The sequence below is a fragment of the Eumetopias jubatus genome, unplaced genomic scaffold (assembly GCF_037043125.1).
Source record: "Eumetopias jubatus isolate StellerSeaLion01/CBP00866 unplaced genomic scaffold, mEumJub1_p1.0 scaffold_2, whole genome shotgun sequence".
NCBI lineage: Eukaryota > Metazoa > Chordata > Mammalia > Carnivora > Otariidae > Eumetopias > Eumetopias jubatus.
This window is the reverse complement of record NW_028274808.1, coordinates 160046270-160190448: the sequence shown is the minus strand read 5'-3', so window position 1 is coordinate 160190448 and position 144179 is coordinate 160046270. Positions and strand designations below refer to the sequence as shown.

At 40.4% G+C, this 144179-nt stretch overlaps 2 protein-coding genes and 1 long non-coding RNA gene across 4 annotated transcripts; 1 reads left to right on the top strand and 2 right to left on the bottom strand.

The window, feature by feature from the left end:
- Positions 1-22667: 22667 nt before the first annotated feature.
- Positions 22668-34314, bottom strand: LOC114206765 (uncharacterized). The gene is made up of 2 exons (XR_003608718.2): positions 23106-34314; positions 22668-22982 (listed from the first exon to the last, which is right to left on the bottom strand). It is a non-coding gene; the product is annotated as an uncharacterized LOC114206765 (long non-coding RNA).
- A 4076-nt stretch (positions 34315-38390) lies between these two features.
- CHIC2 (cysteine rich hydrophobic domain 2) lies at positions 38391-100505 on the bottom strand. 2 transcript variants are annotated; one of them, XM_028100660.2, is made up of 6 exons: positions 99985-100505; positions 78127-78181; positions 77846-78001; positions 42345-42401; positions 42119-42178; positions 38391-38648 (listed from the first exon to the last, which is right to left on the bottom strand). In XM_028100660.2, exons 1-6 carry the CDS (start codon positions 100101-100103, stop codon positions 38598-38600), a joined length of 498 nt encoding a protein of 165 aa, XP_027956461.1. In that variant the 5' UTR covers positions 100104-100505; the 3' UTR covers positions 38391-38597. The 2 variants fall into 2 exon arrangements, with proteins under 2 accessions (XP_027956461.1, XP_087877284.1); XM_088021158.1 differs by lacking the exon at positions 99985-100505 and adding an exon at positions 95826-99745.
- Positions 100506-131441: 30936 nt separating this feature from the next.
- Positions 131442-133041, top strand: GSX2 (GS homeobox 2). The gene is made up of 2 exons (XM_028100658.1): positions 131442-132015; positions 132701-133041. Exons 1-2 carry the CDS (start codon positions 131442-131444, stop codon positions 133039-133041), a joined length of 915 nt encoding a protein of 304 aa, XP_027956459.1.
- The last annotated feature ends 11138 nt before the right edge of the window (positions 133042-144179 follow it).

The window sequence follows — 144179 nt, the reverse complement described above, 5'->3', positions numbered from 1 at the left end:
CCAGGCGCCTTCCCGAGGCGTCTCACGCGGCTCCCGCCGCGAGACAAAGAGCTCAGCCTCCGCTCCACGGGGAGCCAGCGACGCATGCGCAGCTGCGAGGGGCCTGGTCCACCGGGAGCGAGGCCACGCCCAGGAGCGCGGCCACGCCCGTGCTCCACCCAAAGCCCGCAGGCGCCGGCTGAAGAGAGTTGACCACCGCGCAGGTTTCCCTCCTTCTTCCTTTTCTTTTTTTCATTGATTTGCAACAATGTTTAGTAAATGATAAAATCCCTGTGTGTGGAGGGGGGCGTTGGGGTTTTCTTCATTTTGGAAAAGAGGAAAGCCCACAGAAAAGGCAGGGGGGCGGGTAAGCGAGGGGAGGGTGAGGCCGGGGGCTCAGCTGAGCCGGCGAGGGCCGTCGCTGTCCTCCGGGGCAGCTCAGGGCCGAGGGGCTCTGGCCTCGGAGGGACGACAAGGGTGGGGTGGCCCAGGGGCAGCGCGGGTCCTGACGGAGCGTCGCCAGCTCTGCTGCTGGGTCTGAAGCAGCACCGGGGCCTTCCCCCCACACCTCCCCTCTGCGTTCACTGCCCCCGACGTGCCTTTCACCCTCTCTGCTCCTGCACTTCCCAAGACGAGCCGAAGGAGCCTGTGACCAAGGGTGCTCTGGGTGGTCATAGGGGATCCAAAGGTGCTGCTGGATTCTAGAGAACAGGGCAGGGGGCCAAGCGCTGGGGTCCGGGGCGTGAGGAAGGGACTCCTGTTCTCTCCGGGGTTCAGCTTAGTTCCCAACACCTAATGTTCTCTCCTCATAGCTTCTCTGTCTTTGGCCATAGAATTTCTCTTCTCTCAAAACGCGAATGTCATCAGGGTGGCATAGCACTTTTAAGACGGTGACCATGGAGACCACATTGTCCAAACATCAAATCAGAATATTTTACAAGGCACTTTCCCTATCTTTTTTTCATTCAATGAATTTTTCTAGAAATCTTTTCTGTCATCAAAACAAATAATAAATGTAAAAAAAATTTTTTTAATAAAACTATAAAAGGAAATCTAACCCAACCTACCCATACACCATTCCCTCTCATACTTTGCAGGAAGTATAACCACTGTCGCCAGAGTGAGGTGTGTCCTTCCCAGGTGTTTCTTTCTGAGTGCGTGTGTGTGTTTGTGTGTGTGTGTGTGTGTGTGTGTTTTAACAAAAACATATTCCCAAGTATTCAATTTCTTTTTCACTTACTGAATTAGAATCGTCTTTCCAAGAAGACATTTTTTTCAGTCTATGAATATTACATGAAAAATCTTCAAAAGTTACATTTTATTTACTGCACATTTAACGGATGACCTTTGCTTTTGTTATTGCCCTTGGTCTTTGTTAAGCAGAACAAACTTAGAGGAAGTCAGGGATTTTCTAGAGCAACGCAGTCTATCAGCACTTTTGGCAATGATGGAAATGTTCTCTATCTGTGCTATCCAGTATGGCAGCCACTACAGTGGCTGTTGAGCTCTTGACATGTGACTCGTGCTACTGAAGAAATAAATGTTTAATTTTAATTTAGATGCTAATTTAAATAGCTACATGCAGCTAGTGGCTACTGTATTGGACAGCACATTTCTAGGAGATTTCAGATGATTCCATCATCTACTCCTAGAGGAGTTATAGGAAGAAACTTTGAAGCCATACTTCCTCAATTTGAACAATTCCTTCCAGTCACCACTATTGTGACTCTGGATAAGTCACTCAAGCCCTCTGAGCCTCAGTCTGCTCATGTGTAAAATGAGGATAATAGTAGAAATACCTTCTTGTGTTGTTATGGGGACTCCACGAGTTAATACTTATAAAGCAGTTGAACACATAAGTGTGCAATAACTATTGGAGATATAATTCCTTCCTAAGAATAGGAATGGAAGGGGAAACCTTTGGGGGAGGGGAGGAGGCTAAAGAGAAGTACTTTCAAATGAATGAAAGGGTGCTTTTTTCTGTCAGGAATGGTGGGTCAGCAGTGCTAACAAATCACAATAGGTTCTGCGTTGCAGAGAACTTACCTTGACCACAGACTTTCAGAGATAGGGCAGTGAGCAAAAAGTACCATCTGGAAACCAGCAGAACTTTCAGCTGCCTTTGGAATTCCCCCTTCCCCCTGAGGGTGCCTCCCCTGCACAGCGGTTCACAACCACAACGGGGGCCTGCCTGCGCCCAGCCTGGGGCCCCCACAAGACAAAAGCCTGCCCAGCAGCCGCCCTGCCCACTCAGCCTCCCAATCCGGGTGGCTGCATGGGCCTCGGTGGCCAACAGTGGGCTCGCTGTTCCCAGCCCCCAGAGCAGTCCCCACCCTGCGGCCGTCAAAGCTAATTCCAGTAAAGGGCAGCAAAAGTAGAATCTAACTTTGTCCAAGAAGTGGGATCCTTCTCCCACAGGGCAAACAGAGTCTGTACAGTTGGAATAAATTGATGGAGTGAAGCAAGTATTTTTCTCTTGGGCTATGTAAGAGGAGTTTACTACGGATTCATTCAGACCACTAGCCCTCCCTCCAACATGAACACACAACTCGTGTCCAGGATGTTTGGAATGCGTCTCTCTGGCTATTGCTACCTCCTGAAACACCACTGCAGGTGACATATCAGCAAGAGACCGATCTATCTCTCTCATCCCTACCCAGTGAGTGATGCGTGAATGAATGCATAAATGAATGAATGATAATTGAGCGAGGCCCTGAAAACTCATATTCTAAAATACACATTCTCTGAACACTAATTAACTTTTTGCACCATTAATAGAATTTACCCTCTATCTTGGGTCAGTGTGGATTGTCAAGAGCGTCAAGAAACACTCCCTCATCTTAGGAAAAGACACCAGCGCCAGACTGGCCATCAGAAAGCCTGAGTTCAAGTTCCAACTCTGCCCTCTGGCCTAGAGCCTCGACTTCCTTTTTCTGCCAAATGTGGGAGAGATACATCAAGGATGCCTCAAAGCTCATACACTGGACACTGCTTGGGCTCCTCAAGGTGAGCCAATCCTACCCACCCAGTGGCAATTTTCTCCACCAGGAGGCCCCTGGGAAGCCTTATTCAAGAGCTGCCGGACAGTGCTGGTTCTTGCTGCCACTTCTATATAAATGATTTTTTTTTAGGATTTTATTTGAGAGAGAGCACAAGCGGGGGAGGGGGGGGCAGAGGGAGAAGCAGGCTCTCCACTGAGCAAGGAGCCCGATATGGGACTCGATCCCAGGACCCTGGGATCATGACCAGAACTGAAGGTAGACGCTCAACCAACTGAGCCACACAGGTGTCCCTCTTGCTGCCACTTCTAAAAGGACCAGTTATCCCAGTGATGTGACAGAAAGGTCCCCAGCAGTTGTCTTCTCGGGGAGCCACGCCACCCCTCTAGACACCGTTACAGCTCTGATCACCTCACTGGCTTCTGAGGCGGGATTTCCATCCACAAACCCCATTCAGAGGCTTTTGGGAAGCCTTCTGTCCGGGTGCAATGAAGCAGGCTGCCTCTTTTCCCACCCAATGTCCCAAAGGGAAATAACATTCACCAAGAATTTGGACAAACTTTTTCAGAAGAAGAAACAGTGTGAAAATTGCACAGATCCTTGCTACTTAAAGCATTTGAGAAGCAAACTGCAGGAAGTGGTAGATTCGGGATATAAAGGACATCATTCGCCTGCCTTATTATCTCATTTTTCAGCGGAGCTGACAGGACAGCTGCCTGTTATTACAGGGCACACCAGGAAATGTTTAGCTGCCAAACAGAAAAGAACGAGTGAGGGATTAGCAGCCCTGCTCATGCCACACAAATAGAATTCTTGCACCTGGTCGTCATGCAGTTAGATTTATCATCTTCATAGGGTATGTTACTTAAATCCCATTTAGCAAGAAACAAAAACAACCCAAAAAAGGCGCCTTAATGTCCTTGTAATTATGGTAAGTATTAGTAAGCATTTTACAGTTTTAAGCCTAGATTAAATTAATTGGTGGTGGTTTTCATTTAATCATGCTAATCTTTTATTTGGCTTCTGTCATGTTATAAATTTGCTATTTTATGTTGCAAGTCAAAAGTATTCTTAAAAATGGAAGATCGATAACAGTTTAATCCTCCAGCAGGCTGCGCTCATGAATGATGTTGTGTAACAATAGCGATCTCTTCACAAGGTGGCAGATCACCTACAGACATGACATTTCAAAGAAAGTCAATAATTTGCTTCCCAGCTTCGTTTTCTAATGCCGGGCGGGAGGTGGTGGGGGCTGCATAGAGGAGCCAGCTCCTTGAGCCACATAGCACCACAGAGATCCTGAGTCTGAAGAGGCTGCAGGAGAGGGACGGGAGGCCCTCAATGGCCTCCTTGTTCCCACCAGGAGTGAACTCACTTCCCTCACACCAAGCCCCAAGGGAGGAATCCAGCAGGAGGAAAAAGTGAGTCTTAGATCCCAGGAAACCTACCCTTGAGTAGGAATCTTGGAATGAATAGAAAAGCAAAGTCCTGGAGGGTTGTAGCAAGATTAGGGAAGAGACCTGAGAGTGTTATAGGGAAGAGACCCGAGAGTGTTAACTCTTCGTTCCTCTGTTGACATTCCCTAGGGCCTCTCTGGCCAACCCTTCAAATAAAGAAGAAGTGAGCCCAATGTGGGCCCTGCAGGAGCTCCTCGCAGTCTGAGAGCACCCCTCTGCCTGGAGGCCTCAGGCATGTTTAGGTTCTCCTGGAGGACAGGAGGCGGATGGAGGCAACCGTCAAAAGAACACACAAGAGGGCTGAGAGGCAACTGCAAGAAGTCAGATAGAACTAGGCTTGTGGCCACGGAGGAGGCCGGAGCCAGAGAAGAGAGGGCCTCGAAGGCCCTTCTGATGGGCCCAGCCTTCGTCCTCCACCTGATGGAGAAGAGTCAGACAGCACCGGTGAAGTTGGGGTAATGTACTCCGCCAGCATGAATTTGAAGAAGCTGAGAGGGGAAATCTTGGGAGGCTGTTGGAGAGGTCGTCTGAGTCAGAGATGCTGAGGCTGCCTGGCAGTGAGCGTGGACGAGAAACAGGCCCCACGGAGCTTCCAGACATAGCTTTGATGAGACAGCAACTGGACATAGGAGAGAGGGGCTGGACTGCCTGCTTGCACCCACGGTGAAGAATGGTACCATTGGCAAAAATGGGGAATTCAGTAGAAGGGTGGTCTAGGGGATGAGGGAAGAGTTGATTGGTGCCATTTGGGCGTGCCAGGTCCCGGTACTGTGGGGTAGCCCACGTGGAGATGTCTGTCGGGAGAGAGTGTTAGGAGCGCACACGTGCCTGGTGCTACAGATCTGGTAGTTAGCAGGAGAGCTCTTCTGCTCTTATGTGAAAAGAGGTAGTGGTTGTATCCACAGGATTCAGGAAAATCACTCAGGGACTGTGGACTGTGAGACTAAACACAGGTTTAAAACAAAGGTAAAAGAAAACTGGTTATGGACTGAATGTTTGGGTCCCCCCCCCGCCCCCAAATTCATATGTTGAAAGGCTAATCTCCAAGATGATGACTTTATGAGAAGGAAGGAGGGGCCTTTAGGAGGTGATCAGGTCAGGAGGCCCTTAGGGAAGAGAACCCCCGGAGGGCTCCCTCCCCACGAGCGGATGCTGTGGGGAAGATGGCCATCCATGCACCAGGAAGAAGGCTTTCACCAGACTCTGAGTCTGCCGGAGCCTTGATCTTGGACTTCCCAGCCTCCAGAACTGCGAGAAAGAAACATTTGTTGTTTAAGCCGCCCAGTCTCTAGTGTTTCCTTTACAGCAGCTCAAATGGACTAAGCTGCCACTCTTTCAAGCCAGAAAGAAGAGGCAGCAAAGAAGAGCAATCGATATTCCAGAAGCCAGGGGAGAGTCCAGTTTTCAGGAAGGACATCAGCAACAGTGCCACGTGCCAGACAGGTCTCGCATTCCTGGAGTGGACAATGCGGAGGCTGCATCGTAGCAAGAGCTCCCTCTTTCTGGGGGTGGAGGTGGGGTGCCCGGTGGGGAAGATCAAGAGCAATGAGCAGGAGTGTCGGATCCTGAAGATGAGCAGAGCCCTAGAGCATGGGGACTACAGAGAGACTTTCTAAAGACTCGGGTAGGAAAGAAAGACCCACACGGCGATGCAGGATGAAGGGAAGACTTTTGTCTCACCCTGAACTTGCATGTGAGCTAGAGGCAGGGCAGCAGTGAAGAGTGAGAGGAAAAAGAGGGTGGTAACGGGGAGCACAGGGGTACGAACTCCTGTTGTCTGGGAAGGGTAGCTGAAGGACTTGCTGCCTTGTCTCATGCTTGTATCTGCTTGTGCTCTTCTCTCCACTGGGAGGGCATCTCTTTGGCCCTCCGCCCCCATCACCTCCCAACCAGAATCCACACCCTTCCAGGCTCCCTTATGTGCCCCTTTCTCTGAAGTCCCCCAATGCCTCTGGCCGCCAGTGATGTCTCCCTTGATGGCAACCTTGGCATTCCACCTGTTCTTTTCTCGTGGCTCAACCTGCTCACCCTGTGTTACTGTTGTTGGGAATCGGTAGTTCCCATTTTTGGTTATTTGGCTCTTTGAAAGGCAGAATCATACCCTGAGTCACTTTCGAGCTTCCCCCATCCGTCCACATAGCCCAAACAGCATGCTGCACCCACAGGGCATTCAATGATATACTTCAAAAGATCGAATGCATAACCTGAAACTATATTTACTCCCTGCTGGCTTCAACTACTTCTTTTTTTTTTTTTTCAAAGATTTTATTTATTTATTTGACAGAGAGAGAGACAGTGAGAGAGGGAACACAAGAAGGGAGAGTGGGCGAGGAAGAAGCAGGCCTCCTGCCAAGCAGGGAGCCTGACGTGGAGCTCGATCCCAGGACCCTGGGATCACGTCCCGAGCCGAAGGCAGACGCTCAACAGACTGAGAGCCACCCAGGCGCCCCTGGCTTCAACTACTTCTGATCCACTTCCTGCCATCATCAATTTCTCTTTTCTAAAAATATAAAATGATTTCTGGGGCACCTAGGTGGCTCAGGCATTATGCGTCTGCCTTTGGCTCAGGTCATGATCCCAGGTCCTGGGATCGAGCCCCGTGTCAGGGTCTCTGCTCCGCGGGAAGGCTGCTTCTCCCTCTCCCAATCCCCCCGCTTCTGTTCCCTCTCTCTCTGTGTCTCTCTCTATCAAATAAATAAATAAAATCTTTAAAAAAATTAAAAATACAAATATAAAAAATACAAAATGATTTCCATTTTAGCTTGAACTCCTAAATAAAATTTATTGGAAAAATAAATGTGCTGTGATCAAAGTCACATATAAAAATATCTGAATGATCTTTGCCACCCAGGACAAGTTATGTAACCTCTTGGAGGATAGTTCCTCAATCAGTAAAGTGAGAATAATAATAAAACCTCCTTCTAGTGCTGTTTCAATCATTAAATGAGACAGGGCATATACAGTACTTAGCACAACATCTTGCATACAGTAATTGCTTAATAAATAATAGATATTATTATTATTATTATTATTAGCCAACTACACAATCTCTGAGACCTACTGCGGCTATGTTCTATGATTCTTTCTCCCCCAGTGCAGATAATTAAAAGTAAACCATACCTATAAAACATGCCCATATTTAATAATGCACTATAGCCATGAAGTTAGGGTTAATCCTATACTTGAAATTTAAAGTAGAAAAAGAAGTCAGAACTTGAAGCAAACTGAGAAAACAACCCTTCCATATTTCTTTCTGTAAATATTTCTAATGTCATTAGGGGCTGTTATAGCTCATTCATTTTGTTCACTACACAAACAGCTTGCGAGTACTTCGAATGTGCAGACTGCTCTGGAAGGAGCCACAAGGGAATACGGGGTGAATAAAACACGAGCTTGGCTCTGAGGTGTTCTGGGGTGGGGGGAACATAAATAAGAACACACCAAATACCGTGTTCTGGGATATAAAAAGATCTTGGAGGAGGCACTAGGATACGCACACAAAACACACACACATACACAAAATGTCCTTGGCTTTAAAATATCTAAACTCACCATGTGCTGGTGACAGTTGTGAATTATCTATGTCAACATGAGTTTTTGATGTTCTTAATAGGCGCTTTAGAGCATAATGGAGACTATTTGCTAGATACCTTGAGTTTTTTAATTAATATGAAATTTATTAGAGGAACAAATTTTAACCAATTCTGAAACCTAGTTTTCCTTAGACCATAAAGTTAGGTGTAGAAACCTTATGATTCTATTTATAGATGGAGAAAATTTTAACCATCAGTTTCAAGGCGATTTAAACTCTGTCAACGAAAGTTACAGAAACTAAATTCTCCTAAGCAGTCTCATTTACAAACTCAATTAAATTCCATCAGAAATTCAAGCTCTACTGTATATTTAATATATTGGATCATTTTTAGCCTCCAAATGCTTCTAACAAGCAAAATGTTCTCAAGTGCTTACCTGACTGTAGCAAAATATAACCATAGTGAATCTCAAGTTCTCTTAAGCATCCCAAAATGGTTTAGAAAGGTCTCTTTACACGTTTCAACTAACAGTTTGAAATTAAACTCTTTAAGTTGGGATTGCAATTCTCTAACAGGCCAAATCCTCCCTTATGAATACTTGAAATACCAAACAACACACATCATACTTAAGATTATAAAACTCTCTTCCAAAAACAAAACAAAACAAAAAAAGAACCAGAAAAACAAAACAAAAAAACCCCTCTCTTCCTGAACTTACACAAAAATGATAACTCTATAGATCTGATCAAGTTCACCATGTCTCTAGTTAACTCTAAATCTTAATAGCATTAAAAATTCCATTAAGGGGGTGCCTGGGTGCGTCAGTCAGTTGGGCATCTGACTCTGGGTTTTCGCTCAGGTTATGATGTCAGGGTGATGAGATCGAGCCCTGCATCTGCGCCGAGTTCATCAAGGAGTGTGCTTGAGATTCTCTCTCTCCCTCTCCTTCTGCTCCTCCCCCTGCTTGCACTCTGTTTCTTAAAAAAAAAAAAAAAAATCCATTAAGAAAACAATTACAGCATCCCAAACAAGTGAAAGTCACTCCATTAGTGGAATGAGCATTCATATTGGCGGGAGGTTTCCGGCCAATGTATGAGATTTTATTCTCCCGTCGACAATGGCCAACAACATAGCGTACTCTTGTTATGATTACTGTAGCAAAAGCAACTTCAAGTCCATGCCCTTTAGAGGGTGTTGGTCTCTCCCAATTTTAAGATGTATCATTCATTACCTGGGGTGCCTGGGTGGGCTCAGTTGGTTAAGCATCCGACTCTTGATTTCGGCTCAGGTCATGATCTGAGGGTCGTGAGATCAAGCCCTACGTTGGACTCTATCCTGGGCATGGAGCCTGCTTAAGATTCTCTCACTCCCCATCCCTCTGCCCCTCCACCCCCACCCCTCTCGCACTCTCTAAAATAAATAAATAAATAAAATTTTTAAAAAGATATATCATTACCTGGTGTATCTGCACTCCAGATCCTGCCCATTTGCTTATCACTTTATTGGCTAGAACAACTGATTCATGCCTGATTCTATTCTGAATGTTTTTCTTATTCTTCCAGTCTGACCAGGCTGTGACTCTTATAAATATCTAAATGACATATTTATAAAATTCTGCATATCTCCCTTGCCTTCGTCTGGCTCTGCCTATAACTTGATCAAAGTGACGACCCCACACCGAAGTGTTTCCCTTCCCAAGAGCCACCTCATCTCACAAGATGCGAGAAGGTCGACGTGGGCTCTTTTCCTCTCCTCATTAGGCCCACCTCAAACAGAAATTGTCTCTTTGTCCCCCCAGGGCTCCACCCAAGGTCAGCCATGGCAGACCAAGCCAGGTGAAAAGTGGCTCTTGTTAATAACACTGCCTCTCAACCCTGAGTGTGCAGGTGATGACAAACTAGGATCTCATTCATGTGCAGATTCTGATGCAGGAGCTCTGGGCTGAGGCCCAAGACTCCTCATGTCTCTAACAACCTCTGGTCGTACTGGTGCTGTTGGTCTTCAGACCACATCTTGCATACGGAGTTTGATAGTTGATGGTATTTCAGCAGAATGGTCCACCTGGCCCCCAATTTCTATAAATTATGCACAGAAACATCCAGTTTCCCCTCACTAAATCCTCTCTTTCATTCTCTATTTCTCTCTCTCTCTCTCTCTCTCTCTCTCTCTCTCTCTCTCACACACACACACACACACACACACACACACCCTATGTCTTTTCTCTGCCCCTTTTCAAACATGCCAGTAAGAATCTAATACTTTAGTCACCTTAAAAGTACTCACTATGTGGAGTTGGAAAGAAGGCTTTATAGAGGAAGGATACAGATTTCAGCTATGTATTAATAATAATAGTCACCATTTACTGTGTAATAATTACATGCCAGTCATAAGAGCTATTTCTCTCATATAATACAATCCTATGAAAAAGGTATCATCACTTACCTTTTAAGGGATGAGGATTCCGAGGCTCAGAAAAGTCATAGTACCTTGCCCCGGTCAGAGAGCTGGCACAGGATGGTTTGGTAGCTAGTCAGACACTCCTCGAAGCTCATTCTACCAGGCAGCCTTGTGACTAACTTTGCGTAGCAGAAGTGACTTCCAAGCTTTGACCTCAGGAGGTTTAAAACTTCTGCTCTAGCCTTTTTAGAACACTGCCGCCTGGTGAACAAAATCGGTGTCCCCTCCTTGGGGATGAGAGACTTCACGGAGAGTGAGGTCCAGTTATCCCGGCTGTCGCAGCAAACAGACACAGGAGGCCAGCAAGGCCGTCTGGGACACCCCCCACTGATCTGCCAGCTGACCGCAGACACGTGAGTGAGCCCAGCCAGCAGCTTGTGGGGCAGAGATGAGCCACCCCAGCTGAGCCCAGCCTAAATGAGGAAATAAAGAGTTGCTGTTTTTAAGCCACAAAAACACACAGTGGTTTGTTCTGTGACAGTAGATAAGTGAGCCGAGATTTGAGTTCCAAGGATGTTGGAGTCTAAACCTCTGCTGGGCCCAAAGCTGGAACCCATCCAACCCTAACTTGCTGCTCCGTAACGGGTCTTGGTCCTGCTTATTCTCTCTGAGTCCCACCTCAGGCCTAGCATAGCCCACGTGTCACTACGGGTTTTCCTGTCTTGGACGGACTGCCTTCCCTTCCTTCTCTCTCGGTTCCAAGTCCCCTTCAACAATGCACTTCCTGCTCTTCTCTGAGCTCTTTTCCTGGTAATCGTCATGTGAGGTTTAAGTTCTGGTCCTCCTTTGACGTTCTAGGCCAGTGTTTCTTAAATTTGGGTCTGCTTAAAACTCCTCTGAGGATTAGGCACAGCACAGGGAACACAGTGGTGATACCGTCATAGTGATGCAACAGGACAGACCCTGGCTGGGAGCTCCGCTTGTGTTGAGCGCAGCACCATGTATGGAGTTGTCCAATCATGATGTGTGCACCTGAAACTAACACTGAGTGCCAACTACACTCAAATAAAAAAAAAAAACTAAGGTTTTGTTAAAATGCACGCTCTGGTCTGGTGCTCTGAGATTCTGTTCCCAGGCAAGGATCACAGTTTGAGCAGCAAGGCTCCAGGCTACTCTGTGAGGCAAGAGGCGGTCCAGCTCCACCATTCACGGGAATAATGACCAGAGCTGCTGGGGGGGCAGGGGCGGGGTGGACTCTCCAGCCAAATAGGGAGCCTCAGCTGGGCACTTGCCTACCGCCTGCAGTCCTCACACAGAGGAATCTGGAGTCAGGGGCCGCTATGAACTCATCATGCCTGACCCAGGGAATAATGTACAAGAACATAAAAAAGATAGATTCTGTTTCCCAGCATCCATTCATTAGTACAACAAGTGTTTACCCAGCACCTACTGCAAACATGATGTGATAGTCTCTAGGCGGGGTACCCCGGGACATCCTCTTCTGGGGTCCCAGACCCCCTAAGCAAATTACATTTTATAATGACACTTTCTTTCTCTAGTCACCAGACAGTCCTCTGAACTAGGTGAAGCTGGTGGGCTTTGCCAAGAACGCTGATGCAATTTCATTGTGATCCAGCGGTGTGCGTTTAGGAGTTAATGTGATGTTTGCAATGTCAGAGTGCAGTTAGTGTTTAGCTATCTGTGTGTAGAGGAATGATGTATCTGAGGAATGATGTCTCTTTAAAAGTGTGTGCGTGGGGGGGGCGCCTGGGTGGCTCAGTCAGTTAAGCGTCTGCCTTCGGCTCAGGTCACGATCGTGGGGTCCTGGGATTGAGCCCCACATCGGGCTCCCTGCTCAGCGGGGAGTCTGCTTCTCCCTCTCCCTCTGACCCTCCCCCCTGCTCGTGCTCTCCCTCTCAAATGAATAAATAAAAACTCTTAAAAAATTGTGTGCGTGGGCAGACCAACCCCTTTCTTAATAAGAATCAAGGATATACACAAGTGACCCCATAAATAAGGCAAGGTAGTTGTCTTATTTGATCTGAGTCCCTGAAGTTTTTGCTTAGGAAGTGCAGGCCCCTAAAAGAGGATGTCCTGGGTCTCCCTAGAGAGGTACTACCCCATAATGTTTGGCATAGGTACTTGGAAAATATTTGTTATATTAATGAATGAATGAATGCCTTGAAATTTGAATCTTCTATTTATTTTCCTCTTTTATCTGTGGAGGCCTCCTAGGACAAGTGCTATCTCTCTGACCAGATGAAAGGCCTCGTTTCCCTAGGGACCGATCAACTGCAAGAACATCCCCACCTTCCTCTAATAGCAACATGCATGCCCCTGCCTGGCATGGGGAGGAAATGTAATTCTTAACTTCTCTCTCCAGCCAGGGATCCGGCTCCTTTCTTTTCCTCTAGATGAGCAGAATGGGATTAAAGCTTGCTTTGTTGTTGTTGTTGTTGTTTTAAGATTTATGTATTTATTTGAAGGAGAGAGCAGGGTGGGGGGGTAGGGGCAGAGGGAGAGAGAGTGTTAAGCAGACTCCACACTGAGTGCAGAGCCAGATGTGGGACTCGATCTCACGACCCTGAGATCATGACCTGAGCTGAGATCAAGAGTCAGGTGCTTAACCGACTGCGCTCCAAAGCTTGCTTTGTTTTATCCATTCCTGGGTTTGCAGTTCAGAGGCCTACCTCTGGAACTATAAACGTAACCTTTAGTTAGCCTAAGACGGGTAGGTCCTGAAGAAGCCATGCGGTAGAAGACAGACACAGTCCCTCCCCTCTCAATGGCCTGGTGAGAGACTGACACAGGCACTTGGGCATAAAGTAGATCCACACTACAATAAGCAGCATCCGGTGTTCCCATAGGAGCACTTAGTCTTGGGAATGGGGCTGGTGATGGGGGCAGGAAAGACGCCCCTAAGAAATTATCACCTAAGCTGAGTATTAGAGAATGAGTGGCAACTGAGCTAAGCTAAAAGGAAGGAAAGGGTGGTAAGAGCATCCTGAAGGAGGAAAGCCACTGTATAAGAGAAGTTTGAAAAAACTGTGGAATCAAACTCAAATCCAAGTGGCAAGGCAACTGGATACGTGGAAAAACTCTCAGCAGCCCCATCTGGGCTGCAAATACACTTGAGCCAGTCCCTGGGGACTCTTTAGTTTAAAACAGGTACATATTATCATTATTTATAGAAAAGAACTATTTACAGAAAGGAAAGAAATGCAAAACATTCTATTTCTTAGCATTTGGAGTGTTGCTCCATTCTTTGCAATTGTGCTTACTTCTAGAAAGTGAATTCCATCTTGGAATGTTTCCCCAGGGAACGTGTGATAATTGGACAATGCTGGGCTGACATTTACCTTTGCTGCACCTATAAAGAATTTGCTAAGTTAATGAGTAGAGGGCCTGAAAGCAGAGAATGTACTTAATCTACTTCAAGGGCACATTTTTTTCTTTCAGCATTTTGTTAAGTACACTATATGCAAATGATGTTATGCATTAAATTAAAAATCAGCCTCATCTAGTCATCAAAGCAAGCCGTGGCTTAATATCTACTGGGAGACACTTAGCCATTATAAAAATAAACTTGAATTTAATTACATAATGCAGCATTTCATGAGTACTTTTATTAAAACTTTGTATGAATTCAGCCTGACCTTCTAACTTATCTGACTAGTGAGGTTTCACGAGATTTGATAGATGCTTGATTGCCTGTTCCAGACTTACATTTTTCTTAGCCTTGCGTTATGGAAAAGAGAGTTTCCAAGTTCTTCTGATATGAACAGTTTAAGCCGGACTATAATAACCAACTGATATATGTTTATTTATTAATACAAAACTTGGACCCAGCCTCTTTATCTAATTGTCTTATGGAGAATTTATTAGTAAGATAAGTTTTTAATGTTCAGCAAAGGGTATCAAAAAAATCATAAAATGTCGAGCTAGAGAGTAGCTCAGAAATTTTTCAAACTCAAAGTCCTCTTTTTATACTGAAAGAATTAATGTCTAGAGAAATGAATGATTTCCCCTAAATTCACAACTCTTAGTAAAATAGCACTATAGGTTCACCATCTCTTGTCTGAAATCTCAAAGCCTCTTAAAAACAAAAGTTTTTTTTAAAGATTTATTTTATTTATTTATTTTAGAGGTGGGGGTAGAGGGAGATGGAGAGAATCTCATGCAGACTTCGTGCTGAGTGTGGAGCCCAATGCGGGGCTCAATCTCACGACCCTGAGATCATGACCTGTGCTGAAATCAAGAGTGGGGATGCTTAACTGACTGAGCCACCCAGGTGCCCCTTAGTGCCAAAACTTACTAAGTAGCAAAACCTGGTCTAAGCTAACATGAGGCTATATACCTCACTGAAAGTGAATATTCATACATTTCACTGAAGAAATACCAATGTGTTTGATTATGGAAAGCTTTCCAATACCTCAGTGGAGATGTAAATGCATAGCCTTTATACGGTCTGGAGAATTCTGGATTATAAAACATCTGGTCTCAAAGGTTTTGGATAAGGCATTATAAACTCCTAGCCACAGCTATCAGTTATTGAGCATTTGCTTTGCATCAGCTATGGTCCTAAGATTTTAGATGCATTTTCATCATTTTAATTTGTTAGATTCCATGCTGACCCCACCTCCTGTCTTTCCAGCTCACTCTTTCTAGTACCCCAATTCCTCTAATCCATTGATCCTTCCCCCCTTTTTACTTGAGGCCCCAGCTTCTCTCCTTACCCAGCTTAAGTTCTTTAATTATCATGTTGTAATTACTCACCTCAGAAGCCCTGAAATCCCTCACCCGTCTCGCTTTGTCACACTTGCTTAGCAAAACCACAAGCCTGGCAAAACCCAAGCCTCTGCCTGTATCAGAACGGTTGAATGTGTCTGGTGAAAAACTCACCTGTGCTGACTGGCCTCATTTTGAGTTCATGATCATTAACCCTTAAGTGGGCCCTTCATATTGCCTGCCATTTCACAGTGTGTTGCCCAAGTCCATTCACTCTCCTGTTCTCCTCGACAAGTTCATACTCTCTTCTCCCCACCTCCTCTCAGCTGGTTACTGTGCTTCCTACTTCTCTAAGAAATTTGAGAGAACCAGATGCAAATGTCCACAGACTCCCACCCCCCTACCTACCCACTACCAGCATCTGCACCCACAGCTCTGCCCTTTACCTATTGCCATACAATCCCTGGGCACCCACCCAGAGCCGATCCCTCTTGCTACTCAAGCACATCCTTCTGGCAACGTTCTCTCCTCTTTTGGGCATTGGCAATGTTCACTCATCTGGATCATTACACAACTGGATCGTCAGAACACAAACCTATTACCCCTCCTACAGCTGCGTCCCTCCTCCAACCACCACTGGTGATCCTTTAAAATATTGGTCAGAAGGGCTCCTCATTTCCCGGTGGGTGTTGGCGTTAGCCTAAAGGTCCTACCTGCTCTGCAGTCACTTTTCACCCTCCCAGCCACACTAGCTTCTTTGCTCTTCGCTCTCAAACATGCCTGGCACACTCCTGCCCTCTGGCCTTTGTACCGGCTGTTCCCTTTGCCCAGAACATTTTGTCTCCTGATATCCACGTGGTTTACTTCCTCACTAACTTCAAAACTTTGCTCAAGCATCACCTTTTCAATGAGGCTTACCCTGTCTACCTTTGTCTACACTACACAGAATTGCAACCCACTCCTACCTCCCAGATCCCCTAGCTCTGCCTTTGGAACTCTTACCCTGTACTCCTGTTAGCGCATAGAACCCTAACATGGCATATATGGATTTTATTGTGTTGATGGTGTTTTGTTTGCCTCCCTCCCCTCTGCCCTTGCTAGACTACAAGCATCACAAAGACAAGGAACATTATTCCATTCACTGATGTATCCCGAACACCTACAACAATGCCTGGCACATAGTAGATGTTTAGTACATGTTGAATGAACACAGTATTTTACTTAAGCTTCACAATAACCTTAGGAGCCGGGTTTTATATTATCCTTATTTTATAGGTGAAGAAACAGGCTGAGAGAGGTTTTAAAAATGTGCCCACGGTCACACCACAAAAATGGAGACAGCGAGAAACCCAGTCTTTCTGACTCCATGGTCTGATTGCTAAACGGCCTACCATGTGGCCTTCCTACATTGTGCCTGCCTCAGGGTTTGGAATACACATGTTAATTTACATCTACCATAAATAAACCACCATCCAGAGCCACCATCTCATGTCCCCTTGGGGCACACGACAGTTGGTAGTTTTCAATCTAAGATCAAATGCTACTCAATTTACTTCCATACTCCAGAAGACAATAGGCCAAAAAGCCAACCAAAGGGACTGGTTTTCATTCATTTATGTATTCATTCATTCAGGGTATATTTATTGAACACCAATCTACCGAGGCTATACTGAGCACTGGTGATGGGGATGCAATCAGGAGACCAAATTTCTCCCTTAAGTCACCAGGAAGGAGAAAATGCCAACATCATTTTTTGGAACAAAATACACAGATGAAAAGATGGTCTTTCCTTTAAATCCATCAGAACTAATGGCACTCTCCTGAGCCCAGGAAGAGCCTCTGGTCTAGCCCCTGTCCTAAGGCCTCCATTCCCAGCAGAGTCAAAAATGCAAGTCTGCAGGGGCCGGGCCCAGTGCATCTACCAAGTTACATGGTTGATAGCTTGCTTATTCTGAATAGCCTTGTGCCGGAATTTGGAAGGAAATTGTGTAGTGCTCAAGATGAAGCTCAGTTTGGCTTCAGGGACTATTTTAATTAAATTAATTATCTCTAGAAGAAACACTTAGAGCTATTTAAGCCTAAACAATAGGTACTTGTTCTCACTTCTAATAGGATTGCCTTGTGCAGAGTTCTGTTGGTGAGCTGAGGAAAATGCCACAAGCAGACATTGAAGGAAGGCCCTCCCCTCCGGCTCCCCCCTTCTCCTTTGCTCTCTCTGCACCCACAGTGAAGAGGCTTTCAGGGAGGAGGGACGCAGAAGCTGGCAAGATGGAAGTGTCCAGAATCTACCTAAATGAGCTCTCTGGCTTCCCTGACCTTCCACATTCCTCTGCGTCTTGCACATCAATCGTGGACCCCGAGTCACACCGCCTTGCCTGGATAGTCCGCATTTTTTTCCAGGAAAAACGGGCCCATCCCTAGTGGCCCTTGTTACCCTAAAGGAAAAGGTGTCGCCCCTTTTCTCTTATGTTTTCCCCCCCTCATTTCCTCCTAATGTTTCCTTGTTTCAAGAACTCCAGGTTGATTTTTTTTTTTAATGTATACCTGCCTCATTGCAAAAAAGAAAAAAAAAAAAGATTTGCTCTGGCTCATTTGTTCCATTCTATCTGTTCCATTTAAAAATCGCAGTGCAAGGAAGTAAAATAAGTCAACACCTCCCCCACCCCCCAATGTCACCCCTGTTCCTCACATCCAGCAATACCCTGCAACTTGTCACTAGAAAAAGGAGTACAGGGCTGGGGATTCCCTTATCCCTAAAAATTCCCTCTTCAGATCTGTGTATTATCTTTCAGTGTGCATCACTCCTTTGGGGGAAAGCCTTGATACCATGTGTTTGTTTGTTTTCATTACTGAAAGGGAGAATATTTAAAACCTTTCTGTGCCGTGCCGTGAGCCACTCCTCTGAGTTTGACTTACCCTCAACAGAGCCATAAATGGCCTCTTTGGTGGCTCTCAAAGTGCCCACTGGACATGGCACATAGCAGAGAGCCCTAAAGGCAGTCACTCTGACAGACTGATGGACAATGACGCTATTAAGTGCCATAGGGGCTGGGTTTGCCAGAATGAGTGCAAAATGAGGACCAGAACTTGTCGAATTAGCTTCACATAAGGACGGTGTGCAACTGGTGCTGGAAGAAACGGCAACAGCCCAGGCCACGGGCGAAACAGGTCCTACGCAGCTCTGAGTGGAGGCATCATTTAGCAAGCAGGACATGGTAAATAGTGCTAACTCCACTCATGAACTACAGTGATAGTTAATAATGACACTCAGGGTTATTTTAAATTTCCCTTTGGTATATTCTAATCATTACTAACAGGCAACAGAGAAAAGGAAAACAGATCGATTTTATCTTACGTAGTTATTTAAGAAAAAAGGTTTCGTTGTAATTAAAATCTCAGGACAAAGTGTTAATGTCTGTCCCCCTTTTTTTTTTCCTGGAATGACCCCGACTTTTTTTTTTAAGTTAAGCTTTTTATTTTGGGAATTTTCAAATATAAACAAAAACAGAAAAAAAACCAGTATAATGAATCTTCCTATACCTTTCACCCAGCTTTTTTGAAATTAATTTTTTTTGATGCAGTGTTCCATGATTCATTGTTTGCATATAACACCCAGTGCTCCATGCAGAACGTGCCCTCTTTAATACTCATCACCAGGCTAACCCATCCCCCCACCCCCCTCCCCTCTAGAACCCTCAGTTTGTTTCTCAGAGTCCATAGTCTCTCATGGTTCGTCTCCCTCTCCGATTCCTCCCCTCATTTTTCCCTTCCTACTATCTTCTTTTTTTAAAATACATAATGTATTAATTGTTTCAGAGGTACAGATCTGTGATTCATCAGTCTTACACAATTCACAGCACTCACCATAGCACATACCCTCCCCAATGTCTATCACCCAGCCACCCCATCCCTCCCACCCCCCACCACTCCAGCAACCCTCAGTTTGTTTCCTGAGATTAAGAATTCCTCATATCAGTGAGGTCATATGATACATGTCTTTCTCTGATTGACTTATTTCACTCAGCATAATACCCTCCAGTTCTATCCACGTCATTGCAGATGGCAAGATTTCGTTTTTTTTTTTTTTTTTTTGGTGGCTACATAATATTCCATTGTGTATATATACCACATCTTCTTTATCCATTCATCTGTCGATGGACATCTTGGCTCTTTCCATAGTTTGGCTGTTGTCGACATTGCTGCTATAAACATTGGGGTACATGTGCCCTTTGGATCACTGCATTTGTATCTTTGTGGTAAATACCCAGTAGTGCGATTGCTGGGTCGTACGGTAGCTCTATTTTTAACTTTTTGAGGAACCTCCATACTGTTTTCCAGAGTGGTTGCACCAGCTTGCATTCCCACCAACAGTGTAGGAGGGTTCCCTTTTCTCCGCATCCTCGCCAACATCTGTGACTCTGAATTCTAACCTATTTAGTAAAACCTTTCTTTGAACGCACAGTAAAATTCGAAATCTTTTTAACATCATTTGCATACAGATAACGATCAAGGGAGTAGACCAATTGCAAATGGCCAATGTTTAAAGTTTTTCTAATCTGCCTTGGTACCATTTGCTTCATACCCTAACAATAATGATTAGAACACTATCTCCTTTTACGGGTAAGGAAGCAGAAATCTAGTACAACTCAATAGTAAAAGGGAGCATGGTCGCAGATCACATTGAGACAAACCTTAATCCATGAGCTGTTAAACTTTAATTTAGCCGGTATGCTTCCTGTTTTCTAAGATTACATAATCTTAGGACACAGACAAGTTCCCATATTTTGAAAACAAGTTCTGCAGCATAAGAGAAAGAGAGATGAGGTAAATATATAAGATTGGTAATCATACTCTGCTTTCCACTTGTAAATGCCTAGTAAATTTTACTCAGCACACACAATCTTAAATTAGGACATAAATTCGGATAATGGAAGACTAAGTTTCATGGTTTCACTCCCTTGAAAAATGAAAAAGAAAAAAACAAAAAACCTGTAATTCCAGGAAAGAACAGTCTGTGGTTGGAAAAGCTCAGGACTACCCTCTAAACTCTATTTTGGGCAAACACAAAAAGGAAAGAAATGTTGATGCTGTTTTTCTTTCCTGTGTTTTTTCTCAGAGGACGGACTGTGTGTGGTCTAAAGTCATGACCTGTCAGAGATTTACATATTTTCAAAGTAGACTCCGGCCTTTGTCTCATCTCCATATTACATAATACTATTACCTTTTATCAGCCCCATCAGGGAAGTACACTGCTTTATTTAAACCAAGGATCAAGCCCAACACTTGAGTATGTGAGAGATTTTTATGACAGTGTCTCTATTTTTCATTTTGGCCTATGTTGGTAATCTACTGATGAGTTTCCTCACAGATGTCTGTTCAAAGATCTTATTGCCTTTCTTTTCATTTCGAAGGAGTTTAGAGACTATAATTTCTTTTTCTTTTTTTTTGGAGATTATAATTTTTTTTAAAGATTTTATTTATTTTTTCATGAGAGACAGAGAGAGAGAGAGAAGCAGAGGGAGAAGCATGCTCCCAAGGAGCAGGGAGCCTGATGCGGAACTCGATCCCAGGACCCTGGGATCATGACCTGAGCCAAAGGCGGACGCTTAACCATCTGAGCCACCCAGGCGCCCTGGAGATTATAATTTCTTAACAGTGGCTGGTTAGGAGTGGCCAAGCTTCTCAAAGTAAGGAAGGAGATAATGATGCCACGGACACACAGAGCTGTGGGAGAAACAAGGCACATTTCCTAGGGTCAAAGGAAATTGGGGTAATGCCAGCTATATATTAAAACAAATATAGCTACAAAATTTACTTATTCATTCAACAAATATTTCTTGAGCACTTATCACGGGACAGGCAATGTTCTTGGTGCTGGGAATACAGTGCTGGGATTTAAATTGGCCAATGTCCTCAACTTCATGGGGCTGAAAATCTCATAGAAGACATACCACATGACAAAAATATAAATAAGATAAATGCAGACACTGCAAAGTATAATCAAGAAAATACAGGGGCGCCTGAGTGGCTCAGCCGTTAAGCGTCTGCCTTCGGCTCAGGTCCTGATCCCAGGGTCCTGGGATCGAGCCCCGTATCGGGCTCCCTGCTCCGCGGGAAGCCTGCTTCTCCCTCTCCCACTCGCCCTGCTTGTGTTCCCTCTCTCGCTGTGTCTCTCTCTGTCAAATAGATAAATAAAATCTTAAAAAGAAAAGAAAAGAAAAAATACAGTAGGGTACAGACCGGGTGGAGGGGCTAATTCAGATTGAGTGGTTGGGATGGGTTTCACTGATGGAGATGTTGGTGCCGAGGCCCGAATGACAAGAAAAGCTAGTCATTCTACTCAGAAAAGACCACGTGTCCAGACTGCAGTTAGGTGAGGCCAGGTGCTGGGAAGGAGATGAAGGCAAAAGGTAGGCAAGGACCAGATTACAAAGGAAGTTGGAAAACCGGTTAAGAGCAACAACTCCTCTAAGAAGTGACAGAAGGTAATGGAAGCTTAGACAAAAGTGAAAGCAATGAGATGGAGAGATTCAAGTACGGAGGATGTATTTCTGAGAGAGCGTACGGGGAGTAGGGGAATGGAGGGTCAACGACAACTCCTGGGTTCTTGTCTCAAATATCCAAGTGAAAGGAGAAGTCACATACTGACCTGTAGGAGATTGAAGAAAGATCAGTTTTCACAGGGAGAAAACCAGGAGTCCTGCTTTGGCCATTCCGAGTGCAAAATGGCTATTAGTTATTCCAGCAGAGAAGTGTTAACTGGCATCGGGCTATCTAAACTTACAGCTCAGTGGATAGGTCAGGGCTGGCTATAGAAACTTGCTTCTAAACCATGGGATCAGAGGAGATCGGGTACGAAAAGAGAAGGGCACGAGTCAAGTCCTGGACCTGAACCCTTGAAGCCCTCCAGCATCTGGGGAGCTGGAGCCAACAGATGGATCCAGGAGCAAGTGACTGGGAGAGCATGCTGTCAGAGAAACAGGGAAGGACAGCACAGAAGAGGATGGAATGGCCAACTGAGCCCCTGCTCCAGAGTAACAGAGAATCGACCCCTGATTGGGCAAAGTGGTGTCGGTCATCTTTCAGGGGAGAGGGCAACCAAAACCTTGTTAGGGTCAGCACACGTCAGCTGGGATGTGAGGAAGCTTCTGAGAAGCACTCCGTGAGGGGTGAGAGAAGCGCCAGAAAGGGATCTGAGGTCCGGGGAGGGTTTTGTTTTGTTTAAAGATGGGAGGAGGAAGAGAATATTTGTATGCTGATGAAAAGATCCAGTAGTAAGAGGCGGCCAGGGCTGGACACTTAAGAGGGAAGTGAAGGTAGGGCAAAGCAATTTTGGACAGCAAGAGAACACAGGTTATTTGTGAAGTAGAGTAACAACTCCCGGTAGTAACTATGAAATTAGCACCGGTTGTAGGTTTTTCTCGCGCCGCATTCAGCGGCTAGGTGGAAGGACAGCCAGGGACAGCTATGTTTAAAACACACTGAGACTCCAGGGTGACTACGACAGAGGGAGAGCAGATGAAGGAGCTGCTTTAATTACAAGGCAGCAGATGCTAATGACAGGCTCTGAGAAGTTGAATTCCCCGTGCAATAGGAGTGTTTATTAAATGTCTGATGAATAACACAGATCTGAAATCGAGCTTAATCGCTTCCTAGAAGAGCAAGTTTCTTCCGCGTGCGTCAAAGCATCCTTGGCAGAATAGAGAAATTATCCTTTATGTCCAGGATTTCATTGTAACTTTTGTAGAGTGTCTAAAAATCGCCCCTGGCGATGAGGAACCACTCAATGCATGTTAGTTTCAGTTCCGCTTTCCAAGCAGTTTCTTTTCCTCCTTCAGTGACTCAACGACCATTTCTTCGACAGTCTGTGCCAGGCACTGTGCAGAGGGCTAGAGATAAAATAACAAGGCAAAATGGGACCTGCTCTGGCAGCATATCTGGGAACACAGATATCATACAAATAACTACACTTAAGTTCAGTCATGATAAACACTATAAAGTGTTATACTTACATAAAATAGAGATGCTGGAATTCGATTTTCAAACTTTCAGTTAAACTTTTGTAAAAATGTTCCAAGAATCAGAAGTTTAACATTCTGATTTATCCTTTCTGAGTATGAAAAATACTAACTCAAAGTAAAAATCTAAAACGTAAGAAAAATCTGTTCACATAGAAGAGGCCAATAGAATTGGAAAACACTGTTATATTCATTCCAAAAATAGGCGGAATTGTCCACTCTGCTAGATTCAGATGTATTTCTGAGAGTTGGGCTCAATGTTACAATTCCTTAAGAAATATTTCTTAAACTTGAACTTTAGGCCAGGCATTGTGCTAAGTGATGAAAAAGGGAAAAGCAGCCCCTAGCATGGGGAGGCTGGCCTGCTACCAGCGAGGCCTTTGGCGTTCCCCTGTTGAACATAAACTGAATCTCACAGAACATCACTACTAGGCAAGGTTGCTCCGTGACCCTGATGAAATGAGACAAACAGATTAAGACCTCTTCATGATTTCGTCTAAGGATGGACAAAAAGCCACAGTGCAAAGCACAAATTCCAAACATTCCCCCTCTCCCCCCAATACTAGTCACTGCTGCTTTTTACCAGTTACAACTTTAACTTTGCTTCATTCTTCCCACCTTCTAAACAAGATCCAATCATAAAATTACCCCACTTCCTGAGAGAATCGAAATTCAAAGCCAACTCTTGCTTCCTTGAACTCTTCCAAATTACCTGAGTCCAAATCCTATAATGAAGTCCTTTCAGTGCCGATTGCAATACCCTCACTGATTCCCCATTGTGTGTGCTCTGGTTTCAACAAGCAATAAACCCCATTTTGTTCAACTCCTACTCGTCCTTGTGGTTTTGGGTTAGGTGGCATTACCAGCGGAACATATGCATTATGTTATTTAATCCTCACAGCGATTTCTTGAAACAGGTGGTATTATACATCTATTTTACACATGAGACACAGAGCTGTTAAGTAACATCCCCAAGATCACACAGCTAGAAAGTGGTACCAGAATTAGATTCCAGGTTTGATTCCAGAGATTCCTTGATAAATTCCCAGATAATGACCCTCAATTGTTAGAAAGCTAGTCTTTCAGTTAAAGGGCAAAGCCATTTTCTACACATCCATTCCTTCTATCTTACCTATTATTTAGTCTTACTGCTAGAATAATGAGTTATGGAACAAAGGAATTATGACCTGTTAGCTTTACAAGTTAAGACACTAACAATGGAGCTTATTTTGGCTGATTTCACAGTCAGAATGAGTATTATCAATAACAGATTGACCGGGACCATTCATTTTCCAAAAATCTCTCAACAGCTTCAGGTTGGAGTTAAAATTTCAGCATGATATACGTCTCATCCTTCCCTTCTGGCCTTCCCTTGATGCCTCCTCGTAATTTATTAATTTAACATGTAATTACTACATACCAGACCATATTCCCCTATTTTCCCATCATGGAGAACGCCATTTTTGTTGTTGGCAGTGTGTGTGTGTTTGTAGTTGGCACACAATGTTGTATGAGTTCCGGCTGTACAATGTTGTGATTCTACAACTCTGTATGTGATGCTATGTTCACAAGTGCAGCTACCATCTGTCACCATACAATGCTACTACAATACCACTAACTTCATTTTCTGTGCTGGACCTTTCATCCCAGTGACTTATTCATTCCTTAACTGGAAGCCTGTACCTCCCACTCCCCTTCACCGATTGTGCCCATCCCCCCACCTCCGTCCCCTCTGGCAACTATTTGTTCCCTATATTTCTCAGAACCAACCCCTCAGTTTTTTAATGCACCATATTTATATCCGTCTCTGCACATGTCCATTAAGTTTCCACTGATTCTTCAAAATCACCTTTACTATCTCTCCTGCAGACTTCACTGAACTTCCCACCCAACACAAAGTGTATTGCCCTTTGGTAGCCCTGCCATGCCATGTAATTCCCTTGGCTGTTACCGAATCACATTACATGCTTACTCCTCCAGCCTCAACTCTTCAGAAGCAGAGAGATGTTATTTCCTTTAATATCCTTTGCCCTTGGTACAATGTCTGAGAATGGGCCAAGCTTAATACATCGTTTGAAACCTTTCTTCATCAAACCAATTTAAAGTAGGACTCTATTAAGGAGAACAATTTTCATTAGTAACATATTTCTAGCTCTCTTACCTGCAAATCTACATTAATCATTTAGTAAACTGTGGATTAGCCACAGTGAGGGGCAATTGGTTTTCAGACGACTTTCTGAAGATCTACTGTGGATTGCAAGATAACTTGTTAGCTTGATTTTTTTGTCTCACTCAGGAAGGGAAGTTCAACAGGTCTTTAGGTTACAGCAATGTCATCTCTTAGAAGTACCCTTCAACACTTTTCTAAATGCATGTGTTTTTTTGTTTTTTAAGATTTTATTTGAGAGAGAGCGCGCGCACATGCACAAGTGAAGGGGAGGGACAGAGGGAGAGGGAGAAGCAGACCCCTGGCTGAGAAGGGATGATGACCTGAGCGGAAGGTAGATGCTTACAACTGAGCCACGCAGGTGCCCTTCAATACACCTTTTTAAAGAAGTCGTCATCTGCTATTCCAGGCCACAACTTACATGATTTGGGGGCACTGTCATAATAAATCTCTTTGGTAACTAGTAGGAAAAGAAACACTAATAACAAAAACAAAACAAACTTCACATTGGTAACTAGTAGGAAAAGAAACACTAATAACAAAAACAAAACAAACTTCACATTATGTAAGGATTACTTTATGGAAGCATACTGAAGAGAATGAAAACTAGCAACTTCTTTTATGCCTTCTGAATTCTGAGCTGATGCAAAAAAAAATGATGAAGGTATTCTTTAAAGCTGAAGCTATAGTTGGAAGAAACAAAGTCATATAGTGTGAAATAAATGAGCTAACTTATTTTGTCTACTTAAGTGTAATGGACAATCCCATGAAGAAAAGTATACTAACAGGGCAACTTTTAATAGTAGATTTAACATATTGAGCTGGACTCCTTTGCTTTAAGAAAAAAAGATTCGGTAATCATCTATTTTTAAACTGTTAAAATTGGAGTCAAAGAAAACACACTTGAAGTGGCATTAAAATGACAATAATAAATTTGTAAAATATGTTTCCCTCTTTTGTTTTTGAGAAAAAGGTATCTTTGAAAGGCAATTTTGTGAGTAGATGGGTTTGCTGCAATAGTAATTCTAACTTATTTATTTTTGACATTCCCTTGGATTTGTTTTCAAAACTTCAACAATTAGATCTAGCAGTTTCAAAAAGTTCAAAGCCTTAAACCTTTTCATGTTGAAGAAAGCAAAATAAGCATTTTGTCAAAACAAACATGAAAATAAAACTCAAATTCTGAAATCCAAATGTTATTCCAAGGCAGAATGACTACTATCTTTGGCCAACACTTCGAATTATTTAAAAACAAAAATCACTTTTTATTTTATTCCTTCTGTTTTAAACTATATCAATATTCCCCCAATTAATTTTAGACGTACTATTTAAGTATCTAGGTTTCAACATTGCCAGCTTCTGTACGTCATCTTCCTGTTTAATTAAAAACATTCTCCGGTTGATTTTGAATGAGTTAATGAATTTCATTTGTGATCTTAATACAAATTCATCCCAAGAATGCAACTGTGATGAGTAAATCAGAGTAGTTTAATGGCAGAACCACAGAGATAACCAAGAAATTCTTCATGTTTACCCATTCATGCCTGAAAATGTTGCATTCAGTTACAACACATGGAAAGCCCAGTGATAGGGGGCTCCACACTGCTGGAAGGAGACAGAGATAAGAAAGACAACTGTCAGAGCTCAGTAATACTACAACATCAAAAGGCTGTATTCTTCACTGATGGCCGCTTCTTCAACAAGAGAACTCCAAACTATGTTAAGTTTCTGAGAATGCTCCAAGCATTCAAAGGAAAAGCACTTTCATAAAAGTAAATACTTAATTCTGTGATTTTTAAAGTTTATAGTTCTACCAAAAATATATCTAAAACTATGTTTTTCTTAAGCTGCTAAATTTTCAAACTACACAAGAACAAGTTCTTAAATGAGAGATTCTGGTTAAAGGGCTTTCAGTTTTTAGATGCTGTAACTTCCTGCAACTGAATAGTTAACACACTTTAAATTCATATGATACACGATTTTCTTCTTCAATCACAACCTAGAGCCATAATGCCATTATTACTGATGCCAATAACTAAAACTAGGGCCTTTCCTGTCATTTCTCAGGCACCTGCCTGTCAATTACCCTCAACCGGCAGCCTGCTGGACAGCCAGCTCCTTGAGTTCTCAGTTCCAACATTCCCATTCATTACATCAGCCAGCCACTATTTCCTCAACCCTTTCAAATTCCTTCTAACTTCACAGAACTTCCCAGAGTACATGTTTAAAAGAATGACAAACTGAAGTTGAATAATTCTAATCTCTAGGGAATATTGTCAAACATTCCGTTTTTATATTGTCACTCATTATCAAGACAGTTGATTGCTATCCATGTGGATGCAGAACTAGAGTGGCAAGTCTGTGGAGAATTGCTTTACTACATAGCTGAGCAATGATGCTCGGACTACACTTCATTATCCCCAAGCATTTGTTACATAAGGGAACATTACATGGAGTTTATGTGCATAGATCTACAGAAAATGTAAAGTGGGGTTCACTGAAATTAATGTTGCTACACATTACAGTTAGCTCACACTTTAAAATAAAAAGGGAAATTAATGGTAAGGAAACAGGATATAGTCAAGTTAGCATTACGTTATTCACTGTTTGCTTGGAAAATGCAATGAGAACACACACATACAAATCAGTATTTGTAGACCTGCCTTTGTAATTTAAAATGTTAATGAAATGTAAATTTTTTCAATACAAAATTCATGAATGTTCATCTCTAAGCTACATTGTGTCCAACCTTGTTGGAGTCCTTTTTTTATTTTATTAGTACCAAAAGTCCCTCATTGTCCATTTCTCTTCCATCTCACCACCACCAAAGAAAATACACTTGACATCAAATCACAACCAGAATGGTGGCAGTAAAACATAAAATAATTTTAATTTAGAAAACAACACACCCCTTGCATTTTTTGTAACAAAATCAAGTTTTTGGGTTCCAAGCTATTCATCATGAAGAGAATGTGTTTAATTTGATGTGAAGTTGGCTACCCAGCAGTCTAGTCAGGCCGTAGAATGTTTAACTCAGGGCCTGGTAGGCTGCCAGCCATTCTAAATGTTTTCACACGGACCAGCAATAAATAATTAAACGTCTAAGTCACAGTTCTCAGGTTGGGCAGTAGATAAAGCTAAAAGTTCCTCACTTCTGGAGATAAGAAATTTGGGGAATTTTTGGGGGTCCAACAATTTGCTTTAGGTGATCCTCTTTCAGTTACACAATCAATTTTGTAATGCTTTCTGGATTTCAAATAATTACTTTTAGGGTTTTTTTTTTTTAATCACTAAGTTTGCAAAAAAGACTCTATGGCATTTATTGGAGGAAAGACCCCACATTTGTGAACTAGAGATCATACGACTGGGGTTTTAGTCCTGGTGCTGTCACTAACCATCTAGGAGTGCAGACAAGTGACAGACTTCCTAGGTCGTAAGGTTAGGAAAGGAAGGGACAGTGTCTTACCATAATTGAGAATATTTTCCAAAACACACAAGCTCTCTTGTCCTCTCCCCCCAATTCCAATAGGGGTGGGAGTAGAGTCATGTATATTTGAAAAAAACAAAAACACTCCCAGTTGATTCTAATGCATACTCCCATAGGGCACATCTGGGGTTTCTTCCAGCTCTGAAATCCCACATTTTTAAACAATGGATGTGGACTATGGCTAAAGAGCAAAACCCACTACTGACAGAATTGGAAAAGAGGATAGTGCTTTTCTACACACATCCTTTCTTCAAAGCTCTTTTTCCAGCCGCAACGTTGATTATTTTGATAGTATTTACAAGCATGCCAGGCATTTATAAATAACCTAACTCATCTTTGCCCTAAGCAGTAATACAGAACAAATACCAATCAAGGCAGAGTGGTTGATTTCTTACACTTGCATTCTTTTACAAAACTACCCTCCAGCAGGTAGTAGTATATTACATACAGAAGACTAACTATGAAGAGCTGGTTTATCAGTTTATAAATCTTAGAATATGTCTGGTAAATTTTACCTATATATTGAAAGTAATTTCACAAAAGTTTTGGCACATGTTGGATGCTCAAACTATACTGCTTATTTTTTGCCTACATGAACAGGTTTGTCTACTTCTTCAGGTCGGGCTATCCAAGCATATGAATTCTAAAGTTTAAAGTAATGTAGAAGTCACTTTCAATGGATTAATACCAATTTGGGGAGGGGGGAAGCTCTCAATATATAATACAAAAATACTATGTTTCTCATTTCTCATTACCTTTCACCTATAATTAATTCTTACCTATTTTCCTCATTCTTACAAATTCTCAATTTTAGGATTACAGCATGGAAGAATGGTAGCATTAATATAGAAACCATTGACAAATACAGTCAGATATGCCAGGCTGAAGATATAAGTTCATCCCTATACTTTTCAGCTTTAGTCTTTTAAGCTATAGGTAATTAATTTTAAAAGCTTTAAAAATATTACAGGGAAAAAAACACACCCAGGAATATGGGTATACCAAGATTTTGGAATGTAAGACAAAAATTCTTACCAGATTTAGTCTGGAAATTAAGATTTTATCTATGAAGCATAGTAGTTGACAAGCATCTTTTGTGAAAACCATCTAATGAAAAGGTACTGTAAACACAGGAATTAAGGATTTCCTTTTCAGATGTTCCTTATAAATTTCATATTTCCCACTGGTAGCAGAATGCCTTTGGAATTTATGCTTCTTGCCCATATCATTCATCATTAAAGAACTATTAGAGTTTTTACTGATGTAATTGTTTTGATAGAAACAGTCATTTCTTGTCTCTAAATAATGCAGGCTTGTCCTTTTAACACTTGAGATACTTCCCTTGTGATCAATTTTAAATTTGCTCAGACTTATGTAGCAATTTTTCTTCATAGTTTCCATATTATTTTTAACATTTCTAATTTAGAATGTCTAAAATTTCTTCAACTTGTATCAGTGCAGTATTTGTGATTACAAAACAGAGCAAAGCCATATGCGTTAATAGCAGACTGTCAGAATAATGTAAACCACTGAAAGTGTATGTATGGTTGTGCCGCGAAGGTATTCCTCAGCACCTTCAACGTACTGCCACCTAAGCAAATCACTTCACTGGTTCACGACATGTCTACTTGCATTCTCCTTCCCCTCAGAACATTTGAGTTTTATAGTGAAGAGAGTCTTTGAAGTCTAGAATAGGACACCAAGTAAGGGGCATATAACTAAAACCTTCAATCTGATAATCTAGTTAACATCCTTAGCACCTAGTGACATACCAACAACAAAATTTGAATACACTCCTCCTCACAACCCAAAAGAACTGGTTCATCCATAGCGCTTCTTTTAAGGGACAACGACGACATCACACCTAAGGTCCTAAGGTGTAGAAAGTATAGCCTCAGTCATGCGCTACGAAGAATTCAAAAAGGGATTTTGGGCGTGAGAGGGAACCATCTTTGCCACTTGAGGAGGAGTTTCTCACTTTTTTTAAGGGCCCTATATTAGTCAATGAGGTCATCTACGGTATGCAGCCTGGGGTCCAAAAAGTGGGTGGTCTTTGAAGAGGGAGGTGCTCACTCACTCTACCTCTGGCCAGAGCCAGTTCCTGCAGCTGGACCGAAGGCAGCCCACAGACTACACTCGGCACATTTCTTCATTTCTCACTTGAGTGCCCTTCTTTAGTTCCCTTTCAACTGCCCACTTTATATCGGCTTCATTACACCACCGCTCCATTTGTAATGTAAATTGGGAAACTCGGGGAAGTTTTTCTTTTGGCCTTGTCTACGGAAGAATACGGAGAGGTATTCAAAACGTATTAACACAAATCAATGGCACCAATAAAAGCAAAATCTCCTTAGCAACATAATCTTGATTGCAAAAGGAGAACTGAGAGCATTTAGCAGAACAGTGGCCCACATGGAATACGCATTTGTCTGGAAGAATCCAGCACAAAGCCTAAAAGAGAGATTTTGAAAAAATCCAAAATTAACTCACAGGGAACAGTTACTCTTTTTTTCAAAAGTACACAATTGGCTACATTAAATCTATCGTGTGCTTTTGGCTCAGCAACATTGTATCACACCACTTTGCAAACTGAAATTACAACACCCTGCATGCTTCACATGAGTTACAGGGTGTTTTTTGTTTGTTTTGTTTTTTGAGGTTTTTTTTTCTTTCTTTCTTGATTTCTTTAGTAAAGCAAACAAAAAAGTCTCAAGAAATATTCATCTCACACACAATGGAAAGAAAATTGAATGGCTATCTAACAATATCTAAGACTGTAGGTACAAAAGGTTGGGCTATCCTTTTAGGCTTTCTGTGCTGGGTTCTAAGATAGTAACGCCTGCCAGCGGTAATGGCATTTTTGCTTAGGTCTCCGTTTGTGAAAAAGGAAACTGAATACACTTCTGAGAACTCTCATATTTTTCTCGTCAGAATGAAAATAAGGAGTGACTGAAAGAACAGGAATTCAGAAAATAAGGAATCAATTCTTTCAAAACTACAATACTGAGATGATTCGAGGAAACAATCCACAAACACAAAATTTCCCTCTTAGTTTTTAAATGTTTCAAATAGAATTGTCCTTTTGTATTTTAACTAAAGTAATCCAGGTGATGGGGATGAAAGCATCTTTACTGCCTAAGATCAACTGAGTTACAAGATAGAATGAAGAGTGTGTGCATGTATGTGTGTATGCACATACATGTATTTTTTTCCCATATGTGTGGAATTATTTCTTAAAGGTTTGCCCTAGAATCTGGTTCAACCAAGTAAAACAAAAAAGTAAAAGTGTGTATGACAAGTATTTATTTGAAACAATACAACAGATGAACTTTAAATACTGCTAAATATGTGTATTTATAGTAGTGATTAGAATTATTTCTGCCTCCCCCTGAAAGCTTAAAAACCAATGCTAAGCCTAAATAAGATAATTGAGAACCCCATTTTAAAAGCCGTATTAGCTTTTAAAATTTAGGGACAACTCAAATAAGATCTTTGGTGAAAAAAGGTAATATGTAAGTTGTACCTTTTCTCTACTTTTTTCTATGTGCAAGTTTATGAACACATAAATACAAAAGTTTCTTTATTATGCATGGTTCCTAAACTCATATTCATGATGTCAATTATTTTACTCCCAGATATTTGTACAGATCATATATACAGATGAAGTATTTGTATGTGTATTCATTCATATGGTCATTTCAACAGACATCATTAGTTTGGCCAATTTCTTTTAAAGTGATTTGATCTCTAAGCGCCAGGCTCTCTTTTCCAACTTCACCTAAATTGGCTTAAAATTTTATTTAATGTAGTATAGTCTTTAAAGAACAAATGCTGTAAATTAGCCCACATTTTAGTTTCAAGCAGAGAATCACGTACTAAAGTCACACATTACAACCAACTCACTTAACAACAAAAACTCAACTAGCCAAAGCAAGCAAGTAAAAAAAAAAAAAAAAAAAGTCCCCTGGCTCAAATTAGAAATCCATTTGTTTACTAGAAAAACCCTGTCAATTAGGACTTGATTTTATAAGACTAAATATACTACAACCAACATGGGACCAAGAACCAAACCACTTTAAACATAACCCATCTACATATTTCTTCACAATGTTGAAGGCCAAAAAATTTTTATCTAAACCCCATCTTGTTTTAACACAGATGTTTGACAATGGTGTTAATTTCCTAAGAATGAAAGAAAAATATGATATATACCTTTTAAGATTCAACTATATATTTTACAAAAGTCATTTTCATTTTTTAAAATGTTACTAGACTTACCTGAATGTAACTAGAATTACCTGAAAACATAATAGGGACCCTGATCTTGGGTCTGCCTAACTGCTCCCCTACCGTAAGTTTCTGATTATTTTATTTGAAAACTTTCCATGCTTATTAAGGATATAGGAATAAATTCCTAAAATCCTTTATTTAGTGTTTTTTAAAAAACTGTCACACTTACATTATAAACGATAAATAAAAGAATACTTTATTCAAAGTAGCCTCCCGTTATCTTCTCGAAGGACAGGATAGCAGAGGAAAACTCTATCTTGAACAGTATTTTTTCTTTAAAAAAAAAGTTCCATTGTAATACATAAAGACGATATATAAAAGGAAGCATAAAGCTCTGTGCAATTCCCCACCATTGCATAATTTTGCCCCTTATAAACCAAAGTGTAGAGTAACAATGCAGTTATTTCTCTCAGCCAGTAGATTTCAGCACACTGCTTTCCAATCAGGTCTACCTTGCTTCCACTGCCAGCTTCATAATGCTTAACTCTTCTGAGAGGACAAAATGTCATTCATTAGCTCCAACAAATGTAAAAAGAAAGAGAGACTTTAAAAGAGCTGTGATAACTTCAGTTAAAACAAACTCCTGTTTATGAAGACTTCATGGCAATGCAATGAGATTATTGTAATTACCTAATTAAATAAGCTGCTACTAGAAGAGAAAGGAGGTGGTCTTTTATTAGTGCAAAAGGTTTCTTGAGGGAACAGAATGCTTGTTCCTTCTTGAACATTTTAAATCCATATAGAATTTATGTCAAGAAAGAACTAGAACCAGTTATACTAAATTACGAACCAGCAGGAAAGATAACAGGAGAGGAAATCTGCAGTTTGAGAATGTATTATGGTCCAATAGAGTAGCCAAAACACTGATCCGTTACTTGTCTTCTCTTAAAGTCTGGTTGACTTTCTTTAAAAACAAATACATACAATTTTGGCTTATCTGCCAAAATTAAGAATGCCTGGTATGGTGAGTTTACTGAAATATTTCTGAGATAAAGAGCTGAGAAAGCGATACACTATCCTTCATTAAGAGAAAAAAGCAGTCAACTCTCAAATTCAGAGCATCATGTTTATGAAGTAGAGATGCTATTTAAAGGGGGGGCATGATTTTGCTTAAGTATCTGAAATGTAACTACGTCTTACAGGGTATTAGAAAGAAACTTTTCTCAAGTATTGTACTTAATGTCTATGTGATCTTTAAACATGCAAATCATTACAATAAATAAATAAATAAATAAATAAATAAATAAATAAATAAAGTACTCTAATTTTAAATGCAAAATTTGATAGTAACTCAGATTTCTGCTGACTCTGTAAGTAGTCAAAAAAGCTACTTGTTCATTTCTTTTATATAGGACTAAATAACAGCAAAATGACTTAAAATATGAGGTAGTCATAGTATCTTCCTTTTGTGAAAAAAGATAAATGCAAAGAAGCCAAGTAATTTGATGATTTTGTAGAACATCAGAAACAACTTCAAAATCAGGATTAGCATTCTGAATTTCTATTTTCAGTATTGTCAATTAAGGCTACAAACAACCGCTGTTGTTCAATTTACCATTGTGGGAGGAAGGGGAATATTGCTCCCTAGTACACAGAATTATGATTAATAATATAAACAATATTTAGGTTTCCCTTACATTACTATCTAAACATCTTTGTAAAAGTACAGAACAAGATAACTCAAGTTTTAAAGAAAAATCACCTTCACATCTCAACTTATATAAAAGGCATGTTCCTAAAAATAACATAAAGTTGGTTATTATATCTAAAAGTATATTTAACACAACTATTATGGGATAATTAATAGTTTGGTATATTTGGTTTAGGATTGGCCTTGAGCCTATTCTTTCTGCCATAATAGTAGATATAAATCAGCTTTCTTCAGAAATGGTGGTTTGAGAAGCCCCACATGCAACCATCCTATTAGTCTTTCCCGGCAAAGTCTGGACCGATAGGGTCTGTTGATAAGGAAAATACCAATTGCACCACTGCTCCAATGGGAAATTTGACTTTAGAAACTTTTCAAATGCAAGTGCCACCTTAGCAGAATGGAGTGTCACCCATTAATCACTTAATGTGACTAACTCACTTTAACTGGCCTTCTAAACACCAAGCTAAGAATGCAAAAAAATTACCATTTGTACTGCAAGCTCTGGGGAAGGAAAACAAAAGGCAATGGTGAACTATGTCTGCATCTGGATGAAGACTCTGGACATCAGGAGGGCAGCAAAAGGACCCACACTGCTTCAGTAGGATAGGAGGAAAGAGGGTTCCAGGACTAGATGTTGGAATTCAGTCAAAGACAGTTTTAAACCAATTGTACTTCTGATTTAGTACTACTGACCAATACTTGAGCCAACTCAAATATTTACAGTGAAAATCAGGCATGCAGCTAAACATTATAATTGTGAAGCAGAATACCATAAAAGTTAAAACAGTCTATGTACATAATGTTATGTAAGACTACTGTAGTTTGAACGCATGCAACTGTGGATCCAGCTGTACATGTCACTATTAATACTCTTTTATAACCCAAGATTGATATGGAATGTTGTCAAAGTTTTATACAGTTTGCCTGTGTCTACTAATATAAAGAAGCAATCAGAGGTTGTCTACAAATAACACTGAAAACACAGCCATGGAGAAAGTTGTAGTTCTTCCTGATTTAAAATGTTCAATTATAAAAGTAGTTTTTCTAGTAAGAAAAGGAAATTATTGCTGACTATTAAAGGTTTGAACACTTCTTGATTTTAGGCCAAAATTACATGTTTATATTTCAAATGAATGGAACCTAGTCATTAAAGAGTCTTAATAAAGTATCTGATGACCATTTTATACAGGTAAGGTGACCCTCTTGTGAGCAGGGCCAGTATCTGCCTTAGAAGCTAAACGTGTCACTTGAATTTTACTTATAGCCTTTAGGTTCTAGAGTATATATATATATTTTAAAGATTTTATTTATTTGACAGATAATAGTGTATTAAAATAAAAGCTTTGGAAAAGTAAATGTTTCTACACAAGAATGATGGATTACCTGTAAAATGCCAATAATATATAAAAGATTGTAAGTTATTCACTTAGCCTATGCAAAATCTATATGCTAGATTTTCTGCCAATGATACCTTTCCTTGGCCAGTTTTAAAAGTACCTATGGTTCATGTCTCACAAACTTTAAGTTAGAAAACAGGAACTGAAGAACAATTATCATTTTAAGTACTTCCTTTGGACTAATGTTCACACAACATAGGCATCTCTGACATTTCTAATTTCCAGCAACATGGGCACTTAGATTCATGAATCAAGAAAGAATAAGCCAGAGGGCTTACTGGGGGCTACTAATAAAAGCCCAAACATGGAAATCTAACTGCTCAAGGCATAACTGGCTAATGGTAATGCCACATATTAAGCATTCATGGTTCTTTTCTATATACACACTGGAAATATAAGAGTGCACATTTCTCAGGACCTTAAAGCAACTGCCATGCCTCTCAAAATCAGAAAAGCTTTAAAAGGATTCCTATACCTAAATACTATCAACTGTAAAAATTATCTTATGTTAAAATATTCTTATGGGAATAATTTTTAAATTAAAATTTCCAGAAAACTAGTAACAGGAGAAAAAAATTATGTTGAAAAAGGGACAGTTCTTCCTATAAAGCTGATCAATACGGTACTCTACAAATTTACAGAATTTTAGATATAGAACACTGTGTTGCAGAGCCTACAGAGTTATATTTTTCTGCTCTTTCTGAATCCTGAGGCAGATTTAGCCTTCTCCAGACAACAATTGTTCACACTGAAACCATATAGGAATACTCGTTTTTGTAACAGCATTATCTTTTAGTTCTACTACTTTAAGGTGGTAGGACATACCCTGGACACAAGGTCAATAAAGTGAGAGGGGTCTGAATTATTTGTACTTTGAGCTCTTCATAGGAAAAGTGGTTTATAAATTCAAGTTGTTAAGTGTTTTGGGGGGCAATGGAAATAAATCTCAGCTGAAAAAAAAAAAACAACCCTAATTTTTAAGATAGTTCCTAATGTCCAATATAGGATATAGGATTTAAGATACTAGAATCCAACTATTCAAATTTATATAGAATTACAGTACTTTGGAGGAGTACAGAGAAATACTTTTAAAAAATACAGGTATATAAATTAATGAAACTGGTATTTAAAATATTTAATACAAGGAGAAAAGATATTGTATAGTGGTACCAATTCTTAATACAAATTAGTAAGCATAGTTTATATAATAATTTCAAAAGTTATTCACATTATTGCTAGATACCACAGTTGTATGGAACAAGTTCTTGACACACATTAAAACTTTTATAATTTCAGGTCTATAAAAACAAAACTTTACACATAGGCCATTCAGAAATTTAGAAAGTTTTAAAATGCATGGAGATATGTACAACAAAAGGAAGGAAAAAATATGTATGTTTGTATATATTTAAAAGAAACAAGCTAATCTGATTAAACTTATATGTCACATTCTCAATCAAAAAAGTATACATAACTGGACTGAAAGCAAACTAGTGGATAAAAACAGTACTAAATATGTCCTCCATTTCTTAGTAATAATCTCTTCTAAATATCAATGGGTATTAAACACCAGCTTACTTTTAATTCTACAACTTTTGCTTTCTTTCAAAAACCTTTCAGAAACATACATCCATTCTACAATTATGTTAGATTGGGAGAAATATTTTCCTTAGAAATTTTTAAAAGGAGTATTTCCATACTTTTCTATATAAGATTTGATAAACAATAAAAAATAATGCAAGTAAGGCCATTATTATCATCTTGATCAAAAATATACACAGATTGTAATGCTACTATATTTTGTGATCCTGAGCTCTAGTAACCATTAGGTGCATGCATACCATTCATTATTTGTCTATTCTAATAAAAATAATTTAATCCTGCATTACTACCTCTGAAGACAGAAATACTATCAAAAATTTTTGATAGGTCTTCATAATGTTACAAATATTTCTGCTGTAAACAGAGCATTAGGAATTGTATGGGAAAGGGTATGTTAGGTTCCAAAAAGCTATTAAAGAAAACTTACTATTTTAAAATAATAACTTTTAAATTTTAAAAGGAAGAAAAATAATACAAAGAGTGTGCTTGCTAGAATAGATAAGTAGAGCCTTACAAAAGTGTTCTTCTATATTATGGAATTAATAAATAAAGGACTGTGTGTACCTTGGTGATAAAATAAAAAAGGCTGGCCACTTTTTATGCTAATTTCAAATGTATTTTTTCGATAATACAAAAAAAGTAATCCTTGAAAATCAGAATACATAACAGAAAAGAGCACAATAACTTAAGTATTAAACATCTGTATGAAATAACTTGCAAAGTTTGACAAAAATGCACACTTAGAACATGCGGTTATTTAAAAAAAACAAAAACAGAAAAAAACACCACACGATTCTGTAGAACCAATGTTATGTCACCACCAGGAGAGCACCAAGCAAGGCACCATTGGAAAGACAACATACTTGGAAAGTCTCTATAAATAAAGTAAATGCTAATCTGGTCGAAAAATCGGTGTCTTTGGTAAAAATTCTATGAGGATGACCTGTAGAAGGAGAAAAAAAAGTTTTAAAAATATTTAAATAAATTTTTATCTTAAACAAATTTCCGTTCTATGCCATCACTTACAGCAATTTTGACAGTGCCCCTGAAGGAGAATGCATGCAGGGGTGAATGACGAAGGGAGCCAGAGCCAGCATTTCTTAAGAAGTGACTGCATAACAAGTGTCTCATACTCTGTGGATCTATTTAATCCTAAGAACTTCTCCATGAGGCAAGTATTATTACCCTCATTTTACAGATGAGGACACTGATGATCCAAGTAAGTATAACACCACGCACTGTGGGGTCAATATTTGAACAAAGAACTACCCTAACTCCAAAGCCTTGCCCTTTCTACTGCACCATGTGGTTATAACCAACCCAATGTTTATTTCTTTGGCCTTCCTCCTTTTTATCTCACCCAATTCCATGGGTCTTTGGGTTCTAGATTTGCTCTCACTTTACCCTACCATGATATGTAATCTCTTGATAAAGGGTCCTTTATCTCTAATTTTTTTAAAAAGTTCTTTTCTTCTTAGGTCAGCAATATTAAAGACTACATTTGTTCCAAAGGACCTTTTACTATGAAACGAAAAGAAAACCAATAAAAACAAAACACATTAACACAGAAAAACACAAGGTGAACAGAGCTAATTTTTATTCCAAACTTGAATTGCCTTAAACGACAATCAATTCTTTCCCTTGTTCCAACTCTGTATGAAACTGATGCTAAACAAAACATTATTTGAACAGCTTCCAAGTTTGGTGAACTCCTCATTTTTCTATCAGAAACTTGTCCTGATATAACCTCCAGGTTTGGACACTCTTCTACATTTAGCCAAATGAGCCAGAAACTTTCATTTTCACTCTTCAATTCTCCTGATTTTTGATCTGCCTCAATAAAGAAGGCTCTTCTACACACAGCTGAAAAATACTTCTCTCCTACTTTAGTTATCCTGTACTAAGCCTTCAGTGCCACCCTTTGCCACTCTTCTGACCTGGTATTTGCCAACAAAATGTTCACTGGTTTCCGACAGCTTTTTATTTGAGCTAGATTCCCGTTTCTCAGTTTCCTCATATAATAAATAAAGGGATTGGGCTAGATGACAAAATTCACTGCAGCTCTAAAATTTGATGATTAAAATACCTGATTTGATGTTTAAACTACTTATGAGTCAACATTCAATAAACACTTCTATATTTCAAACATGTCCTCATCAGTTTTTATAAATTTCAGTTCTTAGGTGTAGGCATTACATTTTACAGTGTTTACCATCTAATGCAAAATAAAGGCTACCTTTGACTATATTTGAGTTATCATTAGTTTTTAAAGAATATATCCTATAACCTCTTTTCACACACAGAAAGAAGTCACACATAGAAACTGGCCACTTGTCTCATTTCTTCTAAATCACACTATTCTACTGTATCCGAATAAAAGACAAGTTGGTATCAAGTTGATATTTTTTCTAGATTGTCCCCAGTATTCAAAATATAATCAAGGAGAATCATTTTCTTTTAATTAACAAATGAAATTTCTGTAAGTTAAAGAAAAGTTGAGGTCAAAGAGAAATATGTGGTAAAAAGGGCCCCAATTCATTAGAAAAATGAAGCACTCTTCATACTATTTTGCTATATTAACTTTTAAAAATTATTTCTTAGGGAGTTTTTGAAATTATGTTATTCTCCCAAGCAACTATCACAAATATACATACTCTGAGAAAATTTAGAAAAAAACACATTTTTGTAGCAATTTTTATATATTTTTCCTTTAAAAAAATTGTATTTTTAAGTAATCTTTATACCCAACATGGGGCTCGAACCCATAATCCCAAGATCAACAGTCGCATGCTCCACAGACTGAGCCAGCAGCCACCCCTATATTTTTCCTTTGAACAACTCTTCTGGATATCTTCTATGATGGTATACGAAATAATATGGCTTTAGGAAAAGTGTTTATCCAAAAATTCATGATAAATTACATTATCTTACAAGGTAGATAGTTCAGAATGTTTTGGATGGTTAAATTATTTTATTTTTAGTTAATAAAAGAATGTCATAAAAATAAACATGAATATTTGAGGGCATTTTATGAATGAATGATGTTCTTATAGTTCTAACTGGAAATAACAGCACTGGAAATATCTTTCATGTTTTCCTTTCCAAAGTAAATTTAGAAATGTATTAGTATTTCAGTTCATAAATATAGCCAAGTATTTTTTCACAAAATCCTTTAAATCATTCCTCCTCCCAAAATATATAAACTCTTACCATCTATGATGAAAGCACTAGACTAGCATTTCTTAATAAAAAAAAGTATCAAGTATCTTTCTCATCATCATAAATTAACATGTTTGATATAACATAATAATAAAGTCTACATTCTTTGATTCAGTGAATAGAGCTATTCTATGAAAAAAGACATTTTTAAGATGTCTTTTATGTTCAAGGCTAGAAATGGGATTTGACTGTATGATAATGAAAGAAAGGGAAAACGCTACAGAGAAAAATGATTTTATGATAATTCCCAACTATTTAAGCACTGTTTTAATCAATCTCTTGTTCACACACACTCTCACACACATGGACACACATACATATACTATCCATGATGGCTATATTGTTTCAGAGAATAGACAAAATCTGCCAGAAGTATGTCTGCTTACTTCACAAAGACTATGACTTTCATTTTCAACAATTAACTCTTCGACAGATCTTTTTCTTTTATTATAATAACCTTTCCAAATTTAAAATAAAACACCCAAGCTCAGGGAAGAATAAACAAAAATTCATGATTTTCTACAGTATTCTGAACTTCTCAAAAGGAGAAAAATTGTTCAAGTAAATCAAGGAGTCAGTAAATTAAACCCCATACTGAATAAACTCTAAAATTCATTGTATACATATGCCAATCAGATATCTTTTAAAGAATACAGGATGAGCAACATCTCCTCTCCTGCTTTACTTTAAGATAATTTTTATAAAACAATATTCTAATAACACTTTGAAAGATTCTTTAAAGGTCACTTGAGGTATGGGCAGTTAAAATATATAAAGGCTAAAGGTTTCTTAAGCTCCAACGGCTTGGCTGAAAGGTTTTCTTCCATACTTGGAAACTTGATTAGCATTATATAAAAAAGCCATATCTGACTTGCTGCGTAACCAAAGTTGTGGTTATTCTTTATACAGCATCTAAAATTTCACACTCCATCAACACATGTTCAGGCTATTTTATCTTGGCAATTAATTTATTATTTTTCAGAACACAGTGAAGCCTTGTTTTCAAGTCATTCATAACTTTATAAATCAGTCTTGCACATGAAACCATGCATCTGTGAACCGTAGAAAATCCCTACGCTCAGGAGATTAAGCTCCTGACACCTTTGCTGATTAATAATCATGGAAAGAATAAGATCAGAAGCAAAATAAATGATCATTTAATAGAGAAACTCACAAAACAGCCCTTTAACTTACATATTCCATCATGTTATTCGTTTCACATTTCCTTTTGCTCAGCCTCCAGTGCAAGCACAGCTAGACAAGTAGGAGAGGAAAAGAAGAAAAATGAGCCCTATTCTCCTGCAGCACACAGACTAACCCATTTGTCCACCTTTCATATTTTTAGTTCAACAAAAGCATCTGTTTCCATACTGTGCAATTCAGACCCCAACAGTACGAAGCTGCTCCCTGTGGTACTCACCTTGTGGTATAACCTATTGTTTTCCCATTCTAATAACTTCTCAATCGATCTTCGTGTCTGGAAGACAAATGAGAAAAAAGTTTACTCTTGACTGGTTTTAGAAAAACTTTGTTTTGCAGCTGTTTTTTGTGTGAAAAGGAGAGAGATAGAAGACAGTGACTGAGTGAGTACATGGTGGTAACACTTTCAACATTTTAGTACTAAATAGTACCCTGAACAGAAACAGTACTCTGTTTTAATGAAGATATGGTTTTATTCTTCAGCACTGTATCTTTTTTTAACTGTTTCAAACTTATCAGCCTCTGATATGAAACTATCAAAGTCTTTTAAAAAGCGAATGTAAAAAAAAAATAAGAATAAATAAAAAGTTGATGTCATCTACCAAATGATATAAATTTTAATCCATTTCTTTCAAAAATATTTTTGCTGTACTTAGTGATAAAAGTTCCTTCATACATATTTTAAAACTAATTATTTAAATATTAGTTAACAAAATACAAATGACTTTAGGATAAAATCAAAAAGAAAATAATTAAACATTAATAGATAAAAAAAATCAATCAGTTATCAAAACAAATTCTCACATCATACTTAAAAATAATACCCAAATTTAAAAGCCTGTTTATTAATTATCCCACAGATAAAGATTTTCAGAGGCAAAATATTATAAATAAACCAACAAAAATGATACTGAAATGCTTAAATCAATACTACTGTTAAAGGAATCAACTGAGAAATTTCTGTTTCAGTACACTTGATTTTTGCAGTATCTACTATGCAGCATGAAATGGGTCTTGCCTGGAAGTATGAATAAAGGAGAGGATAATTCATGACGCCAGGTGTTAGGATGAGACCGACACAGCTGCAGGTGCAAAAGGGACAGAAAGTGTTGCCACAAGAATCAACTGCAACTTGGTGCAGCTGCAGCTTCCTTGCAAGGGAAGGAAAAAAGCAGCATCTAGTGTTATTAACGTGCACAACTAAATGAGTACTAATAATCAAATATGAAAATTTGCATGTCAAGCAAGGATGAGGTGAAAAATTGTTAGGACCAAGCTGGTTTTGAATAGTTTAATGTTACATAACAAATGGTTAATATTTCTTTAAAGTATCTACTGTAATCTAAGTTACCATATTACCTTTTAGCATGCTGTACATACTAAAGATACACTAGTCACATAGGTGCCAATTATAATTCATAACTACCAATGAATTACGCGCTATTACCATTTTCCAAGTTTATGTCATAAAAATCAGAAAATCACCTAACTCTGAGCAATAATATGCCAATGACTAAATTATCACATTACTTTTTTTGAACAGTTTTTTTTTTTTGGCAAGAATTTTAAAGGAAAAAAAAGTGCCCTTGTTAACAATGATCAGCAGACCTCACTTGTTTCTTTGTAAAGATAGCCTTTTAGAGGCAGCTCTCCTTTTAAATGAAAATAGGGCAGCAGTTATGGTCACACTTTTTGTTAATTTAGTTGCCAGTCAGCCCCAAATCAAAAGAAAATAAGGCTGCAGAGTGTAATTAACATTCAGTTCAGTCGTTTTGTCCCTTGTCTAGCCCCCAAGCTTTGTTAAAATTGCCATCTGAATGCTGAAGGCTGTAGGGAAATCGATTTGATTCTAATCGCACCATGAAAAGAACATGATCTAACTGCTTTCAGCCCTCCGTAAATCTGTACTAGGTCTTTAGCACAATGCAACTTCCAATTTAAAAAGCACTGAATGTCTCGTCAATGACTTTGTGAAGAAAAAAGAACAAGGAGCAGACATAAAAATTCCAATAGTTGTTTAAGCATTAAAGTTCATTTGCATCACAGCGAACCTGAAAAGGGCTGACCTCTCAAACCGCCTCTCAGGTCTATGAAGTTGTAGCCTTGACAAGCTCACATTGACAGAGCTCATTGACTCTGAAAGGCTACTCTATCAATGGTGAAAAATGGCAATAGGTTCTACTCTGAGCAGGCATCTGCCTGCCCACCCGCTGCTAAACCAATGGCAAAACCGATTCAAAACCTGAATCTACCTTGTAATCTTCCTTTCTAGGACTTTTTAATAATAGATTAAGATTACTATACAATTTGAGGTTTTACTTTTACTGATGTTTAAAAAGGGGGGTGGAGAATGAAATAACTAGGGTGGGGAGAACAAGCTATCCAAGTCCAAGGTTTTACATCAACATATAAAAAGTAAAAGCTTAACATTACATCCAGCAAATATTCATTACTCAAAGAAAAAAGTGTAGTTACCATCATCAGATTTCATCACAAATTTAAACCTATGCTATATTATAATAAGAATGGATCTCATTAGGAATGGATCCCAGGGTACATACAAAATCAATTTAGATACTTGAAAATAGTTACTTTAAGTAACTGAAGTCAACTAGCAGTTTTTGGATAAAAGGTAATTACAAAGTATAAACTTAAAATTCCAAAATATTTATGTAGGAATTCTGAATTTACTCTTTGCCTCTAATCAGGAGTTTAATGATAGGGTTTGGTATAATAATTGTATCTTACAATATTTAAGAACTCAAATCAAAACAAACCCTGATATGCAATATTCTGAACAAGCATCTAAATATAAAATATTTCTACATACTTGACAGTCTGGAGAAAAAGCTGTGAATTAGCAGCATCTAATCTTGCGATAAGACTTCTTTCCTGCTTGACAGGTGAAAAAAAAGCACTTGCACGTGCAGCTTAATTAATCATTGCACTTGACATCTCAATGATTTACAGTGAGGAGCAGGTGAGAACATACAAAACCAGAAAGGAACCCTTGATCTAAGTGGAACATTTCTAGGACACTAAGGTGACAAGTATATAGATTTTAGCAGTCATTTAAAAAAGGAAAGAAAAAGAAAAAGAAAGAAAGAGAGAGAGAAACTGTGCCACAAATTATTTGTTAGTAACAACAAAAGCTCAAATTAAATGGAAAAAAAAGCTTTAACTACTAAGAATGTTTAATACTCTGCAATTATTTTAGCTAAAAAAATCAAAATATATTTTCAAGCTTAAATACCATACCAATTTAGCAAATACTGAAAAAATATATGACACCTCAGCATTTATAAAAGCTATTTAAAAGCCTTTCAACATGAAAAGAAAGCACCTTATAATTGTAGTCATCTAGAAATAAAAGTTAAGAGTTTATGTCCACAGGGTTGTTTGATAGCTATTTCTAAAGAAATATAAGATTCAACACTGCCAAACTCTATTACTACTAGACAAGAAAACCTAACCATATAAAAATCTGTTCTTGATTTTTAAAAGTTTGTATCAATCATTAAATTCAATATAAATTAAAGCAAACTAAGATGCACCAGAAAAAAATTAGTACGTACAGGGCCTGTCAACACAAAATACCAAAAAATCATCTTTCAGTATTCTAGGCCAGTGGATTTCTAAAAATAAGTCATCTTAATTTTCTGAAAAGAATTTGGTGCTTGTGAAAAGCACCAGATTGATAGTCATGGGAACTAAAAATCTTCTATTTAACTGAAAAGAACAGGGGAAAGGGCAGTGCAGGCTTCAGTGTTAGCTTCCCTACAGTGGGCCTTAATCCTTTTCAGTGTTCACACCCTAGGGGTGAGAGGACAGGTTAGTGGTTCTTTACCAATGAATCCTCAGTCCTGTAGCATAAGATGATCAACAAGAAATCTAACTTTATCATGGATTCTTAATTAAAAGGACCCAGACCACCAACTCACACCATGCAAGCAAAACAAGTTTTTAAGAGAATATTATGCCATTAACCTGGTCTGGAAGGGGACAGCCCCCCAAGAATCTGGACTCCCACCTATCTTCCTTATCACAGAGCTCACTTTAACTTTTTTTCACACATTTCTTCATTTCAACACCTTGCTAATTATATTTTTCTCACAGGTGAAGTAACTATAATATAGCCATTTGGCAATGTTAAAGTAAAAAATAACAGATTCAAAACCATTTCAATTTCTAAATAAACAGACTTAAGCAACAAGTACTAGTAACAGAAGGATGGAAATTTTGGTTTCTATTTCTATTGCCTTTGATTCCTTTTAATTTTTTGATAGAATTGTGGAAATAAGTGAAAACATGAAACCCTTAATAGATGTAAAATGGCCTGAATAATTCACAAAATGGCTAATTAAATGATGATTAATAAAAAATTTACATTAGGTATGACATGTTCTTATCAACCTCCAAAGAGGCATCTAAAGTAAGCTTACAATAGTAAAGTACCTATACAGCACCTAGACATAGTTAAGTTAGCACAACTGAAAATTAGGGTTTCTTGAAAATTCAAATTGACTTATTATGAAGCATTTTTGCCATTTTTTTCTAAATATCATTACTTTCTAAGGAATAAATTACTATCCTCTATAAGCAAATTACATGCCATTAGATATAAATAAGTCATTCAGGGCAGCAAGGAATCATTTAGGAAACCCCGAGTGTATTATTCCCCTACTTTGTTAACACTATTACTTAATAGTATACTCATTACCAATGATTCGTTTATCACAATAAATTGTTTGAAAAGTGGTTTTTCAAAAAGTGGCTTTCTAGAAGTTGCTCATAAAATCAATGGAAATCTCATGAATTTTAAAGTACTTCAAAGCCAAAGGAAAAAATGTTAAATGTGGAAGCTGTAACAAAATTTCTCTGAATTTTCCGCAAGGAAACAGCATTCTTATCAGTCTTGAAAACATAAAGATGCTAAAATATGTTACCAAGATATATAAATAGAATATCTCACTAATACTAACAACTATAAAAGTTCTGCTATTTAAACTTAAAAATTTAACTCAATAAACTCAAACTTTATTTGAATGAAATTTATTCATATCACAATGTCAAAGAGCAATTTCAAATGCTCAATTTCTTTTTTAAAACATATTTTAATTTTAAACTTCTAAATTTATAATACATTAAGCTTTAACTAGAACAATGCTTTAAATATATGCATAATCTTTTTTTAAAGTATTTTAAGTATTTTCAAGTAAGAACTATATTTTCTTTTGACATCCATACAAGTTCAAATTGCTAAAATAAGTGACTCAACAATGTTTCTAGTTTTAAGTCATTAGAAAGAAACCATATAAAATTTTAAATGCATTAACAAGAGAAAATTACATAATTTACCTGTTTCTTCTGGATTCATATGTCTTATACTGCAGTGATGTGCAGAAAATTAAATGGCATACCTCAGTATTGTGACACATGAAAAATCTGGATTCAACAAAAAGACAAACTAGACTATGATCAGATTCCTCAAAAGGATGTTTAAACAGGGGCGCCTGGGTGGCTCAGTCGTTAAGCCTCTGCCTTTGGCTCAGGTCATGATCCCAGGGTCCTGGGATCGAGCCCCGCATCGAGCTCCCTGCTCTGCGGGAAGCCTGCTTCTCCCTCTCCCACTCCCCGTTTGTGTTCCCTCTCTCACTGTGTCTCTGTCAAATAAATAAATAAAATCTTAAAAAAAAGAAAAAGGAAGTTTAAACAAATTCTCTTCCTGTACCTAAAGGCTCCTTTTAAAAACTTCATATGAACATTAACTTTTAAATAACCTAGATAAACTAAAACATCCACCAAAGTATCATTAGAACAACACTTTTAGTACTTAATATTTTGAGATGAAGATAAGCTAAGCAACTGCAGGTAATTTGTGTATCAAAACTATAACTAATCTTAAATACTAGGTATGCATAAATACAATTCCATCAAGACTTTATGACTTAGACTAGTGATTCTTAACTTTTTTAGGTTACTCTATTTGGTGAATTATGAAAAAGGTACATATACATAAATATATAAAATGTTGCACATGATTTTAAGGGAGTATCCACTAACCTCCAATAACATTTCAGTAAATACTGATAACATCTCAAAAAACAAAAACTGCATTCATTTTGAGTCCATTATACTCAAATAAATGTTTTTAAAAACTAAAACTGAGTTTTAACTGACATCAGAAAATTAGAAAAACTGTTCATAAGGCAAGTGAATTTCATTAAGCTAGTATAATCAAAAGTATTACTATCAGGGATTTTTAGAAACTATGTAATTACACAAGAATGAAACACTGGTTAGGACTAACAGGTAAAGAGAAAAGGTCACTTGCTAAGTGATTATAATGGACAGCTAGAGAAACAAAAAGGGGTAAGGAATATTATCTATTGATCTTCACACCCAATGCTAGGTGTCTTCCCTTTGTTACCTTATTTAATATTCACAAAGCATCTATAAGGTATCTTGATTTACTTTCATTTTACATATGAAAACTACAGCTTAAATGGGTTAATTCTAGGGGTGGGCTGAGGATCAGACTTGGCAACAACCAATGGGACTCAATAGGGGGAAAGGGAAATCAACAAAGCTTTTGCAGGTTGTGCATCTGGCTCAATGGACTGGAAATTAGATGTGCCCTAAAATGCAAAGCCAGTTCTCCCTAGAGACATTATTGAGTTCTGGGGCAGCATGGCATAAGGGTCGGGACAAAGCCAGAAAGGCAGAGTAAATTACTCACAGTCTCCCAGGGTGTAGGAGAAAAAATTCTGCTGGAGGGAGAAGGATCTGCAGCAATCCAACACTTGATTGGTCTCTCCCTCAAGACACTGGAACCTGCAGGAGATGGAAGGCTAAAAAGCCAAACTCAAAATATCCTAAGGGTACAACTTTTAGGAGAAAAAGACCTGCCAAACTTCAATCAAAAGTCTAAGAAGGGCCATACCCAAGAAAAAGGGAAAAATCCAAAGGTGAATTGAATCTTACTAAACTTGCAACCCATGCCAACCCAGCTCAATCTCTGATTCGACCAAAGAGATCATTATTGTCCTCACCCTATCTGCCTAATAGAGAAAAGATGAGACCCTTGATTATGGAATATTTCATCTGGAGCTTCTCATTTTGTGTATAATATCTAGCATAAAATAAAAAACTATAAAAGGCAGGAAAATGTGACAAATAATCAGAAAGAAAAAAACCCACAGTTTAAACAAACCCGTGAATAATCCAAGTATTAGTGTTAGCTGATAGGACTTTAACTGTGGTTAATATGGTCAATGAAATAAAAGGAAAAGATGGACACATAGGCATGAAAAGATTTCAAAGAAAACTGGAACTCTCTAAAAACATCAAATGGACATTCTAAAATTAAAAAATACAGTGGTCTGAAATTAAGAACTCACTGGAAGGTCAACAGCAGAATTGACACTGAAGACACGCAAAGCAAAGTTTTCTACAAACCACACCAATACTATGTCCTAAATATTCAAAGAGAACTGAATGTCAGCCAGCTCTTGGCAAAAATACAATTTCTAAGTTGTCTAACACATCTTTCTTTAAAGTCCTAGTGCCACCTCTGCATGTTTTAAGGCTTAAAATTTACACTTTTTTGACAATCTTCTTTTACGGTGAGAATTTAGTAACATGTTTTTACTCCAATTAAAAACTAATTACCAGCACTGTTTACACTAATGGCCATAGTTTGTTATGTTTATGTAAATATCAGTTTTCTAAGTTTCAAGCCTCAAGTATTCTTTAAAATGAAATAACAAGTATATTTCTCATAATGTGAAATCTTTTACATCCTTTCCAAAGCTATTCAGATAACATTTCAAAGAGGTTACACCTATTTCTTTATCCTGCACTTTACAAAATGGGAGATGCTGAGGAAGTGGCAATAACCCACAGACCCAACATCCAGGGTTGGACATAGAAAACCCAACTCTGAGAGTCCCTGTCCTACCTACATTGCATTAACTCACTACATGGAATGTAATACTCTCTCTAAGAGTATATATACAAGTTTCAAGGAAGGATGTAGTATTGGGGGAGGGGGGAAACTTTGGCGGGGTGGAGCAAGATGGCAGAGGAGTAGGAGACCTAAATTTCGTCTGGTCCCAGGAATTCAGCTAGATGGCTATCAAACCACTCTGAACACCTACGAACTCAACAGGAAATGGAAAAAAGGAATAGAAGCAACTCTCTGAACAGAAAAGTGACCACTTACTGGAGGGTAGGACGTGCGGAGAAGTGAATCCGAGGCGATATTTGGGAGGATAGACGGCGGGGGAGGGGGCCTCCATCAGCCGCTACTGGCAAGTGATATAGAGCAGCGGAGCACAAACTCGGAACTTTTAGAAGTCGGCTCCGCTGAGGGACGTTGCTCCAGTGGCTAAGCGGGGGGTGGAACCCTCGATGGGACAGTGTGGTCTCAGGACCCTCGGGGTCACAGAAAGACCGGGGGTGCCTGAGTGTGGCAGAGCTCCCAGGTATCGGAGCAGGGAAGCCGGCTGCAGAGACGGAGCCGAGGCGCGGGCTATCAGCTCGGGGTTGCCATAAACCGTGATTCGTGGCACAGTCGGGCGACTGCTCCTCCAGCAGGGACCCAACAAGCAGATCCAGGGAGACTCCCCTTCCTCCCTGGGGAGGAGCAGCGCGGGAGCGCACCGCAGGGATCTCCTGGGTTTGGAGACTCCACACGGGGTCGTGTGCCAGAGATATAAACGCTTGGTCACAGGCCGGGTGAGCACGGAGTGTGGCCGGAGATCAGGGAGACGGGAGTGACTGACTTTTCTCTGGGGGCGCACTGAGGAGTGGGGCCCCGAGCTCTCGGCTCCTCCGGGCGGAGATTGGGAGGCCGCCATTTTCACTCTCGTCCTCCAAAGCTGTGTGGAAAGCTTGCAGGGAACAAAACTACCCAGTGCAAACCTGAGCAGATGACTTAGCCCGGACCCGACAAGGACAGGGGAATTCTGCGTCCGGGAAAGACATTTGGGAAAAACAGCAACAGGCCCCTCCCCCAGAAGATCAGAAAGAACAGCCACCCAAGACCAAGTTTACCGATCAATGAGAACAGCAGAACTCCAACCAGAACTCCAGCACTAGGGGAACACAGCACATAGAATTCATGGCTTTTTCCCCCATGATTCTTTAGTCTTGCAAAGTTATTTTTTAATTTTCTTTTTCTTTTTCTATTTTTTTAATTTTTCTTTTTCCCTTTTTCAACCTACATTTTATCAATCCCTGTTTTAAAAATCTTTTTTATTTTTCATTTTTAGAGTCATATTCTATCCCTTCATTGTAGTTAAACTTATTTTTGGTATATATATAAGTCGTTCTCTCTTTAAAATTTTGGGATACATTTTCTTCTAACAGACCAAAATATAACCTAGGCTTTGTTCTAGTCTGCCTGATCATATTCTCTCCCTTTTTTAAAAAATTTCTCTTCTTTCTTTTTTCAACCAACTTATCAATTCCTTTTGTAAAATCTTTTAAAATTTTCATCTTTACAGTCATATTCCATCCCTTAATAGTACTTACCCTTATTTTTGTACATATGTAAGTTTTTCTTTCTTTAAAATTTTGGGAGGCAGTTTTTTCTAACAGATCAAAATATGCCCAAAATCTAGTGTGTGGCACTGATCTATTCACAAGCCCGATCAGATCTGATCATATTCTTTTTTTTTCTTTTTCTTTTTTCCTTCTTTTCCCCTGGTTTCAGGTCTCTTAAAATTTCTTTAGTGTATATTTTTCTGGGGTCGTTGTTACCCTGTTAGCATTTTGTTCACGCATTCATCTATTCTCCTCCGGACAAAATGACAGAAAAACTCATCTCAAAAAAAATAAGAGGCAGTACCAACTGCCAGGGACCTAATCAATATGGACATTATTGAGATGTCAGAACTAGAGTTCAGAATGACGATTATAAAGATACTAGCTGGGCTTGAAAAAAGCATGGAAATACTAGAGAAACCCTTTCTGGAGAAATAAAAGAACTAAAATCTAACCAAGTTGAAATCAAAAAGGCTATTAATGAGGTAAAATAAAAAAATGGAAGCTCTAACTGCTAGGATAAATGAGGCAGAAGAGACAGTGATATAGAACACCAAATGATGGAGAATAAAGAAGCTGAGAAAAAGAGAGATAAACACTACTGGATCAAGAGGGCAGAATTCAAGAGGTAAGTGATACCCTAAGACGAAACAATATTAGAATAATTGGGATCCCAGAAGGAGAGAGAGGGGCAGAAGGTATACTGGAGCAAATTATAGGAGAGAACTTCCCTAATTTGGGGAAGGAAACAGGCATCAAAATCCAGGAAGCACAGAGAACCCCCCTCAAAATCAATAAAAATAGGTCAACACCCCGACATCTAATAGTAAAACTTAATGAGTCTCAGAGACAGAAAATCCTGAAAGCAGCTCAGGACAAGAGATCTGTAACCTACAATGGTAGAAACATTAGATTGGCAACAGACCTATCCACAGAGACCTGGCAGGCCAGAAAGGACTGGCATGATATACTCAGAGTACTAAACAAGAAAAATATGCAGCCAAGAATACTATATCCAGCAAGGCTGTCATTGAAAATAGAAGGAGAGATAAAAAGCTTCCAGGACAAACAAAAACTAAAAGAATTTGCAAACACGAAACCAGACCTACAAGAAATATTGAAAGGGGTCCGCTGGGGCAAAGACAGAGCCTAAAAGCAACATAGACCAGAAAGGAACACAGACAATATACAGTAACAGTCACCTTATAGGCAATACAGTGCCACTAAATTCCTATCTTTCAACAGTTACCCTGAATGTAAATGGGCTAAATGCCCCAATCAAAAGACATAAGCTATCAAATTGGATAAATAAAACAAGACCCATCGATATGCTGTCTGCAAAAGACTCATTTTAGACCCAAAGACACCCCCAGATTGAAAGTGAGGGGGTGGAAAACCATTTACCATGCTAATGGACATCAAAAGAAAGCTGAGGTGGCAATCCTTATATCAGACAAACTAGATTTTAAACCAAAGACTATAATAAAAGATGAGGAAGGGCACTATATCATACTTAAAGGGTCTATCCAACAAGAAGGTCTAACAATTGTAAATATCTATGCCCCTAACACGGGAGCAGCCAATTATATAAGGCAATTAATAAAAAAATCAAAGAAACACATCGACAACAATACAATAATAGCAGGGGACTTTAACACTCCCCTCACTGAAATGCACAGATCATCTAAGCAAAAGATCAGCAAGGAAATAAAGACTTTAAATGACACCCAGTACCAAATGGACTTCACAGATATATTCAGAACATTCCATCCCAAAGCAATAGAATACACATTCTTCTCTAGTGCTCATGGAACATTCTCCAGGATAGATCACATCCTAGGTCACAAATCAGGTCTCAACTGGTACCAAAAGATTGGGATCATTCCCTGCATATTTTCAGACCACCATGCTTTGAACTAGAACTCGGTCACAAGAGGAAAATCAGAAAGAACTCAAATACATGGAGGCTAAAGAGCATCCTACTAAAGAATGAATGGGTCAACCAGGAAATTAAAGAAGAATTAAAAAAATTCATGGAAACCAATGAAAATGAAAACACAACTGTTCAAAATCTTTGGGATGCAGCAAAGGTAGTCCTAAGAGGAAAGTATACAGCAATACAAGCCTTTCTCAAGAAACAAGAAAGGTCTCAAACACACAACCTAACTCTACACCTAAAAGCAGCTGGAGAAAGAACAGCAAATAAAGCCTAAACCCAGCAAGAGAAGAGAAATAGTAAAGATCAGAGCAGAAATCAATAAAATAGAAACCAAAAGAACAGTAGAACAGATCAACGAAACCAGGAGCTGGTTCTTTGAAAGAATTAAGAAGATTGATTAAACCCCTGGCCAGACTTACCAAAATGAAAAGAGAAATGACCCAAATAAATAAAATCATGAATGAAAGAGGAGAGATCACAACCAACACCAAAGAAATACAAACAATTATAAGAACATATTATGAGCAACTGTATGCCAGCAAATTAGATAACCTGGAAGAAATGGGTGCATTCCTAGAGATGTATCAACTACCAAAACTGAACCAGGAAGAAATACAAAACCTGAACAGACCTATAACCACTAAGGAAACTGAAGCAGTCATCAAAAATCTCCCAACAAACAAGAGCCCAGGGCCAGATGGCTTCCCAGGGGAATTCTACCAAACATTTAAAGAAGAATTAATACCTATTCTCCTGAAACTGTTCCAAAAATAGAAATGGAAGGAAAACTTCCAAACTCATTATATGAGACCAGCATTACCTTGATCCAAAAACCAGACAAAGACCCTATCAAAAAGGAGAATTACAGACCAATATCCCTGATAAACAGGGATGCAAAAATTCTTACCAAAATACTAGCCAATAGGATCCAATAGTACATTAAACGCATTATTCACCACAACCAAGTGGGATTTATTCCTGGGCTGCAAGGTTGGTTCAACATCTGCAAATCAATCGATGTGATACAATACATTAATAAAAGAAAGAACAAGAATCATATGATCCTCTCAATAGATGCAGAAAAAGCATTTGACAAAGTACAGCATCCTTTCTTGATCCAAACTCTTCAGAGTATAGGGATAGAGGGTACATACCTTGATATCATAAAAGCCATCTATGAAAAACCCAAAGCGAATATCATTCTCAATGGGGAAAAACTGAGAGCTTACCCCCTAAGGTCAGGAACGAGGCAGGGATGTCCACTATCACCACTGCTACTCAACACAGTACTAAAAGTCCTAGCCACAGCAGTCAGACAACAAAAAGAAATAAAAGGCATCTGAATCGGCAAAGAAGAGTCAAAAACTCTCACTCTCTGCAGAAGATATGATACTTTATGTGGAAAACCCAAAAGACTCCACCCCAAACTGCTAGAACTCATACAGGAATTCAGTACAGTAGCAGGATGTAAAATCAATGCACAGAAATCAGTTGCATTTCTATACACCAACAAGATAGAAGAAAGAGAAATTAAGGAGTTGATCCCATTTACAAATGCACCCAAAACCATAAAATACCTAGGAATAAATCTAACCAAAGAGGCAAAGAATCTGTACTCAGAAAAGTATAAAATACTCATGAAAGAAACTGAGGAAGACACAAAGAAATGGAAAAACGTTCCATGCTCGTGGACTGGAAGAACAAACATTGTGAAGATGTCAATGCTACCCAGTGCAATCTACAAATTTAATGTAATCCCTATCAAAATACCATCAACTTTTTTCAAAGAAATGGAACAAATAATCCTAAAATCTGTATGGAACCAGAAAAGACCCCGAATAGCCAGAGGAATGTAAAAAAGAAAAGCAAAGCTGGTGGCAGCATCACAATTCCAGACTTCAAGCTCTATTACAAAGCTGTAATCATCAAACCAGTATGGTACTGGCACAAAAACAGACACACAGATCAATGGAACAGAATAGAGAGCCCAGAAATGGACCCTCAACTCTATGGTCAAGAAGTCTTCGACAAAGCAGGAAAGAATGTCCAATGGCAAAAAGACAGTCTCTTCAACAAATGGTGTTGGGAAAATTGGACAGCCACATGCAGAAGAATGAAACTGGACCATTTCCCCACACCACACCCAAAAATAGACTCAAAATGAATGAATGACCTAAATGTGAGACAGGAGTCCATCAAAATCCTAGGGGAGAACACAGGTAGCAACCTCTTCAACCTCAGCTGCAGCAACTTCTTTCTAGAAACATCGCCAAAGGAGGGCGCCCGGGTGGCTCAGATGGTTAGGCGTCTGCCTTCGGCTCAGGTCGTGATCCCGGGGTCCTGGGATCCAGTCCCACGTCGGGCTCCCTGCTCCTTGGGAGCCTACTTCTCCCTCTGCTTCTCTCTCTCTCCCTCTGTCTCTCATGAATAAATAAATAAAATATTAAAAAAAAAAAAAACATCGTCAAAGGCAAGGGAAGCCAGGGCAAAAATGAACTACTGGGACTTCATCAAGATAAAAAGCTTTGCACAGCAAAAGAAACAGTCAACAAAACCAAAAGACAACCAACAGAATGGAAGAAGGTATCTGCAAATGACATATCAGATAAAGGGCTAGTATCTAAAATCTATAAAGAACTTATCAAACTCAACACTCAAAGAACAAATAATCCAATCAAGAAATGGGCAGAAGACATGAACAGACGTTTTTCCAAAGAAGACATCAAAATGGTCAATAGACACATGAAAAAGTGCTCAATATCGCTCAGCATCAGGGAAATCCAAATCAAAACCTCAATGAGATACCACCTCACACGAGTCAGAATGGCTAAAATTAACGAGTCAGGAAACAACAGATGTTGGCGAGGATGCGGAGAGAGGGGAACCCTCCTACACTGTTGGTGGGAATGCAACCTGGTGTAGCCACTCTGGAAAAGAGTACGGAGGTTCCTCAAAAAGTTGAAAATAGAGCTACCATACGAACCAGCAATTGCACTACTGGGTATTTACCCCAAAGATACAAATGTAGTGATCCAAAGGGGTACATGTACCCCAATGTTTATAGCAGCAATGTTGACAACAGCCAAACTATGGACAGAGCCAAGATGTCCATCAACTAATGAATGGATAAATAAGATGTGGTGTATATATACAATGGAATATTATGCAGCCATCAAAAAAAAACCCCAAAAAACCCCAAAATCTTGCCATTTGCAACAACGTGGACGGCTTATTATGCTAAGCGAAATAAGTCACTCAGAGAAAGACATGTATCATATGATCTCACTGATATGAGGAATTCTTCATCTCAGGAAACAAACTGAGGGTTGCTGGAGTGGTGGGGGGTGGGAGGGATGGGGTGGCTGGGTGATGGACATTGGGGAGGGTATGTGCTATGGTGAGCGCTGTGAACTGTTTAAGACTGATGAATCACAGACCTGTACTTCTGAAACAAATAATACATTATATGTTAAAAAAAAAAAAGATAGTAGGAAGGGAAAAATGACGGGGGGGGGAATCGGAGGGGGAGACGAGCCATGAGAGACTATGGACTCTGAGAAACTGAGGGTTCTAGAGGGGAGGGGGGTTGGGGGGATGGGTTAGCCTGGTGATGGGTATTAAAGAGAGCACATATTGTATGGAGCATTGGGTGTTACACGCAAACAATGAATCAGGAACACTACATCAAATACTAATGATGTAATGTATGGTGATTAACGTAACATAATAAAATAAAATAAAACAAAAAAACAAAAAACTTTACCAGATATCATGTATATCTATTTGTTCGTGAGAACCTCACAAATAATTTTTCAAAGACAGGTATGTTGATTTTTATTTGTTCTTATAAAAGTATAACAGAACCAGAGCACTGTATCAACTCTTAGTTGTCCAACTGGAACTCTGTATAAAATATGATTAAAATATACTTTTCTCTGGTGTCCACTTTAACTGCTTTACAGCCTCCTTCCTTAACTGAGACTCTGTATCTTCAAGAAATACAAATTTATTTAAGTATTAGGGAAAAAAATTGGAAGGATAAATTTGCTGAAAAACCATAGTATTATAAAAGCTGATATAAATGCTTGAACAGAGCACTGGGTGTTATATGCAAACAATGAATCATGGAACGCTACATCAAAAACTAATGATGTAATGTATGGTGATTAACATAACATAATAAAAAAATAAATGCTTGAACATTATTACCATTTACAAATAAACATATAAACTTAGGTAAATTTTTTTCCAGATAAATTAGGTAAATTGTAACATTCTATGGGCTTTAATTTTCCTAACTTGTGAAATAATGATCTTTTAAGTTCCTTTCAAACCTCTAAAATCTCCCTGCTTCTAGGTATAAAATCAAATTATACTAAGTAATTTTTAAAAGCTTGATTTTGTATTCTTATTAGAGAATTAAAAAAAAAAAGTATGAGATTTGGTGCTGTAAGCCTGGGATTCTAGTTGTGGCTTAGCTTTAGGACTGTGGAGCTTCCAACAGATCACTTAATTTCTGAGCCTCAGTTTTCTCATCCTTAAAGGAGTAATAATATGAGCATCTATTCTTGGAATTTGGGGGAAATTAAATGGCACGGTGCAAGTAAACTGATTAAGCCAGTCCTTGGCATACAGTGAGCATTCAATAATTATTAGATGTTAAAATATTTACCACATATGACTATGGTAAAGATTAAATTAAAAGAGGATGTATGGGTTTTGAAATATATGTATATATCAAATCATCATGTTGTATACCTTAAATTTATACAACATGTCAATTATATCTCAAAGCTGGATAAAAAAAGAGAATGTATGGAATAGATTTTATGTTAAATGTTATCATACACACAAATACACACACACAAAAGAGGGAGGGAAGGAGGAAATTATTAGAGGTGATGGTATTGTTTATGGTGACAATTTCACAGATGTATATTTAGCTCCAATTTATCAAGTTGTATACATGAATACATACAGCTTTTCTGTATGTCAATCATACTTCAGTAAAAAAGGAAACAAAAAAATCCAAAGAGAATGATGTATATAAAATGCTTTGCTAACAGCAGGTGTACAATACAGGTTTCCCCAGCTATCCAAGAGTGTTTTTTTTTGTTTTTTTTCAAGAGAAATTGAGAGTGTGCACAAGCAGGAAGGGGGTGGGGAGAGGGAGAGAGAGAATCTTAAGGAGAGAGAGAATCTTAAGCAGGCTCCACGCTAGGCACAGAGCCCAATTCGGGGCTTGATCTCATGACCCTGAGGATGACCTGGGCCGAAATCAAGAGTCAGGTGCTTAACCAACTGAGCCACTCTGGCACCCCTATCCAAGAGTGTTCTTAACAAAACCTTTCATAAACCGAAATAGCATAAAGAAGCAATTACAATTAATTTATATAGAAAGATGTTTGAGCTTTCCCAGACCCAAAACAACCTCTTAGGCTTTTCTGATACCCTAGGACACATCTTGCTAACAAATGTACAAAATAAATAAGAGATAAAACACAGATGTTCACAGACACAGTTCAAAGCTATGGTGGCTTGATGCTTAGATGTTGGGTATGTAGTGTCTGGGGAAGGAGTCTGTCTGGTGGGGCCACTCTTGCTGCTCAAGGTGCATGCTGCCTCTGTAACAGCTGGCTGCAAAACAAACACTAAATGCTATTTTTGCTTTTTTTTTTTTCATTTCTCTTTCTTTTTTTTAATTTTTTATTGTTATGTTAATCACCATATATTACATAACTTGTTTTGGTGTAGTGTTCCATGATTTATTTTTGCTTTTTGCCTTTCTTCCTAAAAGCAAAAATCCTCTTCAGATTTCCTTCAGTTAACAAAAACAGGTAATAATATAGATCTTTTATAAAACTCGAAGTGGTCATAATGTGAACTTTGAAGAAGCAGGGGCTGCTTACAACTATTTTTCTCTTCATTTGTTCCTTGGGGTCTATTATTCCATTACATAATCACTATAGACTGTATTTGTTAGCAAAATATTTTCAGTTATGCAAATATCAGGAATTTAGCAATTTGGAGTGACTTATAAACCAAATGTTATATATCTTAAATTACATTTAAAAAGGGGCAAAGGTCAAATATCTAATATAATATGAAAGGTTTTTTAAAAATATAACACTAAGACATTTCTAATTTAAATACATAAATGTATAATTCAAGTTCGTTTCTCCTGCTTTATAGGATAGAAATTTCTGTAAATCGTATTTTATTATTGCTAAGTCTATCACTGTACATTAGAACAGCTTTAAAACTTCCTTCACAACAAAGATCAGCTTCCTGAAAAACCTCTGTAATAAGGGCATATAAAGTCAAGAAAAAAAGGATATTGAAGACTAAGAACATTACTGACAACATGAAAGCCCTTATAAATATGTGTTATATTTACAGAAACGAAGCAAATTGGATAGCATTCTAAAAAAGAAAAAAAAAGTTAGCATTGATTTTCTACATCTTCAATTAATAATAATGGCTGTCATAACAACACATTTCATTCATCATCCCTGGTTCACTAGAAACTTTTCAGGATTTCCCTTTAATAAAATTTCATTAAGGGGTGCCTGGGTGGCTCAGTCGGTTAAGCCTTCCACTTGGGTCCTGATCCCAGGGTCCTGGGGTCCCTGCTCCGCGGGGAGCCTGCTTCTCCCTCTGCCTCTGCCTCTGCCTCTCTCTCTCGCTCTCGTCTCTCACGAATATATAAATAAAAATCTTAAAAAAAAAAATTTCATTAAGATGCTTTTAAGTTTGGGAGCGCCTGGCTAGCTCAGTCAGAAGAGCATGCGACTCTTCATCTCAGGGTCATAAGTTCAAGCCCCACATTGGGTGTAGAGATTACTAAAAAAATAAACTTTAAAAAGAGATGCTTTTAAGTTTATGTTGCTTTGTTTCATTATCTGCAATCTGTTAAAGACATTTTCGTTTATCTAATTCTTTATCCAAATGGTCAATGCCATTCTCATTTTATGATTCGGCTACCAACTACAAATACCCAAATTACAGAGTAAATTAGAAATCTGAAAGTTGTAACTTTCAATACCATCAGTATAACTGAGTAAGTATACTTCAAATTCCTCCCATATATAAATATTTGTAGCTTCCTAATTATGATTCCCCCAGGTTGACTTTCCCTTGAATTTCTTTAAGTCTTAAAAGACTACATTCTCACTCAAAAACTACTCCTGACCTCTCCCATTTGGATTTTCAACTCCTTCAACATCCCAAGGAAAGTAACGCACAATTATTAGATAACTAAACTGTGTTTGAAAGAAAAGATATCCAAAAGTTAATCTAAGCATACTAAATTTAAAGTAAGAGAAATGCAGTTAGACTGTATACAGACCCTTTTCATCAAAGTTTCAAAAACAAAATAGCAATTATCTTAAAAAAACAAAACAAAAGTTGGAGTGCCTGTCTGGCTCAGTCAGTGGAGCATGCAACTCTTGATCTCAGGGTTGTGAGTTCGAGTCCCATGTTGGGTGTAGAGATTAACTTTAAAATCTTAAAAAAAAAAAACCTATGTGAAAATTTTCACTAAAATGTTAATTCTTTAGATTTGAAATAAAAATCAACATTGAAAACGTCTTAATGCTTAGAAATACAAGTATTTTTACAGACCAACACAGCTCTCAAGATTCAAAGGATTCAAAGGAAGAAGAGTAGGGGGTAGAAACACTCACTAAAGTTCACCCAGCTTCAAACAGTGATTTACTCCCTATTACACTTTATTACAGTGTTCCTGCAGAAAAAAATGTCTGTTATTTACTTTAAAAGACAAACAGCTTTTATTTACTTAGGAATCTTGTTTTAAATAGTAAGGACTATACCTTCTGAAATCTTATGATCTTACCACTCAAGGATTTCAAAAGCCAAAGAGTACATTCATTTAGCAAATGTTTACTGAACATAAAGTAGATGCGAGGCATTGTGAAAGGCACAGGAGATACAGTAGTTAGCAAGACAAAAACTAGGAAGAATAATAATAAAAAGATAATAGCAACTGCCATTAACTAAGCACCTACTACAAGCAAAATACTATACTAAGTATTTAATATGCACTTGCTCTAATTCTTAAAATAACACTGTAAGAAATTAACACCATTCTAGACAGGTGAAAACTGAAGTTTACTCAGAATAAGTTCCACTTTCCAAAAGCCAAAGTGCAGGTAGGTCCCAGGTACCCCCATGTTACAGCCTACTTCCTTATTCCTAAGCAAATGATCCCCTGTACAAGACTAAATACAAATAAAAGAGTATAAAGGGAATGGAAATATACACTATTTACAACAAATCCATATAGAGAGCACTTTTAGAAACCCACTTAATTCTCATCATCAAAGGTAAGAGAGATAAAGGACTAAAAAAAAGAAGTAAGACAACTAACAAGTTTAAGAGGTTGTTGTATTGAACAGTCAACAACTTAGGGTTTTCAGTCAAAAAGGATAATGGCTGAGAGCATATACAAAGTCTATAAAGTCACTAAAGTCAGGATAGGATATATATATGAACAAAATCTCAGAAAACTAAAACTAATAGTTACTTCAATACAAAAGACAAATCAAAACAAAAATACGGTAACACAACAAACAGTAAAATTATGAAACTTGTTTCCTCAAAAAATCAGCCAAGCTGAAAGCACATACAAGTCATAAAGAGTTCACTTACTTGGACATTAATTTTCTAAACTCTAATACTATAATTAAGGCACAATCAAGAAGCAAAGTATAAACAAATGTATAAACAAAAATAAGCTTTTGTAAAGAAAATGTCATAAAATCTATTTAATGAAGCTGATGCATTTTATTCACTTGGAAGCTCCTCAGGCATTTACAAAGAACTTATTAAAAGGCTGAGGTTTCCTGTTTATTGTCTCCCAAGTACTTATCATTATTCGTAATCACCTCATTGCTTTTTGTCTACCTTTTAAGTCCATAAGAGGAACCACATAAACTCTAAATAATATTTAAACAGCATCTAAAACAGTACCAGGTCCATAACGTGGTTTCAGAAGTATTAGCTGAATTAATGAATAAGTAATTTCCAGAGAATGGCACACCAGCAGCATAAAGAAATGGCAGCTGAAACCTGCATTTTCATAAGACAGATATGCTCCTTTTCCAATAGTTAACTTAATAAGTCATTTTAAACATTTTCTATAAAACAAATACATGTTATAAAGAAAAGTTCAAATGAATATTTGAGATTAAGATAAGACTTCAAATATATTTTATGATTATAGGTGGCCATTTCATATTTCTAGGCCCTAAGGACACACATTTATTGTCTGTTAATAGAGGTACTTCATGAAAAATATGACAACTACCTACAAACTTAAACTACCTCTGCACTCAGCCAATTGTCCAAACCGACTACATGCCATCTGAGTAAAGCATTAATAATACATCTTGCTATCCCCAGCATCTAGTGCAGGACTTACATGTCAAAAATGCTTCTATAAAAAGAAAACATTCAGACTTTCATTTCAGCAAAGATACTGCAACAGGTACCAAATTTACCCTCTGGCCTGACACAACAAAAAGGAGGGGGGCAAGACATATGAAACTGTTTCAAAGACAATGGACAACAGACAACAAAAGAGACTGAATTCCTGAGACATCAGAAAAAAATGAGACAGGCCCCATGGTTTCCCAAGCTTATTGATATGAGAGCTTTCCAGACCACAGCAAATGGAGAGAGCCCAGACAAAGCCTGGGTACTCCCTAAGTTAAAGAGACAGAGCTGAGAGTCTGGGGAGACCAGGGAGGCTAGAAGCCACAGAACAGAGTACCAGAGAGGAGAATGCTACACACAGAATGAACTCCAAAGATCTGCAGGCAGTCCCTACTGAGTATTAAGGTGAGTACTGAGCAATGCATTCAGGTAAAGAAACTACCAGACGAGGAGCAAAAAGAACTACTAGAAAGGATTAGAGGTTAACAATAATGCCCAAAGCTTACAAAGATCCAGCAAATTGCTTCTTTCCATCAGCCACACTAGAAAATATCACAATTCACAGGCCATTAAGAGGACTATCCAGGATAGGGGCTCCTGAGTGTCTCAGTCATTTGAGCGTCTGACTCTTCGTTTAGCTTCAGGTCATGGTCTCAGGGTCGTGAGATGGGACTGCATCAAGCCCTGCACCATGCTCAGTGGGGAGTCTGCTCATTCCTTTCCCCCACCACCAACCCCACTTGCACTCTCTCTCTCAAATACATACATAAATAAAATCTTTTAAAAATTAAAAAAAAAAAATTATCCAAGATAGTCTGGCCTCACTGGGGGAAATAATTAGCCCTAGACTAAATACTGCTCTGGTTCCCCAAGAAGTGAAACATAGAGGGGAGCCTGGGTGATGCAGTTGTTAAGTGTCTGACTCTTGATTTCAGCTCACGTCATAATCTCAGGGTCTGGAGACCAAGCCCTGTCTCAGGCTCCACACAGGGCATGGAGCCTGGTTAAGATTTTCCCTCTCACTCTCCCTCTGCCCCTCCCCACCCCTCTTTAAAAAAAATAAGATAAAATAATGGGGTGCCTGGGTGGCTCAGTTGGTTAAGCATTTCTTTTGGCTCAGGTCATGGCCTCAGGATCCTGGGATTAAACCCTGTGTTGGTCTCCCCACTCAGCAGGGAACTTGCTTCTCTCTGTCCTCCCCGCTTGTGCACTAAGTAAAAAACCTTTAAAACAACTTTGTAAAAAATATATATATAAAATAAAAAGAAGTTAAACATAAAATTACCTTATGATCCCCCACTTCTAGGTACATACCCAAAAGAACTGGAAACAAGTATCAAATACATGTACACTCATGTTCATAGAAGTACTAATCATCTTTTCAGTGAAAATAGTCTAAATGTCCATCAATGGTTGAATGGATACACAAATCGTGATATATACATACAATGGAAGATTATTCAGCCATAAAAGAGAATAAAGTATTGACACATGGATGAATCTCAAAAACATTATCCTAAGTAAAAGAAGCCAGACACAAAATGTCAGACATTGTGTTTTCATTTATATGAAATATCCAGAAAGGATAAATCCAGAGACAAAACCCAGAATGATGGTTGCCAGGGCTGGTGGGAGAAGGTAATGAAGAGAAATTGCTTAATGGTTAAGAAGGAGTTCTACTTCAGAGTGATGGAAATGTTTCTGAACAAGATAGAGATGATAATTGTACAATACTGTGTACTAAATGCTACTAAATCATTCACCTTATAATGGTTAATTTCTGTTATGTGAATTTCAACTCAATAAATTACTATTTAGAAAAATAAAAAGGCAGAAAATGAGAATGGAAACTAAAAAATTGATGTAGGAAAAAAGAAAACAGTAAAATGAAATTTTAAATTTGGGTTTATCACTAGTCAGTAAATGTAAATGGTCCAAAATCCCTAAAAGGCAGAGACTGACAGACTGAGCAAGACCCAACACTGCCTATAAGATATATATTTATTTATATTTATATTTATTTATTTTTATTTTTTATTTATTTATTTATTTATTTATTAATTAGTAGGCCCCACGTTCAGCCAGGCTTGAAGTCATGACCCTGTGATCAAAACCTGAGCTGATGCTTAACCCACTGAGCCACCCAGGCATCCCAAGAAATGAACTTTAAATAAAGGCAAAAATAAGTTAAAAGCCAAAAAAAAAAGAGAATATATGCCACATGAATATCAAAAGAAAGTAGAAATGACTAAATTAGTATTAGACAAAGTAGTTTTCAAAAAATTATTTAAGATAAAGAAGGTCAATTTCATAACAATAAAGAGGTCAACCCACAAAGTAGATACAAAACCTAAAAGTTTATGCACCTAATTACAGTGTCACAATACATTAAACAAAAACTACAATAGACAAATCCACAATTACATAATTATAGTAAGAGATTTTAATACTACTCTCTTGATAATTCACAAAATAGCCAGAAAATCAATGAGAATTCAGATGATCTAAACATATCAACAAACTTAATTGATATTTATAAAACACTCCACCCAATAATAGATGAATACATATTATTTTCAAGTGCACAATTTATCAAGATAACTCAAATTTTAGAATAAAATAATCCTTAATATATTTATAAGGATTCAAAGTGCTATCTAACCACACTGTTAATTTTTAATTTAATTTGTAAATTAAATTTACAAAAAGATCTCTATGAAGTCCCTACCTAAAAGCTAAAGAAAATGCTTCTAAATAATGCATTGGTGACAGAAGAAATCAAGAGAAATATAAAAATAAAATGAACTGAATGAAAATTAAAACACAACATATCAAAATTTGGGCAATACAATGAATGTAGTATTCAGGAGGGAAATTTATAATACTAAACACCAGAAGAAAAGTCTCAAACTAATGACCTTTGTTTCCACCTTAAGAAACTAGAAAAAAAAATTAAACTCAAAGTAAGAAGAAATAATAAAAGTGAAACTAAAATCCAATGAAATATGAAACAAAATCAATAGAAATAGACAAGGAAACCAAAAGCTGGTCTCTGAGTTGATTAATAAAATTGATAAGCCTCCAGCCAAACTGGCCAGGGAAAAAAAAGAGAGACAAGGGATAAATTAACAATTTCAGGAATAAGAAAAGTAATGATCACTAGAGATTTTACAGAAGGTAATTAGTAATTATTATGCCTATTATAAACAACTATGATAAAATGGACAATTTCCTTGAGAAACAGAAACTATGAAGCTCAACCAAGACAAAATAGATGTCCTGAAAAGTCCCATACCTATTAAAGAAATTGAATGTGTATTTAAACTCTTCCAACCAAAAGGCTCCAGGCCCAAATGGCTTCATCAGTGAATTCTTCCAAAATTTAAGGATGAAACAATGCATATTCTGCATAAACTCTTCAGGAAAACGAAGAGAAAAGAACATTTTCCAACTGATTTTATGAGCCCATCATTACCCTGATGCTAAAATCAGATATTACAAGAAAAGCCTACAGAAAAATATCCCTCATGAACACATTTTTTTAAATTAATTTATTTATTTAAAGTAGGCTCCACACCCAATGTGAGTCTTGAACTCATGACCCTGAGATTAAGAGTTAAACACTCTACCAACTGAGCCAGCCAGGAGCCCCTAGGTTATATTCTATCAAATCCAACAGAAATATAAGAAGAGAAATAGACATGACCAACCAAGTGGGGTTCATTCCAGGAATGCAAGGTTGGTTTAACATCAAACAATGTAATTCAACATATTTCTAATCTAAAAATCTTTCTAAAGAAGAAGAAAAGGCATTTGACAAAATCCAACAAGTATTCTGGATAAAAACTTTCTGCAAACTAGTAGAATAAAACTTCCTCAAGATGATTAAAAAACATTTACAAAAGCCCTACAGTTGGGGTGCCTGGGTGGCTCAGATGGTTAAGCATCTGCCTTTGGCTCAGGTCATGATCCCAGGGTCCTGGGATTGAGCCCCACCTGGGGCTCCCTGCTCAGTGGAGAGTCTGCTTCTCCCTCTCCTTTTTCCCCTCCCCACTGCTTGTGCACGCTGTCTCTCAAATAAATAAATAAAATCTTTAAAATTTAAAAACCCTACAATTAAGATGATACGAAATGAAGAAAGTGTAAGTTCATTTCTCCTAGATCAGGAGCAAAATAAGAGTATCTGTTCTCACTACTTCTAATCAGTGTTTTCCTGGAGATTCTAGTCAGTGCAATAAGGAAAAGCATCTATATTACAAAGAAAAGTAATACTGTCTTCACTGCAGATGATATGATTGTCTATAAAGAAATGCAATACTCTACAAGTTAATGGAAAAGGTGAGTTTAGGAAAACTATACCCTAGCAAGAAAAAATAATTGAAATTCTAAAAATATATACTATTTATATAATTCCAGACTTCAGGTTATATTACAAAGCTGTAGTGATCAAGACAGTATGGTACTGGCTCAAAACAGACACATAGATCAATGGAACAAAACAGAAAATCCAGAAAAAAACCCACAATTATATGGTCAATTAACCTTCAACAAAGAAGAAAAGGATATACAATGGAAAAAAGACAGTCTCTTCAACAAATGATGTTGGGAAAACTAGATGGCTACATGCAAAAGAATGAAACTGAACCACTTTCTTCTACCATACACAAAAGCATCAACTTGAAATGGATTAAAGACCTAAATATAAGACCTGAAACCATAAAAACCCTAGAAGAGAGCACAGGCAGTAATTTCTCTGACATTGGCTGTAGCAACATTTTTCTATATACATCTTCTAAGGCAAGGAAAATAAAAGCAAAAATAAACTACTGGGACTACATTAACATAAAAAGTGTCTGCGCAGTGAAAGAAACAATCAACAAAATTAATAGGCAACATACTGAATGGGAGAAGATATTTGCAAATGACATATCCAATAAAGGGATAGTACCCAAAATATATTAAAAATGTACACAATTCAATAACCAAAAAATAAATATCCAATTAAAAAATGGGCAGAAGACATGAACAGACATTTCTCTAAAAAATACGTACATACAGATGGCCAATAGACACATGAAAAGACACTCATCATCACTTAGCATCAGGAAAATGCAAATCAAAACTAAAATGAGGTATCACCTCATACCTGTAGAATGGCTAAAATCAAAAACTTAAGAAACAACAAGTGTTGGTGAGGATGTGGAGAAAAAGGAACCCTCATACACTACTGGCGGGAATGCAAATCTGTGCAGCCACTCCAGAAAATAGTCTGGGGTTCCTCAAAAAGTTAAAAATAAAACTACCCTATGATCCAATAATCACACTACCGGGTATTTACCCAAAAAAATACCAAAACACTAATTCAAAGGGATACATGCACCCCTATGTTTACTGCAGCATTATTTACAATAGCCAAATTATGGAAGCAGCCCAAGTGCCCATCGATAGATGAAGGGATAAAGAAGATGTGGTATACACTCACACACACACACACACACACACACACACACACACACACACACACACTGGAATATTACTCAGCCATTAAAAAACGAAATCTTGCCATGTGCAACAACATGGATGGAGTCAGAGAATGTAATGCTAAGCAAAATAAGTCAGAGAAGACAAATACCATATGATTTCACTCATATGTGGAATTTAAGAAACAAATGAGCAGAGGCAAAAAAAAAAAAAAAAGAGAGAGAGAGAGAATGAAACCAAGAAACAGACTCTTAACTATAGATAAGAAACTGATGGTTACCAGAAGGGTGGTGGGGGGTGGGGTGGGTGAAATAGGTGACGGGGTTAAAGAGTACACTTATTATGATGAGCAATGGTAACATACAGAATTGGTGAATCACTATATATTGTATACCTGAAACTAGTACAACACTGTATGTTAACTATACTGGAATTAAAATTAAAAAAATTTAAAAATAGGGGTGCCTGGGTGGCTCAGTCGGTTAAGCATCCGCCTTTGGCTCAGGTCATGATCCCAGGGACCTGGGATTGAGCCTCGCATTGGGCTCCCTGATCGGCTGGGAGCCTGCTTCTCCCTCTCCCTCTGCCTGTCATTCCCCTTGCTTGTGTTCTCTCCCTCTTTCTCTCTGTCAAAATAAAATCTTCAAAAAAAATTTTTTTAAATAAAAATACATACCATTTGAAATAGTATAAGAATAATACTTGAGTATAAATCTATATAAAGATTTGCAAGACATATCCACTCAAAACTTAAAACATTGCTCAGAAAAAAATGTTAGACTGAAGCAAATGGAGTGAGACACTGTTTCAGGGGTCAAAAGACTAAATATTTTTAAGATGTCAATTTCCCAAAATTGATGCATACATTCAATGCAATACAAACTAAAATTCCAAGAGCATTTCCTTTGTAGAAACCAACAAGCTGATTCTAAAATCCATATGTAATACAAACAATGTAAAAAGCAAAACCACTTTGAAAAAGGAGTATAAAGTTGGGGAACTAACACTATCCAATTATAAGATGTAATTATAAAGCTACAATACTCAAGACAGTATGGTATTGGCATCAAAATAAACAAATACATCAACAGAACACAACAGCGCTAAGAAACAGATATATTATATACACACACACACACACACACACACACACACACACACTGACATCTGATTTCCAACAGAAGTACAAAGGCAATTCAGTGAAGAAAGAATAGCCTTTATAACAAATGTGAATGGAACAACAGGATATCTATATGCAAAAAAAAAAATTTTAACTTCAATCGATACACTGCACCATATAAAAATTTTAACTCAAATGAACCTTAGACCTAAAAGTAAAAGCTTGAACTATAAAAATTCTAGAGAAAACACAGGAAAAAAAATCTTTGTACTTAGGCTTAGGAAGAGTTATTAGATATAACACTAACAGCACAATCCATAAAAGAACAAATGAACAAACTGGATTTTATTAAAATTAGAAATTTCTGCTTTTGAAAAGATGTTAGGGGATGAAAAGTCAAACCACTAACTGGGAGAAATCTTTTTAAAGCATATACTTGTACCCATAATATATAAACAATTCTCAAGACTCAACAATAAAGAAACAACTCAATAAAAAATGGGCAAAAAGATGGAAGATTTCAACAAAGAACATCCACAAATGTTAAATAAACATGAAAAGATGCTCAATGTCATTTATTACTAAGGAAATACAAATCAAAGCCATAATGATAACACTACACTCCTATTAGGATGACTAAAATTAAAAAGACTAACCATACTAAATGTTGGCAAGAATACAGCAGAAGAGACACTGCTGGCAATAGCTGTGGAAAGAGCCAAGATGTCCATCGACAGATGAATGGATAAAGATGTGGTATATATACACAATGGAATATTATGCGGCCATCAAAAGGAATGAGATTTTGCCATTTGCAATGACGTGGATGGAACTGGAGGGTATTATGCTGAGTGAAATAAGTCAATCAGAGAAAGACATGTATCATATGACCTCACTGATATGAGGAATTCTTAATCTCAGGAAACAAACTGAGGGTTGCTGGAGTGGTGGGGGGTGGGAGGGACTGGGTGGCTGGGTGATAGACATTGGGGAGGGTATGTGCTTTGGTGAGCACTGTGAATTGTACAAGACTGATGAATCACGGATCTGTACTTCTGAAACAAATAATGCAATATATGTTAAGAAAAAAAAAAGAAGATAGCAGGAGGGGAAGAATGAAGGGGAGTAAGTCGGAGGGGGAGACGATCCATTAGAGACGATGGACTCTGAAAAACAAACTGAGGGTTCTAGAGGGGAGGGGGCTGGGGGGATGGGTTAGCCTGGTGATGGATATTAAAGAGGGCACATCCTGCATGGAGCACTGGGTGTTATGCACAATGAATCATGGAACACTACATCAAAAACTAATGATGTAATGTATGGTGATTAACATAACAATAAAAAATTATTAAAAAAAAAAAAGAAGAGACACTGCTGGTAGAAATGTAAAGTAATAGCACCACTTTGGCAAATAGTTTCTCTGTTCCTTAAAAAGTTAAACAGATATACACTATATGATCAAGCTACTCTATTCCCAGAAATTTTTACTCAAGAGAAAAGAAAGTACATGTTTACAAAAAAACTTGAACAAGAATAGTCATAGCAGCTTTATTTATATAGACGAAAACTGGAAACACAAATGGCAATCAAATAATGTGGTATATCCACACAATAAAACATCACTCAGCATTAAAGGGAATGAAATACCACTGATCCAACAATGTAGATGAATCTCAAAATAATTATGAGTAAAAGAAACAAAAAAAGAGCACATATTGTATAGTTCCATTTACATAAAACTCTAGAAAATGCAAACTAATACTGCCAGAAAGCAGATCAGCAGTTGCCTGGGAGGGGTGGAGGGACTACAAAGAGACACAAGGAAACTTTTGGGGGTGATGAAGATGTTCACTATTTTGATGTACACATGTACATGTTAATTATATGACAAAACTCATCAAATGGTACACTTTAAATATGTGCAGTTTATTGTATGTGAATTATATCTCAATAAGGCTGCAAAAGTAAAAACAAAAATTGTAAAGATGTTATTAACAAAATATACTATATTTGAGGCCATAAGATAAAACAACACATTTTAAAAAATGAAATCACACAAAGTATGCTCCCTGACAACCTAGGAATCAGTAACGCAAAAGTGTCTGCAAAATTTCTAAATATTTGGAGGTTAAATAACACACTTCTTAATAACACATAATCAAAGAGGAAGTCTCAGGGAAAATCAAAATATTTTGAACTGAGTGAAAGTAAAATATGGAATGCAGTCAAAGCAGTGCTTTAGAGAAAAATTTTAGCTTTATATGCATATTATCAACATATAAAAAAGAAAACTCTCACATCAATTTCCTCTGCATCGATTTTAAGAAACTAAAAAACAGTAAACGGAATCCATAACAAGAAGAAGAAATAATAAAAACAAGAGCAAAAATCAATGAAATTGAAAAACAATTTTCTCAGTCCTGAGAAAATCAGGACTGAAGCAGAGTCCACTCTCATCACTCTTATTCAACACTTCACTGGAAGTCTTGCCCAGTGGAAAAAAAGGGAAAAATAAATAAAAGGTATGCAGATTAGAAACTAAGAAATATAACTATCACTATTCTCAGACAACATGGTTATTATCTACATAGAAAATCCTGTGGAATTTACAAAAACATTCCTGGAATTTAATAAGTGAATTTGGAAAGGTCACAGAATACAAAGTTAATATATAAAAATCAATTGTACTTGTTATATACTAGCAATGAACTGGAAATCAAAATTTAAAAAACAATGCCATTAACAACAGCACTAAGCACAAAGAAATACTAACAAAATACGTGCAGGATCTGTATCCTATGCGAAATACTACAGAACACTGATGAAAAAAATCAAAGAAACCTAAATAACTGAAGAGGTATACCATATCCATGCTATGGAAAACTTAAGATGTCAATTTTCCCCAAAATTGATCTATAGATTCAATCCCAATTAAAAAAAATTTTAGACATAGTACTGGCATGCTGATTCTAAAATTTACACGGAAAGGCAAAGAAATTAGAATAGCCAAAACCATCCTGAAAAATAAGAACAAGTTTGGAATACACCCTACCTGATTTCAAGACTTACTATAGGGCTCCAGTCCAGTCATTAAGCGTCTGCCTTCAGCTCAGGTCATGATCCCAGAGTCCTGGGATCAAACCCCCCCATCAGGCTCCCTGCTCAGCAGGAAGCCTGCTTCTCTCTCTCCCACTCCCCCTGCTTGTGTTTCCTCTCTAGCTGTCTCTCTCTCTCTCTCTGTCAAATAAATAAATAAAATATGGTATTAAAATCAAGACAGACACATGGAAATCAATAGAACAGAGTAGAGAAATAGATCCACATAAATATGGTCGACTGATTTTTGTCAATGTACAATGGCAATTTAATGAAGAAAAAACAGTCTTTTCAACACATGGTGCTAGAAAACCCATAGTCCTATGCAAAAAAATGAACTCTGACCTGTGCCTCACACCTATACAAAAACTGACTCAAAACGGGTCACAGATCTGAAAGTAAAATGCAGAAGAGATCATAGGAGAAAAAGTCTGTGACCTTGCTTCAGGCAAAGAATCCTTAGATATAACACCAAACACACAATCCATTTCTTAAAAATTGATAAATCAGACTTCATCAAAATCAAATTTTGCTCTGCCAAAGACATTAAGAAAATAAAAAGACAAGCTACAGACTGGAAAAATATATTTGGTTATTAACCTGACAAGGGACTTTTATATTCAGAACATATAAAGAACTCTCAAAACTCAACAATAAGAAATAACTATTTAAAAATGGGCAAAATATTTGAATACACTCTAACAAAGAGGTTTTACAAATGGCAAGGTGCTCAATACCATTAGTCATGAGGATAATGTGAATTAAAACCAGAATGAGATGCCCCCACATCTATCAGAATAAAATTTCTTAAACTAACAATACCAAGTCCTGGCAAAGATGCTTGAACAACTGGCACTCTCATATATTGTTGGCTGGAATGTAAAATGGTAGAGTCACTTGGGAAAACAATCTGGGAAGTTTCCTATAAAATTAACCATACAGTTACTATAGGATCCAGCAACCCAACTCCTAAAAGTAAAAACTTATGTTCACAGAAAAACATACATGTGAATATTTATTGCATCATTTTTTTAATAAAGATTTTATTTATTTGACAGAGAAAGAGAGCACAAGCAGGGGGAGTAGCAGCAAAGGGAGACGGAGAAGCAGACTCCCCACTGAGTAGGTAGCCCGACGCGGGGCTCGATCCCAGGACTCTGGGACCACGACCCGAGCCGAAGGCAGATGCTTAACGACTGGGCCATCCAGGCACCCCCATATATAGCATCTTTATTCAAAATCACCAAAACTGGAAACCACGCAATGTTCTTCAGTTGGAAAGTGGATAAACAAATTATGACACATCCATACAATGGAATACTACTCAGCAAAAAAAAAAAAAAAAGGAATAAACTATTGATACATGCAATAAAATAGATGAATCTAGAATGCATTAACTAAATGAAAAAAGCTAAATTCAAAAGGCTACATATACTGTATAATTCCATTTATATAACAAGCTGGAAGAGGCAAAACTCTAAGGATAGCAAACAGATCAGTGGTTGTCAGGGTTTAAGAGCTGAAAAGACTATAACTACAAAGGGACAGCACAAGTGTGTTTTTGGAGAGAATAGTAATATATCTTGGTTGTGGTGATAGTTACACAACCGTATGCATTTGTCAAAAATCGTAAAACTATATACCAAAAATAGTGAATTTTGCTGTATAGTAAATAATTTTCAAAAATAGCTTATAACAATTTTTTTAAAAAAGGAAAGGCAATTTAGAAGAACAACAATGATAATACAGATTTAAAAACAATCTCTCCAGGGCGCCTGGGTGGCTCAGTTGGTTAAGCGACTGCCTTCGGCTCAGGTCATGATCCTGGAGTCCCGGGATCGAGTCCCACATCGGGCTCCCTGCTCAGCAGGGAGTCTGCTTCTCCCTCTGACCCTCTTCCCTCTTGTACTCTCTGTCTCTCATTCTCTCTCTCAAATAAATAAATAAAACTTTAAAAAATAAATAAATAAATAAATAAATAAATAAAAACAATCTCTCCAGAACAAGGTCAGTTCATAAAAAGGGACACTCAGTTGGAGATGGATTTCAAAGTTAAGGGAGAAATCTAGTTACCCAAATTAATGAATAATGTCATGAAGGTGAAATTGCTGAGCTGATACTTTGGTATGCCTTTGGTCCTGGTTTGTCTTAAATATCTGAGACAATTCTAACCATATTCCACCATCACAAATGAGGGCAAAGGAAAGGTTCAGGGGCTAACAATCAGGCAGGGTTTTAGCCTTTATTTATACTAGTACCTCTCAATCAAGGGTTCTTATTCTTAACATCGAATACCTAGACAAAATTCTAGGAATCCATGAAAGTGGATGAAACATCTTTATTTTCACTGATCTCTAACTGAAATGTGGTATAGTTCCCTTAGATTATGAATGTATGCAACTAACTGTGGTAGACTAAACAGGACCTGTATCTCTATCACTCATAGAAATCAGATTTTTCCTATCACATCATATTACCGTAGATTCTTTGCTATCTTATTTTGTATGCATTAATAAACATTTATAAATAATATATTTGAGGCAACTTTTTAAGATTTTCTTTATTTGAGAAAGAGCGAGAGATGGAGAGAGAGCAGAGGGACAGGGAGGACAGGGAGAAGCACATTCCCCAATGAGCAGGGAGTCCCAGGTGGGGCTCGATCCCAGGACCCTAAGATCATAACCTGAGTTGAAGGCAGACACTCAACCAACTGAGCCACCCAAGGCGCCCCTAATTGAGGAGTTTTAGTACTTTGGTAAGTTTATTTCATATAATCGGTTTCCTTTATAATCTCATATTCTTCATTTCATACATTTAAATACATTAAACCTTTTAAAATACAAATAAAACATTATTCCAAGAGAGGGTTCACAGACTTCCCTGGAACACCAAAAGGATCCACGACAAATAAAAAGTTAAAAATCCCTGCTCTAAATGATCCTGCTCCCATCGTACACAGCACCACTTTTTTGAGGGTCTCTAACACCCTCATACATGCATGAAGTGTCACTCTCTCCATGGGTATATAATAGTTTATCCCCAAGACACGGAAATGCACAGCTTTTTATTTAAACTGTAATCATACTTGTTTGCACTCACTAGATAATAAAGTCCATATAAGATTAAATCATATACATACAAAGAGAGACCTTAGACTGAATACTGCATTGTTAAATGAAACGTACTTTCCGAAACTATAGATGAGAATAGCCTAAGAAAATCAATCTATCCTATGACTCAAATAAAAAGGAATTTAATGAAATCATCTGAAAAATGATCTCATATTGCTAAAAATGCATGGAAAAGAGTAAGAAGTTGAGTTTTATTTTATAAATCCTACACTGTGCACACATTGCAATATCTTGTTTTCTCATTTAAAAAGTAAAAAACAGGGGCGCCTGGGTGGCTCAGTTGGTTAAGCATCAGACTCTTGATTTCCGCTCAGGTCATGATCTCAGGGTCATGGGATCGAGTCCCACATTGGGCTCTGTGCTTAGTGGGGAGTTTGCTTGAGATTCTTGCTCTCCCTCTCCCTCTCCCCCTCCCCCTGCTTGCTCTCTAAATAAACAAATAAATACATAAATCTTAAAAAAAAAAAGGTAAAAAACAAAAGATCTCAAAACCTCAAAAACACTGGATCACACAGATTTCTAAAATAAAATTCTTATGATTCCTTGGGTTAAACAACAGCAAACTGCCAACCAAGTGGGATATAGCAGTTATTTTTTTTTTAAAGATTTTATTTATTTTCTTGAGAGAGAGAGAGCACAAGTAGAGGGGAGGGGCAGAGGGAGAAGCAGGCTCCCCACTGAGCAGGGAGCCCAACTTGGGGTTTGATCCCCAGACCCCAAGATCATGACCTGAGCCAAAGGCAGATGCTTAACCAACTGAGCCACCCAGGCGCCCTGAGACAGCAGTCATTTAAACAATAAAAAAGCCCGAAGAGTAGGAGGTAGTGAGAGAATCTAAACTCCAAGAGCTGCAAATTCAATTGTGGATCAAGGGACAAATGAAAACCAAAAAAAAAAAAAAATTAAAAAAAAAAATGTAGTCTGAAGATGATCTGGTCAGAAATACAAGGGAAAAAAATAAGAAATATTCTTGGAGAAAAAATAAATATTACAAATATTACAGTAAATATTACAAAATCAATTCTATTACAAAGGCATTATCTTCTTATGAATAAAATGTATAAGGTAAAAATTTTTTTCAGTAGTAATATATTGTTTATTTTACAACAGAAATCAAGGGACAAACAGAATTTGCTTTTCCATATTTCCTATCATTATTTGATGACAAAATGAAATGTAGCCACACAAACCATTCATTCAGTTTCAAAAGTATTTCATTTTTATACATATAGCTACCATACTTTTTTAAAACTTAACAAAAATGTAATGTGTTCCATCTATAACAATCTGCCATACAGAATCACTATGTACTCATCTCAGAAAACTTGTAAAATACAAAAGAAAAAATTTCTTAAAAAGAAACCAGAATTCCCCATAGTCTTACCAACTAGAAATAAACATTGTAACCATGTTATTTCTTCTATGGGTACGACCTTATGTATTAGTAATAATGCTATTAGTCAATGTCTATTAGTTATTTGAACTATTTAGCTAATAGCTTTATATACACTATTTCATTTTATAGTTAAAACAATCCTATTCAAGCAGGTAGGTGAATAGTGCCATTTTACAGATAAGTCAACTAGAGATGACAGAGGTTAGGAAACCTGCCTAGAGTCACAGAGATAAGTGGTAGACCTGAACCCAGCATTCTCAATCACTATGCTATACCACCATAAATGTATATACAGAGAGAATGCTGTATTCTATTCTACTCTTGGGTAATTTCTTAGATCATAAAAATTATGAATTAAATTTATAATTAAATTTAATATAACAGCATGCAGACATGCCATAATTTTACTTAATCACTCCTCTACTGGATCAGATCATTTTTTATAGTATTCAGCATGGTGTGACTCATTCAGTACAAAAAATAAAAACTAGATAAATGCAAGACTTGCTTGTCTATTTCTAAATTTAAATTAAAATATATTAATTCAACTTACTCTTTTACTGAGGCAAATAACTGGCCACATACTGCAACCTAATGTGCAGCAGCAACAAAGGCAGCCACAAAGTAGCCAACGTACATTAACAGGAAGGTTCTTCTTAAGACAACTGTTAACTCTGTTGATGCTGGCTTTAAATTCTTCAGGAGCTACCTAAAGAAAAATTTTAAGAAATAACAATACTGTAATATCAATGTCAATAAACATGTCTCATTTGCATAATTATTTCTATAATTTGTTAGGAAAAAATAGTACCTAAGTAAATGATAGACACTCACTTTTCCGGTTAATGAAGAAGGGAATTCTGATTCAAATTTGTTGCTCAGTCCAAATCTATTTTTAAAAAAGAAGAAAAATATGTTATTACATGTCGTTGAAAAACAGCCATTTAACTTAATCAAAGGTCAAGTAAACAGATGCAACTTGATATACAGAGTAACAATGGAAGTTTGAGACACACTGTAATTAGCAATTTATGAAATGTAACAAGCAATCTTAGCAGCTGAATCAAAACTTTTGTATAAGAGGCTGAGAACACAGAAAAGAAATGACTTCTTTGTGGCTCTGTTTGTAAGCAAAATATTAATGTAATAGAAAACAACACAATTATCTAATTTGTAAAAATTACTGAGATTCTTCCAACTAAGTACTAGAAGGCTACGATCTCTGCTACTGATTATTCTTTAGGTCAAGAGCACGTGTTAACACTCAAAAAAGCAGTAGCATGTCTAAGAATGCAAGTTGATCAGTTAGCATTTTCTGAGGCCAGCATATCCACACTGTTGTTACAGCCAGAAAACGCTAAAAAAAAAACCCACCTAGAACAATGTGATAGCTGCGTGCCTACTTAAACTTACAAGTAATACAACACTTGCTATAAGAGCCCCCAAAGAAACAGAACTGAGGTAGTACATTTTAATATCTTTAAGCTTTTAAATGTCCGCAAAAATCATAAGGATTGTTTGGGCACTTGACTATTTCTTTGTGTAAGTTATTAGGAAAGAATAAAATACTCATGAACACATTGGTAATGGCAGATTGCACCTAGAAATAAAAACTGAGATATTTAAATATGACTTTTGTTGGATCCTGAAGCCAAAATTTTTGTCAGTTTTATTGAGATATACTTGACATATAACACTGTATTAGTTTAAGGTATACAACATAATGATTTGATACATGTCTATATTGTGAAATGATTACAGTAAGTTTGGTTAACATCCATCTCCTCACATAGTTACAAATTTTTTTTCTAAGATGAGAACCCTTAAGAGTCACTGTCTTAACAACCCTTATAAATACACTGTACTGCACTTTAGGTAGCCTACACTAGTAAGAGGGATCTCCTGAGATACTCTGCCTCAAACAGCTGGCCAGGTCAGGGGTTTTTAACTCAACCATCAGTACAGCTAAACAGGGAAATCGAATTAACATGGGCTGTGCGAAAGCAGTAAGGAATGGCAGAGACGGGCCAAGTGGAGGGTATACAGAATGGGTGGGGGGGCGTCATGGGTCAGATTCAGCTGATTACTATCATATTAGAATGCAGGCTCACGTCTGAGAGATTGTATGATTTTCTTTCTCTAAGAGGAGTTGGAAAACCAGATTTCTAGGTAAAATTTCCCATCTTTTTAAAATACTGTGCAAGGCAAACAAAACACTTCGGTGGCCAGGTTGTGGTCTATATCATTATCTAGACTTCCCTACATGTGGATGGTGGCATTGGAGACCATTTTATCATAACCTTAAGTTATTTTATACATTATTTTATAGCACTGAATGACATAAATAATGGATACTATTTACGGAAAAGATTACAATGCAACTACCTAAGTCCAAGCCAAAGTTCTTTTCATACTAAACATATACCTGCAACTGTTATTTTTCTACATAATTCTGGCATTGATGCCATTCTAAGACTGACAGACTCAATTCATTTTCTGTCTATATGCCTCACTGCAATGTGGTTCTACTTGCCCCAAGAGATAACTCACTTCCAACCTCAAAACTCCTGAAATGAGGAAAAGGTGTGAAATGCTAGGTGATAGCTCTCAGTGAAGTCTCTAGACAATGTACCTCCTTTTCATCTATTTCCCTTAGGGAAGAGGACAATCAACAAATGTTTACTGAGTATAAATTATAAATTTCCATCTCCAAGTATTATCTCCATTGGTCTGAAGGTTTTTTCTATGAATCGTCTCCATTTCAACCATGTTTATTTTTTAAAAGAACTTATTTATTTATTTGAGAGAGAGCGCGCGCACGCACGTGCACGAGTGGGGAGGGGGAAGGGAGAAGGGCAGAGGGTGAGGGAAAAGCAGCTCCCTGCTGAGTAGGGAGCCTGATGTGGGACTCAATCCCAGGACCCTGGGATCATGACCTAAGCCGAGGGCAGACATTTAACCAACCGAGCCACCCTGGCACGCCTCAACCATGTTTATTATTTCAATTAACCATCTCCTTCCAACTGGTCTTTGAAATTTTTTAGAAAAGCAACAACCAGATACCTCCAAGTCTCCTCAGGTTTTTTTTGTTTGTTTGTTTCTGTTTTTTGAGAGAGAAAGAGACCACAGGCACGCCAAGCAGGGTAAGGTCAGAGGGAAAGAATCTTAAGCAGGGTCCATGCCCAGCACAAAGTCCAACCTGGGGCTCCGACTCATGACCCTGAAATCATGACCTGAGCCAAAAAGAAGAGTCCGACACTTAACTAACCCACCCAGGAGCCACCCTCCAAGTCTCCTAAATAGAAAAGTCTTCCCCTTTCATCCCAGCCATTAAGACATTTAACACAGATTAAATTATTTTATTGAATACCTATAGTTTGCTGCCGTGTAATATGCTAAATTGGAGGGAGCGGTCCAGGATGAGCTTAAAACCTAATTTCCTTTCTTTGTAGAGCCTGAATATTTCCTTATTGGCCATGTGATTCTTTACCCAGGAGCACAACCAGCTAATTAATTGCCCTGTTGTTCCTGCAGGTCAGGGCTCCTTTTAAGTCAGGCTAGTTATTCTTCAGAGTAAGAATTTAGAGTTCCAAGGACATTCACTCAGTTCCTCTTCAGTCATACTTTTTTGTTAAGTTGTATCTTAGGAACATATGGTAAACATTCCTCTTCCTTCATCTCACCCCCCAAAAAATGTCCCAAGAAAAATTACCCAGTGACAAGATTACCACTATATGAGAGTGTTTAGCTTTTCTACTAGCCATTAACTTGGTGCTCATGATTTTTCCATTTCCTTGCTTTCACTTCCCACCCACTGAACAAGAATACCTGGAACAAGTGTCAAGATAATGCTGTGCTTAAAGTCCTTGAAGTCTCCCCAGCCCATAGGAGTGAACCCCAACTGTACTCTGCTTTCTCTTTTAAAATCTCCAAACAACAGGGCACCTGGGTGGCTCAGTCGGTTAAGCGTCTGCCTTTCAGCTCAGGTCATGATCGCAGGGTCCCAGGGTGGAGTCCCACATCGGGTTCCCTGCCCGTCAGGGAGTCTGTTTCTCTCTCTCCCTCTACCCCTCCCTCCTGCTCGTGCTCTCTCTCTCTCAAATAAATAAAATCTTTAAATTTTTTTTAAAAAATAAAAAATAAAAAAATAATAAGAGACTGAAAGTTAACTAACCAGCACTACATAAACAAAAGAAAAAAATGATTCATTTAAAAATATTTGAGCTACCGCCTAGACCTTAAAAACTAACTTCAAAGCATATTATTTTAATAGGTTTTTTTTTTTCTAGCTTTGAATGTTACTGGTGGAGATGAGCAATGGCTGTTAATTTTAACAGGTCTCCAGGGTACATACAGGCAATAAAGGCAGGAGAAGGAAAAATGTAAGGAGAAGTGGGGAGGGAGAAGTAGGAAAGGGAGAGAAGAAATAAAGAAGAAAGTAAGCACTGACAAAGTGCTACCAACAGTTATCTCACCATTCAAAACCTATTGTCAATCCATTTAGATGGTATAAAAGAAAATGTAGACATGTAGACGTGTGCTATATCTACATCTATGCCTATTACCTAAAAGACCCTTTCCTCAATTATGGTTAAAACACTCATTGCTTCAGAAATGGTAAAAGACTGAAACTTTTTTCCAAGAATGACAAATATGACAAGATAAAATACATTAAACTTAACCTATTTAACTCTTACCTATTACAAGTTTTCAAGTCTACCAGTACTTGAAGAGAATCCATTCAAATCACAACCACTGAACATCTTCTACATAATACTTCACGATAACAGGATCCTACAATAGAAGACCTATATCGCTTTTTTAAAAATTTAAAAAGCATGTACAAGGCCAATTTTGCTTTTATGTAATTTGAGGTAGTTTTGAAAGTTCATGTAATATACCTAGTAAAGCTTTGTAGAGAAACAGCAAATTTACACCTAAATCTAAATGCAATCTTCAGTCTTCTTTTACACCTCTCCCACCTTCTTCCATTTCACTGTCACCTCATTCCTACAATTCTATAGCTATAACTCAAAGTGTAAGCCACTCCAATCTGTTACCCTGCACTCTCATCTTTATCTAATTCAAATCTCCCCTTCCCAGGGGTGCCTGGGTGGCTTTTTCTTTTTCCCTCCCCTCTGCCCCTCCCACACATGCTCTCTCAAATAAATAAAATCTTAAAAAAAAAAAAAAAGAATCTCCATTTCCCAATAGATCACTTTCCTTCCAAATTCATTTTAATATTTAACTTTGGTACCCCTAACCTGTTGATCTACTACCTGGATACCTCCTTGTATCTTCTCTTTAAAAAATTTTTTTTCTTCTTCTTCAGTGTAACCAAAATTCTTAGAATGACACTCTTTCCTAGAAATTCTCAATTATAGCTCATTCCCTGGAAGTCCACTTTCCAGACTCTATCTTCCATGTTCGCGTAATACCTGACTACATTCTCTCTTTGCAGTCTTTATCACACTTATTATAAATATGTTTACAAGCCTAACTCCCTACTCTGATAAATAATGAGTTGTTTATGGGTAGGTATGGTATCTTAATTATCTTTACACCCCAAACGTCTGGCCCAATGCCTGATAAATACTCAATAAATATTTGCTGAATAATCAATTTCCAAAACAGAAAATATGTCTACACTCCACTAACTCTTCATTGCAAATTTTTACACCATTGTTCTCTCTTCCTCTGATGCCCATGATTTCTGTTCCTATCACACTGTTCCAAATCTCAACCATCATTTTCAGCCTTCCAGGTCACTCCCTCTGTGCTAGAGGTCCACAAAACTACCCTCAAGTTTGATGATTCACTAGGAGGACTCACATGACTCAGTATATAGTTGTACCCACAGCAAAAGGACACAAAGCAAAATCAGCAAAAGGAAAAGGCACATAGGGAAAAGTCCAGAGGAAACCAAGAGCAAACTTGTAAGAGTTTCTTCTCAGTGAAGACACAAGGATGTGCTTAATTCCTGCAGCAACTAGTTTTGACAACATGTATATAATATTGTCTACCAGGAATGCTCATTAGACACTCAGTGCCCAAGGCTTCCATCAAGAACTGGTAAACATGCACCCTCTACTTAGTATACCAAAATTCCAGATTCCCAAAAGGAAAGCAGGTGTTCAGTATAAACCACATTGTTTGTTCAAACAGTTTAGGCTCAGTGAACCCTTCCTATCAATTTTGGTAATACTGGGGACCCTCCTAAAGTCTAAGTTCCCAGACACCAGCCAAGAGCCAACACTGCAAACAAGTATTTCTAAGGGCAGCAGTCTGGAGCCTGCTATATTAACCCTTTTCTCTACACCTTCCTACTCTCTAAGGACAGGTTAGACCTTGTCTTCATCCCAATTAGATTTACCTATGTCTTCAACGTATTTACCATCTTTCTCAATGGAGGCAAGCTTCCCAAAAGCTAACCATTTGCTCCTGGTTGCATCTCCTCCAGTCTCCTCTGCAATCCACTGTATTGTTCCCTCTTTTGGGTCCTTACACATAGCCTACTAACCTGCATAAGTCTACCCAGTCTGAGAATCTGAACCACTATTTTCTTCTCCCTTAATGTATCCACCTCTTTTCCTTTTTCATCCAGCATCCTGAAAGAGTCCTCACATTAACTATCTTTATCTCACCTTTCATTCATTATTCAAACTACTACAATCCAGACTTTCATCAACCTTTCTTTACTGATGAGACCACTCAACGGAGTAGTTGAAAACAACTCTTTTCAGCAAGTCGTCCTTCTTAGAGCAGGCTTTCTCCCAGCAAAGAGCTTGAGTATTAGAGTGGAGAATGTTTTATTTGGCACAGGATACAGCAAATAACTCCTTTGCAATGTCTTTGATTTCTGCCAGACTTTTTGTATAGTATATGTATCTCCTATGTTATTAGTTTGCAAACTTCATTTTTTTTCACGATTTATTTTATTGAGAGAGCTTTTGTTTGTTTAATTCTAGGCCAACCAAAGAAATACTGACAGATAAAGTTTTAAGAAGATCTTATTTTATTAAATGTATAAGAAAAGGCACACTTCATATTTGTTAATGTAACTGCAAAATATCATCTTAAATGGTTTTGAGGTGACATAGGTTCCTTAGTTTTGATACTACCTTAGTTCCAATTTTGGGGAGTGTTTTGTTTTGGTTTGTTTTTTAAGTTTGGCAGGAAGTAGGGTCTGTTAACAATGAAAATGAGATACCTGTTTCACCTTAATTTGACATTATATTACTTTTTTCTATTATGCTCTACAAGTTTAAAGTTTTTAAATATGGCAAAAAATAACTTCTTTTATTCTAAATCAAAGTACAATTAGCCCTGGACAGGACCGAAAAAGCCAAATTTTATCGTATAAAATGACAATTTGATATGCCTGAAAGAAGAGCAATGGGTAGGAAGCTGAACTCCCTTCAGACCTAATAATCTAACACTGTATTAATCCAAAAAGCTGCAAGTAGCACTTAATAATTTCAAAAGATATGATTCAAGGTGGGTGGAATCTTAATTCAGTTATCGACAAAGATTAATCTATAAATAAAACTAAAAAATATTTGACTGAGCCTGGGTGGCTCAGTCGTTAAGCGTCTGCCTTTGGCTCAGGTCATGATCCCAGGGTCCTGGGATTAAGCCCCACATCGGGTTCCCTGCTCTGCAGTAAGCCTGTTTCTCCCTCTCCCACCCCCCCTGCTTGTGTTCCCTCTCTTGCTGTGTCTCTTTCTGTCAAATTAATAAATAAAATCTTAAAAAAAAAAATGTTTGGCAAGAGGTCTTACAATGGAAAATATCACACACTGTCAGTGGAACTTCTAATTATTACCACCATTCCAGAAATTAATTTGGCATTACAAATATTTAGACCTTTGTTACAGTAATTTTTCTGTCAGGAATCTAGCCAAGAAAATAATCTCTCAAATCAATCAATCAATCAATCAATCTTTTAAAAAATGAAGTTTGCAAACCAATAACATAGGAAATACATATGCTATACCATTAAGTAAAAAAGAAGAACTGCACATATACTGGGATATCAACTGTAAAGAAAAAGAACTTACAAAATAACAGAAACTTTCAAAGTACAACTTGATAATATATAAGAGTCAAAAAAATATTCATACCTTTTGACCCAGGTACTACTGGGTCAATTCTACTTCTAGAAATGTATCAGAAGAAAACAGTTACAGTTGGCACAGATATGTTAATGAATAATCAAGTCTTCTACAGTGTTATTTTGGTAAGGGAGTATTACACATTTTATTTGCTATTTCTTAAAATAAGATCTAATTTTCAGACGTATAGTAGTTGCTAAATAAATATTTTAAAAGCATTTTATAATACACAATACCATCGTCATAATCTTCTCTATATGAATCTATTATTTGGTATTAATTAGGTAATTTATCATAAATAAACAGGGAGTTTGGTTTCACTAACAGTTTTTCTAATATATTTCAACCTTTTCTATAATTCAAGCCCATACAACCTCCAGTCCTTTTTACTTCATTTTTAATTCTTCCATGTTCCACGCATCTCCTCCTATTAATGCCTTTTATAATTCACTAATGCATTGTTATTGAGTGGAATTACGTTTTGCTCTCATGATGAATTTTACCTTTTAAATACAGAACTGCAAGAATTTCCTTCAACTTGTTTTGCTTTGTGTTTATTTTTCTTGCTTCTCAGTTACATAAATGTCCTATAATTATATTCATTATATTTTGAATGAATATATATTCATTGAATATATGAATGAATATTGAATGAATAATATATATATGAATATAATTATTCATATTTAATTATATATTATATATTTATTATATAATAATTATATAATTATATAAATATAATTATATATTAATTATATAATTATATATATTTTATAATTATATATTATATATATAATATATAAATATTTTTATATATATTATATTTTTATTTTTATTTTTATACATATTATATAATATATAATATATATAATTATAATATAATATAATATATAATAATAATTATATATTATATATAAATAATATAATATAAATTATAAATAATAATTCATATATATGAATATAATTATATTCATTATAATTCATATAATTCAAACATCAATTTGAAAAGACACTGTACATCTCAAAACCAAATATACTAGAGAGTAGCCTGTTACTCCGAGTGCCTGACTAGGAGCTCCCCTATACTCTGGTGAGTTAGACCACAAATGGGCTTCTTATCTAAGAATACCTAATCCCTGGGCTGGCTAGCAGCAAATGGGATGGCAAGGCCCAACAACCCCACCCAACTTCGACAACACTGACTAACTCAATCTGATCCTTTCTTGAGGTATGTAAATAGGAGACAATAGTTGATAACACGAAACTTAAACTAAAGCCAAGATACAGTAAAGCCATTAATAAGTACAAGTAAAGAATAAGCTGAAACCAAAAGTAAGCAGACACTATGAGACAGAGAGGAAAAGCAATCTGCCAGTTCACATTGCAACAGAAAAAGCTGGAACTGAAAGTAGGTAAGTCACTGTAACAGACCACTAGAACAGGGAGCAAAGGACACATGCTGTTGAGAAAAATAACAGAATAATTTCATAACCAGACTGCACTATATCCAAAAACAATAATATCCCAGGCTCCTTGAAGCCTGGTTGTACAATGGCAAAGCTTCCTGTCTTCCTTAGTGTCCATGCACTCTTATAATAAACTTCCACTGTCCACTGAGTTGTTCTGTTCTTTGAAATCTAATAGAGCCTTATATTTCATACTTTAAGAACTCGTAATGATACTGGCATATGTTCCCGATATATTAAATGAAAAATACAGAATACAAAGTAAGTATGATCTCGATTTTTTAATAAAAATATTTACATATATGTAGAGAAAAATTTTAAAAGTTAATCCACCAAAATATTAATTGTGGTTAATCATAGGCAATAAGCTTATGGGTACTATTTCATTTTCTATATTTCCATGTTTTCCAAAATTCCTGTAACATATATTGCTGTTTTAAACTAAACGGGGGTTCCTGGGTGGCTCAGTCAGTTAAGTGTCCAACTCTTGGTTTCAGCTCAGGTGGTGATCTCGGGGTTGTGGGACTGAGCCCTGTGCTCACCAAAGAGGCTGCTTATCCCTCTCCCTCTGCTCCTCCCCCCACCCTCCCACCCCCGCTCACTCTCGCTTGCTCTCTAAAATAAATAAATAAAATATTCAAAAAAAATTCCTATTAAGAAAAATTTAATAAGGATGAGAAACAAATACACCAAAATATTAAATGACTTTAGTCTCTTGGTGATTATAGACAGTTTATTTTCTGCTTCACTGAGACATACTATTTCCCAGTTTTTAAATAATCTTTGTTTTTCATTATAATTAGAAAAAGGATTTTTTTTTTAAGATTTTACTTATTTATTTGAGAGAGCACAAGCGGGGTAAGGAGCAAGAGAAGCAGACTAGAGCAGGGTGAGGGGCAGAGAGAGAGAGAGAGGTTCGAGAAGCAGACTCTCTGCTGAGCAGGGAGCCTGAGCAGGGCTGGATCCTGGGACTCCAGGATCATTACCGAGCTGAAGGCAGATGCTTAACCGACTGAGCCACCCAGGCGCTCCAAAAAACGATTTTTTTTTTTTTTTTTAAAGAAAAAGGAGGGATGCCTGGGGGCTGAGTCAGTTAACCATCTTCCTTTGGCTCAGGTCATGATCTCAGGGTCCTGGGATCGAGTCCCCCCATCGGGGTCCTTGCTTGGCGGGAAGCCTGCTTCTCCCTCTGCCTGACGCTCCCCTGCTTGTGCTCTCTCTCTCTAACAAATAAATAAAATCTTAAAAAAAAAAAAAAGAAAAAGGATTAAACCTAAAGAAAAAAATAGATGATTAAAGAGGCTTTGTTTTGTTTTTAAAAATTTTATTTTTAAGGCATCTCTACACCCAACATGGGGCTTGAACTCACAACCCCAAGATTAAGAGTCACGTGCTCCACTGACCAGGCCAGCCAGGCGCCCCAAAGGGGTTTTGTCTTTAAATCAGACTAAGGAAATACATGTGCAACTGACATGCCTAGATTTCAAAATAATTCTACTTTTAAAGTATATTGTAGAGTATATTCTTTAGGATTTTTAAAGTAAGTTTAAATATATAATAAGTATATTGTAAAGAATTTAGAAATTAAAGAGAAAGAAATAATTTCTAATTCACAACAGAATCTCAGAATCTGAGAGCTGGAAAAAAACAGTTATCATTTAGTCCAAACATTTCATTTTAAGATGAAAAAATTAAGAGAAGTAATAATATATAGGATCTAGTCTAGAGCCTTACTTTCCTGAACCCAAGCCTGGGGCAATTTCTACTACAGGACAATGCCTCTATAGTAACTCTCTCTGTAAGCATAAGAAAATGTTTATTTCCTTGAACTAGAAACTTCTAGACTGAGAAAATATTTAAGAATTGGAGGGGGAGGGGCGCCTGGGTGGCTCAGTCGGTTAAGCATCTGCCTTCGGCTCAGGTCATGATCCCAGGGTCCTGGGATCGAGCCCCACATCGGGCTCCCTGCTCAGCGGAGAGCCTGCTTCTCCCTCTCCCTCTGCCTGCCTCTCTGCCTACCTGTACTCTATCTCTCTGTCAAATAAATAAATAAAATCTTTAAAAAAAAAAAAAGAATTGGAGGGGGAAAAAACTTCTTTTTCCATCAAATTACAAAATTAAAACTAGTACAAAATAAATGTTAACATTCTCATATGGATCCAGAAAAATGTTTTTCAGCTTTTCACATCTGTACCTAAAATCCAAAATATATAGGATTTATAAATGTTTGTGTTGTTGAATAATATAGAGAATGCATAAGTTTGTTAATTTGGTTCAATAAAATAAAAGAAGCAATTAAGCAAACAGACTCTGGAGCCAGCCAGACTGCTTGGACTGAAATCTTGACACTGCCATTTACTAGATGTGTCACTTTGAGCAAGCTAAGTTACCTTTTCTGAGCCTCAGTTTCCTTATTCATACACCGGGGACAATAATACTGCCTAACTCATTAAATAATATAATAAAGCACCAACAGTGGATGGCATAAACGCTGTATGTTGTAACTGCTTTTATTATTATAAAACAACATAAATGTCTGTGTTTTTATTATGGTTACCATTCTTCTAGTAAAGTGGGCACTATCATTTAATAGCCACTATGGATAACTTGACAAATTAGACAACGCCCAAATATCAATGACTTCACAAACACCCCCTTCAACCAGCTTACCAAATAGAATAGCCAATGATCAAATCGGCTAATGTTAACTGTGAAAGATTTTCCAACTTTTTGCCAACCTCTTCAAGATCAGGGAATAGTATAAAAGAAACAGGGTACCCAGGGAGGTGCTACATTTAGGAAAGCCAGGCACAACTAAAGAGTTACAAACTCTACAAGCTAATATGGGCAAGCATCAGGCCAGAAATCCAGGCAGGTGAGACAAAGGCTGAAAATGGAAGAACAATACAATGGAGAGACACATGCCCAAGTTCTAATCCTGATTCAGAAAGCAACTAGGTGTATTGTCTTAGGAAAACAAATCTCCCTTCTGACTTTATTTGCTTCAGGTAAGACAAACTGCCTCTCAGGGTCATATATAGCCCAAAGGTCAAATGGTATACCAAAGTTTTTAAATTTAAATTAAAAAAAAAATTAGCAAGGCTTTCTGAATTCACTATTTACAGGTGGGACAGCTGCTGTAAAATAGGAAGAAAGTTTAAAGCTTTATTCTTGTCAAAAAGTCTTTGTTTTTCTCCTTTTAAGAGAAGGTTGTCAAAAGTTTGTCCTTTTTTTCAAGTATGCCTCATCTCAACTTTCTGAGAAAGCAATTATAAAAAAGACTTAGAGTAAGGGGGACATGAATGAGTTTTAATTTTCAATGGGAGGGTCATTAAGAAGACAACTGTGAAAAGAAAAAAGAAAATAAGTGTGAAAGATCTGAAGGCGAATGAACTGGCCATTTGGGTATCTAGAGGGAATACACCAGAAAGTGGAATCGAATCGACCAGTGTGAAAGCCCTAAGCCAGGCGCGTGCCTAGAGAATAGAAAGGAGAACAGTGTTGACTAGAGTGGGGTAAACAAATCAAAGAATAGTAGAGGGGAGCCTGGGTGGCTCAGTCAGTTGAGCATCTGACTTGATTTCCCCTCAGGTTATGATCTCAGGGGGTCCTGGGATCCAGTCCCACCTCAGGCTACCCGCTCAGTGTGGAGCCTGCTTGAATTTCTCTCTCTCAATCTCCTTCTGCCTCTCCCTTCCCCTGCTCTCTCTCTCTCTCTCACACACTCTCTCTCTAAAATAAATAAAATTGTTTAAGAAAAAAAAGGAAAGAATAGTAGAAAAGAAGTCAGAAAAGTAACAATGGGTCAGATCACATAGGGTCGTGTAGGCCACTAAAAGGGACCTGAACTCCGAGGATGGGCAGCTTTGGGGAGGCTTGATACAAAAAAGAGACAGGATCTGATTTATGTTTTAAAAGGATCACTATGGGAGATGTACTAAGAAGTACTGTAAAGGTTGAGAGGCAAAGGAAGAAGGGAAAAGGAAAATTAAGTGTACAGCAGAAGAGAGATGATGACAACTCACACCAGTAATGGAGATGATAAAAAGTGGCCAAATCTTGGATACATTTTAAAACAGAGCCAATGGATGATTTTTTTTAAAGATTTTATTTATTTATTTGTCAGAGAGAGAGAGAGTGCACAAGCAGGGGGAGTGGCAGGCAGAGAGAGAAGCAGGCTTCCTGCTGGGCAAGGAGCCTGACACGGGACTCGATCCCAGGGCCCTGGGATCATGACCTGAGCTGAAGGCAGACACTTGGACCAACTGAGTCACCCAGGTGTCCCCAATGGATGATTTCTTGACACCCCGGATGCAGTGAAAGAGAGAGACCTTAAGGACGTGTCAAAGATGTTTTTAGTCTAAGCAAATAGGATGCCAGATCAGCCATTAACTGAGAATAAAAAGGCTGCAGTTGAAACTGATTTGGGGAAAAGATTATGAAATCAGTTTTGAATATTTTGGATCCTGAGACACTCAACCTGTACAAATCTAGACTCACAGGATTTTATCTTCCTATAGATGTGACAAGACCTATAAACATGAACTAGATATTTCAGATTCAAACTGAAAACATCAGCTCTGCCGAAGACAAGTGAAGATAGCACTTATTTCCTAATGTTGAACTCTGAGCTCAATGGAATCAGCTTTTTCACTATTTGGGGGGATGAAGTCAACTATAGAAGAAATTAATAGATATTAATTCATAAAAGCCATGCTTTAAATTCATCTGGCTGCCTCAATATACATCTGAATATCGATGTGGCTCAAGGAAGAAGGGCTAGAACTGAAAGTGTACTGTGTTTACCCAGAAGATACAGAACCCCTGGAGTTGGAGACATATATATGAATCTCAGAACACATCTAAAAATTTTACCTGTGTGACCAAATTCTGAATATATGGGTTCATCCACCTCTGTGAAAATATAATCTTATTAATAAACTAATGAAATCGAAGATTTAATTACTTAAATCATTTATTAATTCACTCTATCATAAGCCTCATCACTATATAATTCTATAATATTCTAGCATTAGAATTTTACTCAATTATTAAGATTACATCTTCAACTATTTACAGATGATTATGTATGTTGTTAAACAATGGAAGTTATATAAATCTATCCTGATTAAACTTCATGGTAGTAACCTCTGATGATATACAAATTCAACTAATCTAACTCTATCTAATTTATACATACGTTAGAATATTCTTCACACTTACATAAATCTTATGAGCAACACAATAATGATAAATTACGTTCATTTAAGAAATAATACACGGTTGAACTGGATTATAATATAAACTACCAAAAATATCAGTTTCAAGTGACATTTACAATAATTTAGAAAGGGTAGAAAAAGAAGGCTGGGTACACAGGAATTCCTTTACTAGACTAACCAAGGACTCCACTATAACTACAACACAAGATCAAAGAGAATTAAAAAAGGAGCTCTTGCAGGAAGCATACACACATACACAATCAAAAAAAAAAAAAATCAAAAAACAAAAAAACAAACCAAAGGTAGGTTACCCCAAAGTCCAACCAACTCTAACCTAAATAAGTTTAGGTCTACTTAGATGATAAGATCCTACATAGATGGCAGAATGGAGAAGAGCTTAAGGAGAAAAATCATTTGTCTAGGCCTTTGCGAGAAAATTTCAGCCCTTGTGTATTCAATTTAGTTTTCAGTGGAAAGACTTAAAAAGCACAGTCCTTTCCTCAAATCTAATAAACAGATCATTGTCAAACACCACACATCTTGTATCTAAAGGGTAAGACTTTACAAAGTTCCTCACTTCAAAATCTCTGATCTTGTGGGAAAGCCCCTTTCTCCTTCCGGCACACGCTGTTCCCTTGCGTGCTAACTGCCCTGTGGTAGCAGAACAGGAAATGCAGGTATGTCATCAAGACAGTCCCAGACAACAGTAAGGGCAGCCACAGTTCTCTCACCTGACTCCATACAAAGCCAAAGCAAAAACCATAAAACAAAACATGAGATGGGAATGAGAATGAGATGGAAATGGGGAAAGAGACGGCACATGCAGCCACTGCTGGCTTTCTAGACCTCGTGAAATTTGATGACTTAGAGACAGAACTCAAAACATCTCTTTTATCTAAAGACCATCACCATGATCTTGTCTCATCTAGACCATTCAATAGCCTCCTAACTATTCTCCCCAGTTTCACTCTAATTCCTCTACAATCCTTTCCTGCCCCCACTGAGCTCACCATCCTCATGTCAAGGCACCCTCCCCTTTACTCACTATATTCTGGCCACAGCATATAAGTAGCCTTTCAGTTTCTCAGGCCAGCCAGACTTAATTTTGCTGTTCTCCACACCTGGGATGCTCTTCACAGAACCCTTTCATCGTTTCTAAATGTTACTCCTCAGAGAGCTTCTCCCTAATCACATTATTTTCAGTCACAGCACTCTACTGGGCTCCCTCGAAGCAATTTGCTCAAACATAATCTGTCTCTTAACTATAAGCTCTGTGAGGACAGGGTAACTAGGTTTGTTTTATTCATAACTATGTACCTAGTGTCTCAAATAATACCTACCATAAAATTTAATAAACACTTGTTATATTACTTACCAGGAAACCTCAATTAAGACAGCTGATAAGGAAGGATTAAGCAAAAAAATTCTCTCAGAAAACAAGTATCCTAAAATCCAAGTATTAAAATTCAAGCATCTAAATCCAGCACTCAGAACCAACTTCTCTTACTTTATTCATAGTTCTGATAATGTTGCTTGTCTCATTCCCAACCTACAGTTCATCCATTAGATAGACAGAAAAAGGTAAAACAGAAAGGAAAAGCCCACACATGTGAATTTAAAAGGAAGTGCCAATTAGAGAAGATCGTCAAACCCCAAAATACCTCAATGACCCCTAAGAATATCACTGGGTACCAACCTGATAGTATCTGCTTTTGATTAAATGTTTCAACTCAATCGAATAATTCTGATTTATGCTCAGGGTCTTGTTTAAAAGCAGGAAAGCAAACGTTAACTTTTAGATGGATTTCCAAGAAAATGGTAAAGATTAGCCAAAAAATGTGCATGAAGGGATAAACACCAAAATAGGTAATAAGTAATAATTTGCTTAATGTCTACTGTGGGTCCATGACATTAAATTATTTTTGACTCCCACACCTAATCTCTGAGGTAGACATTATCCCTTTTGCAGATGAGAAAACTAAAGCTCAGAAAGGTTAAAGGTTACAGTTAGGTTACAGTTAGGAAATATCTGAGAATTAAAACTAATCTGCTTAACAGCAAAGACCATACTCTTTCCACATACCATCAACTGCTTCTAAATGTGTCTAATATGATATGAGAATCGCCTAAGCTCTTATTAAAAATAAAAATTCCTAAACTCTTCTTAAAGATTCTGACTGGGGATGTCAGAGCTAAGAAGCTAAAATGTGTATCTTTTAAAATGCTCTTAGTGATTCTGATAATTGGGCAAGTTTAAGAAATCTTGCATTGGGATTTAAGCTAGACTACCTGAACACTAAAAGTCTGCTTTAAGATCTGATCTTAAAAATGGATTCTGAAACAAATTATGAAAAGTCACAAAAAATCTTACACAGAAGATAACAAAGGACACTAAAAAGTATCTGTTGCTACATGTTATACTTAAAGTCTAATTTTATTGAGAATAAAATCTTAAGTAGCTTTATAGATTAGAAAGCAAAACCAGACACAGATACTATAGAGACATAAAAGGTCCCCTTCTGAGTACAGTTGGTCCAATATCCTGAGACTTTAACCTATCAGGAATATAAACTCAAGTTTGAGTTCAAGAGCGGCTCTTAAAGTAAAAATGCTATTCTTTAAAGAAATACTATTATTCAGAGTAATGTTATTTAGAATCATAGTATTTGAGTAATTACCATCATAAATAATTTCATATAACTTATTTTTCACCATTTAGTCCCTATATTCCACTTAGCTAGTCACATAAAATTTTAAGCACTAGTCAATTTTACATCTGTTAACAGGCAGAAATCCAACACTGAACTGTTTGGACTGAAACACCATGTAAATTTCAAACTCAAATACAGTAAAATTTTGGAAACTTCAGTTTACTACCACATTCCTCATTTCTTCAAGAAAGTTTACCGAGAAGTTTTAGTAGTTGGTCCAATTAGTTAGCATTTTTTTTCTTTGTATTCTCAAAAGATATGTTCAACAATGCTTTATTCTAAATCAAACTAATTTCCTTTCAAACGATAAGGAATAAGAAAAATCTCTGGGGGAAAAAATGTCTTAATTTTATAATCTCCCCGTAATTATCTAATTTTGTTTAAAAAAAAGAGAAGCCGTTTATCTTCTATTATTTTATAAGAGTTCTATTGTAAAATATTGTTTACCTCAGTAGGAGGTTCAGGAAGGGAGAAAAACAGTTACTCCGTTGGCAACTCTGACAAGATCCAAAGATGTATGCAATTACCTCATTTATTTAGAGAACATTTTAGGACTTATAATATTCCAGACACTGTATTAAATAGTGCAGAAAAAAGACCAGTAAATATAATTCCTGCCCTCAAAAAACTTTGCAGCTTTATAGAGAAACATCAAAATAAGGTCTTCAAAAATCTCAAAACAAAAACTTTAATCCTTAAAAATGGAATATGCCTTATATATCATGCTGGGTGGGGAAAGGAGGTGAAAACAGTAAAGTTAAAAAAACTGTTTAATCAAAATGATTCTGTTATTCCGGCAAATCATGTTCAGATCTCCTGTTGCCAAGTACAGCATCTGATAGCAGTCTTAAAATACTGATACATTTCAAGATAGACCATTTTTTATTAAATCTACCATTTGAAAGGTCAAGGTGTTCTTGTGATATCTCCTATGCAAAGATCTTATTGTGCCCCAAAGTAGTTTCCAAGTTTTTTCATTTTAAGCCACATTTCTAAATCTTTCAATTTTCCACAGCATACCTGAGATGAAGACAAGCAAAGAGAGTGAGTTCCACAGCCATTGGTAAAAACTGGTGCTGAAGGATGAGGAATTATTTGTGGAGATGGTAGGAAGATTATACCTCAGAAGAGAGTACATGAAGATACAATAATTTAGTGAAATTAAAAGAGAATAACATTATTAGAAACAAACCTTAGCAAAATAACCTGGCTCTATGACAGGGCTTAAGTTAGAAGTCAAAGATTATGCCCTAGGAAAGCCCCAAGTGTGATCGTGATATAGAAGGGCACGAAGTGATACAGAAGTAAATAATGTCAGTTATAGTGATAGATCAGCTAGGGAATACTGGCCTAAAAACTAGATTTAAATTCGAATTTTTAGGTCAACATCCTTTAGCACTATCATCATCATGAAAAATCTGTCTTCAACAATGATCACTATATGTTGCAAAATTTACTGAGAGGTAAAAAACTTCATAATTTTAAAATATTAACCAACCTGGCCTACACCACCTAATAAGTTAATCACTTTTCCCCTCATCTTCATTACATACATAATGAGAAGACACTCTCTCCCTTCCCCACCTCTCTCTCTCTCTCTCTCTCACACACACACACAAACTTAATTGAAGTGTGAACTCAAGTCTTTTAAATTACACATATATAAATATTAAGGAACTTATTTCCCTCTTCCTTCAAGTACCACTTGTCCTCAAAATATGCTTCTGTATATCTCCCTATTGGAATTGCCACGTTGTTCCATACTGCTACATGCAAATCTAACAATGAAGAAAATTATTAAAATCATCCAGAAGGACGTCAAAAAAGAATACTGATCATGATGGAAGTACAAAGTATAAGTCTGATTTGCACTCCATATAAAAATATTTGCAAGGCGCCTGGGTAGCTCAGTCGGTTAAGCGTCCAACTCTAGATCTCAGGGTCATAGACTCACACCCCATGTTAGGCTCCACGCTTGGCATGAGCCTACTTTAAAAAATAAATAACTAAAATGAGTATATCTGTATTACAAACCACATTAAAGCAGACTTTGTTTAGACAAATTATTATTTCATATCCTATATCCCCAAAATCTGATAATGCCCCCAAACTGACCTTCTTGTGTAGAAAATGGAAAGTAACTTACTTTCCCACATCACCATAATGACATATCAAATCATGTCATATGAGAATACAGTGATTTCTAAAGTAAGAGTAATAATATAATATAATACATTGAAGTAGGGAGGGAAAAAAGAGCAAAAATATTCAACTATAAAGTATAAAGGTCTACTCAAAAGTGAAATCTATGAAAAATATAAACGGATGAATCTATTCTTTTCAGATTGATCTGGTTTACAAATGATTCAGTTTGCAATATCATTTACTTCCAAACCAGTAAGGGAAGACTCCTCTAAAGAGTTCCTTAGTTTTAAACAGGTGGGGTGGGAGCAGTGGCAGTTTTACCATAACTGTTTTACTAGTTCTTCCCATTTATATTTAGAGGTAAGAAAAACAGAACATACTCAACAGTTAAAGTAACCCATAAGCACCAATTTCAAAAACCTTTACAGGCACTAACTGGGCTACCAATTGGCATAGCATGCCTGTGAATTATGCATGACAGAGTCATGTTAAAAAAAGTTCCATAATTACTCTACTTATTATGTCACCACAAAACAGGTTTAGGTTTTCAATAAAGATTCTTACTAATTTTCATCAAAGTACTTCACATAGCAATTTAAATATATAAATTGTTTAGAAATGGAAAAATAGGACTAAAGTCAATCACTGTTAGGTCTGAAAATGGGAGTTCTGATTTCTTAGTACTGTGCTTTATGCTTATGTTTCTCAAAGTGGAGCACTGTTAAAGTGTGGAGGATAATTAATGAAGGTTAATATTTATTGAGCACAGTATCACAATGTGATGAATTCTTGGCATATATTGTATAATTTCATCCTTAATAATCTTAGAAGTTAAGAACTATAATGATCCCTGTCTTAACTGAAGAGGCATAAATAATCTACCCAAGTGGCAGAGGGTAGATTTGAACCCAGAGCCTAGAACCAAGGTAATGGGGAAGAGAGGTAAAGTGATTGAGAGAGATCACAGAATTAACTCCCAATGTAGACAGGCATACTGCTTACTGACGGCACATAATTCCTCCTCATACTCTGGAATAGTGGTTTTCATCCCTGGCTACACATTAGAGTCACCTGTGGGACTTGATTAAAAAAAAAAAAAAATCCTTGCCTGGGGCCCTCACTCAGATACCTGGCGTTCAACTGACCTGGCCTGGGGAGAAGGCACCATCTTTTGTTTGTTTTTTTTTTAATCTCTCCAGGTAATTCTAAAGGGCAGTAAGACTGAAAACCACTAATAATTCTTCCCCACCCTGTAAACCTCTCTAAAGTACCCAACTACAATCAAATTTACTAATCACCTATTTGGTTCTGAGCACTTCATCTATTCTATATTCTATTTACCCAACAAAGTGCTTATTTTTTCTTTTCCTTAAACAGAAGAAACATTACAACTATACTAGCATCTTTTTAAATAACAAAACTTTGCCAGTTTTTCTTTGACAAGAGGAAAGTAGGAGGAAAGCCAGAGAGACAGCATGAAAGAGATTGAAAAATCCCTTCTTTAAGCATCCATATACTCCTCAGGTTTAAAACAAGGTAAAAAGGTCCTAAGAGTGAAACTAAAAAATTACATGGCAGGCTATGAGACTAAAAAAGTTCTGTGATATATGTTAAAGAGAGATTTAATATCCATGATATCTCTTAATTCTGCTGGAGATGACAGTTAAAACACTAAGTAACTGCTATTGTGGTGATAAATCCCGTCTTCCCATGGCGCTGTGACAGTGATTATGCAGTGTTTTTACCCTATAAGTCACCTGAACATAAACGAACAGGTGCTAAAGAAATCAAAGCATTACATAAGCATACCCAAACAACAATATGGCTGGTCATAACACGTAGTGAGAAATGCAAGGATTTTGCTGACAATCTCATAGGAGAAGTCTTACCATTTCTCTAAAAGTTATTCACTGCACATCCCACTCACCCTACATCAAAAGTATAATGGAAACTGTTCCAGACAGTCTCAGACTTGCTGGCCCTTTTATTTTACTAAAAAGGTGAAGTGTGGAGATACCTGACAAGCATGGAAGTTTGATTTAGGATTTGAACAGATCTAAAATGAATAATATAAATACTCCAAGTTGTACAAAGCTCTGGACTTCTCAGAGAAACATTACAAAACTTCCTGCTTCCGGACAGCTCATTATTTGGTTCAAGTCTTCACATTCCTTTATTAGTCATGACTCTTTACAAAGCTCTCATTCCTCATTGTCTGAATATCGGACTTTTAAATGTTGCAAATCAGATTTACAGGAACCCTTATCAAATGAAGAAACCATCCCAGAGTTCATGTCCAGAGGAGACTTAGATTACAAAGAGCCCTCAGTAACCTGAGCAGTGTGTGTCCATCACGTAGATTTTTTTAAAAAATTCGTAAACATACATTGTTCCGCATATCTCAAATGTAGCTTCATCTATACATTTTTATCATATACAATTACAGGCACCTCCATTACTTTCGCAGAAATTGACTCTGCAAGAAACTGGGAAGACCTCTGAGTGTGTGTGAAAGGCACAGGCACGACAGAGAACCACTCAATGCTAAATGTCACTGGGGTCTCATATGGCCCAGGTCTGGCCACAGAGCCATATGTCAATAGGCTCAAAGGCACAGACGAGGAGAGAGAATCACAGGGTAACTGGGTAAGAAAACAAGGGGGAGGCACCTCATAAATATGTGTACTTCCACCCCGAAGCTGAAGGGGTGGCCCAAAGGGCAGACCCTGAAGAAAAACCTTCCCTCCTGGGATCCGTCACGTCGCCCAGGCCTAAAGGGCCGGCTAAAGGGGGTATGGGGTTGGGGGGGGGGTTCGGGGGAGGAAGGGCAGTGTGTCTGTCCCCACTTCAGAGACCGAAACAAATTAAAGCAAGTTCTCACTTCCTGGTCGCCTACTCTTCCCGAAGGCCTCAACACAAGACGGACACCGGGGATAGAGGGCTCCCCAGGAGTACGGGGGGAGGGGGAAGGGAAGGGGGGCCCACCCCAGCCCTGCACCTTCCCGTCCTCGCCCTCCCCTCCTCCGGGCCTTACACGGTGACGTGACCGGAGCCGCGGACCACCACGGGGTCCGGTGAGTACTTGAGCAGCTGCTCCTCCAGGGCCCGCTCTTCGTCCTCCTCCTCCTCATAGATCTCGTCGAAATCCGCCATCCTGAGCCTCCAAGGCCCCCTGCCCAAGGGGGCCTGACTCCAGGGGCTGGAGCCGGGATAAGGGCTGGCGAGGAGGCGGAGGCTGAGGCTGAGGGGAGTCGCTGCCGCGGCTCAGAGGCCGCGGAGATCGATCTGGCTGCCTCGGCTCGGGCTACAGAGGCGATGGGGTCCCGGCCGTCGCCGCCGCCGCCATTATCATCAGCAATAACAACAACACAATGTCAACATCCGCCCAAGGGCCGACACCTCCACCGCCACCTCCACCGCCGCCGCCGCCGCCGCCGTCGCCGCCGCAGCAGCAACTCAGGCAACCACAGCAACAGCCAGAGCCACCCGCAGCGGGAGCAGCCGGCTATGACATCGCGAGACTTCCCGGGAGGAGTGCAGGCGGGTGCGTGGGCGCCGGTGTGCGCAGGCTGGCGGGCGGGAGCGCGCACGTGAGGCCTCGCGCGCTCACAGGGCGCCTAGCTTCCTTCCTCCGGCCCCCCTACCCCAGCCGCGGCCGACGCCTTGGGAGCGCGCTCCCGCCGGCGAGGTCCCGCCCTCTACGAAGTGGGTTGCGGTGCCGCGAGGGATGTCTCTGAGGCCCGGAGGCGTTGACCCCGACTCAGAGAATGGAGCTCGGCGTGTCCAGTGGAGCACTTAGTCACCCAAAGTAATCTCGAATCAAAACAACTAAAAATAAAAACACTGGTTGGAATAGAGAATTTATAGTGCGTGTCGGCCTGTTTATCTAATAATTGAATCTCGCTTTTTGTCAGTTTTTTTAGTCTTGATAAGAACCAGAGTCTGTACTTTCCTAATTTAGGGAGCCCAACAGAAACACTGCAAATATTTTTGCCCACTTTAATACAGGAATTTTCAAAACATGTCCAAATTCAAGCCTTGTGTCTTATCATCCTCTTAAATATAGTCCAGTATATGAAGCCAATGATGCTATTTTTTTTTTTTTAATAAGAAAGCCCACTGTAGTCATGCCCTGAAGCAAAACTGACATTCTCTGGATTCCAGAGATGCAGTTTCCTGCCCCAACTCCCTCATCAACCATAACCTGTTTTCTTCAGTTAGGACTTCAGGGAATCCCTTTTCCTTCCTTACAGCTCCTCCCACCAAAGGGAAGAGCGGAGAAGGCGGGGGGGGGGGGGGGGGGGGGGGGAGGGGAGGGGAGGGGAGGGCAGGGGAGGAGAGGGGAGGGGAGGGCAGGGGAGGGGAGGGGAGGGCAGGGGAGGGGAGGGGAGGGGAGGGGGAGAATAATGGGTTCTACTTACCTACCTAGACAACTAGTAAAGGCCCAGGGTCACTTTGGGTACTTAGTTTCATAGTCAAGAAACTGTCCAGACATACAAAAAGTTCAGGGGCAGGAGTGAGCTCCAGAGAGTCCTGGATAATAATTATACACCGTGGAGGCAGGAGAAGATAGCCACACTGGATCCAGTGCTGGTCAGACTATTCTCCAAGTACAATGTTCACATTCTGACATTTCCCTTTAGATGGGTCACTGTTGAACTTGAGAAAATGCAAACGAGAAGAATAAAGTCAGCAAGAAATACCATTTTCTTACTGGAAATGGTTGAAGGAAATGAGTGTAGCTAGCCAAGAAAAGATAAAGGAAAAACACAGTAGTTGTATCAGACTTGCTGTATATCTCCCCAGAGGACATTTATCCATTCAACAAATATTTACTGAGCTCTAACTATGTGTCAGGCACTGTGTGTGTGTGTGTGTGTGTGTGTATGAGATACAGTCCCTCTAATCTAGTAGCTTATTTATCACTAAAGTAAGCAATTATAATTCTGTCAAGTGCTCCCAGAGGAGTTTACAGAGGGTACTAATGAAGCACACAGAAGGCAGCTTAGTTTGGAGCTTAGCAATGGGGTCTGAAGCGTGACTGCCTGCCTTTGAATCTCAACTCTGCCACTTACTATGTGACCCTGAATAGGTCCTTACCCTCTCTGGTCCTCATGTGTAAAATGAGGATAAAAGTACCTACCCCCACTGGTCTGCTCTGCAGATATATGAAATGCTCAGAAGAGGGCCCGGCGCACAGAAACTATAGGGCAGCAATAAGGGATGTCTAAGGCCCCATCTCACTAATCAGCTCTATGAGGATGAGCACAGTTGTTTGCGTTATGTAATGCTTTACAGTTTATAAAGCACATACATAACAAATCATTTAATAATCCCCAAGAACCCAATGAGGTAACTAAGGAGGATGTAATTTCTTCCTTCACTTCAGAGATGCTAAGTGACTTTCTCATGGCCAAATGGCTATTTAATAGTCAAACTCAGGGCTTCAACTTCAATGCACTGGTAAGCCAAGCTCCTGAATTTCCTTCTTGGCAGGAACCAAGAGGCAGGTGGCTGCACTTTGTTGAAGGAGTGGCTGCAAATGGGGGGGGGGGGGTGAGAAAAGGGAACGAGAGGAAGGAAGGTCAGTATGTTCCAGGCCTGGCCCACACCCAGCGTACCGTAACTGAGAATTCACCTTTCTGTGGAAACAGTGGCCAAGATAAGGGCCTGGTGCCCCAATGTATCTAAACCATCACATAGCTGACAACTTCCCAAAGGCAGAGGAAGTCACCCACAGCTCCTTCCATCTCAGCAGTTTCCCAAGTTCCTGCTTCAGAAAAGGAGCCCAATCAAGGTTCTCTGAATTGAGACATATTGTTACTAGTACTAGCTCCAGAACATCATGAGTTAATTAGGCTTCTGAGGATGGTGAGAATGTCACCCTTTATCTTAACACTGGTTCTGTGTGGGAGAAATGTTCTTATTCTAAGATCTATTCAACAGGGAGGTTTTTGTGTCTCCTGCCTCAGTGTAAGGTGGGGGCTGTCATATTTTTGTTCTTCCTATTTTGCTCTTCTTTTTCCTGCTCTGAAAAACCTGTCAGAGCTAGCAAAATGGTGTGGGACTTGGGAATGAGGCAGAGAAGATGAGAGAATTTGAGTTGAATATTTCCCTGATGGTGGTTGACATCATAATCCCAAATTCCACCCCCAACCCTCCAGGGTCCAGTTTCCTGTCAAACTCCTGCCTGAGTCTCTTCCTGGGGGCAAACTCCCCTTTCTCAGTATATTTTCCCTCAGTATCCAGGTGTTCCCCTGCTCTGTACTGTATAGATGCCTCTCCGTTTGCGATCCCCTTTACATTCCTGCTTCACACACTTACCACATTTCCCTTCAGACTAAATGGCTCAAAACCAAACAAGATAATGCCTCATGAGGCAACAGATCTTCAGTTGATTTTAAGGCAGATATTCCTAGATTTGAAACTTCCATGTTCTGTCACTTCCTAGCTAAGTGGCTGTGGGCACATTCAACTTTCTAAGCCTCCTTTTCTTCATCCTGAAACAGAATCCATGTCATGAAATTATCAAAGACCAAATGAGGTAATGCTATGGACTGAATTGTGTCCCCCAACAAATTTATGTGTGGAAATACTAACCCCCATTGTGATGATAGTATTAGGAGGTAGGGCCTTTGGAGGTAATTAGGTTTGGATGAGGTCATGAGGGTAGGTCATCAGGATGGGATTAGTGCTTTATGAAGAGACCAAAGACCAAAGAGCTTGCTCTCCCCACCACTCTCCACTTGGTGTGAGGATACAGAGAAAAGACTGCCACCTGCAAGACAGGAAGCTATCTCTCACCAGGAGCCAAATAAGCCAGGCTTTTGATCTTGGACTTCCAGTCTCCAGAGCGGTGAGAAATCAACTGCTGTTGTTCAAGCCACCCACTGTATAGTATTTTGTCATGACAGCCCAAGCTGACTCTGACAGCATGTAAACCCTCACTTTTTCACTCATTCCTTCATTAAGTATATATGCACTGAATTACTCCCATGTGCCATATTCTGTGCCAGGAACTAGGGTTCAGCAATAAGATATTAAACAAAACACAATCCCTGCCTTCATGTAGCATAAAGTCCATTGTGGAGGGCTGACCAGTAATTACAAAAAGGATTAACTATTAGAATTGTAGTCAGTCCTGTGGAGAAGTACAGGGGACCATGAGAATAGTTAATGGTCTTAACCTTACTCTGAGAAATCAGGAACTCTTCTCTAGAGAAATGACATTTAAGATGATGAGTCAAGCAAAAGTATGAGGATAGGGAAGTAGAAGGGAAGAGAAAGCTCCAGGCAGTGGGACCAGCATGTTTGTAGCAACAGTCTGAGCCACTATAAGAGACTACCATAGCCTTATAAACAACAGAAATTTATTTCTGCACCCTCATGATCTAATCATCAACCGAAGTCCCCACCTCACGATACCATCACATTGAGAGTTAAGATTTCAACCTATAAATTTTGGGGAAACACAAACATTCAGTCTATAGCAATGTTTAAAGACTCTAAGGCAGAAAAGAGAATGACCTAAATCAGGTACAAACTAAAGCCAGTGTGGTTGGACCGTAGTAAAGAAGGCAGAGCCAAACTGAGATGGGGTCAAGGAGGTTGATAGAAACTTGAAGGCCTTGGTAAGGAGTCTGAAGTTCATCCTGAAAGTAAAGGAGATACACTGAGGATGTGAAGCCAGGCAGTGGGTCTAAGACAGCCAGTGTATTTTAAAATTCCCAAATGGGAGACTAGTAGTCCAACCTACCCAGAATGCATCCCCTACTTCTCTTGAAAACAGCACATCCCCAAGATGATTTTTGGTAAATCGTACCTCCCCCACTCTTGGTACACATGACTGGGTTAAGCCAACCATATCCCCAATTACAAGAGTGAGCTCATGGCCTAAAGCTAGCAAATCAGAGAGCATGGGATAACCTTGGGGCACAGTGATTGGTTTGAATGGACACATGATTCAGATAGAGCCATAGAGATTCAGTACCAAGACTTTTAATAGAACTATGGGGAAGGGGGAAAATCTCTTTTTCTATGAATCTGTTAGGAGCTATGTTGTTCTTGCAATGGTAGAAAATGCTTGGGAATGATGCCAACCCTGAGGAAAGCAGGGCCAAGGGATGAAGCAAACATGACTTTGTCTTGATGATCATGTTTGAGTCCCCTGAGTTCAGCCACACCTAAAGATCTGGGGTTGTAGGAGAGGATAATGGATCCAGTTTGCAGAATGCGAGACACCTAATGGAGATGCCCAGTAGAACATAGATAAATATATTAGAAAGATAGATGGAGAGATGTGTGCATGCATGAATGGTTAGACAGATAATACAGAGAGCGGAAATGGGAGAAAAGGGGAGGAGGAGACTCAAATCAGAAGTCTTGGCAGGAAATAAATACATTGGGATCCATCAGCCAATAGATGGTAAAAGTAAGCATAGCAATGACCGAGATAGCAGGGCACCTGCGTGGCTCAGTCAGTTGAGCAACTGACTCTTGGTTTTGGCTCAGGTCCTGATCTCATGAGTCGCGGGATCGAGCCCCCAAGCTGGGCTCAGTATTCATTGGAGACTCTGCTTGAGATTCTCTCCTCTCCCTCTGCCCCTCCCCCACCTCTCTCTCTCTCTTTCTCTCAAATAAATAAAATCTTAAGAGAAAGAAAGAAAGAAAGAAAGAAAGAAAGAAAGAAAGAAAGAAAGAAAGAAAGAAAGAAAGAAAGAAAGAAAGAAAGAAAGAAAGAAAGAAAGAAACCGAGATGGCTCAAAAGCCAAGAGGTGAGATGGCCTAGGGAGAGAGTGAGAAGATAAGAGTATCTAGGATGAAGGGATTTCAGTTGATTCCAGATGGGGAGAGGAGGAGGGACTGACAAAGGAAATTGAGAGGAAATAATCAAAGTGGCCAGAGGCAAACTGACACAGTGTGGTGTTACAAGTGAAAAAAAGGAAAGAAAAAGGAGGTAGTAATCATCATGTGAGACACTGCAGAGATGATGCAAGATAGGAACCAAAGAGTGGAGTGTCCACTGTATCTTGGAGAAGGACTCAATCAATATCTATAACCAGCAATTTGACAGAGCCAACTCAGAACCCCTTGACTCTGCAAACACATAGAAATCCTAAATCAAGTAAGGGTCCCTGGGTGGCTCAGTCGGTTGAGTGACTGACTCTTGGTTTGGGCTCAGGTTGTGATCTCAGGGTCCTCAGAGCAAGCCCCTTGTCAGCTCCGCGCTCAGCGGGGGATCTGCTTCAGGATTCTCTTTCTCTCTCCCTCTCCCTTTGCCCCTCCCCCCTCACACGTGCGCACTCTCTCAAATAAATAAAATCTTTTTTTAAAAAAAATCCTAAATCAAATATAACCATTAAAAAACAGTAATAAAGGGGAGCATAACTCCCCACTCCTTAAGTGAGGGCTGTGCATAGAGACTTCCTTCCAAAGAGTGCGGTATGGAAAGTAAGGAAGACTAACCATCCTGGTGACACCTGACAAACACTACAGCAGCCAGGTGATCAAGGTCAACATCAACAGCTGTCAATCATGTTGATAGTAGGTACCTTTGTTATGATATGGTGAAAATGGCACCTAACCTGTCTGATCTTCCACCCAAACACCCATAACTCCACTCTAATCATGAGAAAAACATTAGACAAATTCCAATTGTGAGATATCCTGCGTAATACCTCAACGGTAATTCTGACAACTGTCAAGGTCATCAAAAACAAGAAAAGTCTGAGAAACTGTCACAGACAAGAGGAGCTACAGAAGACATGATGACTAAATGTAATGTGGTATCCTGAATGGGATTCTGGAACAGAAAAGGGAAATTAGGTTAAAACTAAGGAAATCTGAATAAACTATGGGCTTTAGTTAATAATAATGTATCAATATTGGTTCATTAATTTTAGCAAACATACCTCAAGATGTGAATAATAGAGAAAATAGAGAGTATAGGGAACTATCTGGACTATTTTCTCATTTTTTCTTAAATTCTAAAACTGCTCTAAAAAGCAGTCTATTAAAAAAATAGTAATATAGTAAATACTAAATTCAAAAGAGAGGAGAAACATTTTAATTCCAGAAGCAAAAATGAAGCCTAAAGCTTGAGTGATAGACTCATAGACTATACCATGGGGCTGGGAGGGGGAAGTGGGTAGGGAGGGAGTTATTGGACCAGAAGTAGTTCCAAGGAGCTAAAGGCAGGAGTTTTAACACTCAGGCTGTGTTAGGAGACTTGGCCATAGGTAGGTGTAAGGCAAGCGCACAGCAACCAACCAGGAAGAGCTGCAAGACAGAAACCAGAAAAACTCTGCTCATGGGCCCAAGGAAGCAATGCGGAAAATTTTTCTCCTGGAATTCTGCACATATCAACCCGCTTAGCCTAACAGACATCCTTATAACGCAGGTACCATCTTCGTCCCTATTTTACATATATCCCAACTGAGGCAAAAGGAGATTAGGTAACTTGGCCCAAGGGGTCATGTAACTAGAAAGTGGTAGAACCAGGGGATTTGAGCCTAAACAGTATGTTTCCTCATCCCACGATCTTACCACTTTGCTCTACAGTCTTAAACACCAGCAGAGAAATATTAGATTATTTCCCTCTATATTCCCGATACCTACAACAGTGCTTGGCATATATTTAGTGCCTTATAAATATTAAATAGATGGCTACATGTATGAAATCATCCTGTTTCCATTTTCCCTTGATGATTTCACACTGTATATACATATTTAATGTGTCTGTCCCCAAATATTTTTATAATAAAACTGTAAAATCCATTCGGAGTCTCTTAGATTACCCTAGAATAATATCTATGGCTGCTCACCTGGTTTAAAACAATGCTGTAAATATGGCATACAAGTTCTACCGGGTTTTCTTCACTGCCATCTTTTACATTCACAAGTGCCGGAGACTACTCCTAAAACGATAGGCTCACAGAACCAGAATGGAGCCCTTGAGTCATCTTGTCCACACTGACTCCAAAACTTTGCTTCAGTCTAAATCATACGGTGTTTCCTTCTCTTTTGAACATCTCACTAATTACATTAAACAGCTATAGCATATCAGACATATGCAAAAATATGATGTTCTTCCACGGTTTTTAAAGACTGTGTTCTTTAAGGACTAAGACTATGCCTTGGCTTTTTTTTTTTTTTTCTTTTCCTTCCAATCCCTTGAATATTGCCTGGAATCCAAGAGTCATTCAACACATCTTCATCTGTTAATTCTCGTTCCAATCTCTAGAGAGACAAGTTTACTCTTTCTTCTAGGTGACAGTCTTTCAAATAAGTGAAGATATCCCCACTTGAAATCTTTTATCTTTGAGCTAAATGTGCCCATTTACTTCAAGCATTTTTCCTTCAAGAAGGTAGTTTGAAGTTCCTGACTCTTTGCAGAGACTGTATCTGACTCCTACCAGCTTCCTTTGGTGAATAGTCTTTTTATTATTTGGGGCCCAAAACCAGTGATTTGGCCATTGTGACAGCCAACCTCCAAGATGATCCCTACTGAGCCTCATCATCTGGTATGCCCCTTCTGTAGTCCCCTCCCACACTGAATAGAGCTGACTGGTGTGACCAGTGGGATTTGTGAATGTGACAGTATATGACCTCTGAGTCTACGTTATAAAAGATATGGTGGTATCCATATTATTCTCTTAAATCACTCACCCTGGAGGGAAGTCAGCTGCCATGTCATGAGGACACTCAAATCCACTATACGGAGGCTCACATGGAGAGAAACTGAGGCCTCCCGCCACTCATGTGAATTAAGCCATCCTAAAAGCAGATTTTCCAGCCCTAATCAAGCCTCCAGCCCCAACAGCAGCCCCAACTAACATGTTGACAGCAATATCATGAGAGACCCTGTGCCAGACACCCAGCTAAGCTGCTTACCAATTTCTACTCCACAGAAACTGCCAGAATTAACCAACATTTATGTATTCTTCTTTCAGCCACGAAGATTTGAGGTACTCAGTTATGTAGCAATAGACGATTATTATAGCCAAGTCAGAAGAAACAGGAACTCGCTCTTCCTTCTTGACCCTGGATATCATAAGAAATGGTAGGAAGACAAAGAAAAATAGATTGAATAAATTGATTAAACTATTAATTTTGAAGGTTTGGGGGATGTGTGTGTGTGTGTGTGTCCATTTGTCGAAGTTTCTTTGGTATCTTTTTTAGTTGTTTTATGCCTCTGTAGCGATGCCATAATTCCATACTTATATAGACACTCAGTACCTAACTTTTGAAATATTGTGCTTCACCTTTCAGGCTTGAGGGGCACAACCAATTTTTGCTCCTGAATGGGTGTGATGATAATCTATTCCGCAACCTTTTGGAACTCTTACTGGGAGCCAATGGCCTTCTTACTCACCCATGTTAAGAGTTTTCTACACTTCTTTGAATGTGGTACAGTGAAGAGTTGGATTTAGTAGTGCGAGTCAGGCTGGACTTCTCACGTGATTGAGGTTAGCCAGCACCCAGCTTCATATGGGAACAAGGGTCTACGGCCATACCACCCTGAAAGCGCCCAACCTCGTCTGATCTCAGAAGCCAAGCAGGGTCGGGCCTTGTTAGTACTTGGATGGGGAATGTGGGAGACAGCCTACCCCTCTGTTCTCTCTCACTGCTCACCCCACCCCAACACATATGCACTGGCCTTGCTATGGTGTGTTTTCACTCACATTCTAATTTTTTCTTATAATATTTTCTCATATCATTTTCTTTCTGAATGTCTGCTTTTTACATTCACGCTTTTGAAGTTTCTTTCTTTTTTCTTTTTAAGATTTTATTTATTTATTTGACAGAGAGAGAGCACAAGCAGGGGGAGCAGCAGAAAGAGAGGGAGAAGCAGCCTCCCAGCTGAGCAGAGAGCCTGATGTGGGGCTCCATCCCGGGACCCTGGAATCATGACCTGAGCTGAAGGCAGACGCTAAACCGACCGATCCACCCAGGTGCCCCTCAAAGTTTCTTTCTTTTCTAGTCTTTGACTACCGTGTTTCAACCTCTTCTTAAAATGTGAGTTACTTTTATATAGAACTAAATTTTGAAGGTAGAATCCTCTCAAATTAACTTTAGGGCTTCAATATTCAAGGTATTGTGTTGCTCCTAGTGGCATTAAGCACTTAAGAAGATGCATGAACAATTTTAGGCTTTGGGAAATCAACTAGTAACTCTGTGCATGGTGTATTTAAAGGTATCGGTGTGTCCTTAGAAGATGTAATGAGCTATGAGGTATTCTGGAGGTTCAGAAAATGAAATGCACCCTACTGCCATGAGAATAACTTACACCTGGAGGCACAAAATAGTTGTAAGTGAATTTCCTCAGAAATCTTGCTATCATCTTTATTGTTGTAGCTAATTGCACCACGGGAAGACATTCAGATATGAACATGTAAAAGAATGCAGTCTCTATTCAGAAAAATAAGGGTAAAGTGAGGCAAAGAGAAAAGACCATCTACAAGGAAAAATAATATTTATAGCAGTGTTTACATAGTGCTAAACATTTTACAAAACATTTTCATTTGTGTCTCCTCTCACCCTCACAACACTCCAGTGAAAAAAACACTGGGATATTATTTCCATTCTATAAATTTCAGAGGAAACAGGTTAAATAACTTATGAGCTCAAGTGGCTCTCGAAAGGCTAAGATACAGTGAAGATCAAAGAAAGACTCCTTTTGTTTCTGTGGGTAAGTTTCCATTACCAGGAAGGGAAGATAAATAAGAAGGAAAAAAATACAAACTTAATGAGAAAATGAGGCTAACCGTTTTTACATAGTATAATGAGGAACGGCTGAGTGGTTATAAAAAAGCTCATTTACCTCCCCAAACACTTAACATTCCCAGGATGATATTTAAGAAACAGGAAACTGGGTTGACTCAATACTTGTTATCCACATCTGTGTAGTGGAGCTAATTATAGCACTCATTGCACAGAGCTGTTGCAAGGATTAAATGAGATAATATACGTAAAGAATGGTAAGTATTCAAGAAGTGTTAGTTGTTATTATTGATGATGGTGTTATTTCAATCAGGGCGGATAGAATACTAGAATAAAGAGCGGTAGATACACATTTTCATGCTGCACTGTAATCAGCCTACCCTAAATTATCTTCCTTCAATTCTCTTATCTAGAGAATGAAGACAATGTTCCTGTCTAGCTGCCTCCCTCACAGAAACAATTCATCATGCCAGATCATGTTCTGAGCATTTATAAAGCCACATAGAAAGACAAGAAAATACTGCAACCATTTCTCTCCTGGGCTTTCTCTCTCTTTGCCCTTCTGAGCAAAGCCATACGGCAAGGCAGGGGAAAGCGTTTATGAGTAGCCATCCAGTCAGACCTACACAGGTGCCGGGCAACTGAAAAATTCAATGGCCGAACCGGAAAGAACAGTCAACTGGACTCACTGTTCTCTGAGATTCAAACGAACAGTTTATAGCACCTATAAGAGGTTCACTGAGGGGCGCCTGGGTGGCTCAGTTGGTTAAGCGACTGCCTTCGGCTCAGGTCATGATCCTGGAGTCTCGGGATCGAGTCCCACATCGGGCTCCCTGCTCAGCAGGGAGTCTGCTTCTCCCTCTGACCCTCTTCCCTCTCGTGCTCTCTATCTCTCATTCTCTCTCTCTCAAATAAATAAATAAAATCTTTAAAAAAAAAAAAAGAGGTTCACTGAGGGGGCAATACATGTATCATCGAAAGAATAGACAGATTATTTTACCATGGATTAGCATAGTGATCAGCCTGTGAGAGGTTTGTCCACAAGGAGATACTACCTCCAAATATCCTTACAAGGCTGTTGTGGCTGTTGTGGCTGTTCACCTTAGAAGCAATCCCACTTTGGCTCGGAGATCTCACTCTGCCTGCGGTCTGTTGGATCCCTGTAACTTCATTCCTACAACACCCCTCCTGCCACCCCACTGCCAACCATGAGGAACTGACGTTTAAGGGCGTGTCACATGAGCAGGTGAACCTTCTTGTTGGTATCACATAACAGCTGATCATTCATGATTAGATCATGACTGTTGACGAAAGCAGGGCCATTTGGATCCATCTACACCTTGTGGCATCAGCATGCGATTCTACCCTGTCCTGCCTGATTTGAGATGCTTCAGGAATGATGTAACTTGGCAAATGAATCCAAAATCAAAAGCTCTTTAGATGATAATCTTAGATCAACTACAAGTGATGCCAGTCAACCCATGAATATAATATGTCTCACGTGTTGATTTTATAATTAGTGCCCACTAATGGAGGGGCTTTTTCAGTTTACTGAAATGAGCTTACAAATGTTAGATAGCTCAGGACCCTATCATCACACACACGTCAAACGCCATTCTGATAAATGCCATCACCAAAGGCTTAGATTACTTTGTGTTCTCATTCCTAAGATGATCAAAAACAACATTTTGATGGTCATGTTGAACAGAGCAATTCAGTCAGATTTAATTGAGCCAGATTAGGCTCATACCATTAGGGAATAGTCCTTCAATCCTTTTTAATCCCCCTTTTGTTTCTGGATCATAATTAAAATAACATAGAATGACTTTATTAATATAGTTTGAACTATATTCGTCTGTACTGAGCCTGTCTTCCAGTTTTCTGTTCACTCAAACTGAAGAGATCTTCTTGTGATTTATTAGCTATTATCTCCACATTTTCCTATGTGACACTGAATTACACAATCTTAGAAATTTTACTGTATACTTTCTCTTCCAGTTTAGTGTTAAAACTTCCCTTTCCAGAAAATTGACTTTATCCTTATCTTTTGATTTCTTCCTTTTTTTCTATATTTTCTTTCTCCTGAGATACGTTATTTCTTTCAACTATGATCATAATGACCTCTTTTTTCCTCTCTTTAACTAATATCTCAAAGTTGTTTTAAGCACTGACTGAACAACTGTATTAAAAATTTTAACCACATGCCATTTTTTTAAAGATTTTATTTATTTGTTAGAGAGAGAGAGCACAAGTAGGCAGAGGCAAGCAGAGGGAGAGGGAGAAGCGGGCTCCCCTCTAAGCAGGGAGCCCAATGCAGGGCTCAATCCCAGGACCCTGGGATCATGACTTGAGCAGATGCTTAACCAACTGAGCCACTCAGGCGCCCCTACCACATGCCATTTTTGAAGATTAACAGTGAAGAAGATTTCTTTGCACTTAGACTATATATTAGTAGATACAAAAGTATTTCTCAAAAATATTTAGTCAAGGGGTGCCTGGGTGGCTCCATCGGTTAAACATCTGCCCCCTGATTTTGGCTCAGGGGTCATGATCTCAGGGTCCTGGGATAGAGCCCCTTGGCGGGCTCCCCCTCAGCAGGGAGTCTGCTTGTCTCCCTCTCCCTCTCCCTCTGCCCCTCCCCTCTGCTTGCACCCTCTCTCTCTCTCTCTCAAATAAATTAATAAATCTTTTTTAAAAACTTAGCCAAAGGGTTGCATATTTTAACCTCTCTAGGACATTAGCTAATAGCCATCAACTGTCAAACTCAGCATTTCCCAATGTGACTTTATTCTGAGAAAATCTAGTCCTGTAAAATGCTTCTAGAAGAAAAAACAAAGGGAAAGGTAAGTATTTTTTCATTTTCCTTTCTTCATCTTTTTTCCTTTTTTAGTATTAATTGCTATGCTTTAAGTTGCAATTAACAAAACTGAATTCAAACTGTTTCAAAAAATGAAGATATTTATTGGCTTCACTGATGGTTAAAGTCTAGAGATGGGGCAGGCAAAATGCAATTTGCCCAGGCCTCCAGCTCCATTTCTGGATTCTGCTTACATCTGTGTATCAGATTCTTCCCTCTTCTCTACAAAATGACTGCAGCAGATCCAGCCCTCATATGTACACATTGCTCTCTCCAGAGCATTAGAGAGAATCATTATTCTTTAAAATTTCTGAGCTTTGTTCTTATTGGACCTTCTCAGGTCACATGCTATCCACCAAGCCAATCATTGTGGAAGGGATAACATACTAATTGGCTTAGCCTAGATCATATGTTCCTTTGTGGAGCCATAGATAGTGTCAACTTCCCCAGAATTCCAAGGCTGAAACCATACACTATTAATGCTGCAGAAGAAACTAACAGGGGGTGCCTGGGTGGATCAGTCGGTTAACCACGGCCTTCAGCTCAGGTCATGATGGGATCCAGCCTCACATTGGGCTCCCTGCTCAGTAGGGAGCCTGCTGCTTCCTCCCCCTCTGCCAGCCATGCCCCCTGCTTGTGCTCTCTCTGTCAAATGAATAAATAAAATCTTAAAAAAGAAAAAAGCAACTAACAGGTGTCCACAATAAATAAATTTGGAAAATACTGGCTTATACCCACTTCTTAGTTCAAGCACAATCCTGAAAATGAGGAAGTCTTCAAACCAGAGAATAAGCACCAGGAAGAGAACAGCCACATGAGAATTATCATCACTAAAACTTAATATAAGACTATTGAAACAGAAGCCCTATTAGGACAAAATTTCTCTGTCATGCCCACCACTTTTCCCTGGTGCCTTGAAGAGTGCTTGACATATTGTAAGCACTCAAATATTTGTTGAATTAATGAAAGAACTGGTTTCTAATGAAGGGCCTTTTATCTGAGAGCTTTGTTCTCACAGGGAAAGAGGATCCTTAAAACTCTGAGTAAGCCCCTTCTGAGGAAATGGGCATGAAGAGGAGTGATTATTTTTCAGTTCTCCATGAGGTCCAGCTTTGCAGTTGCTGAGGCAGGTCCTACTTTCCTTTACTTCCCCATCCATGCTGACCAAGACATTCATCCACTGAAGGAAATTAGCATCCCTGTGTTCCTGCAACCTCAAATTTAATTACAACATTCAGTATGCAGCCCTGTGCAAGGAAGAATGGAAAGAGATGAAAAAAATACCAGAAACTGTTTTTGTTTTAAGAAACAGCATGGCAAGATTATGAACTGTAGAGTCTCAAAGACTGGGGTTTCCACCCAGGTTATGCTCTTTACTAATCATGTGACCTCAAGCAAATTACTTAACCTCTTTGAACCTCGATTTTCTCATCTGTAAAATGAGGATGATCTCCTCACTCTTCACTGTGACAGTCAAGTGTAATAACGTGGCAAAATGCTTAGTACAGTGTCTGCCATACCACTCAGTGAATGAATCAGTCATTATTCCCATCATCCAAAAAACTTCAAATTGACCTTGTTGATTAGTTCATTCAACTCAACAATCTTTCTAGGTGATACTGAGGGTTAGTTTACAAGATATTGCTCTGGAAAAATAAGGGTATTCATAAGTATCCTAAAGAAATAGAATATACCATGTAGAGATAAAACTTATAATTAAGCATACATGGAAACACTGAGGAATTTTGGGTAATCTGAGTTGTTACCATTAGGAAGAAGTCATATGAAGAAGCTACCACTTTGAGGAGCATTTTATTTTTTTTTAAGATTTTATTTATTTATTTGTCAGAGAGAGAGCACAAGGAGGGAGAGTGGCAGGCAGAGGGAGAAGCAGGCTCCCCGCTGAGCAAGAAGCCCGATGTGGGACTTGATCCTAGGACCCTGAGATCATGACCTGAGCCGAAGGCAGACGCTTAACCCACTGAGCCACCCAGGAGTCCCTTGAGGAGCATTTTAAAGATTAAAACTGGATGAGTGAGAAAAGGATAGAAGCACTTTAAATGGGGAAAGGTGTGGGTAAGAAGCCCCACATATGGGGCTGTATGTGCTATGACCACAAACAGGTCTGCCTGGTTGAAGCAGAGAGGTTGATCCAGAACATCATAGGATGAGGGCAGTTGGGTAATGTGGTAACTGACGGGAAAGTAATAAGACCAATACCAAGTTCTAGCTGATGATAAATGGTGACACTGTATATGATTTTGTGCATTGATTTGCCATTTCTCCCTCATTTTTCCATCTACATGGGATCTCAAAGATGAGCAATCGTAGTTCTGGAGGCGGGTGTGACAGACCATTTTGCAAGCACTTTAAATCCTTCAGGAAACACAAACATCTTGTGACCTGGAACAGTCACTTAGGATTCTGACTCAGACTGGGAATCTGAGCAATGCTGTGCTAATAAGCCAGAACCAGGCCATAAACATCTGGCTGCCCTACTTGATGGATCTTTGGCATGTTGTCAGCAGGCCCTGTGAAGATAAAGTTGAATCTATCAGAAAATATCTAAGGTCCGCATGGGAAAAGAAGTCTTTTGGAACGAAAACAAGGCAGGGTACCTGAATATGACATCAGGATTTCCCTACTTCACTCTATTTCTATTAGATGGGATGGGATGGGGACTGAGTGCTCAGGTCAACTTTCTAAGGCACCTGGTTGGCTAAAGGAGGCTATTTAAAAATTTTTTTGAAAGATTTTTTTATTTAGAGAGAGAGAGAGAGAGAGAGAGCATGAGTGGGGGAAGGGCAGAGGGAGAAGCAGGCTCCCTGCTGAGCAGGGAGCCCAATGTGGGGGTTCATTCCCAGGACCCTGAGATCATGACCTGAGCAAGGCATCACTCTTAACCAACTGAGCCACCCAGGCACCCCTGAAGGAGGGTATTTTTAACTCTAATCCCATATTCACACCAAGCTGCCTTCCAACTGGGGAAGTGAGACTCTGAAACAGAGTCAGCATTTAACAAATATGTTAACTACTATGTGCCAATTACTCGGAAAGATACAATGCCAAGACAATGAGCTTGGCCATCCTAACCATCACCTCATCAACCCTCAGTAATTTCATCTCAGTTTGATGTTCCAACAATTATGTATAGTTTAAATGCTATAGGCTGATGTCATGTTTATTTCCAACCCCAATTTCTCTGAAGTTCGGATATTTATTTCCAACTGCTATTACACATCAAAAATGTCCCATTGGCTGTTCTGACAGCACTTACAACTCAAAATGCTTAACACCAAAAACCTCACCTTCTTCCTCTCCCACCCACTCTATCCACAAGTCCATCTGAAACAATGAAACGCTGCTTATCTTCTGCAACCACTGTATTTGTTAACGGTGCCCTCACTGACACAGACAGCGGAGCCAGAAATCCAACTCCCCACTGACTCATTTCTCTTTCTGTACCACATCCCATCTAAAGAGCACCCGAGGACTGTTGGCACTCTTGAGTGTATCCTCTCCTCTCCTCTCTTTTCCCACCACTACTGAGTAATGTGACCTTCATCATCCTGAGACTGACTCTAAGACTTTAACTGCCTCTGATTTTTCTCTCTTCCAATCCATCCTTTATAATGATTTCAATATAAACTTTTCAATTTTCTACTTAGCATCCCTCAAAGACTATCCATCTAATAGTAGCTCCTACTCTTTCACCAACCACTCAGACCCTTTGTTTCTGCTGCTAAGCAGCCCTTGCTGTTTCTCCCTGCTGCATGCAGCCATTCCAGCTCCACAGAATGCATTGTCCAGGTCTGTGCTCACTCATGGACCCCTGGCCTAGAAGTCTCTTCTCTCATTGTTGTGTTATTGTTGTTGTTGTTGTGTTGTTTTTAATCTAAGTATATCCTATAAATAGTTCAAGGCCCAATCCCAGAGTCCCTGATGCCAGCTGGAAGACAGAATGGCTCTCGCCTCCATGATTCCATAGATTATTGCATTCCATTATCACACACCTATTAGAATTCACTGGGGGCTGTGGTGAGGTTTTAGTCATCTTTGTACCCTAGCACCTAGCACACACAGGCACTTAATAAGTAATGGTGAATTTCAATAGCAACTGTAGCTCTATTTCCAGAAGTTCATCTAACAGTATGACCTAGGCCTTATCTCTAAAAGTAGCCATTCATTTGATATGCTTTGTCTTTTGTTGGCAACTAAATACACAAAAACTTCTCTGGCTAGGGGTCATTCTCTGGCCAATATAAATGGTATTATGATCATTCCTAGGTACATTGTGTGGAACTCCATTAACTTGCTCAATCTCAAACAACAACAACCACCACTACCACCCAAGGTAAAAAAAAAAAGCCCCCTGCAGAATAGCAATTATGCAGTTAACTTCGGCTGCCATTGCTCCTTTCTGAACTATGCCTTCTGCATTTATAACTAACATCTGTTCCTTTAGAGCACCTGGAGCAGAAAAACAGTGTATACCTGAGACATGTATTACATTCTAAGTGGAGATGGCATGGGTTAATCCATAAATAACCAAACATCGAATCAATATATCAATAAAAAAATGGTTCTATTTCTTCTCTTGTCTCAAAATGTTTAAATTTTCCTCACTCACATAAAAATAATAATTCATGGTATTTGAAAGATAACAGAGAAGTACTGTCATTTATTTTACTACATGCGAACATCCTTGAGGAAATGGTGTTATCTTTTTTTTAAAGTTTATTTATTTATTTTTTTAGTAATCCCTACACCCAGAGTGGGGCTTGAACCCATGACACCGAGATCCAGACTCAAATGCTCTTCCAACTGAGCTAGCCAGGTGCCCCAGAAATAGCGTTATCTTAAAAACTTGTTCAGAATTGGTAATCTTGTATTTATATCTATTTTCTGAATCATATTAACCTTTTTTTTGCTATCTTTGTAGTTCAATATGATAAATTCTTGCTCTAACAGCGGTTATTGATTACTCTTGAGATATTAATGTCCTCATAAGAGGATGTCAATTATTACTAGTATCTGTGGAAAACAATGGTGCTGTGTGCGCCTAGAGAATGAGGGACATTGTCTTGCTCAATCAGTTTTCAGTCAATGAGCTCATCAGCTAAATCTGATGGACTGACAGAGAACCCAAACATGAGGAAGGAACTGTAATGCACTGACTAAGACAGTATGTTGGTTTGCCCAGAGCAGTCAGATGAGGGAGGGCATCCAGCCAAGTCAAGAGATTCAGGCCAGACTCCAAATGAGCTTGAGCTAACAACAAGACAATATCTCTTGTTTTCAACCCTGTGCAAATTATAAAAACAAGAGGATGTGGCCATTGTGGAATGTTCCCCCAAACATCACTTATTTAGCTGGGGATTGAACAGCTACATAATCGCAAAGGCAGGCGGTGGAAGAAGGACCCAGCCCTCATCCCGGGGCCAGAATTTAGAAGGATCCACAGTGAATCCAGTGACCTATATTTTCCTCATTTAGCCAAGAGGTTTAGAATAGAGAACTTGTTTCCTACCAAAAATGACACTCTGATTTAGATCCCAGTCCTGGATCTGATTTGGACACGTCCTTTAACCTCTGAATATCTCATTGTGGAAATAACAATTAAAAAAAAAGTCCTATCTAGCTTATATAACTGCACAGCCAATGACATAACATATTTAAGAGTCCTTGTAAACCCCAGCGTGCTATGTAGAGGTAAGATAGAATTGTGTTCAGGCATCTACCCAGAACACTGGCTTTCTTCTTTTGAATCCTCATCAAATATTGATGATGGCAACTATTATGCCAGGCACAGTTCTTAGTGACCCCATGGACTTAAATATCCTCCAGGAGTTTTCATTCTCAAAGGGAGATTCAGACAATAAACACATAAACTCTGTACATTTTATAGTATGTTGGAAAGTGGTAAATGCTATGGAGAACAAAATAAAGCACGGTAAGGGGGGTTAGGAGTCCAGAGGGCACAGTAGGGGCTTTGATATTTTTTTTTAAAGATTTTATTTATTTATTTGACAGAGAGAGACACGGCAAGAGAGGGAACACAAGCAGGGGGAGTGGGAGAGGGAGAAGCAGGCCTCCCGCTGAGCAGGGAGCCCCATGTGGGGCTTGATGTGGGGCTCGATGTGGGGCTTGATCCCAGGACCCTGGGATCATGACCTGAGCCGAAGGCAGATGCTTAATGACTGAGCCAACCAGGAGCCCCGGGGCTTCGATATTTTAAAAAGAGTGAGCAAGTGACATTTGAGGGAAGACCTGAAGGTAAGCAAAGGGACTTGTAGGGAAGAGTTCTCAGCAGAGGGGAAGGCCAGTGCAGGAGTGGGTCAGACAAGAAAGGAAAGCAGGGCGAGTGAATAGGCCAATAGGAAGAGAGGAGTTCAGAGAGATAGCCACTGTTAAGATCATGGAGGGCCTTTTTGGCCATTGTAAGGTCTTTGGTTCTTACTCTGACCCAATCTGACTTCTGTTTTTAGAGGCTTCCTCTGGGTGCTAAATTGAGAACAGATTGTAGAGGCAAGGATGAGAGGAAGGACCCAGTCAGAAGGCTCTGCAGGAGACCAGAGTGTGGTTTGGACCAGTGTGATAGTGGTGAGGATGTTGAAAGTGGTCAGTTTCTGGATATGTTTTAAAGGTGGAACCATCAAGCCTTCCCCACAGATTAAATGTACAGAAAGAAAGAGAGGATTTGAAGAAGATTCCAAGAGTTTAGGACTGAGACACCACAACAGGGATGTGCCAGTCTGGAAGGGAGCTGGAAATCCTCCCCCTTTTCTCCTCCTAATTGCCAGGATATTTTCCTTCAAATGTGTAAGTGTGGATAGTGTGGGCAGAGAAACAAAATTGAGTTGGTCCTACTTGGTGACTGCTGGAAGGGATGGATCACTTATAACACTACTTCTCTTTGGACCTCAGGTTCTCTGACTGTAACATAAGATGGATGGGTCATCTGGATAGTGGCAAAATTCATTTCCAGCTACTAAATTTGAAAGCCTAGATGCTGCAACCAATTCTCATATTTTTCAAGACTTTTTAAAATATATTTTTTTCTTGAAAAAGTCTCAATAAGGAAATTCAATATTTAAAGATACTCTCTTCGGTTTAAAACAAAATTATCTTGTGGTCCTAGTTTGAACACCAAAAACAAAACAAAGCAAAAAGTAAGACAGTAAGACATTAAAAACAAAACAAAACTACCATGTCCCATAATTGTTTATACAGTACCTTGTTCCAGGGAGGTACGTGGCTAATCAGGAAACATACTTCCTATGTCATACTTAATTGGAAGTTTCGCTCACAAGGTTAAATTACAGCATGCATTTTGTGTCATTGTGAAAATATTCCCTTTCACTTTAATGGCACATGGGTGGACTAAAAATGCTTCTAAGGTTGCCTGAAAGGACATTTGGCTCTTGTAGTTTCTTGCTGTCTTCCCCTAAAAAACTTCCCCTTGACAACTGCACTAGTAATAACATTGGTTCAGGAGGGTAAGAAGTTAGTAGAGATAAATAAAGACCAAGCATCTAGATATTCACAACCTGATGCTACAAAGCAATATAATGTAAATATACACAAATTAATTTGAATCTGTAGATAATCTCTCAAACTGTGTAACCTACATCACATCTGGGCACCTGGGTGGTTCAGTTGGTTAAGCATGGGACTCTTGATTTCCTCTCAGGTCATGATCTCGGGGTCCGGAGATAGAGACCCCTCTGCCTCTCTCTCCCTTTCCCTCTGCCCCTCCCCCCTCAAATAAAAAAGTAAATCTTTTTTTAAAAAACCTACAGCACATCTCCCCTTCTCCACAGCATTCCAACAGGCCAGCAGAACATCAACATCAGCATCACCGTAGCTTGTATATACCAAGTGCTAACCATGTGCCAGGCACTGTGCCAAGGGTTGTCATGACAACTCATTTACTGCTCACAGCCACCCCATAAAAAGAGTGCCATTATAATTTCCATTGTCAAGGAGGTGGATTCACACCCAGGACTGCCTAACCTCCAGCCCAAGCTCAAGAGCGCAGTGGAAGGGTTGTGGATGGAGTGCATTTGCACTTATTTCAACGTACTGTTTTACTGCTATCATACTCTGTCTTCTAAGCTCTCCATGCCCCCTCGGCTTGAGTGCAGAGACCAAAATTTATGTTTATAACACCAGCATTTTGCAAAGCAGTTACACATGAACAGAAAGCCCCATGCTAGCTCCATGGTGAGTGAGACCTAACTTGTTCTTCTGGTTTTCCCAGCGTGTAAAGCAGAGCCTGGTATACTCCATAAAGACTTGTTGGGTAAATAGCCAGAAAGATGATCCAGAGAGTGAGTGAAGAAAACTGGGGTTATTTGCAGGTTTCCACCGTGAGGGGCCACTCCTGTCCCCTCTTTCTTTCCCTCCCTCTCTCAGTGACCCCGCTGCTCCTCAAAGAGAGGCACGGGGCTGCTGCGGCCACCCCCTGGGTGGGTGGGGGTGAGCGGCGGAGGTCGGGCTCCAGGAGCCACGCCCCACGCACGCGTCCCAAGCACGCACACTCTCACAGGCGAACTTCACGCGCGCGAGCTCCCACACCCCCGCTCATACTCTTCACACACGCCCTGGCGCGCGCACGTTCTTACACATACACCTATGCACAGACTCGCAGGATCACATGCTTTCTCATACACATTCACACGCATACTATTCACACTCACCCTCTCTCACACACTCATCCTCTCTTATTCGCCCCTTCATATATTCACACACTCCTATATTCACACAGCCATGCTTACAACCCCCCACTCAAGCTCTGAAACACCTACACGCTTCATTTACACAAGTACACACAATCACTCACATGCTACTACTCATATTCGCACTCTTCACACACTTGCCGACACATGCATTCGCTTCGCATACACCCCGTGTCCAACTCTCACGTACGCACTCATTCTTACGCTCACGCACACTTCACACGCGCTTGCGTACACAGATTCACGCTAAATTCTCCCTCCTTGCACACACGCTCGCGCATGCGCACCTGTCGCGGCGAGGACTCAGCGCGGAGCGTGGATGCTAGGTGGTTGGGGGTCGTTGCCGGTCGCGGTGTTCTCGGGCTGTGGGTTCAGTACGATCCCTTAGAGTCGCTTCGTTTTCCAGTGAGAAATAAATTAGGGAGAAGGAGAGACCGGGACCCAGAGAGTTGAGACCCCAGAAGGGGGTACGGTGTGGGTCTCCAGCTCCCGCAGCGAAAGCGCCGGGAGCGGCGGACGCACTGGCAGCGCCTCGCATCCTCTCAGAGTCTATTTATCTCCATCTAGGGAGCGGCCTCCCATCGGCTTCACCCGCGTTTCGGCTTCGGGGTTGAGTGAGGACCGACTTCGGGCCGGCCCCCAGACGCGCAGCCCGGGTTCGCCCGCTCAGTCGCTGTGGTCCAAGCGACACAGCACAGGACGCTGTGGGCTGGGGTGGAAAAAAGAGCAGGCTCTTAGGATGGGAAATCTTCGGTTTGAATCCTTCCTCTGCCCCTTGGAAGCTCTGTGCCTTGGACAATTTGCCTAGCCTCTCTGAGCCTGTTTCCTTATCTGTAAAATGAGAAATCATTCAACAAATATTTATCTCCTAATATATGCCAGCTCTAGGCTAGGTGTTTGACACAGACGGCGAATAAACAAAACAGACCCAGTTTCTGTCCAGGTGCAGCTTGCAGGCATTTGGGGAGGGGCGCGTACGCAACCAACCATTGGACCTATGTATTGATTACAATCAAGGCTTTAGAAGTAAAGGAATAAGCTGTTGCTTTTACCCACTTCAAATGCCTTTCAGCACTTACTATGTTCAGGGTGTAGGGGCATAAAAACAATCACATTCCCCAGTGCCGGTTTGTGCCCCATCATATGGGCCACATTAAACTGGCCTTTGTGATCTTTAATATATAGGAAAACCACACTAACCAAGAAGTGGACAAAAACCAAATGAGTAAATAATAAAAGTACCTACCTTGCAGAGTCATTGTGAAAAATTAAAGATACATTAAAAAGCTGAACTGATACCCTGGCACATAATAGGTGCTCAATACATGCCAGGTATCATTAGGAGATAGTATTACCTAGTGCCTAAAACTCCACACCCCTGCATTAGATAGATGGGATCTGAATCCTGGCTCTGCCATCTTTAGTTGTCTGACCTTGTAAGTCTTTGAACTTCATTAAGACTGAGGATTCTCATAACAAGAAACAGCCATAGGGGCACCTGGGTGGCTCAGTCGTTAAGCATCTGCCTTTGGCTCAGGTCATGGTCCCAGGGTCCTGGGAAATCAGGCTCCCAACTCCGCAGGAAGCCTGCTTCTCCCTCTCCCACTCCCCCTGCTTGTGTTCCCTCTCTCGCTGTGTCTCTCTCTGTCAAATAAATAAAATCTTAAAAAAAAAAAAACCAGCCATAATAATGGCATTTTATCTGTCAGATAAAATGAGGTCATGCAGGCGAGGCTCCTCATTCAGAGCCAGGCACATGGGCGAGCTCAGGAAATGGTGGCTATGAAGATTGGCGTACTGGAATGGCACCTTCTTCTTCTTCTGTGCAAAACAGACCAGCAAAGGGGGCACCTGGCTGGCTCCATTGGAGGAGCACAAGATTCCTGATCTCCAGGCCCTGAGTTTGAGGACCGCCCACCCCCGCCTTGGGTTTAGAGATTACTAAATAAATCAATAAACTTTAAAAACAAACAAACAAAAAAACCAAACAGACCAGCAATGCTGGAATGTTTCTCCAGGCCAAAGGAGTGTTGAAATTTAGAGAACAGTCCCAAGTAGGGGCTTCCAGGACACCAGGCCTTCAAAGGGGATGGAGAGTGGGACGTGGGGAAATTCCCCTGGCAGGCCCATGTTGATGGGGCTGCTGAAGGAGACAGGTTCCTCCAGAAATTGAAGGCTAGAGAAACCCCCAGTTGGGCACCTTTGGGGTGCAGGCTCCAGGCTGTGGAGGAGCCTTGGAAGTAGAAACTCAGCTTGGAAAAGGTGTGCCATCTGGGAGAGATGATTGAGCTGCTGCTCCAGCTTCCTGGTTTCCCTCTGCAAAGGCCAGCCCTCTGATACTTCATTCCCCAGCCTCAAGGGCACAAGGACCTGCAGATCCTGGATAATAATGAAAACGACCGAGAGCTCTTACCAGGCACCAGGCGGGGCGCCAAGCAGTCCTCAATTTCTCACAAGGACTGGAAAGTGGCAGGCATTTTCCTATCTCACAGGCTCAGAAACTGAGATTCTTCCACCAATCTCCCTGGCTTCCTTTCAGTTCTTGCAATTAACCAAGAGAAACTCTTCCCTGCTTTTGTGTGCACCCTTCGGTGGCCCGAACACATTCCCCATCCCTCTTTCCCAGGCCAGCTGCCACTCATTCTGCAAGTCACCTTCCCAGACTTCAGCTTTACCCACTCCTAGAGCCAAATGGTCGTTTCTCTCATATTCACGCAACCTTTTGCGATTCATCGCCACTGAGTTGAGTTGTTGAAATTCCCAAGGGACCAGTCTTGTGCAATGGCATTCCCTGTATGCCCCGAGCCCGGCATATAGTAGGCGCACCATACACACTTTCCAACTACCAACTGCTGAGTGAGGCTCAGAGAGGGTAAGTTCTTCTCTCCAGGTTCCAGGATTAGCGGGTAGGATTTATCTCTTATTTCTCAACACTCACCTGCATCAGAACCACAGCCAGCGTTTTTTGTTTAATTCTTAAGCTTGGGCCCCATACCATTAAGTCAAAATCTCGAAGGCATCCATACTTTTATAACACTGTCTGGGTGATTTTTGCAGATGACCAAGGCTGAACACCAAAAAGCCTAGATGGCTAAAAATGAGAAAGGTTCACTCTCTTTTTGGTAGCATTAGAACAAAAACAAAACTCTTGAATTCCATTACTAAGCAGCTATTTCAGGCCAGAGCTTTCAGCAAACTTTAGGCCAAGGGAAGTGGGGAATTCGTATGCGTGTGAATGATTCAGGCCTCCTCTTACGCTCCCAGCAACACCCTCCGCGACCAAACAAAAACCACCAACTTTGAAAAAGGTAGTTAAAAAAAAAAAAAAAAAAAAGCCAGCGCCTAGGGAACTGGAGGAGGGAGGGAGGGAGGGAGGTGGAGCATTTGCTTCAATTATCCGGATAATTGTTCCCCACCTCAGGCCATTGTTACTGAAATGAAACAATATTCTATTGGATACAGTCTTGGCCTTTTCAGGCGTGCTCCCCGCAGGGCCTAGCACACGCTGGGCACTGAGTAGGCGCTCAATAAATTTTATTCTGATGACAGAGGAGAGCTTTAAGGGTGGGGGAAGGATGCCCCGTTAAGGCTGAAGGATCTGGGGGTGGGCGAATATTAATTAAGGGGAAGTGGGGAGCAGAGAGGCTGTGTGGCGGGGACTGGGTGTCATCAAAACTGTTCAGAGGGTCCGGAGACCCGGCTGTTCCCGAAATTCTGATCCAGACTCCTCACTGGTTTCCCAGCAGCCTCGTCCCAACCCCCTTCTCCCAGGGCCGAATTGAACTCTGGCGCCTGTCGAGAGCACAAAGGCGAATTGAGGTTTCTCAAAGGCCCATCCGCTCTGAATAAACACTAGGGAGAAGCAAGGCCATCTTTTGGTGGTGGGTGAGCACGAGGCCCGCCGCCTGCCCTCTCGGCGGAACGGGCTCGCCTGCGCTGCGTTCAAAGTAATACTCGGGCAGCTGACGGAAGAGCCGGGCGCCGGAGCCCCTGGTCACTCTGCTGGCGTAGGCATGTGGGGACTGCCTCCGAACTGCCCCGCTTTCATCCCGACTCGAGGCTTTCAAGAGGGGCTTGGGTTCTCCAAGAGTGTGTATTTGCTAATTGCAGCCTCGGCTTTAATGAGATTCTTTTAACCTATCCTGCCCCCCACCCCATCCGGTTTACAGGTTACAGCCTTATCTGGGGATCCTCGTTTTTCACCCTGGCTATACATCCTGTGAACAATCGCCGCTGCGGCTCCTGAAAGAAGAGCGAGAGCCCCATTTCTGCTGAATGCACGTCTCAGTTCATCCAAGGCTGGCGGGCTTTTGATGGCCACAATGCGAGTTACGCCCAAAGAGTGTCTCTTTGGTCAGATCGACAACGCTTGGCTTCACGTTTGCAAGTTAAACGGGCAGAAACCCAGCTGAAACTCCCACGCCAGACGCCGGGGACGTTTCCCTCCGCCCTGCTCAGAGCCAAACTGGGGAATGGGTCTGGGCAGGGGGAGGAAAGAAGGGAGGGAGGGGGAGTTGTCAGGAGGCGGCGCGGGAAAAAGAGTCCCGCTTCTAAGCCGCCATCTAGAAGAAAGGGGGGGAGGACCATTTTCTCTAGTATATCCCTCTTGTTTTTATTTTTATTTTCTTTTTCATTTTGCTTTGTTGGCAGCTTTACCCAAACAACAACAAAAAAATAAAATGAGAGCGTTTTCTCCTTGTCTTCACCTAGGTAGCTGCTTTCCTCTAGCCCCTGAAAATGTGACTCCTTCATAAAATCAAAATTTATGATTATTCAAATGTTGGGGACTGTGAAAAGAGAGGAAGAAAGAGAGAAAATTAATATTGCAGCTGTTCTTCTGATTAATGAGAGATAATTGCTCATGAAAAGTCACCCCTGTGGCATTTTGTTGTCTCCTGGATCTTTGTTCTTTTCCACTATTATTGAGGACTTTCTTGAAGACTAAGCGGTTCTTTTCAATTTTTGGGTATTCAGAAAGGGTTGCCTGGTTACAGAGAATGGGGAAATCTCGGGCTATATCGGGTAAGATGTGCCACAGACAGCAATATCACAATGCCACTCGGAGAAAAGGATGGATACAAGTTAACGATGCGCTTTCAATAAAACATTCATAGACTTGTTCACGCTTTGATAATGACCTCATTAAAGGGAGCTGGGGGCAAGTAAGTCCTGTCTCCTGTTTGTGTTCGGCTAACAAAACCCAGCTTTGAGATCATTCATCGCTTTGGAAACTAATATGAAATCAATGTAAGAGGAGCAAATAAATCCGAGGCCGCCCCGCCAACTCCTGGGCTGTCCCGCCCTGCTCGCGGCCTCTGTTTGGGGCAGGAGAACCGTGTGGGCAAACGCTAAAAAAAAAATGAGAGAAAAAAGGACTAGGGATGGGGGGGGGTCTCTTTCGTGGTGGGTGTGTGTGCAGAGGAAAGGGCAATGTGCGAGTTACAGCCGGTAAAACAGCTAAGCACATCAATAGGTCAGAACTCTAGGGCCTGCGGAATAAGCAATGCTAAGTCCACATTCTTTGCTTTCCCTGACTTTGCCCATGAAAGGAAACAGAAAGAGTGAGAAACAAGTGGGGAATGTGGGGTCCAGGTCAGGTGTGATCCCGGGTGGGGGAAGTATTGGAAGGCTTCTTGAAAGCTACAACCAAGAATCAAATCTCAAGGTTGAGATAGGAGGAAAACTGCTCATCCAGGCTCAAGTGAGAGAGTCCAGGGGCAAGAAGGTGGCACCTCTGAACTGCTTTTATTTTTTTGTCATTGGAGGGTAAGGGTGGGGTACCCTGACTGGTGTGTGTTAGGGGAGTGGAGGGGGGTGCAATTTTGTTACCTTCTTATTTGTGACATTGTCTTGCACTCAAGGAAGACAAAGCCATCCTCTGTCATCCCAGCAAGAGGGAGGAAATCAAAGGATCCCCCTGCCCCTTAAAAGAACTAATTTTCTCCTTGAATTATGAAAGTAATGGCTTAGGTAACAGCCTGTACTCTGTACCCGACTGCTTAATACCGAATAAATCCTTCCACGTGGCTCCCCGAGTCGTGGCAATTAGAGCTCATTATAGGCTCATAAGAGCTCTCATTTCAGGGATTACTTAATGGACGATGAAATTTTATCGGACAGAATCACTGAGAAATAAAATTGCGTGGCAGCGGGGGCACCGTGGGGGCACACTGACAGGCTGCTCAGGGGTCCCCTTCTGCTTTGAGCAGGTTCGAGGAGCTGCTGTCCTGGGGAATAGTGTGGCTGGGCAGGCCAGCCACATAGCTGCTCAGGGCCATGGAGGGTAGGCTTCCTTTGGGAATGGGGGAGGCAAGCCACAGTGGGGCCAAGTTCTGAAGATGGGGCTGGGTCGAGAAAAGAAAGAAAAACTGAGAGATCCAAAGAGAATTAATGAGGAGAATCTGAGGAGAGCCTCCAGTGTGGAACGTGACCCTCAAATTCTTGCTCTTGGTGGGCTCAAGCTATTTTTTAAAAATTTTAAAGTTTGTATTTTAATCCCACTTAGGTAATATGCAATGTTATATTAGTTTCAGGCATACAATATAGTGACTTAACACTTCCATACAACACCCTGTGCTCATCACCATGGCTCAAGCAATTTAACCAAATCCTCTCTTACAGGCAAGTCTCTCAGACATGGTCTGCTTTCCGCCTCAAGTCTGGCCCCAAGCTACTGCACCCCTTTTAGCCCTAAGTAATGCCACGGGCCTCTCACTTTTCTCAAAATTCCTTAGCACTCCAATTGGATGTTTCCAAACTTAGACATAAATTTAGTTGCTCATGCTTCATAATTAGGATTCTCTAAAGTCAAGTGGTCCTCACAAAAGCACAAATTCCAGCATATTAGCATAGGAGTTCTTCCCATGAGCATACCCAGAACCACAGGGAACACAGTGACCCAAACTGTAAGCCAAAATCAGACCTGTGATGACCTTCTACCCAATCCAGAAGAGGACAAAGGAAAGGGAAAAGCTATTACTTTCTTTGAGCACTTGCAAAGTGAATAAATACCTGAGTATATATTATATAAATTACACACACACTTGCAGAGTGGGGAAATCATGTCACCTGTTTGGACAATTCAGGCCTGTAAAAAAAACACCCAGCCTTTAAGCATCTCTTAGTGGTTGAGCTTCCATTCTTCTTGGGACTGGAGTGATCCTGGGACTACCTGCGTTCTCCTGACACGAGCGAGGGCGGGTAGGCAGGCAGGCTGGCTTGAGGCTGAGCGTCTGTGATGGCTGCATCGCCTAACCTTGTGGTACAAAAGTAGTTACAGCTGAGCAGCCCTGAGTTAAGCCCTGAGACTCCTTAATTGTTGTCACAAGATGTTGGATTAGCACATTTCTGGAATAGCTGTCTGTTTACACTCTGGAGACCCACCGTCCACTAACCGCTTTCTAATTGAATTCTAATCACATTCAAATAGCTCAATAACCAGCCTCAGCTGCAATTCATAAAACTTTAATTGCCATCCATAAATCCTGGGCTCCCCAGAGCGGGGCGTCCCTACAACCCAATTACACTTCTCTAGCACGCAAAAGAAACGGTCCCAGAGATGAAAAAGGGGAAAGGAGGGATAGACAGAGGACAGAGAGATAGCCGTGCCTCCAGCTGAGAAGCTGGTGCTCCCCTAGGATTTGGGCACTTGGTTCTCAGAGGTGGAGGGAGACCTGTCCCCAAGTTTCTTAACACCATTGTGAACTCAGGCCTGAAGTCAGCTGTTTCGGAAAAAGGATCAGACTTGTAGCGGTTGCTCACCCTCCCTGCTCCAACCAGATTTTCTACAGAGGCAAAAAAGAGAAAGCTGTCACCTCTGCCACCTTACCTTCCCCAGAGATCAATAGCCCCTATCTCGGCAGCCACCCTCTCTCACATAGCCACCGAGGCGCAAGTCTTCCACTGGAGCCTGTGCCCCTCAGATTTCCTTTACCAAGCCACCGCTCCCATCCTGAGGCAGGATTCCTTGAGTGGCTCAAATTCCTTCAACCTCTTTCAGCTTTTAAAGGGGCGCGGGGGGGGGGGGGGAGAGCTGCTCAAGTTCTGTAAAATAGAAAGGCTTAGAAAATCACAGGACCCAGAGCAAAGGCCTTCCCCAAGACTGCCCGGTCTCCAGGAGGGCTGGGTTTGGGTCCTCTCTCCAAAATCATTGCGATGGAGTTTGCAGGGTTGTCCTGGAAATGCGTTGGCTTGGAGAAGGGAGAGTGACCCTTCGACGTGTCTCTCCGCCAAAGGGTACACTGCCCATTACAAAGGAGCACAAGGAAGCGTCCTTGATCTGAGCGGCCCCCGGAAAGCCCCAAGTGCAAAGGCATTTTAGAGCGTCTCAAGCATTAGAATGAAAAACTCTGCAGCTTCTTAGGTGGGAGGCTTCACTCTTGGGCCGCGGATCGGTCACGAACTAACCACCTGAATGACTTTGGCCAAGTCCAAATGCTGAGGGACTGTGTGTGTGTCTGTGCGTGTCTTTGTGTATCCGCGGTCCAAGCGGCGGTGCGGGACTCGGCCGCCGCGGGTCTGCCGCCCATACAATCGTGCTCCAAACAGCAGGCCTCACACTCTTCCGCGCCCAGCCGCGGCTAGTACAGAGGAGCGGGGAGCACTGGGCATCCCTATTAAAAAGGCCTCAAGGTCCCCACCTGGTGCGCTTTTCGACCGGGAGTGGGTAAGAGTTGGGCTGGGGCCCGGGCTAGGGAAAGGGGTAGGATGGGGGATGCAGCTCTGATTTCTCGAGAAAGCGTGGAGAAAGAGGGGGAGGAGGCCGGCCTCCCCGCGAAATTAACAAAACCTACACTTTGCAAAGTCTCCCCCATCCCCCTCCTTCGAGTTCTTCCCTGCCGCGCACCCGCCCCTCCTCGCCGCTTCTGTTGTGACTCGGGCAGCCTATCCCGAGGGTGGGGAGCTGCTGAGGAGCCTGAGCCGAGCGGTACTCCGCAGCATCACGTGCCGGGGTGGGGGCTATAAAATCCCGGAGCCGGGGCGCCGGGCGGGGGACGTGAGGACCAGCCCTCTCCAGGGACCCCTTTGTTCGCAGCCCAGACGCCGAACACCTCCGCGTCCCCGAGGGCTCGACCGCCCGCGTCCGCGCCGCGCCCGGGGCAGAGCTCAGAACAGGAGAGGGGAGGGGGCGCCACCGCTGGCCCGGCCCTCCAGCCACCCACCCCTCCCGACATGTCGCGCTCCTTCTATGTCGACTCGCTCATCATCAAGGACTCCTCGCGGCCCGCGCCCTCGCTGCCTGAGCCGCACCCCGGGCCCGATTTCTTCATCCCGCTGGGCATGCCGTCCCCGCTGGTGATGTCGGTGTCTGGGCCCGCCTGCCCGTCCCGCAAGAGTGGCGCGTTCTGCGTTTGCCCACTCTGCGTCACTTCGCACCTGCACTCCTCTCGCGGGCCCGCCGGCTCCGGCGGCGGGGGTGCAGGCACCGGGAGTGCTGGGGCCGGGGGTAGTGGGGCGCCGGGGGGTGCCGGGGCCCTGCCCCTCCTCAAGGGTCAGTTCTCTTCGGGTCCCGGGGACGCGCAGTTCTGCCCACGCGTGAGCCACTCGCACCATCATCACCACCCGCCGCAGCACCACCATCACCACCATCAGCCCCAGCAGCCGGGCTCTGCCGCTGCGGCGGCGGCTGCGGCAGCCGCCGCGGCGGCCGCGGCGGCCTTGGGACACCCTCAGCACCACGCACCTGTCTGCGCTGCCACCACCTACAACGTGGGGGACCCGCGGAGATTCCACTGCCTCACCATGGGTAGGGCGGGGGCTCTGGGCACCTACGCGCCGCGCCTTCCCGGCTCCCAGGAGCAAACTTTCCGCCTCCAGTGGAGGAAGTGGCAGCCTTGGGGGGGGGGGGGCGGGTAGGGGGGAGGAGGGGCTTTTCGTGGAACTGTGGAGTCGTCCCTAGAAGTTCCACGAAGGTGGAAGTTAACTTTCGAACCTCTCCAAGCAGCCTGGTGCGTGCATTCCCGGTACCTGGTGTCCTTGTCTTGCGCAATATCGGGGCCTTTGGGACCTCGAACTTGAGGGTTGAGAAACCGAAGGCTAAACTGGCTGAGGTGCGGGGTAGATAGGTTTGAACTTAAGTGTGGCATTCCGTCGTCGGGGCTAGCTAAAGCCTTTCGATGCTTTTGGCTAAGCCTGCCTGCCTCTCTGCTAGGCTTGAAGGGAGCCGACCGGACAATGCAAGCCTCCACCCCTCTTTAAGCCTCTGACTTTACAACTCACACATCAAAGGCCTTCACTTGCTGTGGGCGTCTCTGTCCTTCCCCGCCGAGTAAAGAAGTGCCCTGAAATGGGAAAGGGTGAGGGATGGATACAGGTGTTTGACTGAGCTTCGCGGGTGGGTCCTGGAGAGGCTCCTTTCCGAGGGATGGCACGTGGGGTGGGATCGCCTCAGCCGAGAATTACCTCTCTGCCCTCTCTTGGCCGGTCTGCAGGGGGCTCGGACGCCAGCCAGGTACCCAATGGCAAGAGGGTGAGGACGGCGTTCACCAGCACGCAGCTCCTGGAGCTGGAGCGGGAATTCTCTTCCAACATGTACCTGTCTCGGCTCCGGAGGATCGAGATCGCGACATACCTGAACCTGTCAGAGAAGCAGGTGAAAATCTGGTTTCAGAACCGCCGGGTGAAGCATAAGAAAGAAGGGAAGGGCACACAGAGGAACAGTCACGCGGGCTGCAAGTGTGTCGGCAGTCAGGCGCACTATGCGCGCTCCGAGGATGAGGACTCCTTGTCGCCGGCCTCGGCCAACGATGACAAGGAGATTTCTCCCTTATGAGGGAGGGCTGCCTCCCTCTCACCACACGCTCCTGGCAGCCCCCACAACATCAACGCAGCGGGCACCCAGGGGCCCAGATCCTCGCCCATTCTGTGGTCCCATCTGCAGGAGGATGGAGCTGAGCATTCTGTGGGCATACGTGCCCAGCCTGACACTTCAAGTCTCCTCCTTGACCTATCTGTTTGAAGCTCCACTCAAAGTTATAGGTCGTTTTTTTTTTTAATGTAAATAACCTAGATTCAACTCAGCCTTGTCATATAACAGAAAAAAAACACGGTTGGCTTAAATTTAACACTGTAGTGGGATTTTGAAAGCGCATGTCATTTCCCCCTTCCCTACTGTCTTTCAGAACCTAAGAAGAACACGGGGTTTCTGGATTATTTTCTGTTGTTGTTTTTTAAATGAAAGTATTGAATTGCAAGTAATTTAGAAAATTAAACCCTGTAGGTCTCGCTTTCTGAAAATTTACCTGGGGAGAGATTGGAATTCAAGTTGCGAAGTCCCTTTGTATGTGAATAGTTTTATATAAAATTTATATTTATATTTATTTAAATAAATGAAACAAAATCAAGGTTTTAAATTTGTGGTGTTTGCGCTCACCATCTTTCCCTGGCTCCCCCTCGCCCATATCTAGAGAAAGGCATGGATGGGGGGGTAGGGGGAAGGTGTCTGAGAATTTAGAGGAAAGTGTTGACTAAAAACTAGTCATGTGGGGCTTTGGTTGAAGGAGTTTGTGGCACACCCTCAGTCATGATGTTGCCTACCAAGTAGGAACTCCCCATCCTCAAAATAGCTAAGCTGCTCACAGTTGATAGGACAAGTCACTCCATTTAAAGTGACACTGACAATTAATGACAAACTTTTTGATTTATTTAGCAGGGAAAGGTAAAAATCCCTTACCTAAGTATTTATTTTCTGTAGCAGTTCCCCTCTTCCCCCTTTCCCCCACATCTCTCTTGGTACCAAAACCTGAAGTATGTGAAGGAATTTGAATAGTCAGAATAGTTTTAGGAAGAGCAACAATCCATCAAACAGGTTGGAAGCATGCACAAGGAAACTTAACAAATGATGCTGCAAGCGACCGGAAACATTAGTTCCTGGTTGTTCCTCTAGCGAAGAAACTGGCTGATTCCATCAGTGCTGAGAAAACAAAAGGGCAGGGACAGGGAATTATTCTGCCCAAAGATTTATATTCTCACTTTTCCAAAATAGCTCCGAGGTGCCTTTGGACTCTTGCAGTTTTTCTTGGTTTCCCTAACTTCAACCTAAATCTGTTCCCTTCTAATCCCTTTCTTCCCATCATCTTGCAGAGTTAATTCCTGCAAACCTGCTCCTGGAGATTTACTCTGGCTCTGCCCTCAGCAGGGCAACCTGGCTTTTTGCTCAGTGCAGCCAGGGCCTGTCACCTAAAGAAGACAAGTGAAGCTGGAAATATGGAAACTAGATCTCATTCCCTGCAAGCTGAGCCTCCTAACACCCATTGATATTATTTCTGATTATTTTCTGTAAAGATGCCACCCAAGAGGTTCAAGCCAAAGAACTGTTTACACATACACACGTTTCTTTGGGTCTGATTTACTTTCAGTATGCAGGAACTGAAACCTTACCAGGTGAGATGGGGCTCTAAAATGGAAGTCAGAAAGCTAGTTTGGGAAAAGAGGAAAAGGGGGGAGGATGTGATCATGGTTTTTCCCTGCCCAGAGTTCGTTAGTTCTTTCCTCTCTTTTTTTCTTTTCCTTTCCTTTTCTTTCTTTTCTCTCTCTGTCTCTCTCTCTGTCACACACACACACACATACACACACACACACACACACACACACACAGGAGGCTCAGGAGGACTTTCGTCGTCAGTTCCCATTCGGGTACCGGCCAGGGCAGAGGGGAGGGACTGAATAGGGAGTTGTTGATGCTTTGTGCTCCGACCTGGGCATGGTCCTGCGCAGCGGTCACAGGCATCCAGCTCGCTCCTGCCCCGGCCTGGGAGGCTCAGCCTCCCAGTCTCACGGTCTCGCGTGGAGCCTTGGGCCTGTCGCACTATCCGCAGCGAAGTGGAGGAGGCACCCGCCCGCTGCCCTTCCTGAAGATCCCATCTCCCTCCTTCCCAATAAACAGGCCTCTCCGCGCACAAGTATAAGGGTGGGAGGAAAGGAGTTTCGAGGCGCAAAGAAGGAGCGTTTACGGAGAATTCCTTTTCGGGAAATAACAGGAAGGACAAAGAGCCACTGCTGCAGCTCTCCGCGCTCCTGCCCAAAGCGAAGCCTCAGCTGGGCAGTGGGCAGACACCTCCGCCCCCCTCCCATCCACAGCCGGCTGCGGGGTTTGGGGGGGAAGGGCAGTCGCCCCGCGCTCGGCCTCGGCCCTCCCCGAGTCCGAGCCCAGTCGGAACCCGAGCCTCTGTGCCTCGCCTGGCTCCCGCACCCCAGGCCGTGCTCCCGGAGCGCAGAGCCAGCCACCTGCCACACCCAGCCCCACCGCCCTGCGAAGGACACGCTGCGCCAGCCCTTCTCACCGGGTTTTGGGCTGCTTGGATGGTATCAGCCCCTCTCCTTTCTGTCTTTGGGGGAAGTTCCTTAGGGAAAAGAGAATAAGCAATGCGTCCCCCACTAGAGGCAAAAAGTTTCAGGCATAGATACTATTCTCAGAAGAAACCTTCTCCAGGGGTTTCAGGGAGGTTCTAGGATATTCGGTGCCGAGTGGACCTTCTCACTTTCAGGGTGAACCATGAGGTTTCCCGTCTACTAGGGTAGATTTTACATCTCCGCAAAACCCTCTCTCCCACTCCTCCCCAAAGTAATCATTTGATGTTTTTGAAGTTTGCAAATCCTAATAAGCCTTTAGGAAACCTATTTTAAAGGCCTACAGTTTCACCTTAGGTGAAAAACTCCTAGGCCAACATTGGGACATACTCTGCTAAACAATCTTGATATCAGTCAAACGCTTTAAGTGAAATATCCACAGATTTATCAAAGAGATGTGTGGGTCACCCTTGACAATTTCTCTACCTGGGAAGCACCAGGTGCTAGCTTTTCATTATGCCCCCACATGAAAAACAGAATTCTGTTTTCCCCAAAACATGGCCTCTTCGGGGCCTATACACACATTATGGAAAGAGAGAGAGAGAGAATGAAAATGAGAATTAGAAATTAGATTTTGCTCCCCTAAGAAAAAAGAAGTAGGCCGCAGGAGCTATTAGTGTGGTCAAATCCACCTCTTTGAGAGCAAGTCCTGTGGTGGCTTCAAACAGGAAGTGGTCCTGGGTGGGAGCGGAGAGCTCAAAAGATGACCTCCTGCCCTTGTGCTCTAAACCTAGTTCCGACATTCTGAGAGAAAAGGAGGAACAGAGACCTTTCCCCTTCACCCTCCCACTCAGTCACCACCACAAGCCCAAGGCCAGGGACCTAGCATTGATAGCACTTGGCCAGGCTTCTTGATTGCAAACCATGCCCAGGACAGAAGGGACCCAGCAGCCTAGCCCTGGGGTAGCCACTGACCCAGGTGATAGAGACGCTGGTGATGACAGACTCCCCTAATTCTGAAATATTCAGAAGTGGTCATCTTAGGTTGCTTCCCCTCCCCCTTACACACACATTCCCCCTACCCCCCCCCCCCGAGGATATCCAAAGGTATTTTAAGAGAAAGAAGAACTTGGGGGTGTGAAGTCTTTGATTTTTGGCTCCCTCCTACCTTTTCTCACCCCCACTCTCTACCAGTTCTGATCAGGATTAGAAATGCAGTTTGCTTGGTTTACTCTGGTCAGAGAATTGTCACAAAGGTGATTGTTCTTACTGAAAGTGGTCACAGAAAGCAAGAGGGTCTGTGTGTGTGTGTATGTGTGTGTGTGTGTGTGTGTGTGTGAGAGAGAGAGAGAGAGAGAGAATTCCACTGGTGGTGGTCACATATATGGAAAGAGAAAAGTTATTTGCACCAGATTTTATTTTATTTTGTTTTGTTTTTCTTCCCACCTCTACCTTTCCCGCAGGTTCTACTCACTTTTCATGGCACTCCTTGGGAGATTTCTTTGTGGGAGGTGGGCAGGTGTTTAGAGTTGGTTTGGGAGGGAGGAGAAAAAGTAGAGGGAGCTGGGAGGGAGGTCTGGGTAGGATCTCCAGCCCAGCCTTAAGGGTGTAGGAGAGAGGGGAAAGACACTCCCAATAGAACCTATTTGCTAGAGGAAATTGGGTTTAAAGGAGCAATCACTGCTTTAAAAGGAGCTCCTCCCACCCTCTCCAAACACAGCCTAAAGCTGTCCTAGACGATGAATACAGCTCAGTGCATCAAAGCAATTGTTCCTATTTTCATTATTCACAGGGAATCTTTGAATGTACCTGTTAAGGTGACAGACCTCTTAAAAGGGAACATTTTTTCCATGCAATTAAATGGTGCATTTACTAGGCTTCTATTAACATAATTTAATATAAATCTATTTTATAAATCTTTAGGCTCATATTACTGAAAATTGAGCTTCTCTGAAAAAAAAATGCCCACTTCTTTCCCCTAAATTAGATGTAATAGAATCCCAAAACTTGCTATTCTAAGCCAGCTGGAAATATTAAAAGTAGAAGAATCTTTTGTATTGTCTTTTGTTAATGGTGAAAGTGTGAAGAAAAAAGGCAGTTTGTTTCACAGAAGATAAGTAATTCTAACAGGGATGCAGGTTTCCTACACCCAAGGCCCGGCCCTTGGAGTCCCACAGGCTGGGACTGAGGGGGACCAACAAGAACAGGAACTGAAAGAGAACTCTCAGAGAACAAAAGCCAGCCCCGATTCATATTTGGAGGTAAGTTTCTTCGGTCTGAGGAAAGAAAACCCAAAGCCTCTAAGACCTCACCGTCCTGCAAGCTACTCCACATTGAGATAGATGTTGTTGTCTGTTCCCATGGCTGGGCTCCTTGTTCGCAAGTGCACCCTCCAAAATTCTGAGCATACCATTATCTCTGAAAATAGTGTTTTGTGTGCCCTTATCCTGATGTCCGTGCCTGCCCTTCTGCACTGGGCATTGCCTCTCTTCAAGCTGAGCCCTGTGTTTTCCCGAACCCTTGTCCTACCTTTGTGGAGCCTTCCAAATCTCAAACCCAGGAAGGCCCCAGGGGCTCCTCTGAGTGAATCCCGACAGATCGGAAGTGTGTGCTGTGTGCTTAGGAAAGTAACTAGTTTCAGATTAATGAAGCAGTGACAATTTCAATCTGCTTAAAGGCGGAGGTTGGCACTGCCCAGGCCTGAGCGTGGGGAGCTCGCCAGGCTGGGCTTTATATTGTCCGCTTTTCTGAAGAGCAGACAAAGATGGATAGAGAGACATTGAAAAGCAGGGGGCGTATTTTAAACAGCCCCATAAAGAGGGCTGTCACTTTAAGACAAGAACCATAGTGCTTTGATGACTTTGTATTAGCTGCACCATTTCAAATAAGGAACTCAAGTCTCTAGCCAGAGGGAGGGAGCAAAGGAAGGGAAGGGAAGAGAGAGGGACAGGGGGAGAGAGAGAGAGAGAGAGAGAGAGAGAGAGAGAGAGAGGAGGCAGAGAAAACAGAGAATGTAGCAATATTTAGCCTGTGTGAGCACTGCAGCCCGACTCCTTCTTAGGCTACTACTTGATTTCTGAAGTTCAGGGAGAAACAATCCACAGCAGGTGCAGAGAAAAAAGGCAGGTGGAGCTGTTCGCGATGGGAAAGAGTTCCCTGCCCGTGGGCGGCAGCCGGCTCCGAGGGGCTGAAGACAGCTTGGCCTCAGTTTGCGGGGAAGGGCTCGAGAGGGAAGCGCGCCTCGGCGGCCCCAGACCGCTGAGGATTATAATGGAAATTTTTGAGAGCGTGAAAGAGAGAATAGGAAGGAGGGGGAGGGCAGGCTTTGGGAGTCTACCTTCACAAAGCCTAATTTAAATTGTTTGGGGTCAAGCGGCAGCAAGCCACCTCCCCCCTTTCCTCCTTAATTAATGACCACGATTAATTATTAGGGTCGAATTTCAAGACTTCAAAACGCCTTCCCCGGAGGGGAAGAGTTGCTAGAGCCAGACACGTGGTTTTAACTTGGGAGAAGGGAGTTGAGAGTTGGTAGTACTTGTCTCTCCGTAGCTGCTACCCTCTCGCGCTCTCTCGGCCTGCTTCTGTCTCTGTCTATTTCTGCCTTGGGGTCTCTCTCTCTTCCTCTCTCGATCTCTTTTTCTCTCACTCCTTTCTTTGTTCTCCAGGTCGACCTTCCTGTCCTCCTCCAAACTCCCCTGGTTCTGGCTCAACCCTCCCAACACCAGGCCCCCAGTTGTCTGGTGAGAGGGGAGAATACCCACACTTTGGTCCCCACCCGGGGCGCCCCACCGCGTGGTCGGTGGTGAGAAGTGAGTGGGCAGCAATGTAATTTCACCGGTTGAATCAAGAGTTTTTGACAGCTTGTTTTTTTTTTTCTTTCTACCAAAGAAACTTTTTTTCTTTTCTTTTTCTTTCTTTCTTTCTTTTTTTTATTAAAGCATACGGGAACCGGGACTGGGAGATCGCTCCGCTTTAAAGGCCGGCGAAAGGGCTCCCCCGACGGTGGCCGGGGAGGGAAAAGCGTTTAGTCACTGTTTCATTAGGCACTATTTGAACCTTGCAACATGTGGTAATTTCTGGAAGCTGAAAAGGGGGGATTATGTAGGAGGGACACAAGGAAATTAGCGAACGGTTAATTTAACTCGTTTTCTGCTAGACTTTTCGATACATTCCTAATTGACTGAGGGGCAGGTGAAGCTCCCGCCCCATGCAGGCTCATTCACGGTGGGAATAAATGGTTCTTTTTCAACTCACACGGCTCACAATATATCATCGGGGAAAAGACATGCAATGAATATGTTGATTTTTTTTTATTAATGGAATTACACCCTGCCACGCAGGTGTGAGAGTAAAAACCTATACTGCAATGAAATAAGATTAACAATGAAATTAGAATTTTATTAGCTTTATATGTCACATAGACCTGGATTTGAACTGTCAAAACAAGCAACAAGAAAAGATATTCTGAAGGCAGCCCTGCCAATCAACCAGGAGAAATGGAACAGAGTCGTATCCAAATCATAATCGGCTTCCAATTCCTTCAGCACGTCGCTTGGGCCTTGTGCAGGAGGCAAGTGGGCGGTGGGCCCCGCACGGGTAACTGCCTGTGCTCTGGACCCGCAGGTAGGAGCCGAAAAGACCACTTGGGGTCGGCAGGCCCCGCCTGGAACAGGACCCAGCTGAGGGCAGAAGGGCCGAGATGGCCCGAGGCCGCCGAGAGGTCAGCGAGAGGGGACGGGCCACCGCGGCCTGCAGGCCTCAGGCTTCGAAACCTCTCAATCAGCTGCCCGGGCTGGCTGTGATCCGAGGAAATGGAGAGAAAAGTCGGGATGCGAGGCTGGAGGCAGAGTAGGGCGCCCCTTGGAAACCATGCTGAATTTTGTTACCCCGGGGCCTCGGAGCTTAGGCGCTGCTACCTGGGTCTGGCAGGCGCAGAGGTGCCCTATGCAAATGGTTCACTATTAGGGGGGAAAGAAATACTTCAAATGGCTCTTTGTAACCTTCTATAGAAAATCGAGGTACTCTGCATGACAAAGCACAATTAAGCTTTCTATTCAGGAGTTCTGCAGCTGGTAGCCCATTGGGAAAGTGGGAGGAAACGCGAATATATTAATAGTGTGGCAAAAGTTTTTGTGTGCGTGTCCTTTTCTGGGTCGGGGATGGGGAGGGGCGATGGGTGGACCCGGAGGGGAAGAAGGCTCCGCCTTGGATCCTTGCCACCTGAACCACGTCGCCTCTGCCTAAGTGGAAAGCCCCGCTTGTCCGGCAGCCGGCGCCTTCGGAACGGTCGCGGCGACCCCAGAGCGCAAAGCTCGGCTGGGCGGACCCTGCGGACGCCAGCGCCCAGGCGGGGCAGGACGCGTGCCCCAGCCTGGCCTCCTCGTCCCCTCAAGGCTGGGCCGAGCCCCGGGGCCTGGCTGTTTCTGGTCGCCGCGCAGTGGGGGAAGGCTCCCAGCCCTGGTGCTTAGCCGGGACACCACAGCAGGGGGTGCACACCGGCGCGCACCAGGGGCCTGCCGCGGTGGGACAGGGCTGTGGGGAGAGCAGAGCCAGATTTTCCCTTCAGTTCCAATTTTCTCCACGCCTCCTCCCTCATAGTTGAGGTTCATCTCCTAGTCGTTCATTTTTACAGTCCGCAGGGAAAATTTTTTGCCTCTTAAGCCAAGAGGAGTCCTTAGCCAGCTGTGCTAGTTATTCTGTTTGCCCTTCTAGATTCATCTCCACCCTCCTCTGACCTGCCGGGTGCCCGCAGACAGCCTTTGTGGACTGTATTATTTCCTCTGTGATCTGCATCTCCTGCAGCCCCTTGGATCTGGCTTCCATTTGGGTTTGGTGAGCGGCACTGTGAATAACACAGCAGCTTAAGGAGAGAGAAGCAGCGGTGTGTTGGTTGTTTCCAGGGATGTTTCTGCTGTAGTGTTCCAGTTCTGGCAGTTGCTGCTACTCTCTAGAAATTTCCTTTCTGAGAGCCTCTTTTCCAAGGCTCCAGCTATAATCAGGTTCCCCCGCACTGTCATGAAAAAGGGTGGAAATGCCTTCTGGCCTCTATTGGTTCCTAGGTGCATCAACATTCTTTTTCGTTGCCTCAGCCCTACACACATCTCTGCAGATAGTCATTTTGTTGAAATATTTCTTCAAAAATCCCAGCTCAGTGCAGTTGCCTAGTGACTGACCAGCCATGTTACCCTTGAGTCAATCTCTTCTGTAATAGCCAGGCCAATTGTCTCCTCATTTTTGCTGGGACAACTCCTGTAAGAGAAGTTGTCCCAGTCCGTTCTGTCTCAGACAGTTTTTTTTTTAAAGACTTTATTTATTTATTTGACAGAGAGAGATAGCGAGAGAGGGAACACAAGCAAGGGGAGTGGGAGAGGGAGAAGCAGGCTTCCCGCGGAGCAGGGAGCCCGACGCGGGGCTCGACCCCAGGACCCTGGGTTCATGACCTGAGCCGAAGGCAGAGGCTTAACGACTGAGCCACCCAGGCACCCCTATCTCAGACAGTTTTGACCACTAGGAACACTTCCTTGTGTTGAGTCAGAATCTTCCCTCATAATTTCTATCCACAGGTCATACCTAGTTCTTTCCCCCCATGGCGCCTCTAGGTGTCTTCTTCTCTTTTCCCAACTGTGAGGGCCTTGAGGACAGCAATTATATCCTCAGCATTGATCACAATGCATAGTATATAGTAGATGCCTAATAAATACTGGCTGGATCAATGCATCAGTTGGCTTCCAAGTCTCCACCAGTTGTCTCGAACAGGGAGGTTAGAAACAGCTATATTTCATGGTGGTTTCATGTACATATATGTGATAAATATAATGTGTAGGCTAAATATATATATACACACACACACATCTATAGGATACACACACACACACACACATATATATGGAGAGAGAGAGAGAAGGTTCTGGAATCAGTTTGCATGCCTTCCCATTTACTAGCAGTGTGACTTTGGGCAATTCATTTAACTTATCTAACTTCCATTTTCCTCATTTGTAAAATTGGGGATAATTAATAGTACCTCCCTTATAAGAGTGTTGAGGATTATTTTTTTTAAAGATTATTCATTCATGAGAGACAAAGAGAGAGAGGGAGACAGAAGGAGAAGCTGGCTCCCTGCAGAGCAGGGCACCCAATGCATGACTCCATCCCAGGATCCTGGGATCTTGATTGAGCCACCCAGGCACCTGAGTGTTGAGGATTAAATAAGGAAATATATATATGAAGATATATAGATATTTAGATAAATTAGAGAAGCCTAACTGAAAAAGTAACTTTGGAATAAAGACCTGAAAGAAGTGTGGAGAAAATGACCTGTGGCTTGCTGGACCAAGGGAATTTCCAACAGAGGTAGCAAAGGTCTGGGTGGGAATAGGGCTGAGATCACTGAGAAACAGTGAAGAGGTAGAGTGAGTGTAGAAAGTATGTGTCTGTGGGTGGCAGAAGGGAGGTCAGAGTGATGATGGATCCTATAGGTCATAGTAAGGACTTGGGCTTTTATTTTTAGTTAACTGGGAAGCTTTGGGAGGATTTTGAGCAGAGGAGTGATATGCTGTAACTTATGACTAATCAGGATTATTTGGCTGCAGTGTTAAAAGAAGCAGGGATATTAAGTCTGTCAGATTAAGCCAGGTAAGAGATGATGATGGCATGGACCAGGGTGGAGGTAATGGGAGTGGGGAGAAGTGCTGAATTCTTGGGTTTGATTTGGTAGAGTGGCCAGGATTTTCTGAAAGCCTGAATCTGAGGAATAAGAGAAAGAGAAGGGTCAAGGAGGACACCAAGGTGTTTACTTCATGCATTTAGAAGAGAAAAAGTTAACATTAAGAAGAATATAGGAGGGACAAATTTTAGGATAAGTTAAATTTGAGATGACAATTAGACATCAAAGTGATATTAGGATATCATGAAGGCAATTGGGGAAAAAGTCTGAAGTTCTGAAGTGAGATCCAGACTGGAGAACTGAATAGAGAAGTCATGAATATAATGATGATATTAAAGCCATGTGACAAGGTGAATTCATAAGAGAGTGAGTATAGAGTAAAAGGGGAAGAAGCCTAAGGCCTGAGCACTGGAGACTCAAAAATCTAAGACTTACAAGTATGGGGAAAAGTCACGTAGATGAGAAAGAACTAGCAGACAGGGAGACAATGAGGTGAGTTGTCTGATGGACCCACTTCCTGCCTGGCAAGAATTTCCTGCACTCAGGGAGGGTAACCTGAACAAATCCAGCAGTTTCACTGAATTCTGAGAAGACAGAATTCAGAAGCAGAATTCAGAAGCCACCAAGGTGGCCAGAATTCATAGGACACAGTACCTCTGCGGTAGCAAATTGCTCAGAAAGAAAGCTCTAGAAATTTATAGAAACTTTCTCTCAGGTTTTCAGCTGAGTATTCATCAGTACTTGCACATAAAGGCCCTACCGGAGGCCAGAGAAAGAATACCACAAAGAAGCAGGCAGAACAGGGGCGCCTGGTTGGCTCAGTCAGTTAATTGGCTGCCTTCCGCTCAGGTAATGATCCCAGGTTCCTGGGATAGAGCCCCACATCCAGCTCCCTGCTCAGAGGGGAGTCTATTTCTCCCTCTCCCCCTGCCCCTGCCCACCTCCTGCTCTCTCTCTCA

What these genes read in the sequence shown, in the direction of transcription:
- GSX2 (XM_028100658.1), top strand. Translation starts at nt 131,442, where the DNA reads ATGTCGCGCTCCTTCTATGTCGACTCGCTCATCATCAAGGACTCCTCG. An exon ending in ATTCCACTGCCTCACCATGG is followed by an intron (nt 132,016 to 132,700) that starts GTAGGGCGGGGG and finishes GCCGGTCTGCAG; the next exon opens with GGGGCTCGGACGCCAGCCAG.
- CHIC2 (XM_028100660.2), bottom strand. Translation starts at nt 100,103, where the DNA reads ATGGCGGATTTCGACGAGATCTATGAGGAGGAGGAGGACGAAGAGCGG. An exon ending in CTTCTTCATTAACCGGAAAA is followed by an intron (nt 78,002 to 78,126) that starts GTGAGTGTCTAT and finishes ATTTTTCTTTAG; the next exon opens with GTAGCTCCTGAAGAATTTAA. An exon ending in TTATTTGCCTCAGTAAAAGA is followed by an intron (nt 42,402 to 77,845) that starts GTAAGTTGAATT and finishes TTTGTCTTCCAG; the next exon opens with ACACGAAGATCGATTGAGAA.